The sequence below is a fragment of the Rhamphochromis longiceps genome, linkage group LG22 (assembly GCF_057381845.1).
Source record: "Rhamphochromis longiceps isolate RC_006_pf linkage group LG22, R_longiceps_female_GT1.1, whole genome shotgun sequence".
NCBI lineage: Eukaryota > Metazoa > Chordata > Actinopteri > Cichliformes > Cichlidae > Rhamphochromis > Rhamphochromis longiceps.
This window is the reverse complement of record NC_140577.1, coordinates 18,059,834-18,188,912: the sequence shown is the minus strand read 5'-3', so window position 1 is coordinate 18,188,912 and position 129,079 is coordinate 18,059,834. Positions and strand designations below refer to the sequence as shown.

At 41.7% G+C, this 129,079-nt stretch overlaps 1 protein-coding gene and 1 long non-coding RNA gene across 6 annotated transcripts; one reads left to right on the top strand and one right to left on the bottom strand.

Moving 5' to 3' along the window:
* Positions 1–8,471: 8,471 nt before the first annotated feature.
* runx1t1 (RUNX1 partner transcriptional co-repressor 1) lies at positions 8,472–65,559 on the bottom strand. Of its 5 annotated transcripts, XM_085395996.1 has the most exons (12): positions 64,998–65,559; positions 41,941–42,019; positions 30,934–31,071; positions 29,152–29,393; positions 26,322–26,411; positions 21,991–22,172; positions 18,517–18,779; positions 17,847–17,944; positions 17,372–17,567; positions 16,538–16,606; positions 13,575–13,807; positions 8,472–12,755 (listed from the first exon to the last, which is right to left on the bottom strand). In XM_085395996.1, the coding sequence occupies exons 3-12, from the start codon at positions 31,046–31,048 to the stop codon at positions 12,432–12,434; spliced, it is 1,812 nt and encodes a 603-aa protein (XP_085252122.1). In that variant the 5' UTR covers positions 31,049–31,071; positions 41,941–42,019; positions 64,998–65,559; the 3' UTR covers positions 8,472–12,431. The 5 variants fall into 5 exon arrangements, with proteins under 5 accessions (XP_085252122.1, XP_085252118.1, XP_085252120.1 ...); XM_085395992.1 differs by lacking the exon at positions 41,941–42,019; XM_085395994.1 differs by lacking the exon at positions 41,941–42,019 and having other exon boundaries at positions 13,575–13,765.
* Positions 65,560–113,447: 47,888 nt separating this feature from the next.
* On the top strand, positions 113,448–114,840 carry LOC146643877 (uncharacterized). The gene is made up of 3 exons (XR_014909344.1): positions 113,448–113,626; positions 113,771–114,053; positions 114,181–114,840. It is a non-coding gene; the product is annotated as an uncharacterized LOC146643877 (long non-coding RNA).
* Positions 114,841–129,079: the final 14,239 nt, after the last annotated feature.

Sequence of the window (129,079 nt, the reverse complement as noted above, 5' to 3'; positions counted from 1 at the left end):
GTTATCCCCGAGAGAAGTAAAGCAAGTGTGTAAGTCCATCTCTGAATGTAAAGCATTCCTGCATTAAGCTTAACAAGCGACTGCCTCTCCTGCTGCTACTTCAATCATGAAACTGCTTAATGATCAGCTGATCGGCTTTTCTGTTGCGAGTCCGTCTCTTTTGTTTGTTTTTGGCCCACTTTGCACCAGAAAGAGGAAACCAGCGGCTGAACAACAGCAGCACGTTTAAGCTTGATAAGCTGTTGTTAGAATGTATTTAATATTAGTTTCTACTCGAGGATCCTTTTCTACGTAGCTGACGGCTGGTAACTGTGCAGGGGCGGATCTAGCAAAGTTTAGCCAGGGGGGCCGATAGGGCATTAACAGGGAAAGGGGGGCACAAAAACATACTTTTCTTTCTTATTCTCATTTAAAATGTCGAGCTTTTAATAAATAATTATCTGACACCCAAAGTTTTAATTTGATGTAAAATGAATAGAAGTCAATTACTGTATATAGTAACTATTAAGTCTAATATACCCTAGTAAGCTATAGTACTTTTTCCTTTGGGAAGGTACCATCTGTGCAGTCTGCAATTTTGTTGAAGAAAGATGTTGAATCTATTTAATATTTCTTGAAAAATAATTGATTTCTGTGCATTTTTTTTCACACTGCATCAAATTAAGGTTGATTACGTCGATTAAGCATCATGAGGTGGAGTGTGAGGGGTGGTTCCCTATTTTTTATTTATTTATTTTTGTTGCTGGGAATTGGAACCCTATTAGTTAGGTTGCTTAATATTTACGCTAAGTACTCTTTAAAATACCAGAATAGGGAGGATGGTGTAGGTTTAAGTTTATTAGATTGATCAGTATTGCTGAACTATGAAACATTTTTTTTGCATACAGGTATAACAGAATAGCTTTAGTGTAGTTGTTGTTTTAAACTTGAGTATGAACTTATACAAAATGCAGCAAGATATTTAAAAAAAACAGTTTTGTTGATTAAAAAACACTATATCGGATTCATATCGGTATCGGCAGATATCCAAATTTATGATATCGGTATCGGTATCGGACATAAAAAAGTGGTATCGTGCCATCTCTAGTTTTAACAACAACAAAAAATGCTTGTTAAAGCTGGCTTTAAGGAGATGTCCACACAGGACGGCTACAAGGCACAATCCCGCCCTCCGTTTGGCAAATCCGAACACGCCGCCATCTTCGTCATGCCAAAATACAAACAAAGGCTGAAACAGGAAGTTCCGGTTCAGAGGAAGATCGCGCGCTGGACTGATCAATTGGTGGCCGCGTTAAAGGACGCACTCGATGACGCAGACTGGGGCATGTTCAGAAACAGCTCTGATGATGATGTCAATGTGTTTACGGAAGCGGTTGTGGGATTCATCGGGAAACGAGCGGATGATACCGTGGAGACAAAGACTATCACAACGTTTCCCAACCAGAAGCTGTGGGTGGATAAAACCATCCGCGACGCTCTGAGATCCCGCACCGCTGCCTACAACACGGGACTCACGACGGGGGACATGGACCCGTACAAAGCCACGTCATATAACGTGCGGAGGGCGGTGAAAGAGGCGAAGTAGCGCTACGGGAGGAAACTAGAGTCACAACTCCAACAGAGTGACTCTAGGAGCCTGTGGCGGGGACTAAGGACAATAACGGACTATAAAGCACCAACAACCGGTATGACGAATGCGGCCGTGACTCTGGCAGACGAGCTGAACACTTTCTATGCTCGCTTCGAGGCTGCAGCTAAGGACTCCAACAATGCTAGTGCTAGCGGCGCTAACGGCTGCGGACAGGAAGATACTGCCAGCACCGGAAACGTGCTCGTCATCTCCGAGCATGAAGTAAGGAGAGCCTTTATGAGAGTGAACACCAGGAAAGCAGCAGGACCAGACGGCATCCCAGGTCGTATCCTCAGAGACTGCGCATACCAGCTAGCTCCTGTGTTCACTGAGATATTCAACATCTCTTTATCTCAGTCGGTGATCCCCACATGCTTCAAAGAGTCCATCATTGTTCCTGTCCTGAAGAAACCCCACCCTGCTTCTCTCAATGACTATCGCCTTGTAGCCCTCACCTCAGTAGTGATGAAGTGCTTTGAACGCCTGGTCAGAGACTTCATCATTTCTTCACTACCAGACACACTGGACCCACTACAGTTCGCTTACCGTCCAAATCGTTCCACAGACGATGCCATCTCTCATCTCCTCCACACATCACTCACTCACTTGGACACTAGAAGGGGGAATTATGTTAAAATGCTCTTCATAGACTACAGCTCTGCATTTAACACCATAATTCCCTCCACACTCACCACCAAGCTGGAGCATCTGGGACTCAGCTCATCTATGTGTCAGTGGATCTCCAACTTCCTAACTGGCAGACCACAGGCAGTAAGGATGGGCGGACATGTCTCAGCCTCCACCACTCTCAGCACTGGAGCCCCCCAGGGGTGTGTTCTGAGCCCCCTGCTGTAGTCTCTGTACACATATGACTGTGTGGCCACTACCAGCTCCACCACCATCATCAAGTTTGCTGACGACACCGTCGTGGTGGGCCTGATCTCTGATAACAACGAGACGGCCTACCTGAAGGAGATTAGGAATCTGGAGAACTGGTGCCAGAGGAACAACCTCCTTCTAAACGTCAGTAAGACAAAGGAGCTGATAGTGGACTTCAGCACTAAGCAGGAGAGGAACTACCAGACCCCTGTCATCAACGAGTGCCCAGTGGAGAGAGTGGACAGCTTCAAATACCTCGGAGTTCACATCACACAGGACCTGTCATGGTCCTGTCACATCAACACCGTGGTGAAAAAGGCCCGTCAGCGTCTCTACCACCTCAGACGCTTGAGAGACTTCCAACTGCCCTCCAAGGTGCTCAGGAACTTTTACTCGTGCACCATAGAGAGCATCCTGGCGGGAAACATCTTAACCTGGTTCGGGAACAGCACCATGCAGGACAGACGAGCTCTACAGAGGGTTGTGCGATCAGCTGAGCGCACCATCCGTTCCGAGCTCCCTGACCTGCACTCAATCTACAGCAGGCAGTGCTGGACCAAGGCCAGGAAGATCGTGAAGGACCTCAGCCATCCCAACAACAGACTGTTCTCTCTGTTGAGGTCAGGAAAGCGATTCCGCTCCCTAAAGACCAACACAGAGAGACTGAGGAGGAGCTTCTTCCCGCAGGCGATACGGTCTCTCAATCACACCACCACACAGTACTGACCCACACATATAGTTCTTACACACACACTGGACATTCTGGACATTGTTTTCACTTCATCACTTAAATCACTTTAAGCATATTTGCACTGCACAAGACATAATGTGGATTGCACAACACTGGTCACTATATTCTTCATTTCCAGTTAATACTTGTACAGCTGCTGTTATTGTGTGTGTATATATATATTTATTTATATTTCTTCATGCATTCTTATATAGTTCTATACTGCGTATTGTGTATTTTGTTGTACAGTTATTTTATTTTCAACTTTAATTTATATATTTTATCTTATTCTTTCCCAGTTAAATTTACCCTTCATTCTAATTTGTGTTGTACAGTTATTTCATTTTTTATATTTTATATTCTTATATTTTATTCCTTCCTAGCAGTGTTGGTCAAGTTACTTGAGGAAAGTAATCAGTAACTAATTACTGATTACTTCCCCAAAAAGTAATCCCGTTACTTTACTGATTACTTATTTTCAAAAGTAATTAATTACTTAGTTACTTAGTTACTTTTTAAAAACACGATTTACAACCTGAATAGGTGATAAAGCGATAGATCTTTCAGCCCAATTCTACTTTTTCTGCATAATCCATCATACAAAATGTAATCAAATGGAAAAGTCTCTTTTTTTTAACTTGTTTTATCAGTTTTAATCTTTTAACTTTATGCATCAAGCAAAAATTTAATTATATGCAACATTCTGATTTGAATAAATTAGTTTAACATTTAAACCTATTTTCTACACATTCCAGCACATAAAATAAAATATTTTTTGTGTTTACACTCACTCTTTCAAATAGATGCAAGTAAAACACAGCAGAAAATAAATAAAGACTCAGCGGTCCTGTTGCTCTATTTTCACCTGTAAAGCAGGACTGTGGTAGGCGGAGGTTTACTCTGGTGCAGGTGTGCCGCGGTCAGTTGAAGAATCCGCGAGATTCTCTGTGAGTTTCCCATTACGTGGTAGCGCACTCGGTGCTTGCTTGGAAGTTTAGGGGTTTTTTTTCGTTGTAAAAAGTTTTCCTCCCACGCACAACGGACACTAATGTTTTTGTCAATTTTATGGAGTCAAACTCAAAATAAGGTCAGTACTTTCACGCTTTAAACGCTGCACGCTCATACTCTCTCCCACAATTGATATATGATCCACTGTTGATCTGCACACAGCTGTTGCCACTAACAGCGCACTCGCTTACGTCACTGTCATGAGACATTCTCGCAAAAAAATCACGGTTTTAGTAACGCAGTAACGCAGCGTTCCTACGGGAAAGTAACGGTAATCTAATTACCGATTTTGCAATAGTAATCCCTTACTTTACTCGTTACTTGAAAAAAGTAATCAGATTACAGTAACGCGTTACTGCCCATCTCTGCTTCCTAGTTAAATTTACACTTTTTAATTTCCATCCATCCATCCATCTTCATCCGCTTGGTCCGGGGCCGGGTCGCAGGGGCAGCAGCCTAAGCAAAGAGGCCCAGACCTCCCTCTCCCCAGCCACCTCCTCCAGCTTATCCGGGGGAATACCAAGGCGTTCCCAGGCCAGCTGAGAGATATAATCTCTCCAGCGTGTCCTGGGTCTGCCCCGGGGCCTCCTCCCGGTGGGACATGCCTGGAACACCTCACCCAGGAGGCGCCCAGGGGGCATCCTTGTCAGATGCCCGAACCACCTCAGCTGGCTCCTTTCGATGTGGAGCAGCAGCTGCTCTACTCTGAGCCCCTCCCGGATGGCCGAACTTCTTACCCTATCTCTAAGGGAGAGGCCAGCCACCCTTTGGAGGAAGCTCATTTCTGCCGCTTGTATCCGCGATCTCGTTCTTTCGGTCACTACCCACAGCTCGTGGCCATAGGTGAGGGTAGGGACGTAGATCGACCGGTAAATTGAGAGCTTCGCTTTTATACTCAGCTCCCTCTTCACCATGACGGACCGGTGCAGCGTCCGCATTACTGCAGCTGCAGCCCCAATCCGTCTGTCGATCTCCGGCTCCCTTCTCCCATCACTCGCGAACAAGACCCCGAGATACTTGAACTCCTCCACTTGGGGCAGGAACTCATCCCCGACCCGGAGTGGGCACTCCACCCTTTTCCGGCTGAGAACCATGGCCTCGGATTTGGAGGTGCTGATCCTCATTCCCGCTGCTTCACACTCGGCTGCGAACCGTTCCAGTGCGAGCTGGAGGCCCTCACCCGATGAAGCCAACAGAACCACATCATCTGCAAAAATCAGAGATGAGATTCTGAGGCCACCAAAGTGAAAGCCCTCCGCCACTTGGCTGCGCCTAGAAATCCTGTCCATAAAAATTATGAACAGAACCGGAGACAAAGGGCAGCCCTGGCGGAGCCCATCACCCACCAGGAACGAGTCCGACTTATTGCCGGCAATGCGAACCAAGCTCTTGCAACAGTTGTATAGGGATCGAATGGCCCGTAGCAATGGGCCAGACACCCCATATTCCCGCAACACCTCCCACAGGACACCCCGAGGGACACGGTCGAATGCCTTCTCCAAGTCCACAAAACACATGTAGACTGGTTGGGCAAACTCCCATGCACCCTCAAGTATCCTGGAGAGGATAAAGAGCTGGTCCAGTGTTCCGCGACCAGGACGAAAACCGCATTGTTCCTCCTGTATCCGAGGTTCGACTAACGGACGAACTCTCCTTTCCAGCACCCTGGCATAGACTTTCCCAGGGAGGCTGAGGAGTGTGATCCCCCTGTAGTTGGAACACACCCTCCGGTCCCCTTTCTTAAAGATGGGGACCACCACCCCGGTCTGCCAGTCCACAGGTACTGCCCCTGATCTCCACGCAACATTGCAGAGGCGTGTCAACCAGGACAGCCCTACAACGTCCAGAGCCTTCAGGAACTCGGGGCGGACCTCATCAACACCAGGGGCTCTGCCACCAAGGAGTTGTTTAACTGCCTCAGTGACCTCGCCCCCGGAAATTGGCGGGTCATTCCCCTCATCCCCAGACTCTGCTTCCTCCTCGGAAGACGTGTCAGTGGGATTAAGGAGGTCCTCGAAGTATTCCTTCCACCGCCTGACAATTTTCTCAGTCGACGTCAGCAGCGCTCTGCCAGCACTATACACAGTGCAGGTAGAGCACCGCTTTCCCCTCCTGAGACGTCTGACGGTTTGCCAGAATCTCTTCGAGGCAGTCCGAAAGTCTTTTTCCATGGCCTCTCCGAACTCCTCCCACACCCGAGTTTTTGCTTCAGCCACTGCCCGAGCCGCATTCCGCTTGGCCTGTCGATACCTGTCGGCTGCCTCCGGAGTCCCACAGGCTAACCAAGCCCGATAGGACTCCTTCTTCAGCCTGGTGGCTCCCTTCACCTCTGGTGTCCACCATTTGGTTCGGGGATTACCACCACGGCAGGCACCAACCACCTTGCGGCCGCAGCTCAATGCAGCAGCTTCGGCAATGGAGACGCTGAACATGGTCCATTCGGACTCAATGTCCCCAGTCTCCCTCGGAATGCTGTTGAAGCTCTGCCGGAGGTGTGCATTGAAGATCTCGCGGACTGGGGCCTCTGCTAGACGTTCCCAGCACACCCTCACTACGCGTTTAGGTGCACCAGGTCTGTCCAGCGTCTTCCCCCGCCACCTGATCCAACTCACCACCAGGTGGTGATCAGTTGACAGCTCAGCCCCTCTCTTTACCCGAGTGTCCAGAACATATGGTCGCAGATCTGCTGATACGATTACAAAATCGATCATCAACCTACGGCCTAGAGCGTCCTGGTGCCACGTGCACTTATGGACACTCTTATGTTCGAACAGGGTGTTCGTTATGGCCAAACTGTGATTAGCACAGAAGTCCAATAACAGAGCACCGCTCGGGTTCAGATCAGGGAGGCCGTTCCTCCCAATCACGCCCCTCCAGGTCTCGCTGTCGTTACCCACGTGAGCATTGAAGTCTCCCAGCAGGACAACAGAGTCTCCAGGTGGAGCACCCTCCAGCACCCCCCCCCAGGGACTCTAAGAAGGCTGGGTACTCTGAACTGCCACTCGGCGCATAAGCGCAGATGACAGTCAGGACCCGTTCCCCGACCCTAAGGCGCAGGGAACAAACCCTCTCGTCCACCGGGAAAAACCCCAACGTACCGGCAGCAAGCCGAGGGGATATTAGGATACCCACCCCAGCCCGCCGCCTCTCACCAGGGGCAACTCCAGACTGAGACAGAGTCCAGCCCCTCTCCAGGAGACTGGTTCCAGAGCCCAAGCCATGTGTAGAGGTGAGCCCGACTATAGCTAGCCGGTACCTCTCAACCTCACGCACTAACTCAGGCTCCTTCCCCACCAGAGAGGTGACATTCCATGTCCCTATTGCCAGTCTTGGCAGCCGGGGGTCAGTCCTCCAGGGCCTCCGCTCCTGGCCGCCACTCGGCACACAATGCACCCGACCCCTATGGCGCCTCCTGCGGGTGGTGGGCCTGCGGGAGGATGGGCCCATGTCTCCTCTTCGGGCTGTGCCCGGCCGGGCCCCATGGACTAAGGCCCGGCCACCAGACGCTCGCCCTCGGGCACCCTCCCCGGGCCTGGCTCCAGGGCGGGGCCCCGGTAACCCTATCCCGGGCAGGGTAAACTGTTCCCTCGGTGTCCTTTTCATAAGGGTCTTATGAATCGCTCTTTGTCTGGTCCCTCACCCAGGGCCAATTTGCCATGGGAGACCCTACCAGGGGGCAAAAGCCCCCAGACAACATAGCCCCTGGGATCCCTGTGACACACAAACCCCTCCACCACGATAAGGTAGCGATTCAAGGATTCAACTTTTTAATTTTTCATATTTATTTCCTATCTTATTCATAGCCCTTTCCTTTTTTTTTCTTTAGGTCACGAGCAGTTGTCTAAGCATTTCACTACATATCGTACTGTGTATGACTGTGTACGTGACAAATAAAAATTTGAATTTGAATTTGAAACGATTTTCTCTTTGTGATGCTGACAATCAGTCACTAATGGATACTCCAGGCTCTGATCGTCTAGGTAACCCTCTGATGGAGTTATCACCGTGCAATGTGTCAAGCAGTGGCATCCTTCACGCTCACTGGCAGCTGCTTCAGAGAAAAGTTTAACTTCACACCGGCAGCTGTGATTTCACCCGTTAAAGTCGCCTAATGTCGTTGACTTTTTGTCTGTGGCCGCCACGCCACTGAAAATATTGCTTCCTGCGTGGACGCCCCTTTAGGCTTGCCGCTGTAATGAAATAACACAACTCTGAATTCTCTGGGCAGGAATTAACATATTTATTACACCGTAAAGAACAACAATACCAGAATTATACTGCAAAGTTTCACAGACTGACAGACCATAGTTTACAGCCCAAAAAAAGAAAAGAATTAAAATTAAGAAACAAAAAAAAGAAATAAAATCAACAAGAAACCACAGTTCTGACATAGTAGACTGGAAAGCTCTCTAGAGGACACTGACAGTAAGCGATGGAAAGACCGCTTAGCGTCAGCCTACCACTAACCTGTGGTTTTCATGTCTTAATTAAGTATTGCACAACAACTTCAAATTATTTGAGCTCTGTTTTTTTTCACAATAAATTTTCTCAAGAGAATGGAAAAACCCTCCCACCCCTGAAGTTCAACTCCTTCCCCCCCAAATTAATGCTACGGCCTTGCTGTTTGCTGTCGGCCCCTCCATTTCCCTATTGTTTCATGTTAAGTAGGAAATTTAAATAACGTTTCCCCCCATTGTGAAAAACAGGCATGCCTAAACTCATAGCCTCAATTTTTTTTTCTTTTCCAAGATTGACCTTTTGTATATCCCCCAGCTGACAAATCGACAAGCACTTCTGCATGTCTTAACAACAGAGAAAAAAACAATATAAAAAGAGGAGAAAAGGCGGTGGGGAAACAGGGAAGAAAAAAGAGCAAGAGAAACATTTCTTATCTGTGACCTTAGCTTGTGCCGTCGAGATGGGAATCGACAACACTTTTCTTTAAAATAGCACAATTTTCTCAAATCTGTTCAAACAATTCAAACTCTTGATGTACTCTAGAAATGCCACAGGCATAAAGGAACATAACAAAAGTTTTTTTTTCTGTTTTTTTTTCTCATTTCTATTTAGGTTTCATTTATTTATGAGGTCTGCATTGTTACCAAGTAGTGATATGGTTTTGCAGCTGTATGAGCTTCGACTTTGGGTTTTATATTTTCCTGTTCTCTTGTGCCCATTTGGTTTCGACTAGACCAGTATCAGCGCCGTGACTGATGCTCTTATCGTGCTGTAAGAGGTAGAGTGAGACTTGTTTGCCACCGAGGAATTTGTAGCAAAACACACATAGAGGAGGGAAAAAAAATAAAATAAAATACAATAACGCTTCTCAAAGCATCATTGAATGATCGTGTTTCCTAACTTTTTTTTCTCTTTTTTTTCTTTTTAAACCCAGATTTTGCCCTGAAAATTATGAACACATACATTATTTGTTGTATACCTTTAAATACACTAGTGTTAAAACAGCTTGGCTGTTTCTTCACAGCTTCTGAGAATTCGCTAGTAGGGTGTCAGACACCTTTTTGGATTGTTTAACCCTTTAAAGTCAAGAATGCAAGTGTATGTTGTAGTTAGACAAGGAGGGAGAGATGAGGAAGTACAGAGGGAGCAAACTGCCCCGAAACCTTTGTGGGCCTCCACTTGTTCCTTGAGGTCAGAATTTGTAACGCGCTTCTGTGTAGCACCAAGGTGTTTGGGGTGAGTGTCGGGGTAAGTGCTCTCTTACTGCGATTGAGAGGTTTGTCTGATTTACGCTAAAGGTTTTCGACAAAATTGCGATGGATTAACCCAAATGATATAAATAAATAAATACAGTACAATGGCGTTGGTGTGAAAGCCCAGTCTCACATTTACCTCTGCGAATCAAAAACTTAACTGCTTAAAGCTGAAATGGGCACTGAATCTGACAGTTGTGTAATGAAAAAATGTGTAAAAAAAAAAAAAGGAAAGAAATCTCGAGAATCGCTTCAAAAATGGTTTCAGAAGTTGCGTTTGTGTCACATTAGCTATTATTGCTGCAGTTAAAGTGTATCTCCGCTCTGCACGCTCATCGGGGTCAATTCACACCTTCTTATTCCACAATGTGAGACGAGTGCTCGTGGTTTCCAGAATACGGTAAAGATAAATGAATCCTTTTTCTTTTTGTTCATGGAAATATGAACAAAAGCTGGAGAAACGAATGCCTGAATGTCTGAGTGGACAAACCTCTTTTCAAAAATCGTTTAAATCAGGATTTTGGTCCTTGGTGTCAGTCTTTGGCTGTTTTTGGTGTTTTTATGTTTAACTCTTGTGTTAATACTGCGTGTTACCTGGTGCTTTGCAGTGTTAAAGCTGTCAATCGGAGTCTACACCTCTGCATTTGGAAAGTTAGTTTGTTAGAATATTTTTTTTGTATTGTTTTTTAAAAATTATTATTATAATTTTTTTGGTTGTTTTTTCAGTTTTTTCTAAAAAATAACAAATATTTAACAAACGTTCAGTAATGTGCATGCACTGTTGTAACTATTTAAACAACAACAACGGAAAAATGAGACGTAATGGCTGCTCTTCTTAGCACGCAGAGTAAAAAAAAACAAAACTGAAAAAAAGAGAAAAAGAAAAACGGAATGGGTTTGGTGGTTTACGTTTTTCCATCTCCTCCCATCCAGAGAAAGTGAGAATAGAAGATGCTAATACTACATACAAAATGACTTGATGAGTTATGGCTCTATACCGACAACACAAGTATGCTGAAAAGAAGCATGCCGAGATAACCTCTGTGACAGTGCAAATACATTTATGTATGTCCCTTTTACAAAACATTTAGGTTAGCATTCCGCGCAACATGCTAGTTCTCAGAAAAGATCTGGGTCGGACTCAAGTAGCAGCTCTGAGATATAGCTTGTGTCTTTTCTTGAGGACGTAGGGAAGGAAAACTTATAGAACTACAAGGAATCTACCACTTATACACAGAATAGAAAAGAAGCAGCTTGGGGAAGAAAAAAAAAGAAAAGATAACACTTCTTTTTTTTTTTTTATCTCTTTTTGCACCAGCTAGAGAGAAAGAGTTATGAAGGACTTAGAGTTGTGACTGGTTGAAGTACTATGCATTGTCACAATTGTCCAACACATATACAATAAATAACCATTGGTGACACCACAGGACAGAAGTCTTAAACACCATGACATCTACAGAAAACGAGTAAGAATGTGAAGAAAGATGAAAAATGTTGTCAGAGTCGAGATAGGAGGGGAGGTTGTCTGGGGCGAGTCTATGTTTCCCGAGCCTGCTGTCGAGGTCATTTGACAGTCTTGCCAGTGGGTTGATGACTTCACTTCCTGTTTGAGAGCGTCTGTGACCCACCGAGCGATCGAGTTGTATTTGGTCCGTCCTCCAAGTGCAAGGTTTTTGTATCTTATCCAAGAATTCTTCCTTTTACATCAGAGAAATGGATTTGTATTTCCCAGACCACTGACCTGGATATTATTACAAGTGAGAGGGAAATAACATCAGTTGAACAGCTGGCAATCTGCTGCACATCTGCCCGTTTCGTGGCGGTCTGTGGGCCGGAGATTCAGTCCATCCCCTCTCCCCTCTCCAGGCAGCGAACATGCTTTTTCATCCTTTTGTGTGTCTTTCAGGATTTTTAAATCTAATATCTCTCTTATCCCAAAGTTTTCTCTGAGACAGTTACATTCCCCGTGATATGCTGTTTGATAAATGTCTGAGGTTGACTAGTCTCGTGTACAGGAAGGAAATAACCACTGACTCCAGGATGAAAAATAAAAACGTTTGAAAAGGGCAGGTCAGATATACTTGTCTTGAGTTCACGGCTATCTCTGATCAGTCTCTTCATATTTACAGGGGAAAATAAGATAAGCTACAATGACGACAACTTTAACAACAACAGGTACAAGGACAAACAGTCAACAAGAATAGCAAGTGTAACAGTAAAAGAATGTCAACTTTTAAATTCATTCATTCAAAACAAAGAATATCTTTGTGTTTCTTTAAAGTCATGGCAAGTCAATATGACCTGATTATGGACTTCCTCCTTCTATGACTACGCTGCAAGATAGAAGTATTGCCGTCTCATTCTAGTATCTAAGCATCTTTGCAGGGCAATGTAGACAGCCACGGTAGTTGTCGGGTTGTGGGCTGGCTGTTACACCTGGGAAGCCTTTGCCTCCTACCTCTGTGTGAGTTTCTTAGCGTGGTGTGCCATCAAGGGCAGAGGAGGACGGGGTGCTAGGGGTGGATGAGCGAGGGGTGGCAGCAGGGGGGGTAGCAGCCGGACTCCCGGTCCCGCTGCTTGGGGTGCAAGCGGAGGAGCTGATGGGAGCGGGGGTCTCTGAACCCGGAACCCCTCCCTGCTGCTGGCTGGCCTGCTGCTGCTGCTGAGCCTGCAGGGTCTGACCGCACACATGGTGATGCTTCTCCCAGTCTTTATGCTGGCAGAAGGAGCCGCAGTAGCGTGCCGTGTTGCAGCCGCTGCATGTCTCACTGGCCTTGCGTCCGCAGTTCCAGCAGCTCTGACGGACAGAAAGAGACAAAGTCAAATAACTCCAAAAAGTAGCAGTCAGACAAAAACCAATTTGTAATGGTTTAATGCTCTTTTCACATGAAAATCTAATCACACATTGTAACCAAAAGTAAAGAAAATTCCACATTAAACTGGGAACTGGCAAATACAACGTGAAGATTAGCAGCAGAAAGTGGTACACCACACAGGATACCATGAAAGAAGCCTCTACTTCTATGCTTGGCGCTTAAGCCTGACCCAAACCACAGACAGATAAAAAAAAAATCTCTTGTTACACTTAGAGCCACTTATATATCTTGGAAACCGCAAGGAGAGCATGTCAGGGCGCCTGCATAGCCAGAGGAAAGAGGAGAACAAAGTTATAAACAACCTCTGAAAGTTCTCCTCTGGGGCGCTTCTCTGTTACAAACATCGCTCCTGCAATTAATGTCAGATGAACGGCAGAGTTCCCTCTCAGTTAAATGATTAAACTTTCAGGTCTCTAATGGAGATTACCAAATGCTTTTACTTATTTCCTCTCAGCTCAAATGGTAGCACCCTTCCAAGCACTGTAAAGTAGCTACTCGGGGGTAATAGGTGCTTGATTATCCTTGCCTTACTTCATTTTGCTCTTCCATATGCACTAACACATAAGGGGTGGATAATCAGGTTTTACAAAAATGTGCACTATGTAATATTTTTTCTAAAATAGTAATAAAAAACCCACAGCATCTGTATAATCCACCACAGCTTGCATCAAAAGCCAGACACAAAAAGACGATAATGACACTGATGATGAAAGACTGAGAATGTGTACATTCGCTTCTACCTCGCTGGAATCCTCCTGCTGGTTGATTATGGAGAGCGCCTCTTCGGCTGCCTGGCGCTTGGCTTCGGCCACTGTTCGCTCCATCTTGGCCCGCTCGCTGCTGATCATTTCGTGAGCCTTGCGCTCGGCCTCTGACACGGCTTTCTGCAGCTCTGACATGGCCTGCCGCTTCACCTCATTCACAGCCTCTTCTGGAAAGAGTGTGGAGACAGAGGAAGTCAAGCCTCCCGTACCTGCAATGTAGCGCGTGCATTTTTCACTGGACTGTATTTTCAGTACGAGTACACCATCGTTTTTTAAACAGGAATAACATACTCGCTGCTGCTGATTCCAAATTGCTATATGCCATTCTAAACAACCCTTTAGCATATTCACAGTCTCATTGTGCTTGTTTGTGTCTCTGTCAGGTTTTCGTTCTGCTCTCCAGTCGTTCATCCCATCTACTTCAGGAGAGAGCAGTGCTGAGTCTGAAGTTGCGTGGATGAGCAGTTTTCATATTCTGGTTAGAAGCTTTTTTTTTTTCCTGTTATGCTTTCAGTCAGATGCTCAGCTTCTGAGGCAGCAAGACAGGCAACTGCAAGAGACCCATAAGGGCTGACTCCACAGCAATATCTCAAAATGTGGCAACAGCAGAGACTGCAACTCACTCCCACTTTAACAACCAATGGGAGTCTGCAAAACATCTCAGTAGAAAAGCTCTCTTGCGCTCTCTCCTAGCTAAAGCGCGTTCAGTGAGCTGCAGGCTGAGCTCGTCTTGATGTGTGTTTAAGTCTGCAGCGCGTGCTAAACTCAACTGCACACAAATGTTTTCGCTACTCAGCTCTCCTGCTGTCTGTATTTATTTATGGGAGAATCAAACAAAGCAACAAATTACAACAAAAAAAATATATTTCTCCAACTACAGATGAATTCAATTACTCCATCAGTCCAAACATGCATGTTTTAAATGCACACTATGTCTAAACTTGCATCACTGTTTTAACACATCTAGAAGATGCAAACTAGAAAACAAAATCTGCAATGGATTATTTCACACGGCAAAGAAAACTACTTTAACTATTCATGTTTATTTTATATTTCAAGGCCAACTTTCAGCTTAGAATATTTAATATTAGTATTTTATCATTTATTTAATATCTGACAAGATTTAAGAGCACATCAAGTCTAAATGTTGTAGGCTGACAGGATAACGGGGACACTCGTCAGCTGATTTAATTAAACTATTACGATTTCGTTCAAACACTGATTAATTTCTTTTTAAGAACCTTTTAAATGTCTAAATAGGCATATTTACATCAGTGTGTGACATATTAATGTAAAGTTCAATGTTCCTGGAAGATCTTGATCTTATATATTATAATTTGGAAAAGAATATCCCGAGGATATTCTCACGAGAACACGAGCTGATTAATCGCAGGTAATCACTCACAAAACGTGCTTTTCAGCCGGAGCAATATGTTATTTTATCCTTGTTTTGAGGAATGAATAACCTTCCGCGTGGGTGTTAAGCGGTGGAATTCCTACAGAACGTCAAAGCAAAAGGAGGGCTTTTTTGTTTGCTCCCATCAAGCCTGTAACTTGACTAATTGTGTATGCAAATCAGGCAATTTATATTTAAATTATGCATTTCCATTGTGATCCCAGAGGCCCATGTGGTGAGGGGAAGTGGGAAACCGGTAGGACACCGTGCAAGGTGCTTGAATATTTATCACCAACTGTAAACATTTTGCCCATTTCAAACAGACGTATTCGCCGCTGCACTCCATTGTGTTAAAAATCCTATTTTGCAATCCTCCCCGGGTCACATTTAAATCAGTCTCTCCTAAGCCAGAATATGAATGAAATGGATAACGGAAAATACTGAGGATAAGGCAAATAGAGTGAAAAGTAAGAGGCACCTTTTATCTGACAGACAAAAGATAAAATACAGCTTTATGCCTGACAAATATGCTTCACTTTCTTAGTACATATTACACCGGCGTTAAAAATGTAAAATCTGTTTTCGATATCAGACCGACTGCATGCTTTTATAAAGACAGAAACATTTTCTCTCCACTGTGATTGAGGCGAGTTTTTAAACCAGGGTGCTTTTGTCTTTAACCTACTATGCTGCTTGAAGTCATGGAAATTGCCCCGGTGCCTTGTGATATATGCCTTGTGCATGGAATTGTGATTACACACCAAATGCCTTGGAAGATCGATCAAAGCTGGTGAGGGGAAAGAGAGTACTGGAGAGGAGGCAGAGTCCCGATGGTGATACTCAATTCAATTTAAATGCATATTACTTGTTCTGAGTATCTCACACATCATGCTTGGTCAAGCAAGGGGACAATTTCTTTTCTCCAGGGGGTTTAAAAGGCAGATATACTGTATCACTGGTGGAGAATACAAAATCTCAAAGAGTGAACCCTCAGGTTTTCAGAGTGATAACAGTGACACAATGCTGTTTGTATAAGCTATAAAAAATGAATGCAAGTGCTGATTTTACTCGGGTTATTAAAACATTAAGGAGTTTCTAAACTGTTAAGTAGGATAGCTGCAGTGTCTCTCATTAAGGGGATAAAAAAAGTGCCAAAAGCAAATTGAAACCAAATCTTGCCACTTTTGACAGGAGACCACTGGGCCAGCTGTAAAAGCTCCTTATGTCCCTTATTTGACTGCAATAAAATCCTTGTAAGGCCTGACATCATATTCTGAGTGTGCAGTGCGTAGTGATGAAACTTCCTACAGAATCAGATATAGATAACCTGACTTTAATGCAAATCTAGCAAGGTTTTGTGTTGCAGACAATAGACTACACTGGGATGAAAAGGGGAGAGAGCAGGTTTAAAGGAGCCTTTCTCGTTCATCTACCTAAACATGGCCTCGAGTTCCATAAAGCATAAAGCCTTCAGACAGATTAGGGGAAAAATAGAGGAACTGTGTTTACGTGCACTGATCAGAGGCATGGGAGTGCTGCTCACCAGCTTTTTTCCAGATCTCTTCAGGGACGTAGCCAGAGACAGGCCGGTGCAGGAGCTCCCGGTGAATTTCTGGAAAGACACAAACATACAGACGTGGTAACCAGAGATCCATCAATGGCATAGTACACAAAACTGTGTGTGTGTGTGTTAACATTTTGGCTTTTTTTCTATGTTCCAAAGGACTTTTTGAGACCAGTGCAATGAAACTGACTTATTATCAGCCAGTGTACACATATTTAATGTAAAAATAGGGGGCCTAGATTTGAACTCTGGGGGACTCCACACGCAATATTATTAATTCATAAAATACAACAAAGATCTTACAGCTAATAATAATTAATTTTGGACTCATTTTAGATTTGAGCTTCTTTAATAGTGGTTTAAAAACTTCCGAGCCTTAAGCCTCGGATATATTCCATTGCAGACAGGGACAGCTGGAGACCCAACAGTCATTTCTGTTTTACTTCTTTGAAGTCTCCTGGCTGGGCACATGCCTAGTTGGCACATTGTCATATAAATTCTCCACAGATAAGTCTGTGTGGTCACAAAAACAGGCAGGCACATGGAGGTCTGCACAAACCCTCTCAGAAGGTTGCAGAGTATAATCCTTGCTTTAAGAGACCTAACAGACTGCAAGGTAATGCACATCAGCTGACACCTTTAGAGTCTGTATTTAATATAGATACCTTTAAAGAACAATTAAAGTTGCACAGATTACACCAAAAAACTGAAAATCAGTAGTCTTAAAAGATGAACAACAAGCTTAAAACCGGCAGACATGCATATTAATTATAATTTAACAATAATACTTCGGGCATGTAAGTGAATCCATACCTGAAGTTGTGTTTTCTTGTGCTGCAGGGCTCTGCTGCCTTGACTGCCCGCTAACAGCGCCTTTCTTCTGCTCCTCGGCATCGCTGTATCGTCGGATCCAGTAGTTGAGCTCCTCACGGTCAGCCTCCTGGCACCGCCGCAGTACCGTCAGTGAGCGCCTTGTTTTTTCCACCATGTCCATGATGCAGTTGAGCAGCTGGAGGTGACAGGGAGCAGACACAGCGCTGAGTTTACACATAGACAGGATGAATGGGCTGGTTTGAATTCAAAGAAGGTGTCTTTGTCAAGGGTAGGGTTCGTCACATACATGTAATTTCAAACATCGTTTTGACTGAGCTCATAAAGAAACTTAAAAGCATCCAAACTTTAATAAAGACTCGCCACAAGATCTGCTAGATAACAATTTCATACGAACTGATACTCAGAGAACTTACAAAGACAAAACTGTAGAGTATAGTAATAAAATTGTTATTACTTTTCTTACATGGTCAAGGTGCTTCCACTCCTCAGCCCATTCTCTGTCTGTCAGCCTGTGGTCAATCACTTCCTCCTGCCTGGTACCTGCATGCATACCTGCAAGAATGAAAGATAGACAGATAAGCAAACAGCAACTCAGCATGACACAATCAATTACTCCATCAAGCCTTTGCTCCCCTTTTCATTTGAATTCAGTTTGGCACTCTTTCTCTATTCATTTCTTTTCCCTGCTCCCACACTCCCCCTTTTCTCTGCTATCTCCATATCGCTCTCCCACCCCGAGGGCAGGACTCAGATGACTGAGCTTCTCCTCCAGTAAACATCCATCACAAGGTGAGACATGCTAAATGTGTCTCCTATTTTTAAAATAGAGCCCAAGTCATTATCACAGCTTCATCAAGGCCAGCTTTATGCAAAAAGAAAAAAGGATCTAATATGATGATCTCACATCTAAATGTGCGTCTGCGGAGTGTTAATGTATCTCACTTTTTATGACGTCTGTGGCTTCTGAGTCTCACTGATTATAATGATAATCTGATTGATTATTGTAATAGTTATTCATCTCAGTGGACTATAAAGATATGAGAAACCGGTGAAATGTATGTAAAGTGATCTTGTGCTCTGAGATATACAGTCGTGTACACAAATGTAATCCTCAGTATCCTCACCAATGGGCCTTGCTCTCTCCCGGATCTCTCGGTGATTAGACGCCGGGTGTCTGTAGGTGTCGCGGTAGTGATGGGCAATGGCCATGTCGTCTAGCCTGTAGTGCTGTGGAGGGAGTGGGCCTGGGTGAGGCAGACCATTGGGTTGGTAGGAGAGTCCATTGGATGGGCTGAAACGCTGGGCAGGACTTATAGTGCAGGGCCGTTTGCTGGGGTGAACGTCCGGATGCAGAGCGCTGTCTCGTTCAAAGCCGTTCTCTTTGGTTCTGAGTGGAGATGCAGACAAATGAGTAATGTGGCTGTCGTTGTTGCTTAGACTCTTTCAAACAGTGACGTGGGATAATTTCCTTATTTAATAAGGTCGTAATTTTTTTCTTAGTTTCTTTTTTTTTTAAGTACCGGCAGCATTTTTCACTTGTTTTAATATTTTAGACAGAATACAGGGCCAAAGCTGGCATAAATCTTTGCTGTTATTACCAAGCTCGAACAATTTCTAGTGACAGCTCTGCAGATAACAAAAGGCTTCCTGAGGTGCATTGGATTGGGAAAAAAGGAAATAAAAGAGAGGAGAGCGGACGACACAGGAACAAATCAGTGTGATATTTACATCACACCTATTTTGTAAAAATAAGTGATACAAAATGTGTTTGTTACAGTTATTTCATACAAGAGCCAGACCTGAAGCATATCAGTACAACAACTGGTCCGCCCCCTTGTGCTGTTGGAAATATTTGAGTCCAACCTACCAGACAAAGCACTTGCAATGAAAGGCTACTTTTCCTGGATTCCTTTTGGAATTTTTTTATTGAAAACATGTCTATTCACAGACACACACACAAATAAGCCTGAATGTGTGTGCTCGCATGCTTGCATACATACTCACACAAGTAGTTTTCAGGGGATCAGGTGGATTTTTGTTAGCCTGCTTCCAAAGATTAATGTGGCCAGGTGTGTTATTGTGTGAGCACGCTCTCACACGTGTGCTCTGTATGCCTTTTTGTGTGTGTTCTCACTTTTGTCACTTCACAGTTACAACTTGCCAACCTCCCCCGCTATCTGCAGTCCACCAGTTTCCTCTCTCTCTCTCTGTCTGCCTCTCTCCTCTCCGTTCCCATCTCCCTCTCTCTCTCTCTCTCTCTCTCCGATGAACAGATTGAACTTCTTAATGAGCTGTTTTTATGGGCTCCTAATGCTCATCCACAGCTCTCCATATGCTCTTTCCCTTGCATCCGTCCATCTCTCCGTCTCCCTCGACTCATCCATCCACCCCCACCCCCCCACTCTTTTCTGCCCAGCCTTGCTACTGCAACAATATTTATATCTACAGGCACTAAAGTATACGCCTGTGAACACATTTACAGTCACCTGTGCAATACCCCGGTGTGCACACCCTGTTAAACGATACACACGTGGTAATTTGCGCGCTTATTTTTGAATACAGTTAAAATTTTCTTTACGGTGATGCGATTAAAAGGCACCAATTTATATTTTTAATATGTTTATTTAACTTTAAATTTGAAACAATGCAGGAATATTATTTACTGACTAGATTTCTTTTGGAAGGAAGAAATAGCCTGTTGTGTATGATTATGCTGTATGCCACAGATGGAATTAATATTCTGGAAATGCACTAAAATGTAATGTGCACAGAGGCATTGCTATTAGAGTACGATCATCAGTAATACTGTACTCTCAGACGATATTTAAATACTGGCTTTTTGAGCATACACAGTATCTAAGGCTATACTCTAATTTTCCTGGTCTGTTTTCTGCAGGCGATGGTATTAATCAGAATGCATTGATAGTGCATTGTTGTCTGTAATTAAGAATTCTCATTCAAATTCCAATATTCTGACACAGGCTCCAATAAGTGCAGAGCAGGGTAAGCAGAAACCAGAGGTGCTTAGCCAGCCATATTGGTGCTGGAGCCTCATCTGTATGTGTTATCAGCCCATCTCCCTAGGCACACACACGCTCACGCAGAGACACACACACACACACACACATACACCACACGCACGTACACACAAAGCACGCTCACACGTTCACACTGGATCCAGAATCGTGCACAAACACAGACACACGCATTCACACAAAGACTGCGTTTTCACACTGAATACAGATGCCTACTCCCCCCCCACCTTCCGCATATTCCCTCTCACATTTATACGTGCACCTTTTCTACTAAGCTCACTCCCCTATGCACCAGACGCCCTGCAAATGTGCAGGTATTACAGAAAAAGTCTGCATAGCCGAGTGTTTGGGGAAAAGAGAGGTGAGAATTATTAATATCACATTCAGCATTTTTGTCCCTCAGCAAATATAAAATGTACATTTCCGTCTCCCCTGCCTGTATTAAAAATTCTGACCCCCGGGGATTTTATTTCACAAAACAATACATACATTGTAGTCTGCAGCTCCCACATCAGATATATGTTCACAAACTCCAGTGCAAAAAAAACCCAGTTCTGTATGGGTCTGTGCATGTCTAATAGACTTTGCTGCAGGCTTGTTAGCCTCTGTTATTCTGATTAGAGAAGAGTGTAAAGCCAAACTCTAGATTTATAGTCTGATCTTATGGTTTGTTCATATCGCAGCTCTATCACCTCAAATTTGTTTTACTGGGGCAGCAAATGAGCTACATTCTTGAACATGCACTTACACACACCATTGGTCTGGATAGATTTTTTCTGTGCCAGACAGAGAGGAAGATAGCTTTTTCCCCCCTTTTTTTACGGCGCTGTGTGTTTCTGGATGGAACGTCTCAGTGCTTGTCCATTAGAGCAAGGAACATTGAGTCATTACCAAAGTCCGTGACAGCAAACGGATGTAATGATTTGGCTGGGGTGGGGGGAGTTGAAGTGATGTGGAGACTCGTACAAACACAGGCACACACTTTGTACTTACACACCCGAGCAAGCGTGGAAATAACTTTATAAGTTTGGAATCAAAAACACACAAATCGGAGGGCTTCATACACATTCAGTGACACATCTATTCATGCTTTTCATTACGGCACAGCTGTCTTCCGTCTTTTTTCCCTGCGTATGTGTGCCTGGGTGTAGCCAGGTCTACTTTTCCCATCTCATGTTCTCCTCAGTTCTGGCCCATTAAGAGCAGAAGCCAGGAGCTGAGCTGTCCAACGGAGCACATCATGAGACCCGGTGGCGCACTGGCAGACGCTTCCCGTACATACATTTGCACATGACACTATTGCCTTGCGTTAGCTCAGCTTGTGTCTGTGGAGTAATGCAGGGGCGCATGGGGATGCAGGCATCCTCAAAGGGATTTATGCATGAGCTCAAACAATAGAGGGTAAAAAAAAGTTTCATCCCAGGAGCTGGTAAATGTATAAGCTCTACCCACAAATTCCAGCTATCCTCTAAGAATTCCAACCCAAATCAAGATTTATTAAACACTTAAAATGATGAAATAGTAATATTTGAGAGTGATGTTCTGGTTTTATGAGTCACCCACCTGTCTGGTGTCCTCCTTTTGCCGTTCTCATTCACATCCAGCAAGAGCTCTGAGGAGTCTACTGGGGAGGTGGTGCTGGTGTCCAGGAGTAGCTGCTCATGCTGGGCCAGGTACTGAGCCGGGTTCTGCTTGGCCAGCCTGGCACAGTGCAGCAGCTCCCTCTGAAGGAGCGGCAGGTTGGCCTGCGGGAGGAAACAACACTTGATTATTACGGGAAATTCACAAGAATGCTGATGACTGTTTCCTGAGAGCTCAAAGGAGGTACAAGAATGTGAGGAATGCGTGCCTTTCAGCCTCACAACATTTATAAAGACATTTTCAGGTAAGTCTCCTTTGGTGAACAATCATTCAGACTGTGAGCTGGTTACTGTTTACTAAAACTTCTTATCTCTGAAACACAATATTGAAACTTTGGAGGTGCAAAAAGTGATAAAAATGTACTAAAAGTAATAAAAGTGGCACTTATGACTTACAGAAACACTATGCTCTGCTCTGAGTGCTTTACGTTGTAACAAAGGTAAATGTAATCATATTAATGCTCAGGAAATGTAGACAACACACAGTCCTACCACCCGACATGTTACCATCCCACACAAAGAACTGAATCACACATAAAAGCCAATGTCTTATAAGATTTTTATTCCAAATACCACTTTATTGTAAGAAGAGATCCATGTCTCCCATACCATCTCACCCCTCTTTGCTCATTATTCCTGAACCACCGCAGCTTTCTGAGACCCAGAGTGCATTAGCGGCCGTAAAGTCTCTCTGTGGCATAAAATTTTAAAAAACACAGCAGCTATTTTCAAACTCTTTGGCATACTGTAACAAGGGGGTCTACTTTCTTGTGTGGAGTTACGGGGCCATGCAGGTATGCGAACATCGACTTCAAAGACATCTGATGGCGTGCATTATGAGGCAAGAAGATGAAAGTGTTGCGTCAAGCAGGCTTAGAATGAGAGTGGGGGCTATTTTGGCGAGGCACATCACAAGAGCCTTTGGAGAGGCCATCTTTGCAAGTTTTAGGTCCGTTAATCTTTGCTTTGTCCTCACTATCATAATCTCTCTCGCAAGTCTCCTGCTTCTTTTGTGGTTCCTTTCCTTTTTGTTTTTTTTTGTTGTAATCTTCCTCACAGTCTTCACTCCTTTGTTCTTCTGTTTCCTGCAGCTGCACACAGAAGTAACACTAACTGAACTGGGCCATGTTTTGTTTAGTAGTATTAATGTTGTAATCACATGAAAATCTCTCTCTAGTAATTGGCTGCAGTAAGAGAAATGCCAGCCGCTGGCCTTCGCTTTACCTGCCCGAGTTAATGGTCCGTTAATAGTTTATGATCATAATTACCCTCTGGAAAAAGGAAAAAAAAGAGAGAGAGAGCATAAAATAAATTGCTTTGACCCTGGTGAACTCATCTTATATTAATTAGAGGTCATCCTAATTGCCAGAGGAGATGTGGGATACATTAACAAAAAGACTGAGTCAAGAAATGCAGACCACTGAAGAGACTGGATCATTTTTCATATGATAAAGTGCGGCGATTTGCTTCCGCATACTTATGTTAACCAACATCTGCACTTGTACCAAAAAAAAGGGGGGGAAAAGGCACATTTCAAGTAATGTTCAGCAGCCACAGCTAAATTCTACTTGGGGTGATTTATTGTTCAAATACTGCTTTTGTCATTTTGTCAAACGGTGCCAAAAAACAATTCAGAATATGCCACATTTAGGATGTGCTGCACTTCATCAACTTTCTGTTCTCTCTGTATAATTTGCAGTTGGAAGAGAAAGGTGACTTCGTTTTTTGCATGTCTATTTTGCCCTATTTCAATTATTTTCTATCGCAACAGACTCTCTCCTTCTCCTTCACTCTCATACACACACACGCACACACACACACACACACACACACACACACACACACACACACACACACACACACACACACACACACACACACACACACACACACACACACACAGAGCTGTATGTGTTTATTCCCCCGTCTCGCAGCACTACTCACACTTGAATCTGACGCAAGAAAAAGAGCGAACTTTAAAAAATGGCACAACTTTAAGTGGAAGGCTGAGACGCATTCATATCTTTTAAGAATCGTGTGGCCCGCATCTCGCCAGCACATCACGTCACAGCCATTGTGTGGTTTATGATTGCCTCCTTCCAGTAAAGAATCCCAACCAATTTGCGGTTTAGCATTAAGAGAAAAGGAAAAAAGAGTTGAGTGAATTCGAGAGGGGGTGGGTAGTTGGTGGGATTGACTCGGTATAACATTAGCGTAATGAAAAACCTTGAGCCCTGACATGCATTGTTGCAGCTGTGCTTCGACGCACCTATAAAAGCTCCCCCACACCTCCAGTTGCTCTCTGCTACCATATGGTAGCTGGCATTAAAGGCCCCGCAGTGGGAAGACACTAAAATTAGACTGGGGAGAAAGAGAGGGGCTGAGAAGGAGCGATGGAGGAAAAAAAAAAGAGAGTTGCATCTTTGATTCCGCAGCCATCCCAGTGATACAATAACCATCTGGCGAGGAGAGGAAAAGGGAAGGAGGGACTGGAGGATGGATGGATGGAGAACAGTAGATAAACAGAGAAACGAAAGGGATAAGGACAGAAGGAGGCAGAGGGAGAAAAAAAATCTTTCACAAGAAGCGAAAGAAAATGAAGAAAACTTAAGGGCAAGGGAGTGATGTAGGAAAGAGAGGGGGTGGATACAAAGCTCCTGTTTGTATCGTTAACAAAGAGTAATGGCAGTTCTAGTGGGACCAATTTCTGCTGCCCATAACCACGCTGACCCTTGGTGGATAACATAAACTTGTGAATGTCAGTTGACACATGCACACATCTGCAAATGCAGATGTGAGTGCACCATGTAAAGTGAGAGGCTATTGTGTTGGGAAAAGATGCCGCCTGTGTTTTCAAAAGTAACATTTACCCATCTGTCACTCAGAATCTCTATTAATTCAAGTTTTTTTTTTCTTTTTTTAGATATATCTAACCTTTATAAGGCAGAATCTGTAGAGAAATTACCAGATTTTTGGTACCGCAACCTATGGTCTGATGATGATTTAGTTTTTTATTTGCTTTTTTAAAAAAAACTGAATAGAAAAAGCTGATTTGCATTCATAAACAATGCCCAGACGGGAAGTTTTGATCCGGATATCCGCTGGCTACATTGGAAGCACTGAAATATTCACCATTGTCCCCAGAGATTAGTCATGAGACAATAGCGGATGGGTTCCCAGATTGCTCAGTTACAAATAGCAGAGAGTCCATAAGAAAGACTGATGCAAATCAAGAAGAAGACTGGAGAAGAAAACAGGAAAAAAATGGAGCTTTTTACCTTTACAGAGGTGTGCAAAAGAACAAAAAATGAGTGATGCGTTAAATATTACACCCGTCGCTGCTCTCCATCTTTCAGTAGCTCACTGATATTGATCTCCACTTCACCTGGACCCATTACATGGTCTAACCTTCTGCTGCTCAGTATAAACCTCAGTCTCATTTGTCATCCGTGACTATCATAACAAATCACGCTACTGCCCCCAGTCTCAGCCCCTAGTTTAGCCTTCAGAATATGCACCAAAAAGCACTACATGCACCTATCTCACACAAACCACACATTAAATAAACATTATTCCCTTTGTGGATACAAATAGAAATAATTTCATCTCCTTCACTTTTATCTTCCACACTGTGATAGATATGAGAGATATGCTGTTGTGACTGAGGGAAGGGCACAGATGCTTAAGAAAGTGTTCTTTCCTCTAGTAACATACCATGTTAATGGTTGAAATGCAGCTTAGTGGGAATAAGGGAAATAATGACAAAAACAAGCCAAAGACCAATATGAAGATGAGGAGGACATAAATAGATACGTTGTCCTTGGGGATAAAACCACAGTCATTCTGTTTCAGTATATTCACTGTGTTTATCTTTAAAAAACAACAACTTCTTTCCATCCAAACACTCTTATAAGAAAAAATTCTGCCTTGTGTCAGCGTTTTGCACTATATAGACAGACTGAGCAAAAGAAAAGAAGAAAACCCTGAAAGCTTCTCGTCAACAGCAGAGAAAGTGAGTAAGAAGCAAGAAATAAACAAGTGAGGGATGGATGAAAGACGGGATAAAAGTGCAAAAAAGAAGAGAGACTCAAAAAAGAAAGAAAAGAAAAAAAAAGAGCAACAACAGGGATAAATATCGTGAACATAAGTATGCACATCTGGAATCTGTGCCGGCTAAATGCTTTCCAGATTTCATTGATCAAACAAACAGGCGGGCAACCTTCTTGTTGTAAACGTGTACTGAAATGCCTCTACCTTCAGAAAGGGTATGACAAAAGGTCGCAGAGGGAAGTTGGTGGCTTCTTGCAGCTTGGAGTGAAATTCTTCGATGGTCAGAGTGGAATTCTGGAGAAGAGAGAGACACAAAAAACAAACACATGAATCCATGTGGAAGGCATTAAGTGATAATATTACTTATTGGAAGCTAAGCTATATCCTGGCCTGGACTGAGCATTTTGGGTTTTGTAATAGGAAGCATATGGGCAGGCCACAGCGAAAAAGAGCCACAGAAAACAAAGGCACACATCTCCTTCCATCAGAAACAAACGCACATACAGGAGTCACATCATCCAAACACATCCTGCACGAAGGACAAATGTGTCTGATTAAAAAGGCTTTTGTACGAACGCTGATGGAGTTTATCATACGTGAGATACAGGCTCATTTAAAAACAGTTATCTCTGTATTTATTTAATCATTTAAGTATAGTTGCTTGTGGCTTTCCACTCTATTTTCACATTACCACATGTCCGCTCGTGAATTATAATCAGAAGCTGAAACACAATGAGGATTTTCTATATCTGGAAGACATCGGGGACATGGATAATAATGCACTGCATTTAATAATTTATGCTAATCAAACTAATCATGGGGTATTCACACAACTTTTCTGTTGTACATGTGTGCATGGCAAGCATTCTTTTCTGGATCAATGTTTTATCATTTATGTACAACTCTCTCTCTTTTTTTTTACTGATCACAGAGAAGAATAACCAAAATACATTTCAGCAGCAGGAGATTGTGAAGAAAAACAGTGTGTGCATGTGTGTGCACTTTTATTGAGCATGTGTGCTTTTTTTTCCTGTAATAGTGCAAATGTGGAGATGGTTTAAGTGTCTGAAGCAGTGGGGGGGTCGGTCAAAAAGTGGGTTACGCATTGCAACTTGTCAACTTTAGCACCCAAATAAAGTCTAGTTGCTGAAAACTACATCAGTGTCTGACAAGACAGTGTCACTATTTTTAATTTTCAGCATGAGGTATTCCCAGAATACAAAGGAAGAGGTAAAAAAAAGCAGAGATGGAAAAAGGTGTGCTTGCACATGGCAGAGGAATCGTCAATAAAAAAAACCCCAAAAAATAAATGGGGGGAGGAGAGAAAAATCAAGCAACACAGAGAGCATAAAAAAAAGCTGCAGATATTATTTTTCCTCCCAACACTCTCAGCGTTATTTCCCAGACCTGAATTTTGTTACATTCAGTCTTACATCTGTTCGCCCAGATTGCGTAGGGGCTGTTCTTGACAGCTAGTGAAACCTCCCGAGTCTCCCTCTCTCCCTCTCCCAAGCACACAACCAGCTAATTAACGGTGTCACTCTTTTCAGCGAGGCAGGGGGAGGGACAGAGAGACAGTGAGCGGGAGAGGAAGACGGGGGGTGTATGGCGGGGAGGTATGCAAACCAAAAGGACACAGGAGAGGCATGTGCGTATGCAGACGGTGAGAAAAATAAACATAGTGAAGCCAAAAGGAGGTTATGCTCTATGTGGCTAATTAAAAAAATTCCTCCCTCCTTCTCCTCCGCCTCCTCCTCTTTTCTGCACAACATTCAATCATTATTTCTGTATTCCCCTGCTCATTAAGCTCAAAATTTCTCAGATCACAAAGATGTGTGGTAAATCTCCAGATTTGCACATTGTATTTTACACCAAATCCTTTCCCTGATATATCCTTAGCATAACTGTGTCAACTAAACTGGGAAACACATCTGTCTTATCAAATGTACTCGATGTATATTTTGCAGAAATGCCAATATTAACATTCGTGGTACCAATGTGAATTTCCAGTAAAGAATGTGCTGTACTTAAAACCTTCATATTTTTCAATCTTTTCCTACATTTTTCTCATAATTGACGAACTCAGACAAATTCTGATTTACATGTTGAATATCAAATGCTGTTTTATTCCCTCTATTTGCTGGATCTTAATTAGGGTTAGAAGTGTGATTAGCAGTAATGCTTTAATTTGAGCATCCTCTTAAAGCCACAGTCATCACTTGATTGCAATTACATCTATTCATTAGCTACATAAATAACAGTTTTAATATGCAACTGGGTGAGTTATGTTAGGTTGTCAGACACCTGCACACCCTTAGTGACAACATTAGTTTGATGCTGGAATGGGAAGTCTAATCCATATCGCCGTCGTTTCCACGTTGTTACATTTCAGTTGAAATCACAGCAGTGTAGTTAAATTCATTGTCGATCAGCTGTATAAAGATGGATACTGCCAGCCTCATGTCACTGCTGTATTTTCTCTGTTTGCCAGGCATTGTGTGATCCTCAAGAATGAGTTTTAACGTCACCGATCGATATCAGTTTTGAAGGCAGAAACTCTACAAAGGTTTTGAGCCAACGCTCATCTGCTGGAGATATTTTTTTAAGGCCTGCCACTTCTTCTTTTGTTCTTTTACTTGTTCAAAATCTTCCAAGATACACTAATATGCCTCTGAGAGTCATCTTGTTGTTGAAAACATGCTATTTAAACCTGTCAAACTGTGTTATCATTGGCATCAGAAATTCAAGATTTTCTTGAAAGGATGCTAGTAACAAAGTGCCTAAAGATATAATTTAAAATGTGTTCTTCACTAAGTTGTTTATGTTTGATTGAAGGACTTACTACTGCCCAAGACCACTTTAAAAAATTACAAGAAAGTCTGACTTCTTGGAATCAAAATATAAGGAAATAAAGATTCACTCAAGATTGTTGCACAATACTGTATTTACACATATTAACACATTTTAACAGCACCAAGCAGTTACTTCCTCTCTAAGAACACTGATCCAGCTCACAGACACCAAAGGTTCTTACCACTAATCCCAGCACCAACGTGCGGACTCTTTCGCCAATTTCAGGTGAGATGTCGTTCCCAAACTGCTGTAGAGTAGTGAGGAAGCGCTTGAGCTTGCTGAGCTGTCGGGCACCACAGGCTGGAGGCAGCTGTTGGTTGGCCAGAGACGATGAGGAGGATGAGCTAGGACCATTGCTGTAACCATTTGGGGGAGATGGAGCGCCGTTGAGCGCCGTTGGGGAGTGGCTACTGCCGTTGGTTACTGTGTGAGATAAGGACATAGAGAATAATGTGAGCAACAGACAGGAAAGCACGGCATTTGCTAATTGCATTTTCTTGACGTCATTTCTTATTATTTTTGTAAATTTTATTTCTGATAAAATCACATTACTGTTAAAGTAACACTGGATTTCCTCCCGCTACGTACAAATCATGGAGGAAACAACAGCTTTGTGATTTCCAGTGATTTCAAACGATGCGCATTCCCCTAAAATCATCCGCAAGCGTCCGCATTTGTTTCCAATTAGTGCGCCTCCTTTGAACCTTCACGGCATCCTCCCATAAAAACATATTTCTGTATTTGGAGACACGTTGCCTCTCTCTACCTCCGTCTCCCTTTTCTGTTCTTCCCGAAGCTCTAAACATGCCGGTGACAGTGAGACCCCCCCCTGTGCTCCACAGCGCGGAAGCTATACGTGTCTGTGTGTGTGTTGGGGGAGTTGCTGTACAAAGAGATACAAGGCAGCATAAAGCTCTCTCTCTAATGAGATTAGGTTGTGACTAGCGATCCACTCACTCCCCCTCTGGCCGCCGTCCAAACCCACCACTGTAAAGAGAGGAGAGAGACGAGATGCTCAAACTGCATCTGGTAACAATTACGTCGGATGGAAATCAAAGCATACTGCTTTGTTAAAACCTTTGGCATGTGTAATGAGAGAGTTGGGCCTTTCCTCCCTCATTGCACGGAAGCCCCAATGTTAATTGTGGTGTGTGAGCGTTTGCAGCAGAGAGAGAGAGCGAAACAGACAGACAGATGCAAAGGGAGAGAGAGAAAGTAAATAACATAAATGAAAAAAGGGGTATGTGATTAAAAATGAACAAAATAATTCAGCCGTTGCAAAGTACCAGCAGTACCAATGCAGACTCAAGTGCTCTGAGCACACAGGGCCTCTGATTCTTTGATTCTAGTGCTCTTCATGCAAGTGGTTAAGTATGCTCTTCTGAGTGAATACTAGGGTGTAATTTGCTCGTCACAAGCTATGTGCGTGTCATGGCATTGCTCCAACAGTTTGTAAGCATGGGTGTTAATGAACTTGTTGGGAAAGAATTGAAAAGGCTCAATGCAACTTGATAAGAGGGTCTCACGAGTCCCACACGTCCACCATGATAACTCGCATGCTGGAACTGCGTTGATATGTATGAGCTTCTGCAAATCTACTGTCAATCACCATTTTTAGAGTGCAATTTTTATATGATTGTTATACCTCCAACCATACACCCAGCCGGGACATGACTGAGCTGTGACATTAGTGTAAAATATTAACTGTGTTAAGATTATTTGCTTTGTTTTTTTCTTTGTGATCTTTGAGCAATGCTGGGAACATTTATAGGAAGGTAATTTTCTGACCTCCTTCCTACTCATCAGCAGGCTGTTGCTGGTTGGCCATTAATAGCAAAAGTAGTCACATTATTTCTCTCACTGTAACACTGGACCATATTTGCAGCATGGTCACGGTCTGCAATAAAAGTAGGTTTTCTTATATCAGCAATCAGCAATAAACACGTCCTCTTTGCTTACTCACATGTAGTTGGTGTGTAGGAGCTGTTACGGGGTGCTCCTTGTGTACTGGGTGGGGGTGGCATGGTAGGGGGGGTCAACCTGGACTGTGTCTTGACGTCCGCAGGTGAGTCGGGCATGATGGAGCGCTTCCCAGTGCGATCTGAGCAAAGACAAAGAAGACAGAAAATATTAAAGCAAAATACCGTGAAGTAGAAACGAGCAGCATTTTTGTCGCCTCGCATTCTGTGCCAGGTGGGATACAGTACGGATACAAGCGGCAAAAGTGGCTTCCTCAGTTGGGTATCTGGGTTCTCTCTCAAAGATAGGATGATGAGTTCAGTTGTTTGGGAGAGGCTCAGAGTAGAACTGCTACTCTGACACATTGAAGAGAGTCACTTGACGTGGCTTGAGCATGTAACTAGGATGCCTCCTGAGCACCTCCTAAATTAGCTTTTCCTGATGTGTGCTATCGAGCAGTCCCTGGGGCAGATCAAGGACACACTGGAGAGATTAAATCTCTCAGCTGGCTTGTGAACGACTTAGTGTCCAACCTCTTCAATCCATGAACAGCTGGTGAAGATGGCAGGAGGGATGGAGATCTGTGTGCCTCTGCTTTGGCTGCTTCTCCCCGTGACAGAAGATAGATGGATCATAAAAGGTATTTATATATAAATGATATAAAGAGAAGAGCCAAAAAAGCCACCAACTTTTCTTTGGCCAAGCTCATTTAACACATTTTTGAGGGCGCCATTAATGCTGAACAGGTTTTTGAAGCAATTTATGCTGCCATCCAGATGGCACTGATGTGATGACATGTCAGGAAGACAATGATAAACCAGATTCTAGCTTTATTACAACAGCATTGGTTTGCCTTGCAGTTCAGTTGTGTCACCAGATAAAAAGATTTGGCGCAATATGGAAAAATACAACAAATTAGCTCTCAAACTTACAAGCAGATGAAATCGCACACCAAGCGAGAACGGGAAAATATTTTGATTTCCAAACTATGGCAGTTCCCGATCGCTTATCGTGTTGTTAAAAGAAGAGGTGATGCAACACGGTCGTAAACAGGAGCCCATCATTTTTTTTTAATATGCGTCTGAGATCAAATATAAAATGAGCATTTATTTTTCCAAATCTTCACAGTTAGAACATATGCTCTTGATAAGCTGTTGCTATTCAAAAAGAGCTGAATTATTCTCGTTGATTAATGGAAATCGTGCAAATGTATGCCTACAAGAACGACACAAATGCACGTACAGTACAAAGGGCAGCAGAATTTATTTTGATGACAAAATGTTTGTGAGGAGCCCCAGAGAGACTCGATGTGGAAAGAGATGGCTCCCCTCATCTTACGCATTTGGCACACAGTGTCTGACTTTGAAATGAGAAATGAGAGTGAGCAAGCAGAGACACACAGACAGACACCTGAGAGAGAAGCATAAATCTGCAGTGAGTCCGGGTCTCATTTCACCACCATCTGTGCCATCCTGCAGCCCACACCCCTTCCCCGTCCCAGCTAATGACTGCAGTGCTCATTACACTCAAACTAATACACATACTCACTCTCACACTGCCTTAATGCTTGAATCTCTGGATAGTATATTCACATCTGTTTGAGACAGCATCACAGCAGACAACCAGATAGCCTATAAACTAATTAGACATTAAATAAAACAGTCAAACAAAACACTAAAGACGACAGTTTTTTTTAAGCAAAACATTTTCTCGGACATGACCGTTTCCACTTAATAAATTTGCTTTGTGCTCACCAGTTAAATGACCATATAAAATGTGCAAGACAAGATATACAACTTCTCTCTGCAACAGCAGTAACAAGCCTATCACAAAGTGAACAGACTCTTATCAAATGTATCTGTGGCACAGTGTGAAAAGGAGGAAGGAGGAGCTGCAAGAGAAAGTAAAGTATTATCTATGACATTGGGAACTTTGCTGTAACCAGTGTGAATAGATCTGATTTGACTCCAAAATGCATCACAGTGTGGTAAAAGTGCAAAGATATTGTGCATGTTCCCCCCCCCGGGTGTTTCCCATCATTCATTTGACCAAAATCCCAAAATGTGTTTGTGAGTACGTTTTTAATGCGTATGTTGTTACACCATCTTATATTTTCACTTCTGTTCCTCTGGAAATTTTTAAAGCATTTGTGCATTCAACTAAGTAAAGCATATACTACATACGCCACAGAACACAAATAGTAAACGTTGGCCTTGGTGCTTTCTGATTGCTTGGATCCACAGTGCCATAATGTTACGTTTAGGTAAAAAGAAGGAGAAATACTGCCGTGAGAGAGACAGAGGAGCCTAAGCCTGTTAGCCAGGCCCAAATCTCAAAAGCACTGCAGCCAAAGTGCACTGTGAAGTGTATGTGTGAAGTATTTTAGTCACGCCAGCTTGACTTTAGAAGACAGGCGAGTGAGAGATGGAGATGTCACCAAAATTCTAAAAAGTGCTCCAAATCTCTGCCTGCGATTGAACGTTTAGGGCTTCTTTATTTATTCAACATGTTTGGAAAGTAAGCCGAAGGAATTTCAGGTAGCTCGATAAAAGAATCAATGCTGTAACAAGACATACAACATGTCGGCGCGAATCATCATGACCAGCAGCCTGTTCAAGAACAACGATTAGCTTCTCCAGGCTTTCACATACAAAGAAACAAAGGTTTATTTTAATTTAATTAAGCTGTAGCTGCTAGGGTAATTGTGTGTAATCACAAAGAAATAATCATAAGTCATTTTTGCCCAAGATATTCAAAACTGTAAAGGATTTTCCAGTAATCCCTAAGATTCTTACACTCAGATGATCAAAAAAGAGGAAAGGAGGGATAAAGACAGCACTCCTGCCTTCTAACTGTCCTATCATTGTCAACTGAAGAGTACCTGGGAGGATTGAATACATTTGTCTCACACCACACTGGCACATATTAGAGACCGTGTGACTCTTATGGATGCAGGAAGGCAACTAAAAGCCAGATGACCTTGAGCCTAAAATGCTTTTAGGGTCACATTCAGTTACACCATCAATGCAGAACACAGAGATGTAAGATTACTACTGACTTAGCTTTAACTTGGTGATGGAGAGCTTGATTGGAATTTAGAGGAAAAGGTTGCACATTGCACAGCAGAGCACTATGATTGGATACAAAGTGCATATTAGTGGGAAAAATTTGATTAGCTAAGCAGAGAACAGAGGAAGGGAGGTTAAAGAAAAGTCAATATGAAAAGAAAAGTATAGCGAGCAGAGAGACTATTGAACCCTTTCTACTTACTGTCCTTTACATTGACTCTCCTGCTTCCACTCTCTTTCTACCTCTTTCCTTGCGCACCCACACAAACAACCTTTCCTGCCCAGACTGTGAAAGCTTTACTGCTCCAATTTCACCATAATATGAAAAAATCTGGACTATTTATTTTATAAACTCAAGACATAGCTAGTGGAAACGTATAGTCTTACCTCTGGCTGCCAGCTATCATATCCTCTATACTTTCCTAAAATATGATCTACGAAAATACAAGGTCATTAAAAAAGATGGCTCGGTGACAGGACCCAAGGTAATTCATAATTTTCCAGTCAAACAAAAAGGCCCTGCATGTATATACTTAACAAGCATAAATTAAATAAAGCCGCTATATCACACATGGTTGTGCTTATTCTGTTTCAATGGCTCGTGCTTTCCAAAGGTCTGTATGGTGCTTTTTTTTCTATAATTGTGTGATAATTTCTGGCTCAGTTCACTTCATCTATAAGTTCTGTATAGAAAGGCTGCAAATCAGGAAACTTTGTGATTAGTTAGGAAAATGGATACACAAAATGGCTCGCATCAGCACAACGCTATCTGAAATAGACTTTTAGTAACGCCTTATTAAACAAAATCCATATTATAATATTATGATATAACAGGATGCAGTTTCTCCACCAAGTAGAACAACTAGAATTGGAGCATTTTTACAGCTGCAGCACCATGACTTAAAAAAAGATACAATTTTCAACATTACAAGCCTATAACATGTCTATTTGATGCACAATATGTAATACGTAACTTCAAATCCACGCGGACTCCTGCATGGAACTCTGGGCCCTGCGGTGGTATGAAAAGATGAGTTTGGTTACAGGCTTGTAATTGGAGAATAACACCTGGGTCAATGTCGTGATTGGATGGTAGTCATCAGCTAGAGATGAGGGAAACAAACCCTGAAAGCATTCAAAACTCATCTGCTGTCCCTCAGGTAAAGAAGATGAAGGATGAAGAATGAATTAGTGTGAAACCTTTGCACACACACACACACACACACACATGCGTACACACACGTGTATCCAGGCAATAACAGTTTCTTGCACACACAAACCCCCACACAAAGTTACAGGTATGTGACTTACAAACAGCATCGTCTGTCTCTGGTTTGATTGCAAAGTACATAACCAGAATAACATCAATGGCTTCATACTAACCAACAAAGGCGGCATCCAGCTATTCACTCTACAATTGCTATGCCCCTTGAATCAATGGCAATTCTCCCTACACAAGGTAATTTACCCAGTTTTGGGAAAAAAATACAGATACATCTTAAAACTCTAGCACGTTCCTGAAAACAAGTCAAAGCAAACCTTACACCTGTGTGCTATCCATTTTCATGAGCCAATATGTCACGTATACTGTTAAATTAAAAAAAATATGTATCAGAGCTGAAGGACAATCAGACAGGCTCATTTTATTACATAGCTGAACGATAGGAAGTACTCCCTCCCTCATGCATAATTCAATCCAAAAAGCACCCTTAAACAACCTTGAAAAAGTTGGGCTTCTCAAGTGTAATACACCATGTTAGAAGTTAATGGACAGGCACATGCATTGTCCATTTATTAGGCCTGTTAGTGAACCGCCGGTTACATCATGTAGGGATAACATCAGATCTGTGGCCAGACGACGGTACTCCAGGAGTGGACAGGTATTGATGTGCGGAGCTTTAATGGAAAGGGGGGTGATGAGTGCTTTGACTTTGGCTAACTCACTTTACGGCTTCTCAGAAGTGCTGTTGTCTAGGAATTAATGGATTGAAGAGGATGAGAACAGTTGTTGAAGAGGCACCAATTAGCTATGAAGGCACACAAGAGTCTCTCCAATGTGTGCTGTTTCACTAGCACACTTTATGCATGCCGAGGTGCTGAGCTTATCGATCACGCTAGATGACAGTGATTAATGTCTCGCACAACAGCCACTTCCTGCGCAGTTTTATCTAAAGCACCCTAAAGGAGCTCTTAGCGGAAATATTTGGAATATAGGCGGCCTGAATAAAAGAAAGTTAAAAACTGATGGGAATGTGCGCACAAATGCATATTTCTACTGTGGTATTATATTGAAAGTGTCGAAGGTTATTTCACTGATATCTGACTGAATTAGGATTTTGCATAAGGAGTAGCCTTATATTTGCACGGTCTGCTGTGTATTGAGTCAGCTTGGAGTGTAAGCCACCATTATTCTGCTGGTAGCTCTTTATATCTAAGCACTGCTTACTTGGATTGTCGTTCATTGTCATAAAGGCACACAAAAATTTGAAAAAACAACAACTGCAGACTAAGACAACAGTGACTGAATATGCTGTGTTCTTCAAATCATGCCAAACATCCCTCCCGTTAAAATAACAAAGCAAAGCTCGATCTGCTCTGGTTTGTAACTTTAATCAAACCTAGAAATGAGGCAGAGCCCTGGACAACTACCTGCCACTCACAGGGATGTCTTCACACTTACATCACCCGTTCGCATCGTCCGTGATTACGTGATCCTCAGTGTTTGCAAAAATCGCTCCCTCTTTCTCGCTTTTTTTTTCTTCCTTTCTTTGTCTTTCTCTCCCTCTCGCCCGTACCCTCTTACAGCCGAGCTCAAAGAAAGGAGATTTTATCCCCCCCGCTGACTTGTGATACATGCCTTTTCTAAGGTTACACGCAAGTTACATCACTCGCTTAAAACAGGATTGTTGCAATGAACGATATCTAGGAGGAACGTGGTCCCTGAGAAACAGTTCAATATGTTACAGGGAGGACTTTGCTAACCCATAACTCAAGGCAAAAAAAACAATGTGATATCAAAACCTCGCACATTTCATCATCGCACGCAAAACTGGGAGGTCATTTCGTATTCAAATCACCTTGCGAAATGAGAGCAACATTGCCTAACCTTGATATTTTAGATTATTCATCGAGGCCACAATGACTTCAAAGTCTATCATCGGGCGATAGAGTCAAACAATCTCCATTACACACTTCATAAGCTAGAATTGCCTCCGTGTGTACGCGTGGTTCTGCGAATGTGTATGTGTGCGCGCCGAGAGTACCAGTGGAGACCCAGAAAATGATGTGATAACAGTGGCAGTAATATGCCACTTGAGACTACTTCACACAGGCAAATCCCATTCTTCAAAACGACAATGGATTTCAATCATGCTGGGTGAATTTTCGAGAGTTGGCGGCTGTGGCATAAACAATTTACCGTGCGCTGGCGCCTGCGTGAGCGCACAATTGTATTAGTCAGACATACTGTAAGATACCATCATTACATGGAAAAGTGCATGCACACTGGCCCACGTGTGCCTTGAACACACCGGCAACCCTGTAATCTTGATGTGTAATACCCTCACTGGGAACACCGATGTGTAGGTGCTGAAGTGAAAACCACGAGGCACCGAAGCCACAGGACGCCTGTGGCTTGAGCACTGGTCTCCACAACGTGCCCACGGCTGTGCACGATAGAGCCCCCAAGGCGGGTTATTCCAGCACATAGCGCACATTGATGTGTGAAGAGAGGGAGCATGGCGGATAGGTAATTGTGTAGTAATGAAAGAGATGAAACGATACTGAGATGGTGTGATAGTGGTGTGCGGTGATTGCTCTGTGTGCTGGGTACAGATGTGGGGAGTAGGGACCAAAGAGCGGTAAAAGAGAGAGAGAGAATGAAAGGGCAGATGTGTTAAAGAACAGCGCTGGGCGACAGGTAGGATGATTGAGATTCAGACAGAGTACGCAGAGAAACAAGAGGAATCTTGTCTGTATGCAAGTGGAATATCACGCAGACACAGACACACACACATGCACACACACATACATGCATGCACAGCCAGATGGAGCAGTATGCAGAGCATGTCCCATCAAAGTCCACCCGCTTGTCAAGAAGATGTATGGATGCAACGCCCTACCACAAGCCCACAAAAACACAAATACATACACAGACACACAGCTGCAGGGATGCATGTACACACTGATAGCAAAACAACACAATTCTCAGTCCTTCTCACACAGACACACACACGCACACACACATCTGATCTCCATTGTCTTATTTATTTTCCTCCACAGCAGATGCAGTGGATTCAAATGCAGAGGAAAGCAGCACCACCATCAGCGCATCAGTTTTGACTTTATTTTCACCACCTTGTTCTCGCTCCTCGCCTCCTTTTTTCCCCCTCTTTCCTTCGTTACCTTCGTGCTTTTCTCCCCCCACTTTTCTTCCTGTCTTCAGTCAATCCCTTTGCAAACACTCACTGGTGATCACATATTGTTCCTGAAAGTTCACTGTTGGTTTTTGCTTAACGCTTAATATCAGCAACGTTGTCTTAAATTATGCATGTCCAGTGCACACAATGTAGTTTCTGCTTGTTAAAGTCAGCAAACTGTCAATAGCAATTATGTGTTTAATTGCTTTAAACGATTGCTTTACGTGTTCGTTTAACATTTACCACAAATGAAGAAGGTGATGTTGGTTTCCCTCGTGTTAAACATCCATCATTTATATTTCGGTGTAATCAGAGATGGGGTTGAGACATGGACTGATAGTTGAGTCATTTAACACAGTGAAGAAAAAAAAAGAACTAATAACTTCCAATGTTGTCCTGACCGGCCAGCTGGTGAAGTAGTTTAAGAGTCCATCATCTTACTATTGATGTATGTTACACCTGGGTGTTTGCTTCACTGAAATATGGCTCACTGGTGATTCTGGAAGTTTGGGGGTTAAAGGTTGTGTTTACTTGCAATAGATTTGAATGATGAGAATAGGGGACCTGAACTGAATCATATTTATCATTCCCACCCTTTGTGATTATATTAATGATCAGTTTCTTGTGTGCTTGTGCTGCCTGGAGGGGTTGGTTTGGATATCATTTTATAGATACCGATGCCATATCGATTAGATTATTGCTTGGTCATGTATTATCAATTTCTGGTTAACTTTCTATGTGAAGGAAGTACATTGACAACATTTGTACAGCTGTCTAAAAAAGAAAAACACTGTTTAAAGGAAAAGATAATCTTCCCAGGAAATTGAACAATATGGATTCCCATCCCTAATCTTTCCCCGTTGATGAGTGTAACAGTGAAAATGTGGTACAATACAGCACTAAAACTTTGCAAACAGACTGGCTCTGGATCAATGCTGACAGTCTTTTTCATCTCCCACCATATCTTTATTTTTCTCTCAGTGCAACATACGGAGATTTCTCAACTGCACACAGAGGTCTGAGCACCATCTGTTCCACCACACAAACTTTAACACACACATATACGTGCATATATGCATACAAAAACACGTCGATCTTTCAGACCTACACTCACGTTTGCACACATACACACACAGCGGTCAATAAAACATATGTGGTGTATAGCATCAGAAGCTCTTTTTTTTTCTTTCTTTAAGTCAGATTTATAGTAATGTCTTTTTTACCCATCTGTTGAAAAGAAAAAGTCTCACTTGCACAGAGAGGGGAAGCAAGTGTTAAGGAACAATAAAAATGATTCACAGTGCCCGTTATGCATCCTCTCAAATCGAAAGTACTCCTGCCACATCTTGTTGCCAGGCAAAGCTGAACTACGAGCTCTTTTAAAAGTAAAGATGAGCAATGGATGTGTGTGACAGAAGACTAGGGTCGGCGAGAGGTAAAAGTAAAGACAAGCTGCAGAGTGACAAACAGCGAGTTCGGGAGATTTACCGCCATTATGAGCAGAGTTTACCATTATTAAAGTGCTGATGGAAATAGAAATGTTAATTCCATCTGACATTTTTCCACAGTGGGGCCAAACGGGGCTCAACATATTTAGAATACTCCATCAAAGACATCGTTTATTTATATAAAGCTGGCTTGTCATTTTCATTAACAACATGATGTCTAAATAATGATATAAATGGTGTGTTTTGGGGGGAAAAAATAGAATGATGTAAATCACATGTAAGCCTCGGTGAGCCATGTTTGGTCACTTGATGGAAGCCAGCCTATTGGAAACTGCTTTCTGTATACAGTTTGGTTCATTTCTGATGCCATGCTGACACAGAGCAAAGTGAGCCCAAATGGGTCTGGGCGTTTTCCCAGGCAAGACTCTTCGCCAGCAAAGGACTCACACAAAACTCTCAGCACACATCCTAATGCCGATGACACATGGCTTTATTTTCTAAAGCTTCCCACACAGCCAGTCTGTAACCTCTTTAGTCTACAGTGTAGAGCAGCGAAATTGCTTTTTGAACCTCGATATAGGTTGTGCGTTTTGACATGCATATATGTCAGCGCTACAATAACCGCTATGAACAGGCTGCACATTTATACACAAACCCCTTATGAGAACTGTTCAGGTCTGTAGCTCAAGTACAGCTTAAAATCACTCATATAGCCACTCCATCTCTAAACACAAGCACACTAATTCACAATGATACAGGCTCGCATGCATTATTTCCATTTTATGTTCGCTCAATTGGAGATAATACATCTGAATTTCAGGAGCTGGACCACACCTCGGACACTATAAATAACGCATATTTGCTTTTGTTTCCATGAGCCACTCTTGCGCCCCTTTTTTCTCTGCTTGCCAACCTCCTTTAAAGGTATCAGAGTGAATGAGGCCTTTCCCATATCAAACCCTCTGGCCTCTGGCTTTATTATAAATATATGTGGAGTTCCTCGCTACCAATGTGAAGGAATCATGATGATGTTTTAGGTTGTTGCACAGAGAGAGAGGTTCCAAGCTGGTCACTGCATGGCCTGGGCCAGAGGGTACTGACATCTCACAGTTTGACTGCTGCCATGACCTACGTCTGCTAACCAGCAAACCAACCAACAGTTGTGGCGTTACGTTTGTTTGTATGATGTGTGTCCCAGCTGTTATCGTGACTGCAACATGAAGGAAGTAGCAATACTGGAGCACAGCTGGGCACTGCAGCCCACGATTCAGTTGGTATTATCATCACACAGTCTATATCTAACTTGATGTCCTACCCAGATTTATTAGATCCACAGTGCGGATTTCAATAAAATATATAAGATTGCTGAAAGCTTACAGTGTGTTGGAGCCGTAAGCCAGATGGAACCCAATTTGTATCTGTGTGCGTGTCCATGCTGAAAGGAATATTATATAATATATTCCAGGCCTCAGCAGCAAGATCAATTTTCAACAGACAGTAAAGGCCGTCGTGTTTTACATGACAGTTGTCTCTTACCACGTGGAGAGAGACGGAGACACCCAGTTAGAGGAAGGATGGATAAAGGGGGCGCATGAGTCGAGTGATATACAATGGACGCTAAGTGAGAGTACAGTTATTTAGTGTGACATGTAGGAAAACAGACATGGATGAAAGGGTGAGGGTTGAAAACAGATGTGGGACACAGATCAAGAAAGAGCTGAGAAAAGAGAGGTAAGGATGCTGAAGGGAGAGCCTGTAAACAAGAGATAACATTTAAGGCATATGAGACACAGATGGGAAATCAAATACAGGAGGCAGAGGACAAGAACAGAAAAAAGAGGGCATAGGCTAACAGTAAGAGAGTGGGGGTTCCTGGGGGAGAGGGAACAAGCTTGTCTGCCTGGTGTTTTCAAAATATCACATGACGGCTGCCATGTGTTGGAAATTACTGCCGGTTAACTATCTTCCCCAAAACCACTCTGAAAAAATATGTCTGCAATTTATGAAATGTGTTCCAGGGCTGTGCTAAATAGAACCAGATTTGCAAAACAGAGGGAAAAAAACCTTTAGCCCTTACCACCTCTTCTCTGAAAACCACTACTCCTTTGCCTTCTTACTCTCCTTCCCCTTCTACCCCCACTGCTGCCTCCTCTGCCCTGCGGGGGAAGATGTTTAAAAACAGGGTCTTAGTCACATCTGGTGAGCAGGGAGCGGTGGTTGGTGAGACCTTGGATCGGGGCATTTCTAAGCTTACATCGCATGTGTGTGTGTGTGTACCTGTGTTCTTGTGGGTGACACAGTGACTGTGGTTTGCTAATGGCTCTGAGTGGCTGTGAGTAAAGTATGGCTGGAGGCGAAGGTGGCAGAGGGATGGCCTCTGCTTGCGCGCAAACACACACATGCCCAGTGTCACCACAGCCCATTTTAGGTCAGCGATGTGTCTTTGTCTCCTTTCATCTAACTGTTACATCCTTTCTACTGGGCTCTTTCACCTTTCACTGTCTCGCATCCCTGTCAGCACGCAGCCATCTGAGTCCACTGACAGGCGAGAAGAAAGGAGCTAAACATGGCCCACAATACCATTGAAGCATCATTGACAGGACTGTACAGTTCCAGTGTCTACAATCTGCATTTTATTTAAATAATCATGTGTTAATGTGAGATCTTAATCTTTAGTTCAGTAAAAAATAATCATAAACTGGCCATAAATTTTAGGTTTGATACTTTATTTTTAATTTTCCATATACAAATGTGAGATATTATTTGTGACAGTCCATTAGTTTTCTAGCATTTCTGGGTATTAGCATCACATGTTGTCGTCTTTGTTCAGCAGGAGGCGCCTCAGATCGCTATCCTCGCCACATCCATCCCCCGTGTCCATCAAACAGCCTCAGTTTTTCAACCAGCACATCTCTGAACTCTGTCCCCACACCCACGACTGATACTACTAATAGCATCATCAAGACAGTCCCATTGTTTTGCTTTTCTGTGGCAACACAAACACACACACACACACACGCATAGACTCAGACACAGCCTAACCACTCTCCAGTGCTACAGATGGATGCCACCACTCTCTCTGGAGCGTTGCCAGCGCCAGCTAGTGAACAGCTTGCCTGGCACAGTGCTCCACAGTGTGTGTGTGTGTATGTGTGTGTGACAGTGTCTGTGTGTGTATGCCTGCAGAAACAGTAGCGAAATAGCCTAGCACAGATGGGTGGCCAAATTCCCCACCCCTCCCGCATACACACAAGAATACAAACACATGCGCACTGTGACACGCGCACACACATATGCTCCAGAATAGAGACACACATGCGGACGCAAGCACACACACACACGTGCCTTGGTTCTGCTTTAAGTGTTGTCGACCTGGCGCACACTTGCCGCTCGCACAGCTGCTTCCTCGTTCACACACACGCGCGCACACACACAGAGTACACACAGCAGAGGATCACAGTTACACACGCTTCCATACATCTGTACTTACTTTACACGTCCTGTTCATGGCATGCAAAATATAAAATCCACCATCACTCCCGCATCACCCAAGCCCACACACATAGACAGATAAATGTATTCAAACGCATCTGCAACACAGACACACACACGAGCATTCGCACTAACATGGTCTTTTATGTTGGTAGCTATTCAGTGTTGTATGTTTCTGCGTGTTTTCTTCATGCGCACAACGAAAACATCAAGGCGTTCAGCTGGAAAGCCTCCAGTACTGGAAACCTGCCAGCAGAGGCCTATAGATCAGCATGATCATAGCAGTGTGTTAAGACACATCGCTGTTTAGTCAGGGCACAATAAAGTTAAGACATGCAATGAATGAAAGCTCTGCCTGCCACAGCTGACTTTACTAGAATGCAGCAGCGTGCAACTGAAACCATTTAAAATGCCTAAATTGTGACGTGAACTCTTGTGACAGGTTGTCTGATATTGCCTCATGTCTTGACTTTGTGTTTCTGCATTGGCTGCAGCTTCTGTTGTAACATACTCATGAAATGCTGTTCCTGAATGGCGGATTCTAAAAAACCAGGAGGTTTTACATTCATTTAGGGTCAAAGGAACGCTCTCTTGGGATCCAACAAAGCCAGAGAAACTTTACCAATGGAAAAAAGTCAGTAGTTAGACAGCCTGCCAGTCAATGAGCTTAGGCGGCTGGCAGCAGGTACTCTCGCCCCCGGTACATAGGGGAAAGCATGGTGGCGGGCAGTGCCAACTGTGCACTAGGTGGGCGTGCCAGCTCCGCCAGCCTTGCAGTGTCTGTTTGCCAGTGCCATCTGGGAAGAACAGCTCTGCGCACATACAGTACCTCTCCTCAGCTCAGAGGGCACAGACACGCACAGACACACACACATGCATGGATGCACACAAGAAAGCAAGGGCAGACATGCACTCCACATTTATGTAGAATCCACAAATATGCATGGTATGAACAGCGCACACACATATGAAGGTACACACACGCACACACACAGGCACAGCCGGCCGCTGACAGCTCACCATCTGTGCGCTGCCTCTGACTTCTCCCTCTGCTTCGTTCTCTGCCCTTGTTTTTGCTTTCATAAACGCGCGGTCCCTTTCCTCCTTTCCACACTTTCTCTCATCGTTCCCCGTCTTATCAGATGAGTTCTTCAGGCCAGAGATCCCTACGTTATGTCATTGCTACCTGTGCACTGACACTTGACATGTATTTTCTTTGGATTTCTCCCCACGTATAGGATTAGGAAGTGTCATTATTTGGCAGGTTGTTTTCAGGTTGAACTGAGCAAGACAGCGAGTCTACTGAGTCTCTCTGTTTTTTACTTGAGTTGGGCAGTCTGGGCCAATCAGATATATAGATGAGGAACTATAAGATATCCTTAAGTGATTCACTAATACTGAATAAAGTGTGAATGCAGTAAAATCAGGATTAGTCTTTCACTGAGGACACAAACCATCTCTCAGTACACCACATAAGTCATGTAAAATCAAAGAAAGATACTAAAAAAAGTGAGAACAAGAGAAAGAAAATATCAATCTCAGTCTGTTACATAGTGTTCCTCTTCAGAGGAGAGTGAATGAATACGAGAGCAAAAGAGTGAAAACCAATGTAGAGAAAGAAATGAAATGACAAGAGCAGTTTAAATTGATAAGAGTAAAAGGGAGAGGAGAGGAAATAAAGAGGAGGAGGAGAACAGAAGTAGGAAGGTAATATGAGCACAGGACTGTGGAATTCACTTCAAAGAGAAGCTAAAGCAGGTCACTGTCTTTACCAGAGTTTTCCTTGGGTGAACCTCTCTCATATGTTTCTCATTTAAAGCCTCTGAACCACTGTTTGAAAATGAAGGCCAAAGAAAGACACAAGTGCTCTACATGCAGCGCATGTCCTTTTTTTTGTGCCGGAGTATATTCACAAGGGATTTAGACAATTAGCTCATTTGTTGAAAAATAGCTGTAATTTTCCAGATGCCGTTCCATTCATCTTAACATTTCTACATCGCAGTTTAACAGCTTCACATTTGGAATACCACCAAGCTATTCCTTTCCTCCTCTGCAGCACAACAGCTGTAATATTTTCAGTCACAAATCTGCCCTCTCTTTCTATTCCATGTTCCATTTATTTCTTTCCCTCTCACTGGTCACCACTACCTGCAGTAACTGATTGTTTCTCCCACCATCTATCCTTTCCTACCTCCCTTTCTCCCCATTCTCTCCCTCCCCCCACCCTTTGGCAACTGCATAACATCATCAGAAAGATCTATGACCGAACACTATTGCACTCCTATTATTCTTTCTCTCTGCAGCCTCTTTCTCCTTCAGTTGCAATCCCTCCTCCTTGTGCTTCCTACTCCCTGCCCTCTCTTTACAACTTCCAACCATTTTCACCCTCTTACTCCTCTATCTGCTCGCCTTGCTGTCCTTCTTTCCGTCCAACTCCTCCAAAAGCGCCACATGCACTGGAAGAAGTAGCCTCATTACAAACAAGGAAAATCCATTTGGAGCAGGCTTCTCCGACCCCCTCTGAACTCTCTTGAGTAAAAATGGCCCACATCTCTGCTCTTGCCTCCTCTCCGTCGTGGATTCCCCCTCTTTCTCTCTAATTATTTATCCCTGTTTCTCTGCCTTTTCTGTTTCCTAAGCAACTCACTCTCTCGCCACTATGGTCCCTGTGTTCTCACACAACCAGGTAAGGTGTCGACATTGCAATACAGAGTAGAATTTAAATACCGATTCATGTGTAAAATAGATGAAAAATTAGATGAAGTTATTCAGTTTTTAAATTGATTTTCAGTTACTAGGACAGGCCATGATAAAGTAATAATCCATTCACACAATCTAGACACCAAATCCTACCTACCTACCTACCTACCTACCTATCTATCTATCTATCTATCTATCTATCTATCTATCTATCTATCTATCTATCTATCTATCTATCTATCTATCTATCTATCTATCTATCTATCTATCTATCTATCTATCTATCTATCTATCTATCTATCTATCTATTATTCCTTATACCTGGATCATGCACACACATTTCAAATGGTGGCATTACTTCAACCAAAACATTGGTTGAAAACTGCTATAAACACAAAGGACAAAATCAGCAGGGTTAGTTGGTGATTAGCAACAGTTGACAGTATTTGAAGAGAACGACGGACCTCCAGCAAATAAATGATATGATAATAGATAGCCATGAACATAACAAAGGACAAACAAAGTTGAAAATGTGTCCAATGAGTCAACTCATGAGTTGCCTTCATGACCCAAGAGTCATCACAGAATACACGAGCTATGTCAAAAACAGCTGTCGGAGCTCCCGACGACGCTCGTGCTTACGGCTGAATCATAACCAGGTGTTAGAGCCCTGTTGTTAGGATGAACAGCGGACACTGGATTCATGAAATCTGAGAACAGACATCAAGCTGGGTAGTGTGCAGAATCTTCTGAATTCAAACAAAATAAAGCAACTGACTCGTGTCAGCGCTGTCAGTTAAATAAGACTCATCCCACCTATAAAACTGAAACTCTGTCTTATCCCCTTTACTTTTAATTTTATCGCTTTGAATTATTGCTTTTGGCAACTGAAGTTATCAGAATTTTATAAAATTTAAAACTGATAAAGTTTTCAGCTCACGGGAGTAGAAACAAACAGTTAGCAGCCTTTCCATGGTGCAAAGGGAAGCTGCATATCTGGAGGCTCACTTGAAGATATAGTTTTTAATACAAAGAAATGATTTCAGCAGCTTTAATAGTGAATGTTCAGCCCTTCATTAAGCTTCATTTGTCTGATCCTTAAGGCAAACAATTAAATGGTGCTCCTGGGTTTAAATTGGGCAGCAATGTCATACTAAAGATCTAAAGAAACAAAAAACACCTCCTTGTGCACTGTGTGTGTTAGTATGTATATCTCATGTGCCTACAGGAAACATTAATCACTTTTGTTTAGTGACCTGAAACTTATTGTGTGGGCCCCTTCAGTTAAACTAATCGATTCTCAGCAGTGGTTTAGCAGTAAGAAAATTAATCACTGCAGCACTTCCTGTCATTTTCTCCAGACTACTCCTGAAATCTTCTCTCCGCATCCTTCTTCTTCAGCTGGCTCTCATTTCTCTCCCCTCTCTCACTCTGTCTTTAAGAGCCTTTCCTTTCTTTTTACCCCTCATTCCTCCCTCCAGTGCTCTTTCTCCCTCTCTCGCTCGCTCCTTCTGCTCTGCCATCATCGCAACATCTGATTAACATATGTCTGGGCTTTCACTCCCTGTCAGCTTGCAGGCATCTGCACACATGCGAACTAACAGAGGCGCTCGCATTCACGCAGCCTCGTAAACCGTGTCTCAGGTTCAAGAGTGTAAAGGACAAAAATGGCAGCAGATTTTCACGATCCTCCTTTTAGCTACATTTATGTCCCACGCCGCCTGAGCGTGAACGTGTGCGTGCCCACAACAGGGAGGATCAGAGACAAAGCGCCTTAATGTTAGTGCAAGACAACAAGCACTAATGTTCCCTCAGTGAGCTGCTAAAAATGCCAGTAAGGGAGGAGAGAAAAAGAATTATATTAGGACAGAGACAAAGACGAGATGAAAGAGAGAAGATGTGAGTATGGGAGCGTATAAACAAAAGCAATAGCTGCTCCAGCTCTCCGGAGACACGTGGCCCCTAAAAGCACTAGCAAACCCAGTCTCTCTCTCTAAGCTCAAGTTTCATTTCAGAGACAGGAATTGATAGAATGCATTTGAGTTTATTCAATACACTGTTGGGAGCTTAACTTCATATCCCACTTCCAGTTACTGCAACCAGAGAACTCGTACTGATTAGCTTCGGCAGTAGTAACAGGAAGACATCTCATCCTAACTATCACCAGCCCATACCAGTCAGGCTACATGATCAGATTTTTTACCTGATGAGATTTTACCGGCTTAAAGCATCAATGAAATCATCTCATATGTGTTGCAGGATGCTAAAGCCTCTTTTCAAATCATCTGTTCTCCTCTGCCCAAAACTGCCTGGAATCAGGCCCACTTTCACGGCCTCATCTGCAACAAAAGCAGGTAACAACAGCAGCCGACGTAGGCAACCAAACAACTACTTTGTCGAGAGGCTTGCCAAAACGCATAATCCAGCTGACTGCAACAAAAGCTTTGCAAAACCCTGCAGACAGACACTGATGGTTGTTTGCATTGGTCTATGTTTGTAATACCCATAATCTGACCAGTTTGTTATAATGGCATCCCCTGCCATTTGAACACTTTTGTAAAAAAAAAAATACAAATAAAATAAAGACACACATACATCAGTGGCACCAGCACCGCAAACTGGGATACAAACCGTGCTGAGTTAAATTACTCCCTCTGCGTGTGAGTGTGTCTGTGAATGAGCATCAGGGGCTTATTTCATTCAAGAATTAAACAAGTCAATACTGTGGCTTTAAGTAAGCTTGCATATACTGTACTGTATAGCCTTCTTTCTGTGTCCTCCTGCAACCTCCTGACACCTCCCCCACGCAGGCTAATAAGGACTCATTCTCTATATATGGGTTAATATATGTGCTTAAATTCAAAACAGGCAAATAAAAGGCTTTCTTAATACGGGCGCATTAACGCACTGAATAGTCACACAATACTGATGAGGAGAAACCGTTTTGCTAAGGAGATTTCAATGGAGCGTCAAAGCTGTTTTGTGTGGGGTGGAGCCATCCTGTGTATATCATTTTGTGGGTGAAGGGTGTGTGTATGTGTGTGTGATGAGGGGTTCTATTGGAAGGAACTGAAGTGACTTTTTTTGTGGAAGACTTGGTAAACTCAATGGGGCTTTGGAGGGCCAACTCAATGATAAGTCAATGAGGTGCACTTGAATGGCGGAGTTGATGGAGTGAGACACACAGAAAATAATCTCTTTCTCTCACAGACACATACAAAGCAAAGTCCCACGGGACAGCTTCTGGCCACTCAGCGTCAGCATGTTTAATGGCACAGGGTGATATGTGCGTGAGAGAACAGAGTTAGCTAGTCGCAGAGAGCAATGCATGGTTATGTTTGTACACCATCACCAATAAGCTAGACAGTTCTGCCTCCATTCTGCTACACCCTTTTCTGTCTTCCCTGCACACTAACCCCTGCTTGTGTGCTGTCTCCATGTGAGGAGTGCCTGTGTGTGTGTGTGTCTGCACAGGCTACAGAATACACAGAACCTCACACAGTTTACACCCCAGTGGAGACTATTAGTGATCCTCTACCAGACACAGAGGGAACACATAGTCTGAGAGAGACACAGGCAAAGAGTCAAAAGTGTAGAGGAGAGAAGGGGAGAGAGAGGGTGGGGTGGCTGCGGGGGGAGAATCAAGAGGAGAAGGATGAGAGAAAGAGACAGTGACAGACTGGCACACTGATACGCAGACACACACAGATGGGAAGATAAATGAACAGATATTCTGGCAGTGCTACATAATACAGAAAGAAAGGGAAAGGGAACATCAGGGCAAACGTCAGTTCTCTTCCTCTCGCAAACCGACCAAAGATGGCCTCAGCTTTAGTGCAATCTGATGTAACTCGCCAGAAACAGTTTCAATGCTGCACATCAAACATAGTCATACCACAGTCATCAGACTGAAGAGAGAGGATATGTGAAATCTCTCCAAAATGTGTCACACTTTAAGGTGAACACTTAGTGTTATCTAACAAACTCGAGTGTATATCTTTAATTAAGCGTATATCGGCATACACGCGTCACCCCATTTGAGAGGAGAAGAGAAAAGCAGGAATAAAGAGACGCCTGAAGAAAAACAAAGGTCGAATGACAAGGTGGAAGCCAGAAAAATTGATGTAGAGGATGCAGGAGGAGGTGGTTAAAAGAGACAAGAAGGCGGAGAAAAGGAAAGAAGGCGACCAGCTTGTATAGAGGTGCAGTTGACCACAACAGGCGCTCCACTGGGCTGCACTCAACTGCTCTCTGCCTCCTGGACACACATTACCTCTGAGAATATTTGATGTGTGCGTCCGCGTGCACGCGCGAGCACGACGGCTGCATCTGAGCAGCAACTCTGGAGGAAGGGAGGTTACATATGGGCTTGGCCTTTGTGTGCCTGTGTGTTGATGGAAGTGAGAAAAAGGCAAGCGAACTGCAAAAAGAGAGCGAGTGAAAGTGAGTGTAGTCGAAAAGGTGCAATCAGCAGAGGGGCGGAAAAAAAAAAGCGAGCAAGAGGCTCCCTGTGTGTGCGGCAGGTCCCCAGCCATCTGGACACTCCCCCCCCCCCCCCCCCTCCTCAACCCACCCCGCCCTCCACACCCACCATTCTCCTCCACCCTCCTTTTCCTCCCCTCTCCTCTGCCGACTGGTGTGCTATTCATGGCGGACCCATTTCACCTTTCAGTGTGTTACGCCCGCTCACCACAATACATGCTAATGAGGTAGAACAAATGACTTTTTTTCAGTGGGTGCATGCATGTGTGCGGCCCTGTGTGTGTGTGTGTGTGGGTGGGTGGGTGGGTGGATGGGTTGCTGAATTCTTCCAATCTCGACTGCTCGTTTCCAAACCACTTGCTTAACTGTCGAAAGAGTTGTTAATGGTTGTGCACAAACCAATTTTGTTTTCTCACCTGAAGGCACAAAATAGCTCCAGATTACTGACACCTGATCTGATGTTGCTTTGCACCGATGCTTGATTTCTAGAGCACCGCAAACATAGGCTCAGGAATCCGCAGTCTTAATGCATTTACCACTGTGTCTCAAGGACCTATAGCAAACAAACCATATAAACACAATGGCATTTAATTCCAGCTAGGGTAACCTCCACCAGTCCTATATATCCTCACACCCAGCCACCTTCTATTTATCCTCCACTGAGTGACTTGGCCCAGTTCCAATCTGATCTGCTCGGCGATGATAAAGTGGAGAGGAGACAGAGGAGGGGAGAGAGTGCACATTTACAGTTCTCTGTAGCACGGATGACAGGAGATGAATGGAGCACTTGATTTGTCGCAACAGAACACAAGACACCACAACTGACATCGGCAAGAGGAGTGGTGACAGGGAGAAAAAATAAGAAACAAGCAGGCAAGAAAAGGGAGTGCCAGGGTGCTGAAAGATTGAGGAGCAATACAGAAGATGGGAAGGGAAGAGAAGAGGAGAGCAAAGTGAAAAAGGGGATGCTTGAAAAGAATAGATGATAGCGAGAAAACAAGGGGAAAGAAAAATGCATAGCAATACAGACAGAATGACAAACAGTTTGTCAAAACCGAGCCTCCTTCGAGTCTTTCTTCAGCAAGAGCTGCTTTTCATTCGCCCTGTATCACTAGGTGGCGCTAACGATACATCTGTACACCTGCCAACCCTCTCCTCCCCCTCTTCCTCCCCCTTTACGTCTTTCCATAGTGAATCATTGTGACAGCCCGGCTTGGCAGTCATAATTAACCGAGTGCACTAGCTAGTGTAGCACTCCATGCAACACACCACAGTGAGCCAAGCACAGAGAGGACTGCTCATAGTCAGAGCTGCCACTAGGCATGATGGTCATGTTTGTGTGTGCACGCCTCTGTGTGTGTGTGTGATTAATAGTGTGTGTAGTGACAGTGTGCAGTCAACTAAGCCACATACACAGGTGGGGAAAGGAGAAGGACTTTTTGAGGCTTCTTCGAGGATCACTGCCTCTGGTCAGACATTGCTGATTAAATCAGCGTCGGGCCAAAGGTAACAAATTATCCTTTAAAATACAACTCTCTGTGTCTGTTATTGTTGCAAGGAATTCAAATTTTTAAGGCATCGGTTTAGAGGTTTGCTGATTTAATTATGCAAAACAAACAAAATAAATCATAAAGAAATATTTCAAATGTGGTGTCTTTTTAAAAACAAAAAAAATATCTGCCAGCGCGAGATTTATATATCATCGCTGCCTATTTGTGTCTCTCCCACTAAATCCTGCTCAAGAGGAAAACCATCCATTTTGAGGGCTGCATTTTGCACATGTAAAACACAGATTTGTCCTGCAACAGCTGTGGAACAAATTGTGTTATTAAGTCATTTTAACACCCAAGGCATCCAATTAAGCTACCCAATTCCCCTTATCAAAGCCACAGTTCCCCCAAAACGAGGAAAACAACTTGCATGGATGTGACTGTTTCTACAAAAATAGCCCTAAAATCAGCTTCATAGCCGTTATGTGGGACTAATGGAAATGGTGCCACAGTTCCTTTAACTAGTACAGAAACAGGAACCAGGCCATTCCTGGCTCCCCTCCCGGCCTCTGGGGCCCAGAGCCCAGCCCAGCTCGCCACACAATGGGCCAGCAGAATGAGAGGAACCTCCGGCCATCCAGAGATAGCCCTGCTGGTCAGGAACCAGAAGAAACCTGGGAGGGAGAAGAGGAGGTGGTTGTGTGTGTGTGTGTGTGTGTGTGTGTGTGTGTGTGTGTGTGTGTGTGTGTGTGTGTGTGTGTGTGTGTAAGCCTTAAGGATGCAAACCCAAGCAGCAAGGGAAAGGGTGGGGATGGTTGGTTGGGGTCAGGATGTGTGTAAAGGGGACAATGTTTGTGTCTGTGTGAAAGAAAGTAGAGCTGTTCAGATAAATGCCTTGCTCCCATACAAAAATAACACAAACGCGCGCGCGCGCGCGTTTGCGCACACACACACACACACACACACACACACACACACACACACACACACACACACACACACACACACACACACACACACACACACTGCTACTCTTCTCTCTAAGGAAGTTAAAGCTTGTTTACAGGTAATTAATGCTGGGACAGCAACAGTGGGATGCAAGGTGCATGGGGGAGTGGTTGATATAAGAGGGAAGCAGGATTGGAGAATGGCGATGGGATCAGTGGCTTTTGGACCTGGCACCCACCCTGGCAAGTGACGTGTCCTATCTGGCTTTCTTAAACTGCCTGGAGCCCCAAACAGTGAGTCAGTCCAGAGGAGCATTGGTCTCTGAACCTAATGATGGGAATTAACCCTGGGGACAAACTGGAAGAAGTAAATTACATAAGAGTGAGAAGCAGGTCGTGATGTGTACCTGCTCCCAGTTCTGTTTTGGGAGGGGGGCTAGAGGTGGTGGGGGTGCTCTTCAATAAAACACAGACACATGCACATGGCGCCCACTGTTTCCATGACAACAAGTGGAGCAGATATGCTCTCTCAACTGTCAAAGGACACGCGCACACACATATATACACGTGCAGTGAAAAGAAAAAGAAAGATTGTACTAAAGTGTTTTTTTAGCATTTCATAGGTGGCTGTCATCACCGGAGTGACAGAAGAAAGAAGACTGAAGAATAAAGAGACAATGGCAGGAACCAAAAAGGAAACAGAGAAAAAAGAAACAGGCCAGGAATGCAGGATAGATACAGCTGCTGCTGAACTTAAAAAAAATATGCTGAATATATTTTTGCACAGAAAGCCGACTTTGGCTTTGGAAGTCGTGCTTAGGAGGGGCTGCTTTATTGCCAATGATGATTACAGACACCAAAAGCAATTTTGCTAAAGCTGAATTGAAATTTTTTTTTAAAAATAAGTATGAAATCTTTTTTTTTTTTTTTCCTTTGCAACTTGTGAACTAGAGTCACTGGGCTTGGCTGGCAAAATAAAACACGGTGTCCTTGCTGCTTCCTCTTGCACAAGTGTGCCATAACTTCTGTTCTCAGACACTAGAGAGAGATAGAGACAAAGACAGACTGTCCTAAATCTAAACCTCTCAGCGTCATCTGAATTGATGGTTTTTAGGGGGTAGAGGGATGTCGACGCCACACGCCGTTACACGAATGTATAACCTACACGTATTTCTGCTTCTAAATCCGTCTGTGCCGCGCATGCATTACCCGTGTGATATGTGGTGAAAGGAAATAGATCGCTTCTGTTTCAGGTCTGTGTGTCACGTATACACCAGTGTATCCTTTCATGGGGAAATTAATACCATATCAATTTTCCTTTAGTACAGGGGCTATTTTATGGTATTGGTGGATTCATGAATTTTCTTACACTGTCATATTCATATTCCAGATTCTGATTTAATTTGCCGCGCGGGAATGAAAGCACACATTTCAAATGAGACGAAGCAATAAATTCAAAATTGCTTTCCTCACGAAGCATACACGCACACACACACAAGAGCAGTTTTGTCTTTGTTCTTGTTATATACAAAAAAACACGCACACACAACCAACTATTCTTTATCGTGAAATAAAGCAGTCTCAGCTAAGTACTCTTAGCTGCAGGGAATGTCACATTTTACAAGCTTCCATCCACATCCACATACCATGCAGTATTTTCGCCTAACCTCACAATCCCCCCTTGTACTATAATTCTCAATTATAGTAGGGCAGATATATATATGTGTGTAGTATATACTGGTGCTCACATGCAGTTGTGGTAAACGCTTGCTGTGTGAACTCCTTGACAGGGGCTGGTTAAATATAGCTTGAATGATTTCATGTGTTATTTTTCCCCAAATGCAGTTTAGCATTACTGGCTGTCTAAAAGAGGAAGAAGAAAAAAACGAGACAGCAGCTCAAGGTCTAAAAGCAGAAGCTTGTATCCGAGCTAAGCAATTTGAAACTCATAAATGTTATTCAACATTGTATATGAGTCATTTCTCTCTGTCCTTTGTCTGTCACTGCCTCCGTCTCTCACGGTTGCTTGACTCTGTGGCTTCTGGCTTTGGCCCTTTAGCAGTTTAAAGTAACTCACGGCTATGTCCTACTAGCTCATCTCTGTTTCCCACTTTCTGTTTTCAGACTCTTGTTCTCGAGCTGGCACAGGCAAACAAGGTGACATCAGATCTGCAAACACAAAAACTTCACTCTCACCATCTAATAATGTGTTCTTTAAAAATCTAAAACACAGCTATTCTATCCCTGATGCCTCAAATCCGATGAAACGTGCCCTAAATATTTCATCTCAAATAATTATTTCTTGAATATATCTGTCTCTATGTTAGACAAAAGAGAGCAAAATAGTAGATATTTTTATTCTAGAAAAGACACTTCCACTGTCTGCACCTTACATCCTCAAATGATGGATATCTAATTTTTCCCCTACTGCCTCTCCCCATTTCACCTTGCTGCACTTGTCACCGTTCACCTTTCTCGCACCCCAGTATCTGCCTCTGCTCCCCACCCTTTTTGTAATCACACTCTAATCCTTTGCAATCAATTCCCCATGAAGATACTACCCGACCCAAATAACACACACAAACAGGCAAACACACACACACAAACACACACACTCAGTGCGCCAAGCAAACAGATGTCTGCAAGACATAAAAAGCAACCAAAACCAGGATCAAAAATCATTTCAACACACTATTATTATGTTTTGTTACACGTTGGTTGGATCAGACAGACTGTGAACATCTTCGTTCATTCGAATCAAAACCACTTAAATTAACACCATATCAAGTATCAAATACAGAACAGATCGTCAAAGACAGAAAGCAACGAAATAAGTGTTAAGGAGTTGCACTGAATTATTAAAACATGTTGGCTACATTTAGGTAGAAATGTAATCCTTTTTTTATGATGGGATGAGGATGAACGTACATGTGTGCTGCGTGTGTCCCTTACCCTTGATCAGCTGGTGACTTGGGCTTGTCATTGCCCTGCCAGGCAAAAGCCCGGGGCGGTGCACGACTAATGCATTAGCGTCTTTAGCAGTTCGGGGCATCTGTCATGTGTGTGTACATGCTTTTGTGTCGCTGCATCATGTAGCCTGGGGCAAAGTGGCAAATACAAAGAGTCGTGTTTTATCTAAATATAGAAACAGATGCAGATTGTCTCCGGTTCTGCTGCGCGTAGTTTTTAACTCCCCTACTTGGTTGCTTGTCTTCATTGTCTACACTCTTTTGTTACATATGGCTGGCAATAACCAAAGCTCTACTTTCTTAACAGTTTGAGACGCCTTTCATTTTGACGAAGTGGTAAAAATGTTGCATGCTGTGGTCTTAAAATGCATTTGATGCCGTATTTTAGTATAAATGTTCACTTCATGAAATTTTATGAGACGGTGTTGTGTTACAAGAACAACACTGATTTAATAGAACATAATTGGCAGTAACAATGAGCTCAGCATGCTTTTGTTAAGTGACTAAATGACGAGAAATAGGACAAGGGTATGTGGTGGGAAAGGATGGTGCGTGTATGTTGTGTTCATTCTGACGAGGAATGGCAGCGAACGAATGTGTTTGTGTGTGTGTGCGTGTCTGGCTGCCTGTTAATATGGCATGCCACATAACGCTAAAAATATCACTCATCACATCAAACGCACACCAAGAAACTTGTAGACCACCTAACAAACACAAAGAGAGCTCTGCATGCCTTCACTTTAGATTGACAACCCTGCCATATGGTGCTGAGCTTTGTCTTTGCTTGCATATTCAGCCATTCACTGTCTGAGTTTATGAGAGACCAATTTAGCAAGCGCACACCTGTGTATTTTTAATTTTTTTTTTTTACATATGTGTAGTTCAGTCCTATGTGTGAGATAGCTACATTAGCAAATATAAAGTTGCAGCTGCACTCCAGTACATGATCCCTGCACAGCTGTGAATTATTATGTGGACAATTTAATGCTGCCAAAGAGGAAACAGGAAATTAAGATCGTACTTTTGTTGCACTGCTAAAGTGTCTGGCAAAATGTTTGTGTGCATCCATGCTCAAATAAAATTCCTACAAAGTGAAACGATGCAGTGCATCTCTGATGCTATCACCCTGAGTAGCAGCTTTATGCTCGTCACTCATAAATGCGTAGAAGAGGTGCAGATGGAGACCCAGGGGTGCAACCCAAATGCTTAAGGGGAAGGGGCTTTCCACTCACTAAAGCATCCTCAAACTAACATCTAGGCAGTAATTTGTCCTCCCTCAGGGGAGGCATAAAAAAACCCAGAGCCTCGAATTCTTTGCAGCTATGGAAAAAGTGAAGAGCGAACAAAAAAAAAAAAAAAGCTAAAATACTTTATCTCCGCCTCTAACTGAAAGTTATTACATTTTCTGAATGGTATGACTTTCTAATGGTTAGCATATGTGAATATGTGTGCACAGAGAGAGAGAGCAGTAGTTGAGGTTAAGTTAATAGCACAAGCAGAGGGGGAACTGGGAACCCTTGGCTTATAAAGGATACTTGTTTCCCTGCCTCACCGAAAACCAGATGTTGATAAAGAGACATAGGGGGAGGAGAGAAGACAGATGGGGAAAAAATTACCAACACTTGAGCCAAACATCTTGAAACATCTGCAAAAAAAAAAAAAAAAAAAAAAGGTACCTTACAAAAGGAGATGGATTTATGCTCTCTCTCTATCTTGGATTTTCATTGCTCCGTGAGAGCCTTTCTCCCTCCTGTGCTGTGCTGTGCTGCTCTCAGTGTTACCAGGACTAAAAAGTTTTGCCGCAATCTGGAGCTGTTTAAGTCTTGGAAAAAAAAAAAGAAGCTTGGATTCTTCCACAAATGGCTCTATCATGTAGAGAAGGCAAACACGTCTGCACACTGTTGGAGTCATAAAACTTCAGAGAGTGCCGCGGGATGGGGTCCACAATCATGCAGACTAACTCGATATGAAACACTATAAATGTCAAGGTACATTGCAATATAGACGCATGTGTGTACATCCCTGCACATGTGAGGCCCAAAAACATATCATTCATATCCCATTTCTAAAAGCGGAGTTCGGTTACCATGGAGACCCATCGTCTATTGCTAGTATGAAATGCGCAGCTGAGGATGGCACGTCCATATGGTTAGAGTACGACAGAGGGGAGGAACAGATGCCTTGATTAAAGGGCTGTCAATCGCAAATCCATAAGAGCAGCTGGGGTCATGGATGTATATCAGATGACACTACAGACAGCGAGCAAGCCAGACAAAAAGATATATGTTTTTATACTGTAGGCAGATATAAAAACACACACACATTCACATGGACACTTGTGAGGAGAGGGAGCTCTACAGATCTCTATCTGTTCATCGATACACAGCTACAGCCTCACAACTAATCTCCCAGTCTGACTGAACTGCGAGAGCTTTCTCCATTTTCAGAGACTTTTTATCCCTTTTGAGAGAAACAGCAGTGAGGTTGAAGCCTGTAAGTGTAATCCTCAATTTTTGGGTGGACACAACTGCCATTAAATATACTTTTCTTTTTTTAAAGATAAAACCGACTGTGGTTTTGTTCTGTTTCTGTTCAAACAAGCACGGCAGCTAGCAATGATTCGGGCCATTTAAGGTTAGACTGCAGTGAGCGGTCATGTATAGGGACTGAAATTTTATGGACAGGATGGACGGGACGCACTAGAAGTTAAACAAAATGGGGCTTTTTACTTGGCCCCATTTGGAGAAAATGGACCAGCTCCTTCCATTTTTTTATGTTACCCCCACTGTCCCTTCTGCCACTCTCCCTCTTTCTCTTTGAACCAATTTGTAAAATGGCCCTCCCTTGAAATAATTGACACTCTGCGTTTATCATTTGAGGCACCTGCTGTTGGTTTGACAACAAGACAATCAGATGGAGCGACCGGCCGTCGTCCCATTGTCCCATCTCCCTGTTTGTCTGTGACACTAACTGACAACAGCTGGAAGCCCTCTCTTCCTACAATACCCATCATGCAAGTCAAATTCAAGCACAAAAGAAAAGGGCCTCATTATTTGGCTGTAGTGGTGTGATTTTAACCAGCAAGGGGAGGAAACAATGATTTAGTTGTGTCTGCCCATGGGACATAAAAGGCTGGCAGCGACTGGACGTCCAAAAAAACAGCCGTGCACGTGATTGCTCTGCCGGTGCCGATTCTATTTCATTATGAATATTAAAGAAACACAGTGTAGATTGGTGCTAGCTGTTTGAACCTCCGCTTGTATACAAATACCAGAGTAGACCACCGCAATATACAACGCGCACGCTCCTGTCTGCTAACATGCATTTTTGAACACACAGCCTCCCACATCCCCATCTCTTCTTCTCTCTTCTACTCTCTAGATGTAATTGACTGAGCACGTCAATACTTGGAGGGAAAAAAACAGAGGGTCCACTGTCTGCATCTATTGATCTACACTTCTCTCTTTCTCTCTCTCTCCCTGTCTGCTGATCTTAATTACACTCCTTTTTACCAAGCCAGGGCTCCAATCTAGCGGCTGCCCTTTTCATAAAATGTACTGTCCAAATCCATACATCAAAATTAATGAGAGTGAACCGAGCTGTAAATCAAATATCCAAGCTGATAAGCCGAGGTGGTGATCGTAAATTACATAAGTCCCTTTTCGTAAAACAAAAAAAGAAAAGGAAAAAAGAGAGAATTATTCTCACGGGTTCATTTAGGTCAGCGTTAACAATGTGAAGTTTTTACAGAGGAAGCAACCTCAGTTTAGGTGATAAAAACCGCTAAAGCGTGACAGGGGTGAGATGATGTTTCTCACTCTCTTTGTTATCTACTTCCTCTTTCTTTGTGTCTCTCTTTGTCAATTTGTCTGATTTTCTGCCTGCCTGTTTGTTTGTTTTAAGCGCTGTCTGTCTGGGCCCACTCCACCGCCTCTCTCTCTCTTTTCTCTAATACACACACACACACACACACACACGCACACATACACAAAAAAACGACTTTTATGGTCAGGTTTTATGGACTGGTAGCAAAGCAAACTGGTCCATTCTTCAGCAATTGTCCTCTCGTGAACTGGGGAGAAAAAAGGCTCCTAATCGCACAGCTTCACAGCTCATACTTCCCATCAATCAAACCTCTCTGTGTGTCCTCGGGATTTGTGCGAGCGTTTGTGTGTGTGTGTGTGTGTGTCTGTTTGTGCTTGTAGACATTCCCACCGAATAGCATCTCAAACCTCTGCTGAATCATGAAGAAAAGCTTAGAGATGGCAGTTCAGACTCTCTTACATACAGTACACTCTGTTCCTTTTCAGATGAATCTTTACAGAAGACATAAACCACCCCCAGCCCACCAGGTCCTCTGTTTAATCTTTAAATGTAAATTGGGCGACAGGTGAATATTGAGAAGGTGAGAGATAAAGGGTAACATCACTTGGTCACTTTATCGCTGCTCCACATCACTAAGAAGCGCCTATTCAATATCATTACCTTTAGCAGAGTGTAGGGGGAAACACAGTCGTGGGTATGTCCTTTTGTATTCATTGGACATACTGTATAGACACCTGCACACACACACTCACACGCACACACACAATCACATCCAGTTGCTTATCTTTTGAAATAAGAAAAGGGGCTTGTCAGGATGGCACATTGTATGTATGTGTGTTGAGTAAGTGTGTGTGTGTGTGTGTGTGTGTGTGTGTGTGTGTGTGTGTGTGTGTGTGTGTGTGTGTGTGTGTGTGTGTGTGTGACTGAGAGAGAGAGAGCGAGAGAGAGAAGGGAAGGCAATGTGCATTAGGGCGATTACAATATCAGCCGACTCCAGATGGAGGCAGGAAAATAAACAGTGGAAGAGAAAGAGAGAGAGAGAGCAAGGGAGAGGGAGCGAGAGCAAGGGGACAGACATCATGACAAGAAGCCTAAGAGAGAGGTTCTATATGTGTGCATTTGTTTGTGTGGAGGTCTGTCTGTGAGCGATACAGTTAGAGAAAGTAGAGTTAATTAGCAACTCAATCCGCATCTGTATACAGAGGACTGAGGAAGCGCTCTGCATGTGTGACAGTGTGTGGGTTTATATTGTCCTGGATGTGTCTATTTTGAGTGTGTACTTTAAGCCCCAGAAACCTGAGTGCAATAGATACAGCTAACCATTTACCCTAAACATATGAAAAAACTACATCTCCCATGACACGGCTGCTTTTAGATTTGCTCTGGAACCAATCTATTATCAGTTCTGGCTAAGTGAAAAAGTAAGTTAAAATAATAATAAAAAAAATGCTAGAAAGGTAAAAATCCTCCATGAAAAATTATGAACTGTGAGGCCCTTCCCTGTCGGCCTCTTCTTCACTTGACCTATAAGTCTTATGTTATCCAGAGTAAAAACACGAACAAGGCCAATAAAATCAGTTTGTGGCGCTCACCGTTCACTTTGACATTAAATCAGACCCTGTAAAGGCCATCTCACAGCTACAATAAAACAAAGACCTCTTGCTTCTGTAAGCACAAGAGAGTGTGGACACACAAGCGCCGCGTATACAATGCAAACGGACACACACGCACACACACACAAACACACCTACCTGCAAGTCCTTTTTATACCACCGCTGCTCTTTCATGGGCGATGAAATTCAATAAGCAGTGAGAAGAACTGCCCTCTCACTGATAACCATCAATGGGGTTATCGATCTCCAAAAGCATTCATGCGTATGTGCATGCCCATGCACGTGCACGCACACTATAATTCACTCTGGGACTTGATAACAGACAGCTCTGAATAATCAGAAGAGATCTATACATCTTAAAGGAGTGCATGCAACACTGATTTTAGTATCTGGTTCGGCAGCTGATAGTTGCCCCCTGACTGCATTGCTTCAGTTCCAATCTGTGTCCAAGGCTCCACCATCTCGATCTTTATACACATTTCTGCAGTAACGGCAGCTGTGGTAAATGTGCACCAAAACCCAGTGAAAAGAATGACGAATACTGTAAAGTTTTTATGTTGTTCGTGGAGTTAGATAAGAACAGACCTTCTAGATTGACACAGCAGTTATGTGAAAATCCCAAGTAGTAGTAGCGCCAGGAAAGCCCACTTATTCTAAGCACTGAATTATACAATAAACAAACAACCAAAAATCTTTGAGAGCATACATAATTTAGAGCATATACTGTAGGCTGTATACAAACGAGGGAGCTTGTGTTAAGTTCTGTATACTAGAATCTGGCTCTGATAGAGCCAATTGAGAATGCCGAAAAAATTACAGGTGATCCGGGTTGCGCTGCTTTTGAAGTGGATTGTATTAAACCTGAGACAGTCAGCATATGAACTGTGTTGAGTCATCATCACTTATTCACCGTATAGCAAACCTGGACTGCATCCAAACGTCTGTGTGACACACTTAAAAGAAGTGCTTTGTAACTACATCGCAGCACTGGAGTCTCAGTGTAACTCTGTGCGAGACATGAAAAAAATCTCTCTCTCTCTCTTTCTAAAAGCAGTACTTCATTGTTTGTTGCTGTGATTTAAATATGCAGTATAAATTGCTAGGAAGCTATTACCAGCGCTTAACATGAAAAAACAGGGGAAACAGTGAAACCAAAGAGTGTGTGTGCATATGTGTGTGTGTGTGTACGATATCTATGCCACATTGTGAAAGTGTGCATGTGACACACACAGCCTTTCTCAGCATCACTTGTTCAATCTGCCAACCAGAGGTACGTCTACGTGTGATTCTCTGGCTGTGTGTGAAGGCGAGAATAAAATGGCTGCCATCATTTTTTGCAAGGCCGTCCATGTGTGTGAGCAGCGGTCTGATACATTTGACCCTATAGCCCAAGAGCTGGGAGGAGGAGAAGGAGGAGGAGGAAGGAAGGAAGGAGGAGGAGGGAGAACAGGTGTGAGGCAGGCTGGTGGCTGGGCAGATGGCCCCTGGAAGTGCAATGCTGGGGAGCATGGACCGCAGAGACTTAGCAGCTATCGTTAATACAAGCCTGTTTATACAGTGCACACACATGCAGCACGCACTCACACATGTCCAATCACGTGCGCGCACACACAAACGCAGAGATAACCTGCAAACAGCACTTATCATTTACTCTCCCCTCATCAGCAGCTTTGTTTACCTTTCATTTACCCCCCCCCCCCTCCCCCCCTCTTTATCTCTGTAAACACACACACTCCAGGTAATGGTCTTTTCAGTCAAGTCACTACTTTAATGGAAGTCCCAGTGTTAAAAGGATGGGAAACAAACAACTGATGGCATAATAAATGACAGCCAGAACAACCACATCACCTGGCATCGCCACTGCAGTAAATTATTAGACTAAACAGGGATTTAAAAGAAAGAAAGACAGAATGAAAAATAATCCTGAATCTTCATTTCAATGACTTAAAAGACTCACAGACACAGGATACACCTGCATCATGATATCCCAATAAAATATCTCTTTGAGAGGAGCATTTTTAAACTGCTGCCATACTTTGTTTTCTTGTTGATCAGTATATATCAGTGTCTCTTGCTTATTCTGTACCCGGTCGCCCTTATTTAGCTCATCTAAAGCCACCTCTGCTCTGTTTCATGCCTTTGACAGGACTTAACAAGCGCTCTCTTGGACGTCTACAAATGTGTACGATGCTGTGTGGGGAGCATTTGGTATGCCTAAAAAATGTCCAAAGCCCTATGGTTTTCCAGAAGATATTTTCCTCTCTCTCTAATCTGAGCCGTGAGAACAGTCGGGCATCGACAGCATGTTGTGCCATAGCAGCCTCCCTCCCTAACCCGCATGTCTGTTCTTTTCCCAGTCGGGGGAAAAGATTCCCACTGGAGTAAATATAGCCCAAAGCCTTTAATTTCAACCCTATGCCACTCCATTAAAAAAAAAAAAAAAAAAAGGGGGGGGGGGGGGGGAGGAATCCGTTTTCCGTTTTTGGAGATTTTCGGTTATGTGATGATGACAAAGTCGCAGCGGGTGGAGAAGGAAACTTCACATGGGTTTGAGAAGATGCGTTTGAGAGTTGTGTCAGCGCTCCGGATGATGTTTCCTTTTTTTTCTTTTTTCTTTTTTTTGTACTTCAAATTCAAAGTCTGAAATGCAAAGTCTCTAGAAATGCTTTCTAGGACTCCCAGGCAAAGATTAGAAGAAGCAGCTCTACACTGAACAGAACTGAGAGGCTCAGGCTGAGTTCAAAATCCTCACGCAAAAGTAAAACAAACAACCCCCCCTCCCCCCAAAAAAACATAAAGTAGTCAGTAGTAGGATTATTGTTGACTACTTGCAGGAAATATTTGTAATATTTGTCTCCGTTTCTGCAGTGAGAATAATAAAAATTGTGACTTTTTATTTTTTAAACTCCCAAGACGTTGTGTAATGTCTTTCGAAGATCAACACTTAATGTGAAGATTGCTCCACCTGAAACGAAGGTGATGATGAGACTTGGTCCGTAAACTTAAGTTGCCTGTTGCCCCAGAACAGCTGCGCATCTTGGGCACAAGCTCTTGAACTGGGAGCTGTTTTTTTTTTTTTTATTAAGACAGCAGCATGCTGGTTAAACAAACTAGAAAGCCAACTGTCTTCATTAATTACATTTCTAGATAATTAGCAGGCAATAGCCGGAGTATTTTCACTTTCTCTAATTTTTTGAGCGATAAATGTAATGTGAGACACATCAGCGCTGATTGCTCGGTCTTTTTCTCCCATTAGAATGAAACACGATTATGCACAAAACAAACGCACCGTTTCTATGTGAAACAGATCTGCACATAATCTCGGGCAATAAAAACATTTCTCTAACAAAAAAGAAATGCACTCCCTGGCGATTATGTATTTATTGTATTATAATTTTTAGGGGGGTTTGGACTGCAGCGCAGTCTGCTTAATTTACATTAATATATAAATATATATCAAAGTAGAAATAAAACAAAATCTCAGTTAGGTGTGTTGAGTATTTTGTGATATATTTCGTAATTCGGGCGCACACGTGTGCATACGAAGTCACAAAACACTCCAATAAGGCGTGAATTGGGAAATATTAACATTATTATTAATAGAGAGAACACTTACACTGAAAAGAGGCAGAAATTCCCACCATGCGGCACGTCGATGTGAGAGGGCTAAATAATTTCCAGTCCTTTTGACTCCGCGCAAGGTCCCCTCGATGATCCGCCTGTATCGGGAAGACGAAAACTACAGTCCAGCCAGCTTTCAGGGGCTCTGGTGGTATACTCCCAGCAGCTCAGAAATGTGGTTCAAACTCCGACAAAAGAAAGAAAAAGGGCACCTCTCGGCTTGCAATAAGTGATCAGTCACTGGGGATATGCAGTGTGGGAGAATCGGGAATCTTGTAAAAAGCGCAGAGGCAAAGGAGGAGAGATGAGAAACAGATGCAGAGGGAGGATGCTGTACTGCGCAGGGGCACCCTGTCTGAGTTCTTCTTCTTCTTCTTTTTTTAAACCCGTCTTCTTACTTTCCTCCGAAATCCCTTAAGCGTCAGTTTCGATTCCGGAAAAAAAATCAGTTTTTATATGTGAGAAAAAAATCATCCACACACCCTCGGACTCGGGCTCCTTGTGTTCTGCTTCTCCGTTGGCGTGGGGAAGAGGAGTAGCGACACTCTGCCTCCAGTCGGCGGTGCGCAGCAGAGCCAGGTGGCGATGGGCGGGACTGAAGCGCTGCTGAGGAGGGGAGCAGGAGGAGGAGGAGGTGGGGGCGACTGGGCAGCAGCCAGCATCTGTGTGCCCTAAACAGGTTGGAAAACGCAGTTTCCGGTCAGAAGTGTTTTCTTTAGTGTCTGTGGCATTAAAGGATTTTCACTTGAAGCGAGGTAGCCCCTAAAACTCCTTTCTAAAGTCCTTTAGTCATTACTGGATAGGTAGGTGATTTTCCAAGTCTGCCGTAATTTACATGCCAGTACATGTATATTCAACAGCATCATTAGCCATTGCAGTCACGATTAGCTTTCATAGTTCAGTTAAAGGGTAAGTCGGTCCAGTGTAGGCTACTCTTTTAAAAATATATCCCTGAGGCGTCATCCAAGTGCTTAAAATTCCGAGTTTTTGTTAGGATACCATGCTGAAAATACTTTGAATTTGTATTTTCAATTTGCATGTAAAATGTAACCCAAGTGAAAATGTCAGAATCTCAAAAAAACCAAAAATCTTGTTACATTGACGTGGAAAATGTTCTCTAATGCTACTAAATATAGTTCCACAGGTCTGACAGGGAAAAGGATTTTTTACTTAAACAGTGACAGAAACTTCCACATTAAAACTCTAGCTATGTTTCGACCAATGAGGAGAGCTCTCATGAATTTATGCACAAAGTAAATACCATATTTTTCTGCATTGTTTTTGCTTGTTGGAGGTTTGGCAGGTGCTCCTTTAACTGAGTCATCACTGAGCCCTCTTCTGCTGAAAGGGCACACAGCGAGGTATCAAAATGCAATTAACAGTAGGGGATAGAAACATGCATTCATTCTTCTTATCTTCTAAATAAATGATCTAGTTTTTTGTTTTTTAGTCTGGGGAGCCCTTTGACCACTGAACCACTTACACACACAGTTGAGTGTCATGGACCGAATCCAGCCAGCTGGGTGCTCGAGGACCTGGTTTACTATTGTGTGGATGTCTGAAGCCAAAAAAAAAAAAAAAAAAAAGTAGAGCTGTGTGAGCCATGTCTCCACTTTATGTACACTCTCTCTCTCTCGTTCTCTCTGTCTCTCTTTCACACACACACACACACACACACACACACACACACACACACTGCACCTCCATCTTTCTCTCAGCTGAAAAAGGCACAAGCTGGCTGGCCTGCAGTAACCTAAGGCAAACACTTTCCCGGGACCATCTGGAAATCATCTCACCCGCAGAGCCAGCGAAAGTACAGAGCAGAAGCTACGTTTACAACTCGGTGATAACAACCGGGCGACTTGAACTGCACGGTTGAACAAGTCATGCACCATTGCCTGTTCACAACATCTCATAAAGCATTCTGTTGTAATCATTTCCATTGTGTTTTATTTTATTCTGCAGTTTTTGTACACTTGTAGTCCTCTTCTATGCATCACTTAATTGGAGGACAGTGTGCTATGACGTGACAGTGTAATGTTGTGTTGTGTCACATTCTGATTTAGGTTGAAATCATTGGCCATTTTGGATCATCTGGATTTTGGAGCATCATCATAACTTACTACATTTGTCAGTTGTGTGCTGAATGTAAAGCATTTAGCGAATTGTTAATGTGAAGCTTGTGAATTCCTCAATGCAATCACTGTGTGGTAAAAATGATGCCATTAACGGCAATCGTTTGCAATAGTTTTTCTTTGAGTTTTTTTCTTTCTCACTTTTTTCTCTCTTCTTACTCTCATCTCTCACTTCTCATCTGCACCGTCTCAGGAGTGGGTTGTGTTCTCAAAGGCAATATCGACAGATAGTGTCACTAGCACTCGTGCTGTACTTACATTTTTGCATCTAGGTCCTTTTGCAAGCTTCTGACAAAGGCAATGGGCCAAGACGAGTGATAGGATGTGCGAATAGATATGCTGAAGGTGAGGAATGGAAAGGTAAGGAAGTGATATTGAATGATAATGAGACAGGAAAAGAAAATGAGACGTAAGTCACGATGACGGAAGGAGGTTCTGTTGTGAGCGCATAGCTGAATAAGATACACCAAAGGTCAGAATAGGTGCAGAAGAAAGGTGCCCACTCGAGGTGAGCAACCTAATGTGGTCAGAAAAAGTGGCAGAGCTGTGAGGATGCTGTCACTCCTCGCCTATTTGTGTTCTCTAGTTTGCTCCCAGAGAGCAAGTTCTCTCATGACAATCACAGTGAAACATCTTGACAGCCGGAGGTACAAGGATAGGCGTTGAGGAAACCTGCAAGGGAAAAGAGAATAGGGCAATGATCCGTGTATGCGTGTGTGTGTGTGTCCTGTGATAATGGTGTGCGAGAGCAGGAAACACACAGTGCCTGTTTTTGCCGCAGGGGTTCCTGGAAGTCAGCCGCCCAACGTGATCGGCGACATACATAAACACACATGCACGCACACACATACACACACAGGATACCTCGCCTTTGAAAGGGAAAAACATGCTGCGTCTGATACATGTGGACACAGACAAGCAGACTTCCTGCATTTTCCCACCTACTGGGCGGCCACCTGTAACACAGTCACACACACACCCACAAACTCTTACAAACAAACACACTCACACACATATAGGTGGGGACAAAGACAGAATGAAGCAGATATAAGCTGAGAGTTGACAGTAAACAAGTGCTATTCAAATCCCATTTATTAACTGGCATTTGATCAACAACGCCTGAAGCCAAGCAGGCCACCGTCAACATCATTAACATAGCTGCTGACAAAGGCAAGAGGATAAAAGGAAGACAACAAATTAAAAGAAAGTAGCTGACTTATTTAGACTTATTTGGATCATTAAGATAAACAGGGTGAGGGCCTTTTATACCATAAGGTTATATAATGGGATTGCTTGTTAAGGATGTGCTTAAATTATGTGAAAAGCAAGAATTCTCCTGAGAACATGGCTTTGCTTAATAAACACACAAATCGCAAGCACCCCCCCCCCCCCCCCCCCCCCCCCCCCCACACACACACACACACATATATGTAAATATCAATAATACGCACAAAACACAAAACATCCACTCAGGTCCAGGTAAGCAAAGGCTCTGGTAAAGGGGCCCTTTAAAATTCAACAATCTCCCCATCAAGGGCATCTTCACATGCACGTCTGGGTAGTTTCCAGTGGAGCTGCTATTCCACAGCATTCTCTGTTTTATTTGATTCTGTTGTGTCATGTTTTGCCTCTATGATGCACCCTGCACAATTCTCTACTGAGTCAGAAACAGTTATCTTTCAGCTTCATTTTCCATTTAAATAACAGGACGAACTCAGTCTGACAGGTGGGGTGAACGGCAAATGGACAGATTCTTATGTAGCGTGCTCTACTCTCCCGGAGTACTCAAAGTGCTCTATACAACATGCCACATTCAATTGGGAAAGGGTGTTGTGCCCGCTGCAGGTTGAGAATGAGTTGCTGCTCCAACTGAGGGAGTTCAAGTATTTTGGGGCTATTTCTTGATGGAGGGAGAACTACAGCGCAGTAGAATGACAAATGGATTGGTGTAGCACCTGTACTAGATGGACACATGGGGAATGAGCTTTCTCTGAAGAATATCTGGGCTGTCCCTTAGAGATAGCGTGAGGACCTCCATCATCTGGGAAGCACCTGGAGTAGAGCTGCTACCTCTTCACACTAAAAGCAGTCAGCGGAGGTGGCTTTCTCCTATAGGTGAGATGTTTTGGGCATGTTCAACTAGAAGGATGTCCTGGGGTTAACCAGGAAGCTCAGGAGAGATAATATTAGGTTGGAAATACCTCAGTGTCCCACTAGAAAAGCTGGAGGAGGTGTCCGGGGAGAGTGACTTCTGGGTATCTCTGATTAAATTGCTACCCTCATGATCTGGAGACCTGATAAGGAGCATAAAATGGACAGATATCGGAGGTTTGCTGTCAAGTCAGTCTTGGACTGACAGTGAATCTTGAGATAATCAGCTCAGTATAATGTTGGTCAGTTTTCTTCTCGTGTAGTTTCAGTTAAAATTCATACAGCCTTCCAAAATTTTTACCTAACATTGATCATTGGTTTGACAATAGCAATAATTAGCATTACGACTTGTGTGCATTTAAAAGCTGTAGCCATGGTTTATATAATGTAAACTACAGTCCTTAACTTTAAACCTACAAATCTATGTCAATGTGTTCATCAAATGTAATCCAAAGTAAGTGAAATGATCAATATAGTTTCTTGTGTTGTTAACAACACATGCAAACAGACTCCAGTCCAGTTTTGCACAACACTTGTACTGTAATCACTCACACAACATCGATCAGACTGGGAGACTAAGAGAGATTTAATTTGTGTTCTTTATGAATAGCAAAATTCCTCTGCAGATTGGATTGTCGTGAACAATTCTTTTACAGGAGAAATAATGGGTTCGCGAGCAAGTAAATTCTGTTGTAGAGTCACGTCCAAGGTAACAGTAACTTTTAGAGTTGTCCTCAAGTGATTCAGCATCGTGTGAATATTTGATGAATTTGTGGCATTGATGGAGGCAGGGAGTGCAAACTTGTCAAGGAAAAAAAGAACATGGCTTTTGTTGAATGCCCTCGCGAGTTTAATTGGTTGGAATGTGCACATTAAAAGAGTCAGGTGTTTTGTTAACTGCCTCAAAATTAATATCTAAAATATTTGGGGATATTTTGCTTAACCTGAAATATTACTGACATATTGCATGACTCCTTCATTCCATCATTTAGATGCTGCTCACATTTTTATCAACACACACAGAGTTATTTTTTCTTTAGCAAAACATTCAAATACTTAGATATGACATGGCATGCACATTATTTTGCAACTGAAAATGTAACTGGAAAACGCTAAATTAAATTTAACCAACAAACAAAATCCGATCTCTCCTTTGATAGAGATGGAAGTGCATTGTGAGAGGGAGGAATAAAGAGAGAGCTGCATAATGGTATATCAGCTGCAGTGCAGCATCTTATGCAGGTACGCTGTCTAGAGAGGCATCTTACACACTCACTTGGGTATTATGGAATTCTACCCGCCTTCTGGCTCATAGCAAGGAGAAGAATTAAGTAGGCGAAAACTGACAACCCCACTTTCTTTCATGCGACTGTAAATGAGTGCCTCTAACTTCTATGGGAGACTGTTTAAATATCCTGACAGCATGCAGACATTCAAGGCAGTAACTTTCAAATCACACAGCAGATACTGACACATCATTGTGTCATGCTATATTAAAGGACAATCTTTATCTCTAAGGAAGAAATGGATAGTAGCGAAAAGATAAAAAAGCAGGGACGTCTCACACAGTGTGTGACAGTGTATCGGTATATTGTGGCCAGTTGTGGACTGAGCAGAATCATTATTTAAAGACTTTTTTGAGTTGTCATGTGCCCTTGGGTTTATTTATGGTGATTGTAAAGGGGCCTCTAGGATGGAGTACAAAGAAACTGCTCCCACAGTACTTTGCAGGAAACATCCTTCAAGCCTTATCTGAGAATCTATGTGAGCCTTGCAGACTTGGTCACAATCTGATGTGATGACTCAGGAGTTAGGGCAGGCAGGACACTAGTCAGCTGTGGTAAAGGCTGGAAATGAGAGATTCTTAAAAACTACTTTACTGCGGTTGACTAGTTTTCTGCCTGGTCTAACTCCTGAGTCATCACATTAGCCAACTACCCGCTAACCAGAACCCCAGATGCCTATAAGTTGCTTGCCACCAGCCTATTAGCCTCCTAGCCCTCAACTCCCTTGGAGTCAACCAAGACAGTGCACATAGACACAATAGATGAGAAGGAAGCATGAAGAGTGCCTCTCCTGCTCCTGTGTCAGTTGATATTTTTCCCCCTTCTCGAATTTGTTTGATGGTTGACACAGATCACACTGAGTAGGCTGAAGTCTGCTTTGTTCCGAAGTGATAATTGGTTGAAATTTTGTGTATGTGTATGCTCAGTTTTTAAGTCTTAATTGGTGAGTGCCTATTGGACTTTAAATTGCCTTTAGTTATCCTGCTAGCATCACTGTATTGTCTTTGTGTGCATCAGTGCCCAAAATGGCAGATACATACTTCTGCCTGGGCTAACAATCCTTTGAGTTTCTATTGTTTTCCAAGTGCACTTGATCTGAGCATGTGAAAAGATTACATCTCCCTGCTTGTTTGCCACCACACGTTCTCTGTCTTTGCATCTATCTCCTCCTTTTCTTGTCACTTCTGTGTTCCCTCTGGTTGTAGAAAGAAAAAAGAAGACTTGACAACTAAGACTAGAGACAAGATGCGAGAAATGTTCTGTTGCTTTCCTCATCAGTGGGTCTGACAGAATGTCTGCTTTTTTTTTTAAGCGAGCAAAACCTCTGAAAGTTTAGACTGGATTTTACTCTTGGGATGATGGAGTGGATTAATTTGCCAGGACAGGACCGTGTTTTAACAACTGCAAATGCGCTCAATGACAACTTTACAACACATCTCATATGAAAAGTTCTCTTGTATAGCCAAAAAAAACCTAGATACCTATCCTTAAAAATTTATGGGCACCATAACTCAAAAAAATATGCATTAATAGTTAATGGACATGCAGAGCTAAATTATACAAAAGATAAAAGCGTACTCATAGTTTTCAGTTACATAAAAGTAATTTCTAAAAATGCTATACATGCATTTTTACATCTCTGAACGCTGACCCCTGTAATTCTTAAGCTGCTTTTATGGTTACCTCATTGGCTGTTGGACACACCAGCAGTTACAACATCACAAATCTGCAGCCATTCAATTTTTTTTTTCTGGAAAAAAAAAAAAAAGACTGAAAACCACCTGAAATGTAATATACAACAAAACCATAAAGTCCTTAGAAGAATCAAAGCTGCTGCTAGCAGCAGTGTGGAGGAACAGCATGGAGAACAGCAGCTTCTGTAGAGGAAACGATGGAAGGACCTCTGGAAAACCGTTTTACCACTATAGCTGTTTTCACTGATCTCTATATCATTAATACAGCAACCCACACAGACTTGGTGCATCTGGACATGCAAATCCATTTTGCAGATATCAGTGTGGACAACCGCAAAGATTTTGAGTACAGTCAGAACAGAGCCTAGCAATGATATTTGTGAATAAATATCTTTTTAATGTATTTTTAATCATCATAGAAGATGACTATCCAAGACTGATGCTAAAGCTGAAGCAATAAGGCCTTCATCAGCAGCTGATGTGTCAGTGTCCTCATCACACTTCCTATTCTTGTACTGTCTTACTAAATAACACTTCTGCTGTGCTTACATTCATCAAACTTCTGAAATGTTGACACTGCATGACAGCAGCAGTCAGTGCAATGAAAGGAGAGAAGAAAGAACAAATTTGTACACAATATAAATAGTACTACAGTGCTACTATTCATGCCTGCATGGTCTTAGTATTAAAACTGTTTCATCTACACATGTATGGCTACCAAAGAACACCGTGATTGGCGGTTATGCTCTCAGCCCCATCTATCATCATCACCTGCCTTGCTATACCTCACTTGCAGACTCGACTTCCCAACTTCCCCCAAATCATCAGCCAGATGGCCCTCTCCAATGCTAGCGCACTTTACCCACCTGATATGAAGCTATCCGTCATCTGATAACGACCAAGCTTTGGCGGTCCCCCAGCTGGGGCTTCTGCTGCAGCACTGGGCACTGGCAGGAATCAGGGATGGGTGGTGGAGGGGTGGCGCACAGCCTGACTGCCCCTCTGATGGATTAGTGCCAGGTAGTGAAGCTGGGGAGGGGCTGGGGTGCTGAAGGGTGTCCCCTAATAGGATTCACAGTCATCCAGTGGACCATGGAACAGGTGGAACCAGAGAAAGGGACAACAGAGAGAAATAAAGGTGTGTGTGTGTGCTGTAATAGCAGCACCAGGTGTGGCCTTATAGAACCCCTCCTGCGCCCTTCTTTTAAACCTTAACACTGTCACTTTGTGGCACAGCGCTGTAGCTAAACAAACCTTGTCAGGAAAGATTTTTTTCTTTCAAAATAGTATTTGGTACCAATTTTGGTCCTGCCATTAAGATTATAAATAAAAACAAATTCCTGTATTCTAAGTGCCAGTTATCTTTTGTCCTTGAGTTTACCTTTAGTTTACGTGAATGTGTTGCACACAGTTGATGGTTTGTATATTTACTGAAACAAATTAAAAATACCATGTGATAGCAGAAAGACTGGCTGGTTTTGGTAATGCTGCCATGGTGAAAATGTTTTACCTACGGTGTAAATAAGGGAAAAATTACCTTTGCTGTACTAAAATGATTGCCATCCACACCTTGCATGAAACATGTCTGACTGTAAATCTTGACTTTTTAAGCAGTTAGATACAAGACTTTACTTGTTAATAATATCTTGGTGTTAGGGTGACTGACAAGAGAAAAATGCCTTAATGGCTTATGCTGAGCCTAATGTAGCAGTGTTTCCGGCTTTACATATGGCAGTGCACAGCGAGGGAGACAGGCACGACGAATATCGTATACACAAATGCACACTTTTGTGCATTTACAGACATACGTTTACATTGCCTCTCACTCTCTCACTCTCTCTCTCGCACACACGCACACACAAACACACACACACACACACACACACACACAAATACTTGCAGACAGGCATTTCTCATTAGTGAAGTGAGTATGCTTTAGGCAGGCAGGGTCCCTGCAGCAGTCTTCGGGAGTCAGAGGAGCCATTTGTCAGTGGAAAACAATTAGCGGGGAATGATCCGTTCCATTGGTTTTAATGAGTACAGCCGGGTCACTCTGCTCACAGCAGCAACACGCAAAGGTCATCAGAGGCTGAAAGCGACACACAACCAACTCAAATTCATTGACACAGATGCAGAAACACACGCAGTCACAAACACAGACATCTTGATTCATTCCTGCCAAAATGCACACTGAAAAGTGGTGAGTGGAGGATTGTATCATATGAAGAAGGGATCGTGCATACAACCAGTACCATGACATGAGGTTATACTTAGTAAATACATATTCAGAATCAAAGTGAGAATCAGTGTTATTGGCCAAGGATGTGTTCACATACAAGGAATTGGGCAGCGAGTTATGTTTTTTCCTCTCAATGTAAACAGAATAGACAAACAGACAGTACGGACAATAGTATCATGACACGCACAATAACAACATGTATGTGCAATTGTGCAGAGTGCTAAGAATAAATTGTTACAATTGATGGATAACTGGTTACTATATTTGAATTTGAACTGAATCTTTATTTTGAACATGTTAGAAAAATGCAACCACATAGAAATAAAAAAGAGACAAACAGTATATAAACAGTATGTGCAGTATATACAGATATACAGTATAGATGAGACTGCCAGTGATGATACACAATACACGACACTCTGACCAAGGAATTAAAGTAATCTGTTGTATAACACTTTTTTGATGTAAAGTAAGAGTAGAGAATCTTGACATTTTGGAATATTAGAGCATGTTAGGAACTCTATTTCTCATTAATTAGGCTGCTTAATGGTTGTTAAGAAATAGCCTTGTGCAAAAATAATGAGCTTTAATCTGTTTATCTTTAGGTCAACTGTGATTGGCCGGCGTTCAGGGGACTCTCTCCATATTTGGGTCAATTACTTAACCTGAAGCACATTAACAATAACAGAGAGATGATTGCCTCTTTTTAATTCAACATGGCATGCACTTATGTTACAGGTAAATGTTACAGGTAATTTCTACACTCTTCTGTACAGTGTAGAAATGAAACAGTCAGTTGCAGAATACATCCAGTTTTATGTTAGTCATGTTATATTTTAAATATATATTTATTTGACACCCACCAAACCACAAAATGGGAATAGTCACAAATGTTGTGGCTTTCACAGAAAAGATAGTGGAGATATTTCCAGATTCTGCATTTTTTTATTTAGTTGTTGAAATGAATGTTGGCCATGCAATGAAAGACAAGCTAAATGAAGACAGGTTAAGCTATTAAGTTAACCAATAAGTCAAGACTAAACAAATGAAAAATTTCTAAATAAGCAAAGCCAGACTGAATTATAAATGACAATAAAATCTCTGCCGGATCTGTCAAACAGATGTATTATGTTATAAAGATTTAACAGCATGAAAGGTTTCCTGTATCTGTACCAGTCTGTTAGAGAAGGTCCTCCAGTGTCTGTCCTGTGATGCACAGGGTGGTCAGGATTATCCAACAGTGTGTTCAGTGACCTCCTCTCCATTACAGCTTCAAGTTTGCAGCTGTTTACAGAGCCAGCCTTTCTTTATTCAGTCTGTCAGAGTATCACCAGCTCTAATGCTGCTTCCTCCAGCAGACCACAGTAATGCACACTAGGCTCGCCGTAGCTGAGCAACAGAAAACTCCATCATTTTGGTGCATGTGTGAAAGATCTCAACTTTCTTCACTTTATGCACACATCCTCTGTGTTGGTCTATCAGTTCACAACTTGTACTCTTCTACCAAGACAACATCCTGCCCCAGGATAGCCATGCGCCCTGCAGTTGCCCTTCTTCTACTGAAGTCGATCACTACCTCTCTGATCTTATTCACATACAAACCTCTCCACAAAAACATCCACTGCACTTCTCCGCCTGAACATCAATCACAGTTCCAGCTACTGTACAATTGTCAGAGTATTTCTGTTACTTTCTATTATTTCTGTTATCATATTTCTGTTAAATCAACACTGAAGGAAACAACACCCTTTTCCACCTTTCTTTAGGAGAAATGGTGATCCATCACTCCACATTAAAATCACTGTGAAGGCTCAGTGAAACTGTTCAGGCACAATGTAAATGGCTCAACACCTAAAGTACTTTAATTTACGTTAATTTATTTCTTATCTGTGCATATCTGTGTAGGTGCCACAATGTATAAAGTATGCAGGCCACAATTTGTTTTTATTTGATAAACGATCATGCGTGTCTCATTTGTCTCTGCCCTCTACAACATAAACCAACATCAGTTTACTGTGTAATGGCACTTCAAACACACTGGCAAAAGTGTTGAAGACTTATGTATCACATTGCAGGACTCAGGGTATAATAGGTTTGACTTGAAAGAGAGTAAGAGAAATGGAGACCACCAATGGAAAGACACCAGGGTTCAAATAGTGTTCACACAGGAAAGGTAAGGTAAGGTAAGGTAAGGTAACTTTATTTATACCTAAAGGCAAGGTAAATTTGCTTTACAGAAAAATGACAGCATTTGACATCCCTTTAAAAACACACATACCTAGTAAATATATAAAACTCACTGTGACACATACTTTAATATTTCGAATCAAAAACAGTTCTTATTTAATTCAGTGACAGCAACGGGGACAAAGCTATTTTTATAACGCTTTGTCCTGCATCTCGGAAATAGAAACCTCCGTCCTGAGGGAAGAAGCTGAAATTCACCCCTTAGAGGATGGGAACCATTATTAAGGATTGATAAAGCCATCCTCTGTACCTGCTTAGAGTACAGGGAGGCTAAACAAGACTGTGGCTCACCTATCAGACGACTGGACCATCTCACTATCTGATTTAGAGAGTTTTTCCCTGTGACAGAGGTCTGACCAAACCATGCCACCAAACAAAAGGATAAAACAGACTCAATAAAAGAACGATAAAACAAAGTTAAAATTTTTTGGTCAATGTGGAAATGAACAAGTTTCCTAAGGCAATAAGGGTTGTCCAACAATATCACCACTTCACTTCACATGCCGGCGGCAAGAACTGATTGAACTGCATGCAAAGTTCCCCTCCATGATAATCATAAATTCCTGCATCAACGAACGCCAAGTGTGGAGGTACGGAAATCCAAAGTACATCAAGGAAAACTGCAAACTCAGTCATGAGAAAAGCAGTTCATTCCTTTGGAGGTTTAATCATTGAACATCCCTCCCTGAGATATTATGACGGCACCATGTTTGTACCGGATGGAGTTCACCTCAGCATAAAGGGAAATGAAGTGTTTCTGACCAACATCCACTGTGCCATCAAGAAGGTCCTTCAGAACTCATCTTACAGAAAATAGACTTGAGAAAACACAAACTTTAAATAAATGAAAGCAAAAAACAAAAACAAAAAAAATGCTTGGACTCATCCTTTGCTTACAGATTATGCACAAAGATTAGACACTTCCTATCATGCTGTATGCATGCATGCAAATCTGCCGTCAGTTCAACCACCAGTGAGTTTTTCCTTGAATTATTCAAAATATGATGTCAAATGATATAAAATAATGTAAAAGACTTATTTAAATCTATGCGTTAACCTCTTAATCAAAGGTATCTAAAAGATCAGAATTGATCCTAGTAAAAGTGTATGACATTGAAAGTGAGTTGATCATCCTGTGACCAGTTCTGGAAAAAATAATATAAAATCAGTTTTAAAGTGGAAATGAAACACTACATGTAAAAAGGCTAATTTACACCACAGAGCCCTGCTCTCAAAAATGGACATAGATGTAATACTGTCTGATTAGCTAGATTTAAGTAATAAGTGCTTAAGTGAGCAGCGGCTATTTAGCAGAGAGCCCACCTGGTGAAACTGCATCCCCCGTGCCCCTCCCCCATCCCACTCTGAAACCAGTGGAAAAGACCTCATAATGGTTTGTGAACACAGTGACAAGTAAAATGGGTCTTTGGTAGGAGTTGGGGTGTTTAAAATGGGAAAACCCAGCCAAATATTGAATCAGTGTAGTTACACTGTTATCTTGCACACATTGTGTCATAACTTTTTATGGTGACATTTAACAGGTCTGAATTAGTTGGCGCAGGAATCTCTGATTGCAATAACATGCTTTTGATCATTACAATTCAGTTATTGTGCAAGGTGTAACAGCTTTGCAGCTGTGTGTGAATAAAAAGCTGAGGCAGATTCTCTAATTGTGACCACAGGAGTTAAAAAGTGATCATTCTTTGGAGGTCTGCACGCCTTTGGCTTTGTAAATTTGGCATTGGAAACTACACGTAGGAGCTCAGCTGAAGGCTGGGCACATTTCAGCCACTGGCTGTGCTAAATATGTGCTCTGAATAGATGTTTCATGTTCATGCTTTGTTTCTGCTCTTAAAAAATACGAGTCACAGATGAATTTCTCATGGGTCATTGTCCTTTGGTACACTGCCTGTTAGTTTGCAGAGATGCTCTCAACAAAACCCTTCAATGCTAAGCTAAATAGCAATCAACTAAATCCCACTGTCGCACAATTATATTGTTACAATAAAACAAATACTGTGTATCCATGTGGGTTTTCTAGACATTGCAAGAATAAGAAAAGGGAACATTAAGATCAAATTAGAAATTAACATCTACTACTGTTTATCTGGGAAACAAATGCATTTAGATATATCTCCACCAGCTTATAGACACATTTTAGATATAAACATTAAATTATTATGAAAATATAAATATTTTAATTTTCACACTATATCAAATATAGTCAATGCATTATCATTATTGCTATTTTCAGTTTTTCTTTTGGAAAAACTCCATTGGAAGGTTGGTGGTTGAATCCCAGCCTCCCACAGTCGGCATCTTTGAATTCTTGGGCAAAATACTGAACCCTGAGTTTCTCTCCAGTGTTTAGGCATAAGAACAAGAACTGGTATGAAGTGTTCTATGAGGCTTATATTAAGAAAGTGCTTTAAGTGGAACACTATATAAGTACAGTCCATCCATTTAGTATAAGTGATTGTTACAGTATACCTACTGGCCCCAGCTGCTGTGTGCATAACTTCCCTTTCAATTCATTTACTCTCTGTATCCATCAGAAGGTAGCAAGACACTGATTATGTATACCTTTTGTTTTTTTACATCTAATGGAAATTATATGTGGTACTTCATTGAGAGCATGGCTGCGTTCAGCTGCCAAGTGAATACTGATGCTCAGATGCTTTTTGTATATATATATATATATATATATATATATATATATATATATATATATATATATATATAAAAACAAAAACACCCAGCACGCCCCTGCGGGCGGTTTATCCTTCAAGCTCGGGTCCTCTACCAGAGGCCTGGGAGCTTGAGGGTCCTGCGCAGTATCTTAGCTGTTCCCAGGACTGCACTCTTCTGGACAGAGATCTCCGATGTTGTTCCTGGGATCTGCTGGAGCCACTCGCCTAGCTTGGGAGTCACCGCACCTAGTGCTCCGATTACCACGGGGACCACCGTTACCTTCACCCTCCACATCCTCTCGAGCTCTTCTCTGAGCCCTTGGTATTTCTCCAGCTTCTCGTGTTCCTTCTTCCTGATATTGCTGTCATTCGGAACCGCTACATCGATCACTACGGCCATCTTCTTCTGTTTGTCTACCACCACTATGTCCGGTTGGTTAGCCACCACCATTTTGTCCGTCTGTATCTGGAAGTCCCACAGGATCTTAGCTCGGTCATTCTCCACCACCCTTGGGGGCATCTCCCATTTTGACCTCGGGACTTCCAGGTTATACTCGGCACAGATGTTCCTGTACACTATGCCGGCCACTTGGTTATGGCGTTCCATGTATGCCTTGCCTGCTAGCATCTTGCACCCTGCTGTTATGTGCTGGATTGTCTCTGGGGCATCTTTACACAGCCTGCACCTGGGGTCTTGCCTGGTGTGATAGACCCCAGCCTCTATGGATCTTGTGCTCAGAGCTTGTTCTTGTGCTGCCATGATTAGTGCCTCTGTGCTGTCTTTCAGTCCAGCTTTGTCCAGCCACTGGTAGGATTTCTGGATATCAGCCACCTCCTCTATCTGCCGGTGGTACATATATATATATATATATATATATATATATATATATATATATATGAAATGCAATTTCTTTTATGAATGTATATAGGTGATTCCATTACTACGAATTAATATCAAATCTTTAGCCATTTATCTCGTCCCCTTTTCCGTCTCCCCTATACTGACGAATGAAGCACAAATACCAGGAAACTATATTTAAGCAAAAAGACTCATTTGATGGTTGGAAATGTCTCCAAAAAAAGATTAATTGCTGCTTCTGACAATAATACACAACTGATATTTGCACAAAATTAACCACACAGGCGTACCGCTGCTGTGTTCTCAGTATGTATTTGCTCTCGGTCTTATTCTTTGATTTTTTTTGCTTGAAACTTTTTGTGTATTCATCTCCGATGGTTCAGATAAATTGTATTAATCTGTTTTAAATGTCAAGGCTTCCAAACAGAATTGTGAGTGCGCAAAAAAGGATTTAAAATATTTCTTCAATGAAGACACGCTGCTGCTTGTCTCTCCCTCTTTTGCCCTTGCTCTTTCACTACTTCTTTCTCGCTCACGCGCACATGAGCTCGCAAAGTGCATCGGCAAATGAAAGGATGTGTCATGGCAATCGGAGCAATGTAATTAGAAGTGCAAGAGAGGTGGAAAGTGCTTTACGGTGATAATGTGGCACAGTAATTAAGGGGAAATATCATGACCCTAGTGCCCACGGCATTTTTAAAAAGAGTCATTTAAGCTCGAGATTACACAGTGATTGTCAAATCAATGGAGAAGAGGGAGGGAGAAGGAATGTGGAAAATGAACCTGTCTTGATGGGGTGCATGAGTGATGAGAGAAGTAGCTTCGGCATGCATCTACAAATGGACTCGCAGATGTGTCGATGCACTGATTATAAATTTGAATCCAATAGCTATAGACTGTCAGGTTTACAGTCTGAGTTTTGAAGTTTTGCTTTTCCAAATATGTTTAGTAAATTTGCACAGTTATCTAAATATGTCTTCTTTGCATGGATCGTACAAAGCTATATAAATATTCTGTATGTGTCATGTGCTATAAAACTCGCTGATATTTTGACTCTGCCAAGCTACAGTTGCAGAGCAACCTCGACGACCGAGACAAAGGGGAGAAGGGGAAAGAGTTAGACAAAGGGAACAAGCGAAAATAGAAGGGGAGAGATCTTGGTAATGACAAGCACTTCACAGTCAGATCCGACCTCCCTCCACCCACGCACCCCGATGAGATAATTCTTTCTCCAAATTGCAATCAAAGCTCAGAAAAACACTTGAGGAGCAGGAGCTCTTTCAGCCATTAACTCGCCAGGTCCTGGGGTGCTGCTTTTTAAATATTACATTTCTTTGAATATGTTTTTTGCATATTGTTTTTTTCCCCCACTCTTAATTATTAATCCTGTTTCCCCTTGTGCTCAACGCACCATTAGCACTGGTTTTTTGGAATTATTAATATTCAAGCTGAGTAAACGCATTGACAAAAGAATACTAGAAAGTTTATGCACATAATCACCTTTCTTGTTCTTAGACAAAGAATGATATTTACAGGACGACTGCAATTTTGCCCATTTTCTTAGGGCTGTCTCACACCTAGATTTGTGACACTGTGAAAAACAACTAATCTTGTGTGCTCATTAGACTTCAGGAACAAAATGCAACGAGTCCAGACAGCCTGTGTTATTAAGGACAGAGCCAAAGGAACCACTGTAGCTGCATAGACTGGGAAAGTGTATCAAATTAAAGGAAATACGTATTTCTGCCATCGTCTGTATTATTTTGACAGCCTGGTTTCAATTTAGGAGCTCCTAGGAAGATTAAGCATCATATAACTAACATATTTTGACTAGTGTGGTCTCCCGTTTCTTCAGGTCATGTGGGTGCGCTGATGAGGAACTAATAAAGTGGAAAAGTCTTTCCAGAGAACTGAGGCTGAAATGGGGGTGTTTGAAATGTGGTGTGTGGGAAGATGTAATGGCTGATGTAATGTTTTCATGAATGGTTTGGTAAAATGTGAACAACAGGTCAGTGGCCTTAAATCGCTGTATAAATAAACAGTATTCCCTCAGGATGATGTGCCGTCTTGTGACCCGCCCATAGATCCCCACGCAGGACTTGAAAGACGCTGAATGGCAGAGAAAAGAAAGCTCACTCCTCTGCTGTAGATTTGGTGTCAAGTGGCTCTATTTGTCATAATTATGTGGTTGTAAAAGGAAAGTCTAGAAAAGGTCTAATCAATCTGATTTAATTAAGTGCAGTCAGTCATTTGAAATGAGCAGAATAGAATTAATAAGCACATTGTAAATTTGCATTTAAACCCATGTAATTATACCAATTCAGTGGCCTCACAAGCACACTAATTTTTTTTTCTTCAAAAGAGCTGAAAAGAGGCAGAAACAATTTCTCCTTTTTCCTTTTTGATGATGAATCAATGTGCAGCGAGGGGAAAGCGCCTTAAATAGTAAAAATGTATATTGTATAAAACCTGGAACACATCTGCTGTTCAGGTGATGCTTGGTAGGGTTTTATTCATTTGTAGTAGTGAGAATTTTGCACCTTAACGTGTAAGACGATGCAAGTTTGACAGACATCAGTAGTTAATGAAAGAAACTCTTAAGAATCTCAAGCTCAAATAAAGCTAAAACCTATTGAAATTTCAGAAGACAAACTAATTTCACAGAAGAAAAGAGAACAACAACATAAAAATCCTTGATAAACAACAAATCTTGAAATAAGTAGGAGGCGGAGGGAAGAGGTCTTGGCTTGACTCGACCAAGCATTAGTAAGTGAAGGAGACAGTGGATCATTACAGGTCTGTGGAGCTTAGTTGTGGTGAGAGGATAAAGGAAGGTTGGAAGGGAAGATGAGAGAACAATACAAAGATGGATGACTGGGTCGCGGGGTGAATGCAGAACTGGCCTACCGAGTTGATGACCTAGTGTCTGACTGATTGACAAGGTGATTGACAAGATGGCTGTTTATGTGCTGGGTCTCGCATGGGTGATTTTCTTAGATGCACTGAAGCATTTCTCGGCTCGTGGATAACCTCCTTCACTTTGCTTTTGACCTAATTTCACTGGAATATGCCTTTCAGAAAAGGTTTGAAATTCTCAGTCACGAGAGAAACGGATCAGATGTCGAACAGTATTGCACAAATAACATTCGATCTGCTCCACATTTCACCCTAATTCCTCCCGTTTAAACAATCCAGCCATTAAAATCTTTGTGTGATACTGCAATTTTCTCAAAGTGCGACTTTCCTTTGGTGCTGATTCTTTTTTAAACCCCCCTTTTTCATGCATATTTTTGAACTGTGCAAAGCATGTCAAACATAATTTTACATGCTGTGAAGAGAAACATTAGCACACAAATAAACATCAGAGCCTTGCCGACGGAGCTTACCTGCCATGGAAACAGCTGAAATTAACCACCTCCCACAATCCTTTGTTCTATTTATGTTTCAAATTCCGCTTGAGCGACTCCACCTCTACCCCTGAAAACCATATGTGCACGATGCAGGCCCAGGCTCGAAACAAATATTAAAATTTCTCATCAGAATTAGCCTTGCACATCTGTTTTTACTAGGAACAGCTGAAAAGATTGTTTTTTGTTTTTGACAGAAAGTGTGTATTTGTGCATGTGTGAATGAGGAGTGACTGTTGTTGAAAAGATGCCTACGAGGATTTACTGTATCTTAAACATCTATGTTTTTGCTTTCTCCGTGATATCAGATATCCCAAGTGGCGCTGAGCTGTTTCCAAGCGGCTTCCTCCGTCTTGCCGCTAATCAACAAAGTTAATTTGTTTCTTCATTTATTTTTATGAATCCTCAAGCTACCACATTCGGGTTTTCACCATTCTACAATATATTTCTCCAGCTAACTGGCAAAAGCTCTCTTCATTTATCAGATCCACACAGCCGGCTTATTATAAGAGTCCTCTTATCTGTCATATTTCCTTCCAGTAGCGCTGCAGTGGTTACAAATGGGACTTAGTCTATCTGGCTTGGAGCTGATGAGGGGGGAAATGAAATTATTGCGATTAGATCTGACCCATATGCTGGAGTGCTTGGAGTGTGTGTTGGTGCATTTGTGTGTAGTGTTGGCAGAGCTAGCGCTGCTTTATTGTATGTGTGTTTCTACGATGTGGTGGGTGACAGTGGCTAGCAGCATGATTAAGGCATTAGGCAGAGCTTGCACCACTGAAGGTGGGTGATAAAAAGAAGTGGACATTTTCAATTGGTTATATTAGCTGATTTTAAGCTTTTGAATTGTTCTTTTTCACCTGTTCATCTTCTTTTATTCTCTTTTCCTGACTCTGTCATTCATTACTTTTACTTACGCACATGAAACACACACTCCCCCTTTCTTTCTTTCTTTCTTTCTTTTGCTCTTTCTGTGAATAATTGAACAGCTAACCCCAGCCAAGGTTTAGCACTATCGTCTAGCGTGTAGTCTGACTGCCAATCAGTTGACTCATCTACTCTTGTGGAGAAAACAAACAGGAGGGCACTGATGCAAGCCAACAGGCAGCACTCCAAATCCTGAACCAACAGAACGAATACTGGGCTGTTATCTGTAGCAATCCAACCACAATGAGAGAGATAAATGGATTCAGTAGATGCAATAAATAGATTCAGCTTTTTCTTAGACATAAACAATTCAAAAGAGATGTTGCGCTTAGGTTTTCAAGTTAAAAGAGATTCTCCGCGGCAAGAAAAATAAATTGCTTCATACTGAGACTCATTTTCTTCAAAGACAAGCTCATGTTCAAGTGTACAAATAGCGATGTTGACAACAGTGCTTCTAGACTGATTTTCACCTTCAACCATGCATCTGACCTTCCTCTCACACTGTACAGCAATCTGCATTTATTTGCTTTTAGCATTTAGCCAAAGGCTATAAGGAGCAACTTAACCTGAGAGAAATTTATCATGGATGGTGTTTTTGTGCACCAACTTGAAAGTGAAATGAACTATAGCCGGACTGGTAGTACTTCAGAAACAAAGACAAAACAAAACAATGGTAAGAATAAAACTTATTATACATTTAATGAAAGTTTAAAGAACAAAGGTTGAATGTTAACAATTGCAATATTCTGGTAGCTGTGGTACCAGAAAAATAACAGAAAATTGTCTAATTAAAACAATAGATTTTTTTTTAATGAATAAAATAAAGCTTGAATGCATTAATCTAAAGTAACCTTTAACTTAAGGGGAAATTTGTCTTGAAAATAGTGTTGCTGACTAAAAATATAAAAAAAACCCAGCATGATAAAAATTTAGTGGAGACATTTGACTATAGTTTTAGCATTAGCTGCTCATTACCCAAAACAATGCTGCAAATACTCAATCATAAGAATAAAATATATGTTTCTGCAGGTCATTAAAGTCCATAATTACAGCATTGTTGAAACAAAATATGTTTCCAGTTTACATTTGTGGATACTGTATTTTACTATTAGTGTTTTAACATATCTTGAGAGAAAATACGTCGAATTTCTGTCCTTTAGCTGGTTTTAGAATAAAGAGGTAGAGATTTTATTGCACATCAGTTATTTAGACATAGTTATATTTTTGCTCTGAAGCATTCCTTCTCGTTCATTTTGTTTCTAGTTAAGTTCTTTTGGACATGCATTTATTTTACTATATGAAATATCAACACATGTATTCTTCCTAAGACCCCCAGAAGTCATTTATTTTTGTTGCCCGTGAAACTGGATAGTTTTGAGGTAAACTAATGTTTAGAGTAATATAAAGCACAGTTTGCTTGATTTATGAGTTTACGGGTCATATGTAATTCAGCCACTGCTTATTTGGTTACTGCCACCACCACACCCTCTACCACATAAGCAATGTTTGACCTTCACACTGCCTCACTAAAAGTGTTAGAGTATGAAAAATTATGATACGTGTTCTTTCTGTTTATCATCGGCGATCAACCTATTCTGTTCTTTAGGTATCTGGATGTATTGCATTATATTGATAGTAAAGTGGGTTTTCTTAAATCTTGCGTTGGAGCCCTATCAGGTGTGTTTCTTTGCACGGCAGGGTACAAGGTCTGATGAATGTCTGTAACAGACACACACAGAAAGTCTAATATTGAACCTTCTAATACATGTACAGTTTAATTCCTTCCACTCTGCATCTTCCCACGCTAAGCTGACCCTCTAACATTTTCACCAATATTCACATGCATCCCCACACCGGTCCTCCCCCCTCCATCCATATGCCTCCCTTGACACTCAGTCAGGCTGCCGCCATAAGCAGCCTTCTCCATACTTAATATGGTCCGATCAATACCGATTGGCCGGGAGGACACAAGGACAAATAATGAGCAAACAGTGTGCATGCCACACACACACATGCACGAACATGATGTCAATATGTTGTTTTCTGAATCCACATATAAATGGATGTACTACACACATAGCAGGGAAGGAAACACGGAGAGAAAAATGTGGAGATAGAGAGAGAAAGATGTCCTCTTTTGTTGTTTGGTTTACACAAATGTAGACAGAAAAAAACAACACCATCAATTGTAAAAAAGTCTATAACATTTCCTAAATAATTTTGATGAAGAAAAAAGTTGTAAAAAATCCCCAAACATAGTATTTTGTAATCTCTGAAGCACTAATACTATAATTTCTTTTTTAATTGGAAATTGGATTCCTCTGCCAGGTTGTTCCCATATTTTCTTTCTCTCTAATGGTCTTAATGCAAGCAGGTCAATGCTCGCATTCTCCTCTCATTTCATTAGCATCAAGTCCTTGGACAAGAATAGTCAAGGTCCTTCAAATGCAGCTTGTTTTTACAATAACGGGCTACATGGCATGTAAGTAGTGAACAGAGGAAACATTAATATTTGGAGCTATTTTGAAAACCATTAAGGCTTTTTTGTGCGCGCACACGTGTGCTTCATTCTGGTAAGTACTGAGAGCTTAGTGACTGTTAAGTGAATAAAACAGAGCAGGGAGTTATTGTACCAAAATCATTGATGTACAGGGAGCGCTGTGCCTTTAGGCCTCTTTCTTTGTATGCTGGTCTGCTTTGGAGTTTTACATTGATCTGACATTCGCTTTTCATTTTATTTATTTATTTATTTTCTGTTTGGGTTTAATTTCACAAACACTCCTGTCTGCACGAGTGTATATCTGATTTTCTTCATAAAAATATGGGTCTATGTTAAATCTTTAGGTTCGCTTTGATGCCACTGTGTGTGCATGTGCACGGCAACGCCGATCAGCATTTCTTGGCATCTAAGTGAGAACATCTGCACTGAGGTTTTAACATCTGGATCTCACATTTTCTCCCACCACTGCTGCTCGCACTGAAAATGAGTGCACAGGAGAGAAAATGAGAGAGGGGGCAAGAGAAAAGGAAGCATTTAAACAGAGAAATCATGTGTAATTCTTTAAGGAATACTCTCCAATTTTAAGCCTTCTTTTCTTTGCTTTTTATACATTTATTGTTGTTACCATTAACATCTTTATTTCATATTATGTAAAGTCAAATAGGGGCACGCTATCGTTAGCATTGCATTTTTTGTTAATTGTTTAGTTTCTCGCTCTTGTTTCCCTAGATAAGATAAGATAAGATAAGATAAGATAAGATAAGATAAGATAAGATAGAACTTTATTCATCTCACGGGTGGGTTCCTCTGGGAAATTCGGTAACAGATAATAGATAGGGACAAATGCACTCATTAACCCATTGTGACATGGACAGATTTGAATCCTAAGGGTATATAAAAGAATACAAAGAGCACACTCAAAGATACACAAACACACATGCACAGGCGAGTCTAGATGACATATTTTCAGTGGAGCTGACTTATTGGTCACAGAGTCAAGCTGTCTGTGCTTTGGGACAGACAGTTGGTCACAGATCGCATCTAAGGCCCATTTAGCTCTCTCACCCAAAACAGATGTCAGAACACCAGTGATAGATTTCTCCATTTCACACGCGCACGCACGCACGCACGCACGCACGAACGCACGCACGCACACACACACACACACACACACACTTATTTCTATATGTCTAGATGGAAAAAACTGGGAAATAATTGCAACTACTGAATTATTGAAACATGCAAATATAAAGAGTAATAAATCCCACACTGCTTCAATAAGGTTGAAGTCCGGACTCTGACGAGGCCAATCCATGACTGAGTGTAATAGTATGTGCTTTATTTTTATCCAGGTTTGCTTTTACGGCATTGGCAGTGTGTTTGGGATCATTGTTATGCTTAAAAAAAATGAAACTTTTGCCAGTCAGACACTTTCCAGATGGTATTGCATGGTGGCTCAACACTTGATGGTACTTTTCTGTGTTAATAATTCAGCGATGACAGCGCCTCCGCTGTGTTTTACATTACAACATTACTGACTGTTCTCTCTTCTGACCTCATGCGAACCAAATAAATTCAAATTTGGATGAACTGCTTGATAAGACCTGCTGCCACTGCTTTTCAGAAAAGTCATTATGTAATACCTCAGCCATACCTCAGCTTTTTTGTTTCCTTTCCTTAAGAATGGCTGCTTGACAGCTTCCCTGCCAGTGAGGCCATTTCTGATGAGGCTTCAGTAAACAGGTGGCTCACCTGAAGGTCCAGTGTGTGGTCTTTGCTGGATGTTTTTTCTATTTCCTCAAGACATGACTTTCAGGTACTGTTCCTCAGTTGCAGATATTTTTTCCAGCTTGCCACTTTTCCTTTTGTCCTTCACATGTCCAGTTTCCTCAGTTTAAGGAGACACTGCACGCCATACTAAGATATGCCAGGCTTTTGCCTAACAGCCATTTGAGAATCACCATGTTGGCACAAAAATACCATTTTATGCCTGTGAAACTGTATTATTTTTGCTGTTTTTGTAGATTCAGTTAAAGAACTGGGGAATTTTGGGGAACAAAGTGCCTAAATATAACACTATGATTTTCTAATTTTTATGCCATATTTTTTTTCAAGCTTGAAAAAATGCAAGTCAGGTATAAACAGTTAGCAATATCTCATAACGTCGAATGTGTTAAAAAAAATAAGAAAGAAAAATCTGGTGGTTTCATTGCCCTTTATTTCCCTTCTGCTTTCCTCCTTTCTTTCATCGTGATACAACTATATTCACTCCCCAGGCCTTCTTTCCCCTTCCCTTCTCCTTCTGTTTCACCCCTCCTCCCTCCTGTATTTCTCTCTGGCCTCCATCTAGTAGATGACAAGGGACCGGTTCAGAGTCCATATCAAAGCCCGTCTGTCTTTCTCTGCCTTCCAGTCATCCTCTGGAGTCAATATACATCCATCCATGACCCCCCTGATGCGAGCTGTTCACAGTCCCCTTGACTTAGAAGGGTTTCTGGGACTGTGACAGCCTCAAGGTGGTTTGATGGAGGATAACCTCACTCCATGCTGGTCAGTTTCATTATACGCTGCTAATGGCAATACATTAGGCAATGATGTGGACAAGGGGACTGCTTTATAAAGTTTTTTAATCATAAAACATATATGTCCCCATATTATACTTTTTGTAATGTGATTATGAGTATTACCATGTTATCTTTACCCTTGTCATACAGATGATGGCACGGCTGTATTTCTGCAAATAATTTTACATGAACAAGTGAATCTGATTGCGTTCATGTGAGATATAGGTGTGTGATTATCTATGCACCTGTGATGTCATCTGCCTACTTATTTATGCGGCTTTCTGGACTGTGAATTAACATCAAAATGGATTGTATTATGTATCAGACCTGGCAAATCTCCTCAAACGGGAGAAAGCAGCTGCGAGTCTATGAGGCAGAAAAGCCCAGAATGGCAATGTTATCCATGTGGGAGTACACACACACACACACACACACACACACACACACACACACACACACACACACACACACACACACACACACACACACACACAGGGAGAGAGATATTTTCTCCATACATGAAAGACTCAGGCGATATCTATATCCATCACATAGACTGTAGTTAGAAGATGGAGGTCCGATCTGAGTCCAAAACCAATCTGGAAATGCTGGATTGTTATCCAGCTGGTGGTGACTCATCTGATTGTTAAAATCTAGTCTGACTGTAAAAAAAAGTCTATGGCACAACAACCTGTCGACACATATGACCTCACATTCAAGCATTTTCTTAAAAATTTTTTTTTAAACATAGTTTTGTTTTTAAAAGTTTAGTTTGGTCATTTGAAGCTTTTATTTGTGAGCACAGACAGGAAAGCAGGGAGTATGTGGTTGGGAATGCCACACAGTAAATGGTGAGCTATTTTAGTTGGGATCTAGTTAATACAATATTACAATGAGGTGATCATAAATTCATAAATTATGGTTGACATCAGAGACATAAAGGAGGATATACTTTAGGAGAGGCCTACTTTCTGACTGATGAGCTGCTACCACATGACTATGGATTATCCTCAGTGTCCCTGTCAGACCCACCTACTGCTCATCTCTAGTTTCAAAACAACGAGACATTCAAGGTCGAGGCTTTAGGACGTTCTTAAACCGCTGGGTGATTTTCTTGTTTTTCTCTGTGCACGTAATATCGTTCACCAATGATGTATTGACTGAATGACAATAAAGATATTTGAATCTGAATCACAGTGGCTATGTCCATCTTTTATTTACTGCTTATGATTCAATGTACTAGCACCATGCTGTGAGTGAAGCGTTGAGGTTTTGGATTTGTCGTGTTACTGTAAATGTTTTTAGCTGAGCCCTGATCCACAACTGTATTTTGATGAAACAGAACAAAGATTGGGGAACTTAATAACGAGCATCAGCAAGAGCAAGACAATTCAGACACTCTTCTCAACAAAAACTGTCCATAAGGAAATCTGCAGAGGGCACAAAAATACCTGCATCTCTTTAAACATTGGAAATGTACAGCAACAAATATGATTTAGACTAGAAACATCTTACAGTTGTCTTGCAGAAGTAAACAAAAACAAGAATAGTGCATTCATGCATGTGGCACTGATGCAGTAACTTCAATTACAAGCTACTTGGTCAGGATCAGTAAATTATGGTATAAAGTATTTATATATGCATGCTGTGTTCATAAATTTGTGCATTTTTTAGTTCAGCTGCAGATCTTTCACCTCTAACTGGCGCATTTTTACAGTTGCATAAATCTGGCCCTAAATTGTTCAAGTCATTAATTGCAGTGACTACTTCATCGCAGCACCAGCAATACAGAAAACATAGTATCTTTACACTTTCTCTCAGAACTGCAAACCACGTTTAACTGCCTGGTATGACTATCACAGTACCCCTTGTCTTTGTCCCTGAGCTGAGCCACAAATCATACACTTAATAAAATTTTAATTAGATGCGTCTATTAGTGCTGCCAGCCTCAGTGAAATATTGTTGATGGATTTGCAGCTCACACAGTTCGCTCCCTCTGCTTTGGTGCCCACACTCCCACCTGTCAGTATCCCTTCTTTCACCCTCCTACAGCTGTTTAAAGTACAGCTTCAACTGAGGGTTGGGGTTAAAGACCAATGGCAGGGAGATTGTTCCTATCACACACATTTGAATAATTATGCTCCCAGCAGGTAAATGATAATGTATAATTTTATCATTCATCTTTTGGCCTTTCTTTTATGGTTCTTATATGAAATATATCATACTATTGGTGAAAAGGCACGAAGGGCTTTCTGTGGACAATAAAAAAAAAAACAATAAAAAAGCTTAATGTTGCATGAGCTCTTGTTATTTCCAGATACTATAGGCCGTATGCTTTTCCTGTCATATTCATGTCATGGCACTAAGTTCGACAGAATCACCGTTAACTTCATGCTTACACAACATAAACTCACGACCTGTGTCAGCATGGAGAGAAATGCCAAAAGAAGACAGATGGCTGCTTTTGTGGAAATGACACAGCGCAGTTACTTAATCCACATTTCCTTTTAAGGTTCTGGTATCTAGGAGTAGCTCAGCTACATATAAATTCAGCTGGCTCCACCTCTATTCTAGGTCCCGAGGTTCCTGGCAACATGCTTATTGATGACAAAACCATTCCTAGTTGCAAGTGGTTGATGGAGTGACTGTAAGTGATCACAGACATCTAAGACAAGAATAAGTTAGCTTGCCAAAATAGCTGTAAAAGAGGCAGAAAACTGTGAGTTTAGACTCACCTACCCATAAATCCTAAAGCTTATTCTTCTCCAAACCTGAGCTCTAAATCTAAGTGAACAGTTTCCACCACTGAATCAATGTGCTACTTAAAAGAGAGGCTTTTTGTCGCTCTTAATATGATGAATAGTTTTAGCAACCTTACCATGAACCCCTGGCAGAAATTACTATACATTAAAGGCATACAGTAAAAAAAAAAGAAGAAGAAGAAGAATAAAAGGAAAAGTTTAGCAACTGCAAGTTGAAAGGAGGCATGAATTTATCCATCCATTACTTGTCATGGTCCTGGTCTCTGACCCAGTATTTTAAGTTTTAAATGAGTTTGGGATTCCTTTTAGTTTAAAGGATTTTTTTATGTTTAAGTTTGGCAGTTAATATATTCTTTGTTCATATAGTAGTCTGTTTATATTCTGGTTCATCTTATTTTGTAATATGCAGTTGTCATCCTGTTTGTCATCCCTCTCTGTCTCCCCCTGCATCTGTGCTTGTTTACCTTTCTGTTTTTATGTCTATGTTTTTGTATTTGTGTGTCTGTCACCTGTTAACTTGCTTTGCTTCCCTCTGTTTTGTTTTCCCTGATTTAGTTCAGCTTGTGTACTTAAGCATCTCCACATTTAGTTTCCTAGTTAGCAAATTCTTAGTATACCCAGTTAAAGTCCTTTTGTATTTTTGATCCCTGTGAGTCTAGCAATAAAGCTGTATTTTAAGCCCAGTGTCGCTTCCGATTACTCCATATTGGGTCCTAATCTTGCCATTCACACAGCAACATATGACTTCACCTCACTCAAATACTACACGGCTGCAAGAGATCCTAGATAAGCATGCAGCCACTTCTGCAGCATGCTGACAATACAGAATGAAACACGGAAACCTTTGAGTTAAAGAAGAGGAATATGTGGGAGCTACTTGTCAAATCAGGCATGTAGATATGATGCTGATAGGCAGCAAGGTAAAGACACAGGGGAACGTAGACCAGCAATTAGTGTAGGTTGATTTAGGTCGAGAAGCCACCCACGTCTGTCTTGGCAGGAGCAAAGTCGGGCCCAGAGGCTCTGAGAAACACCAGGTTAATTGGTGGTGTGGAGATCTGTTCCAGTGTGTGCACTGTGTACTAATATAAGTCTCCCCTCTGATGCAGAGTGCATTTGACCAGATGTGTGCTAAATCAGACACATTACTATTGCCACCCCCCCTTCAGACCTAAGCCTCTAGGTTCACATACATAAAAAAAGCCCACAGACACATGGATGCAAACAGCTGGCTCAATCGTACACTACCATTGGTCAGTTTAAGGGATAAATGACCTGCATGTAAAGACTCAGACACACCCCTTCAGCCATAGATGTGTGCAAAAAGTCTGCATTTGCTCGTGATTCTGACTCTTTTTCCTCACTGCAGTGCCTGACTGCTCATCCTGGGCAATTAAAAGGTACCAATTGTGGTTGTCATTAATCAGCATGTCTGCATGGCAGTCTCCAATTCATAACTGTCAAATGCAATGGGCAGAAAGTAATAGGTCACCAATTATACATGGGGAGTCTTGTAAGGCTTTGGAGACAGTGGGTTTAAACACGGCACATGCACACACTTGACCGAATAGACACGAACGCACTCTGAGGTGTGTGCATGCACAGGCATTCATGAGCACGCATAAAAGCACACACGGCGTCGAGAAGCCACACACCTTCCATTTCTCCCCCAGCGAGAGGTTTGACAGGACCTGAGGTGAGGAAAAGGCGAGAGAGGGGAGGAGGCTGAATGAGCGGAGAGAAGATGAGAGCGCTAGTGCTCCAAGTCCTCCCAACAACAGTGCGGCTAAAATGAAACAAGATGTTTTCGCTCTCAGAGCCAAAATGGTGTTTTAGTGAAGGTGGGAAGCAGCTGTTGAACTGGAGCCCCCATAAAAAAAGAAGTCACAATAGAAAGTTCAGCATTTTTCTTTTTCTGAAAACCAGCTCGGCTTTGTTAGTTTGGTGACAAAACCCACTGGAAATATTCTTGACTCAGACAAGACGTCCTCAAAGAAACTCCTAAAATACGAAGTTTTAGACTTTGCAACTACCGAGTCAAAATGCTTTTAGCTTTTGTATCATGAGTAAAACTGTGTCGTGAGTCGTGTATAACCCATGAACACACACATACAGTGCTGCACATTCTCCCGCATATGACTTAAATTCAGCGCTTGGATCGGAGAGCTGAATGATATAATTGCCACCAGATGTAACGCGTTGTCGAGCAGCAAGTTCTGGTTTCTAAATAAACAGGCTTTTATGACTCATAGCCTCATAGTGGTGACGGAGCTCCGGTTACCCCTGTTGAAACACAAATAAATAATCAAGAGCACCCCCTCAATGTTCCACCATTACCATTTTGTTCTTGGCGAGCTGTCGTGGGTGAGTGTATGGTTCATATTAGCCTGAAAGGAAGGAGGGAAATGTTCATCCTTTTCAAAATGGGTTTGTGTACTGTTTTCTTTTATTTTTTGGCATAATCTTGGAGACATAGAAACACAGTGATCACAAAAACCACGCAGTCCTACACATATTGACGGGCTGCACACTAACCTCAGCAATTTAAGGTTTCGCCTAGATTATGTTTTTCTTGCGTTTCTTTTCCTTTGGCGCATGTACTTGTGCAACTTCTATCTGCCATTCAAAGGCAAAAGCACAATAGACTCCTGCTGCTGTTTAAGTTGCTGAGGAAAAATTCAGCTTGGTAAATATATAAAAATGGACTGAAAAGTTAAAATGGCCACACTACTTCAGAGTAGAGAATGATGAACGCAGATTCAAACATATCAATAAACAATAAACTCACATATGCACAAAATCACACAAACTTGAAAAGGTCGGGAAAGTCAGGTAACATATAATCTCTTTCTTAGAGGTCCTGCACTGCAAAGTCCTAAACCTATGCTGTCAGAATATGGGATTTCTAAGCATTTAAATTGTATTTCCAAGTCTTGGCAGTCCAACCTTTTTCCCATCACAAAACAAAACGTACACACTATTTTTCCAAAGGTACTTTTTTTTGTCTCTAAAACACGTGAGCTATGTTTCTTCTCTTTGTGCTTTTAGACCTCATGAATAAACTAGCAAGAGTGACATAAATCTTATCATTCTAGCTTTTTGTGGTTAAAGCCAACAGGTGTCCAGCTCAGCACAAACTTAGCAACGAGCTGACAATTACTTTGCATAAATATCTCATGTTTATGAGATGAGGGGATGAGTGCAGGAGCTGAAGTACCTCTCAGTTTTGTTTGTGAGTATTAGACATATGGAGACTGGCTGGTAGATCAGGGCAGGAATGATAGTGATGCTCGTGGCCATGAGTTGTCAGCAGTGACAAAATAAGATAATTCAAAAATGAACTCCCTCTGAAGGGTGTCGGTTCATCCTTGGTGATAGAGTGAAGAGCTTAGTTTTTTGGGAGGAACTCAAAGTAGAGCTGCTGCTCTACTTTGGACAAGACTTATTTGGAAGACCTGTGTATATATATTTGATGTACGTCAGTCGGATTGATGATTTTTGTTTGTTCCCTGATTGCCACAACACGAGGGGAACTGAATGAAAACACAGATGAAACAAGGTGACTGCCAAGGGTTTGAATTAGGTTTGGGGTCATCATTAGTGTAGATTAAGACCTAAAGCTGTTGATTTCAGGTGATTTGGACATTCGATGAGAATGCTTATGGACACCTTGAAGGTGAGGTGATTTGAGAGAAGAAAAGGCAAACCCAGTACATGATCATGTCTGTTGGCTAGTTTGGGAAAGCCTCAGTATTTTTCCTGGAAGAGCTGGAGGCAGTGGCTGGTGAAAGGGAGGCCTGGGCAGCTCTGCTTGGACTGCTACTGTTAAGGTTCAAAATTGAGGAGGGAGAGTACAAACCACCATTGGTCCAGAGGATCTTGGTCAAACAATGATTTTAATGACTACACACGTGTGGGAAGATACTCTGTACGCTGACAGCAAGTAGTCTTCAACTTAATCAAAGCATGAACAGATATTTTATAGCATCAGGGTTTGATTTACTGACGCCCCTTCATGCGTCACAGATACATTTTATACATAGATCAGATCAACACCACAATGACTTTTAACCCAGAAGATCATCTTCTATTTTCATGGCTGGTACTTTCCGTTCTTGTCTTAAAGTGAATTGTTCCTCTTTCTTGCCGAGACAACAAATCTCTCCTCTAAATAAATCTAACTCATGTGTGTGTGTGTGTTGACCTCACATGCTCTTTGTGTCACCTCTTCACCTACTAACTGTCTGTGTCTCGCCCTCAAATGCTCTTTCTCAATTCACCTGTTGCACTTCTGACCTTTTACCAGAACAGAGGCTCATCCTTATGTGTTACAACCTAACTGAGACTATGTATATGTCCTCTACTAAATAAATGTTTTAACCAAGAACCTCTACTAAAACCTTAATATAAAATGACCTGATATAAGTGTTTTGTAAGCATGTATTGCAATTCCTTCTATGTTCTAGTTTTCCCTCAGCATGTATCACCTGAACAGTCACGTCAGTGAAGCTTAAGACCTTTAAAGAACCTGAACATCAACTCAAATAAGCACAGATATGCAATATGTATAAAATAGTTATAACTGCATCTGAAATACAAAATTAACATCATCATAAACATCTTAAGGCCATCTTAAAGCTATCTGTTACATTGTTAAAGCCTCGTCTTAGCCTGCTGCTCAAAATAACTTCCTGCTTCTGCAAACTCTCTGCAAGCCTGTTTCCTGTTAGCCTGTGACTTTTAGCCTTTCTGAAAGACACACACTGTTCAACCCCTGAATGCAATATAAACTCCAGATTATATTATTAATGCAATGGTAATAATGATGATTATTTAACAATAGCAGTAAAATAATTTCCCTGCTCCACACTCCCTCTCTCGACCTCTGGAACACCAGAGGTCGCAATACATTGTGTCCTCGCTCAGACCCTCTCTAGCCGTCCTCTGGCTCAACCAGCTCCCATTCGAGAACACTCCATGTGTAAGCTTAGGTTTTCTCGGTCCCTCTCTGGTGGTCTCGGACCTCCCTGTGGTCGTCGAGATCTTCTGCAAAGGAAACAAAACACCTTTTCCTGCACCTCCCTAACATATCCTATCTGGGACTCTTTAATCAAAAGCCTGATCCTAATTATGCTCTTAACTTATTGACTTGTATTTATATATATTCTTCAACGTTCCTCATCACTTTAAAATTCTTTAAGCGCTGGTTTCACGTCCGGTTGCTCGCTCTATTTTCCCTTATCTGATCATCAACATCCTGTGCACAAACTGTCCACCTTTTTAACAAAAAATCATTAGAACCAGCCTATTCTACTAAAAGCTCCAAAAGAAAACAACCACTTTAATCAATTAAGTTTAAGCATATAAGCAACTACTCCTGTATACATTTCATCATAGCTAAATGCTGCCTAAAAACAACTCCTATGTGTTAACACTAACTTCATTTTAACCTCACATTTCCTATGTTATAACCCGTTTTTGGTATAGCCTTTTTATTTCATTTGCTCCTTTTAATTTAACAATACCTTCTAATTCTAATTTATCAGACTTAACCAAAATATATGCTTTCCTTCCTCTTTGGTCCTTCTTTAAGTTCAGTCAAAAAGCTAAATGAATTTGAGGCCTTTTGCCTGGAATCAATACTGTCATGTGTGTTTCTGTGTAATATCTGTCTGTGTAAGCCTACATTATAACCACTACTTCTAGAAATCAAAAAAGAAATCAAACCTGTTCTCCTCCTTCAACCCTCACTAATTTTCCCTCTAAGATTTATTCACAGCTTTGAAAAACCGGCATTGTATCTTCTAAACAGGATTCAGTTCTTTAATCCTTTAACCTTAACATAAAAATAACAGTTTCAGTTTTACCATATCCAAATGATCAAAAACCCCAAAAGTCCTAAAATGATCCTAAATTATTAAACAATTAAATTAATACACCCTAAACCCCCCTTTATTTTGATACATGAAATGTGTCAAAATACTATACAAAACTAAAAATGCTCAGTTTTCCCCACTCATGTTCCAATCTGTGTCTTACAAATAAACTTAAAACAGAACAATTATCAGTCATGTGTTTCTACAATTAATGGTAACTGAGTTATATCAAAAAATATTTCCCCTTTAGCATTTGGCATTCTCCCAACAATATACCATAATCCCATAATCTAACCCCAGTCAACAAAACAAAACAGAAATTTTCTCTGGTAAAAACAAATTGTTTGTCCACATGTATTCATCCACACCTTCATCCAGTCACACATTCACTCACATGCAGTCACACCATATATTGCTAATAATGGAGCAAGTGATCAGATTCTCCACCCTCAGCAAAATGAGCTCAGTCATTTTTTATTTTCCATAGGAAAATATTTCTTTATGCTTTTGGACTGGATTGACTTGCATAAAATCCTTTTTACAGGGACTATGAATAGTCCCTACAGGTAGCTTTCTCCTCAGCCAATTGTAATCTGGAAAGCCCCCTTATATTTGCTCTTCCCGAGAATTTTCAGCGCCGTTATTCACTGTTGCAGGCCTCCTTAAAACAGAAATGAAAAAATAGAGCTGATTATTAGCTCATGAGAACACAAAACAAAATCACCTGACAGGTTTTCTTTCAGTGCACTGTTACAAAATAATGGGCCCAATTTTTAGACATGTCCATGTTTCCTAAAACTCCCTCTATTAAAAACAAAAACAACAACAACCCGAACCTTAAACACACAAATCTTGCCACCACATAATTTCACCTCCTCAATACACCGAAAGTCTCATTAAAACCACACAATTTGCACACAAAAATCACCCCCTTTAACATACTTAAATTCAGCATAAAACCCCCTTACGACAACATATAATCACTAAACTATAAACTATTTCCTACCCAAATCTGTACTTCTCTTGTCTGCCATGCTTCCTCTTCTGAAAGTCACTTCCTCAGTCACACACACACAGGAAGTTCCTTCGTCACCACTCACTCCAACTAATTTGCATACTGAGTCATCTCTCAATGAGTTGCTGTAACAACAGAAACATATGTTTAAACATTCCCAACTCATTAAATCATTTTATTTCTTTCTACAGTGATCACTACTTGATCACTCAGTACCAGAGAGCACTCCTAAGTCACTCTTTTAAAACTACTTTAATCACTTTTATTTTCATAACTCCCTTTGTCATATAGCTTCTTTGAGTTATTCCTCAGCTTCAAACTCAAGTGTATTTCATTAACCATTCACACAATTGTACCACTCATACAAGTAGCAAGCTGATCTTCATTGCGTATCTTTGTGTTCTAAGCCAGGTTTAATCAGTATCTATACAAATAATCATCATGAGCTTGTCTTGTCTTTATAAGGTTAATGCATTTTCTGTTTGTTTGTGTGAATTTGCATATGTTGCTTTTGCAGTGTGTCAGACTCCTTCATAATTTTGCCTTTAAACAGTCAATTTACTCCTTCCCAAATTTACTAACCCAAATTCTGATTTCCTACCTTAAATAGCAGCATTCCTTGTCCTCAGCCAGAAGGTAGGGCTCCACTTGCCACTTACCCCCTTCGCCTTAGCCCAGCGGCTTTACCCTTAAGGTCCCGTCTTCTTCCCTTCATCTCACCCGTGAGTCTGAGCTCACCGGGACTGAGTGAGGCCGAGTAATCGTGACTGTGCCTGCCTTAGGTTGTCCCAGGGTTTCGAGGTGGGATCTTACCCGTCATGGGCTATCCAGCCTTCCATACTCGCCTGATACGGGGCCCAAGTGGGCAGGGGAGGGAACACACTGGCTCTGGAAATTAAAGGAGTGTAAGCTGCTTCCTTTATTGCATCTTATATTAAACTATCTCACTTCTGATTCCTCCCTAAAATAATTTCACATATGGCACTTTGTGTATGTGTGTTTTCTATTCATTAATGTAATTGTCAGTTATTTTCTCTCTTCAATTTTACTTTTTTATCTGTTTGTTTGTAACGTTCTACTTTAGTTCTACTAAACCTTGATGTAAAAACAATACTCCCTTATTTCACGCACACACTCTGCATTTTGCCTACGCACACACTTCTCTCTCAGACTTCCTCTGTTCACACACCGCCTTGCACTCACTCTACTATCAACTTTCATAGTGTTATTATTATTTAGTATTTTGTACACATCACACAGAATCATTCAAATCGAGTACTCACAGCATTCACATCACAACCTTCAACTTTCACTTTCAATCCTGCAAGACGCAGAGATGGACATCTCCTTCCCCTAACATAAAACTAAATTACCATATCAACATACAATTACTGAAATTCAAACTCAAATACACCGTCTGTTTTAATAAAGTAAAAGAGTAAACGGGTGTACCAAGTGTATGTACTTATGCGTTCTTGAACTGAAAGAAAAAGAAACTCAAACTCTTATAACATCACTCATGCCTCTCTCAAATTAAAAACACTTTCAAACTTTAAAACATCCTACTTGACATCACCAAAGAAATACCTCTCACCTTTATTCATCATTCAAAACCTTCTAGTCACCGCATTCACACACTTAAACTGTGACTAGAGTTGAGGAATATAACTCAAAACACACTTTCCTAAGAGTATTTTAGACATGCTTGTCATAATCAGAAAGAGCAAGTCAAAAACAAACAAATGAAAAATTGAAACCTCCATTAATTCTCACCGCACACACAAGAAATTGAAAAAATAAACCACACCAGCAACTAATGCTGGAGAAAAGTTACTACTGAAAGTAATGTGTTAGTCTTAAGTATATACAGTGCACTCAATATATTTATATATCTGCATCCAAACTCAGTCAATTACTATACATCCACTACGGCAACTCAAAACTTTATTTATAACCCTCTAGTAAACATAAATGGCATCTTAAACACACACTCTACAATGTTTGCAGCAGTATTTGTAAAACCAACTGTGGCTTAAACAGTTCACTGCTTACTAATTTGCATTTTCACACTCACACACACCGTCTAAAAATAGCAGCAGGCAGTCAGTGCATTACTGACTCGACACACAGAGATCTCTCACACCAAATTTTCTTATTCTATATTACAACGACGTCTTATATTTACAACCACTGTCAGATCTGTCAGCTTTAGCGCCTACACAATTTCGACAAATTTAAAATAACCGCCCAGCGGATAAACTCCCTGAGTTTTTTGCGACCAATTAACCAGTATCAGACTTTAACTGTTTCTGGCCTCATCTCTAAAATCCCTAACTCAATTTAAAAGCGTCAACCAACCCAAACTTTGCCTGAAGCTCTATTTTTGGCGTTTCCCAGCCAAGGCTTTCCCCGAAGTTTTAAGTTAAAGTTACACGCCCGAAGTCCAACTTCTTCTGACCAAAAAAGCGCAGGTACCGTTCCAAACGGTAAGGAGACTCTAACTCCTAGCTATTTTGGAGGTTCCCAAGTTCTCCCCGGTTGCCAACCGTACTAACCCTATTCGCCGATAGGTCAGGGCCAAGCGTCCTTGGCCGGGAGGGAGCATTACCTCCGAGAACTGCGCTTCCTAGCAGACTTTAACTGCCGTTCTAGAATAATTTATAATACTTTGAAACAACAATCAACACCCAACAAAGTGTATGACTGAGGCAGATCGACCCTGATGGACAATGGGGACTCTAACCCACAAAATGACCAACCAAGGTCTGACCTAATGACCAACCGGGACTTTAACCCACAAAATGACCAAATATCCTACCAAACTACTTGAGACTCTAACTCAATTTCTTTGGGACTTCAACCCAGTATTTAAACTTTTCCTGGCAGACTCTAACTGCTCTCGCAGACTTTAACTGCTTTCATTTCTTCTTAGCAGAACTCTAACTGCTTCAACTCATGAGATTTTTCATCAAAATCAAAACAGACATCCACCAGTAACTTCAGTGAGTAGACTTAAATTTTATCATGTCCAATTTGGCACACTTTGGAAATAATTCAACAGGTAGTGCCTTACCTTTGGATCAGCCGGCTTATGTCCACTCACTTCGACCACTGGAATTCATGTCTGCCCGTCAGACCACCTAAGACCAAATTTCTCCATCTACACCTTCAATCCTCCCTCCTCAACCACCGGACGAAGCCCCCAAATGTTAAGGTTCAAAATTGAGGAGGGAGAGTACAAACCACCATTGGTCCAGAGGATCTTGGTCAAACAATGATTTTAATGACTACACACGTGTGGGAAGATACTCTGTACGCCGACAGCAAGTAGTCTTCAACTTAATCAAAGCATGAACAGATATTTTATAGCATCAGGGTTTGATTTACTGACGCCCCTTCATGCGTCACAGATACATTTTATACATAGATCAGATCAACACCACAATGACTTTTAACCCAGAAGATCATCTTCTATTTTCATGGCTGGTACTTTCCGTTCTTGTCTTAAAGTGAATTGTTCCTCTTTCTTGCCGAGACAACAAATCTCTCCTCTAAATAAATCTAACTCATGTGTGTGTGTGTGTTGACCTCACATGCTCTTTGTGTCACCTCTTCACCTACTAACTGTCTGTGTCTCGCCCTCAAATGCTCTTTCTCAATTCACCTGTTGCACTTCTGACCTTTTACCAGAACAGAGGCTCATCCTTATGTGTTACAACCTAACTGAGACTATGTATATGTCCTCTACTAAATAAATGTTTTAACCAAGAACCTCTACTAAAACCTTAATATAAAATGACCTGATATAAGTGTTTTGTAAGCATGTATTGCAATTCCTTCTATGTTCTAGTTTTCCCTCAGCATGTATCACCTGAACAGTCATGTCAGTGAAGCTTAAGACCTTTAAAGAACCTGAACATCAACTCAAATAAGCACAGATATGCAATATGTATAAAATAGTTATAACTGCATCTGAAATACAAAATTAACATCATCATAAACATCTTAAGGCCATCTTAAAGCTATCTGTTACATTGTTAAAGCCTCGTCTTAGCCTGCTGCTCAAAATAACTTCCTGCTTCTGCAAACTCTCTGCAAGCCTGTTTCCTGTTAGCCTGTGACTTTTAGCCTTTCTGAAAGACACACACTGTTCAACCCCTGAATGCAATATAAACTCCAGATTATATTATTAATGCAATGGTAATAATGATGATTATTTAACAATAGCAGTAAAATAATTTCCCTGCTCCACACTACCCCTGTGACTTAGACGTTGATAAGCTTTATGGAAGGAATTCACGGGTGATTATATATCATTGTTTGACCTGTACCAAAAGCAAACTTTTTAAAATGATATGCTGCAGAAACGCTGGGGTGTCACAGCATTTTTCTGTAATGTTAAAGTACTGTATTCCTTTAGGTTTCTGCCCTTCTTTGTGCCTGTAAGTCGCTCATAATTAATACTTTTATTACATTCAAAGCACCTAATGGTGGGGGATCTCTTTGGTCATGTCAAGCCTTAAGAAAAGAAAGTAATATGCACATGTGCCCATGTCGATGCGTCCTCTATAGGCAAAGACAGTGATGGCTTCTGTAATTTTAGTACTCGTGCCACCTGCAGGTAAAGTGAATATTTATACGGCTCTTATTTCCTTAGACTAGAAAGAACAGCTCTACTATTAGCAAATATAATTTCCCATACATCTATTTTATCAGTAACTTTGCCTTCGTTTAGATATTCAAACTTAATTAAGGTACAAAATGTGTACAGTGTGGATTAAAATGGCTGACTGTACCCATTTACAGTAACACAACTGGTCGCTGTTTTATTGGCCTACGATTACATCATTCGTGCTGTTAAGCAAAAACATTTTGCTTAACAGCAAACACCCTTCCATTTCACCCACCCCTCTCATCACATATACAATTATCCACTCAGTGTGCTAAGCCCAGTGTCAAATCTCCAGTACCCAGGACGTCACATTCACATTAGTCTCTGTGTTAGCAGTCAGTCCTTTCGGTGTCCAGAATGAATGCTCGGGACCTTTCTTTCTCCACGTGCCAGCAGGTAGAATTTTAGCTGCTGACGGCCAAATTATAGATATTCTGCAGAAAGCAGACAGGTTAATAGCCTGAGTAGAAGACCGGAGGAAGTGTGTACTAGAAAAGAACACGCATGCACAGATCAGCATGTGCATGAAATGACAAAGTAACATATTGTAGATGTACATTTGGCAAAAGAAAAAAACATTAAAATAACACATGAGATTTTCTTTTTTTAAAATAAAATGAACTCAGCCAGTTCTTTCCATTTACAGCGAGGCGCGATCCATGAGCTTGCTTACTGAGAGAGGCCGTGTATTAAACTGATGAAGTGTGAGGCGGGGCTCATTTACCATTTGCTCCATGTGCATCTTAAATGGAAAATAAATCCTAATAAAACACTGACACAGAGAAAAAATGAAAACAAATGAAGATGTATTTTACAGTTTTTTCTGATTGCTTAAGCACATTTATTGTAACTATTGGCTAATTTTGCAAAACTCTTCACACAAATAAGAAAACCTGTCACCCAATAATCAAAACATTGTAGTTCTCTTGCAAAAGCAAACACAGCTAGATTAACTCTTCACACCTTCGTAAAAATGGTGTTTACGTATCAAACAGTACACACAAGCCATCATCTACTAAGCACACAATGCGCCAACTGCACACTGATGGTATGAATACAAAACACATCTGGCTTTTGCTTTCTCTGTGCACAAGGTAGGCTATGTCAGTTTGAGCTCATACTGCTGTCATAGATCCATAAGCATAGAGGGATCCAAACTTCAAGTACATCAAAACAAACACAAGTGTTTATTTCCAAGTATAGGATTATTTGCAATCGCCATAATGACTATATGGGTTACTTGGTCTGCAGTGAACATGCTTCCTCTGCCCCAGCATCTGGTCATCTAGCAATTCTGTAAAGTAACAATTTCAGTATTTTTACATCAATGGTATTGGTGTGTTTCTCATTGGCATATGGCAGTGCTACAAATCTTTGTGCGAAGTGACTGTACTAACCGATTCTCATTTCAAGATGTCCTTATGGTACTTGCTACAGTGTAGCGGCTCGAGTTAGGCTGGACCCGTTGGCCAGCTACCCTCAGGGTCATTCCACGGTTGATTACATGGTCCACTATTGTAGCTCTGATGTCATCAGCAATTCTATTTCTTACTCTTCCTACCCTTCCTCTCCCCCCTCCTCATCTTCCTCTCCCTCCTCCTCGTCTTCCTCTTGCTCCTCCTTGTCCTTGTCGTCCTCTTCATCCTACTTCTTCACCTCCACGTCCTCTTCCTCGGCCTCCTCTACTTCTCACTCTTTCTGCTCCCTCCATTGTACTCCGCACACACAGCTTACCTGTATTATAGTGCTTAGGCTGATTGCAAAGTGAACTAATTATCTAAAAAAGTTTTCACATGTGAAAGTGTGCCAGACAGTTGGCAAATTAGTGTTAATGATAGCCATACATGTGTATACTTTTGCTAGGAGTGTGTTGGAAATTTGGTAATTGAGTGTTGTGCAGTGAATTGTGCCTACAGTTTTGCAAAGTGTGTGTTACAAAATTGCAAACTGAGTGCAAAGCAGTTTTTGTGCTTTTAGTTTTGCAAACTCAGTGAGTGGTTTTGCTATAAGTCTGAATAGTTTTAGAGATTGTGCTACAGGAATCACAGTTAGGGTTTAAGCATTCAGAAAAAACTGTAAAAGGAGGCAGTGCTAGTGAGACTTGAGACATGTCCGGGTCTGTCTGTGTGCTTGCATAAATGCCCCCAAAGTAATACAATGTAGCTTGTATGGCTCTGGACTATCAGTCCATCCATTTCCCTGCACTTGTAGAACTTGTGGTTGTTATGAGGCCTATTTTTTCTTTGGCTTTTTAAACAAAACAGAAACTTTTATCCTCCTCCACTATCAAAAATCCTTTATTTGGCCCATCAACAACTGCTCAACAAATTTGTCTCTTTATTTGCTTGAATTTTTTCTCAAGAGTTATTGGAAATAAAACTTTTTTCCCTGCCGTATTGGAATTGGTTAAAAAAATTCTTTCATCTTTGCAGTTTCATTGTTCTTTAAATATAAGCAAAAACACAAACTACACAGACAAATATCGGTCTGCTCTGGGTGGAAATAAAACGATTTCTATGCTTCCCTGAAAAAGATACAAACACACTTTTCTCTGACTACAAAAGGCTGGCATCATTATCGGTATTGACAGATTTCAAAACATGCTAAAAAAATATTCATATCTACTTTCTATGCATTGGGTGCGATCCACAGCATTGCGGCAGCATTTTCTATGCATGGGTAACAGCCAGGAAGCAGTCTTTATTGTGGATGCATGCGCTCGAAGCAAAGAAAATTGCTCAGACTGAGTTGAGACCAAATGACAACATCACGGTCGAGTGTGGAAAATAAGTTTGGACTCCGAGCAGCAACAGCAACTTCAGGTCTGGGGAAACAAACAAACAAAAAACGGAGAACTCGAAACAGACATTATTTCTGGTATTTTCTGACTTGTTGATGCGGCCCAGTTAAAAAGTTGTAACTACAATAAAAACGTGCAAATTGTTGGGTATGCCTTTTTGCATTTTATGGGGGTAATTTGTTCTTTGCAGTAGCTACCCACTCACCCTCGCACCCCCCCTTCCCACACCCTCGACGCAGCTTGAAAATTGCTTCGTTTGAGCCTTTTGACTGAAAAATGCAACATCTCAAATAAATTGCCTCTTCATGTAAAAGGCTTGGTTTTGATTCTGACGCATGCAATCACATTAAGAGTGCACTACTTCCCACCTGTTCGGTCCACATTCAGGCTTGTCAATTTGGCAAATTTCAAAAGCCTGTTGATTTCAGCATAAGCAAACCCCCCCCCCCCCCCCCCCCCCCCCCCCCCATTTCCACCTCCACACCTACAGCTGAAAGAAAATTCCATACATACATTTACAAATACATCAGTCAGAGATAATGCTTGTATAAGGGAAATATCCAGTCGTAGGTGTTTAAGGAAATGATAGGTGAAATTTATACAGATTGTGTGTTGATTGATACACTAAAAATAACTATTAACTAATAACAATTTGCTTAGATAAATCACTTTGTCTTCTTGGGGCTGAAGTTTTCAGTAAGTAATAATTACATTTAAAGTCATGGAATTAATGTAGAGTTCAAAGATTTTCTTCTATTGAATCTAAAAGACATTGATGCTTACTGTTTACACTATAGCTTGACTAAACATTTAATGATGATGTTATTTATGGAGAGATGTGCATACACAATGCTCATGCTGAGTTCACCAGTTTTTTTTCTTTCATTATTGAATCAATAGTCAATGCCAATCTGGTGCTTTTTGCCTTGCATTAGTCTAGAGTTGTAAATAAACCATCAAACTACATAATCACTGGACTGGCATTTATATAGCGCTACTCTTACCGAGCACTCTGAATGCTTTTAGGCGTTCATCTATTCACAAACACCTTTCACGCCTTCTGCCTGTCACACACTTACACACCTACATTTTTTTTCTTGCACATGTTTGCGTGAAAGCTCATTACCTGTATGAGCTGCAGTGCACGGTATTAGGTTTCTGGAAGTTTTGGTCAGGTGCATTCATAAAGAGCAGATCAGACTGGAATCCAACAAAGGCAAAGCTGCTGAAACTCTTTTGTTGTCTGGAGGGTCAAACTAGACTTTGACTTAGGTTTCAGCTTGGAAGGCTTTGGTTTGTTCAATTTAAGTAACAAATTCTGATCACAGTAGCTAAATAGTGAAATGCTTATAGGTGTGAATCCATAGATCTGGAAAAGACATCACTCTAAAAATGAAAGAATGCAGAATAGTCTAGGCACATACACGGGTGGAGTGAGGCATGTAACGTGTAGTTTCTCTGCTTATTCTTACCAGTACATCTAACCTATAGGACCATAGTGTCCTTGCAACCTCTTGTGTGATTACTTTACAGTTTTTGCTCGTTGCTTGAACACTATAAACCCATGCTTAGACTAAAGTAACACAACTTGAAGCTTTTGTTACCATACCCCAAACACATGTACCCATACCTTAAACAAAAGTGCTGCTTTGCACTCTGGTTGCAATTATGCAACACACTTACTCCTTTATGCAACACACATGGTCCTGCATACTACACTCTATTTCATACATAAGACACTTCGTTCAAAAATGAAATTTCAGGGTGCCATTTGGAAAACACATGTATCCAAAATACAAAACACATCGGGTAATTGCAACCACTCAAATACACACCTGAAGGCACTTACTTGCAAAACTGAACACCAATTAGCCAACCACAAAAAGCCCTCAGTTTAGCCAATTCAAGAACTTTGCAAGCATGGATGGAGGGAGAGCAAGAGGAAGAGGAGGAGGAGGTCAAAGAGGCCATGCACGGACCCATATTTCTGATGATATAAGAGCAACTTTGGTGGACCATGTCATCAACCACGGCCTGACTATGAGGGAAGCTGGGCAGAGAGTCCACCCACATCTAAGCCGCTTCACAGTGGCATCTGTAATAAGAAAATTCCGACTAGAAAACAGGTCTGTCTTCATCTCACTGCCTTCTACTCTACTCAGATGGTTTTCATAGTACTGTTCTACAGTTACCATATCAAGTGTACAGGGTATTGCAGGGTGCTAATGCTCCTTTTGCAGCCAAAGTGGTAGTTTCTGTGAAACATACCATGATTACTTATATTGAAGTACAGTGTTGTACAGTGGATGATACAGTATATACAGTGAAGTACTGTAAGAAAAATAAGCAAACCGATGACAATATGTGGTTGTATTTCTCTAGAATGACTCGAAGACCTTCTGGGGGAGGACGCCAACGCCTGTTCACACAACGGCAGGAACTTGCTGTTGTGGACCTAGTGAGGGCAGACAATGCCATCCGTCTCCACCAGCTACGACGGAAAATACTTGCAGACAGGCGAGTGTTCAGCAACATAGACCATGTGAGCATCACCACCATCAGACGCATCTTGGGTAAACACAGCATCACCATGAAGCAGCTCTACAGAGTCCCATTCGAGAGGAACAGTGACAGGGTCAAAGGACTTCGAGCTGAATATGTACGGGTACGTGTAACTGTCCCTTACATTTACAATAGAGTATTGGTGAAGTCCAGTAGCAGCTGAATATGTACCATATCAGTACCACATGGATCTATTCTGAGAGCTACACAGGTACCTGTGTGATGGGGTGAGGGTGCTGTATGTGTAGCACTGTAGTACAGTAATATGTTCCCCTTTTTTTCAGAGAATCTTGGCCATGGATGGAGCTGCACAGCCTCATGAATACATTTTCATTGATGAAGCTGGATTCGACCTGAGCAAAACAAGACGACGGGGTCGTAATGTAATTGGCCAAAGGGCAATTGTGCACGTCCCAGGGCAGCGCGGGGGAAACATCACATTATGTGCCGCCATATGCCTTCGAGGGCTTCTGCACCATCATGCAATACTGGGTCCATACAATAGCCAACACATACTCACATTTCTAGATGCTCTCCATGATATAGTTGTACAGAACAGACCAGATCAGCCCAGGTTTGTGGTGATATGGGATAATGTCAGTTTCCATCGGGCTGCTCTGGTCCAGGCCTGGTTCTCCAACCAAAGTCAACTTGAAGTGGTATGCTTGCCCCCTTACTCACCATTTTTAAACCCTATAGAGGAATTTTTTTCGGCTTGGAGATGGCGTGTATATGACCGCCAACTACATGCCTGCATGCCTCTTCTGCAGGCAATGGAACAGGCCTGCGGCGACATTCAGGTGACAGCAATCCATGGATGGTTTTGACATGGAAGAGGATATTTTCCCCGGTGCCCAGCGGGAGAAGACGTTGCTTGCGATGTTGATGAGGTCCTGTGGCCAGACCCCAACAGACGGCGGGATCCATGAGCCCACGTATGCACAATTGTCATGATTTTTTGTGTTTACAGTATAGTGTTTTTTCTATTACTGTATTATGGGGTTTTTTTTGTTTTGGTTTTTTTTGCTTTATCTGAATTCATGGTACTGCAATGTACAATATTGAGTAGGTCTATTTGCTTTTTTGGTTGTTTGCAAATGTGTCTCCTGAAAATATGCCTTCTGAATGAACAATGGAAATCAAAGACTGCAGTGCTTTATATAAAGTAGACTAGTGTGTTCCTCCTGCTCTGTAAGTGTTTGCATATGATGCAAGTATGTGTCATTTTGTCAACAGAGTTACATTTTGACAAAGGAATGTTAGGTTTTGATAGCAGAGTTTAGGTTTTGAGAGTAGAGTTTCAATTTGGTGCAGATGTGAATGGTATATTTCCCAGTGTTGTGTCATGTTTACTTGTGTTTAGGGTTTTGGCACAATGAGCAAAGTTTTGCAAAATGTGTTCAGGCAACGGGCAAAAACTGTAACTCTGCTCTTTCTTCATCACTCTCTAATTCTCCACCTTCAATGGCATCTTATTTCCCTGTCCTCTCTGCCTCCCCTCCTGCGCTCTCTCTGATACACAAATACTACAACAGCTGGAAGTGGAATGCTTCATCCAGACTTGGCCAGCCACCAACTTTCTCCCTCTGCTATTTTAAGCTCCTGCCTCCTTTTCTCTCTGTTTCTCTCTCAATTTAGTGGAAAGTATAACAGACACTGACAGATGTTGAATCCCCGCTTTAGTCCTTATCCCCCTCTCTCTCTTTGACTCTCTTCTTTCCCCTTGCTCTCTGTTTTATTGGTGAAAATTTGTGCAACAGCCATTGACACAGATGTTGAATGTTGTTCACAGGACCCAATTGTCGCTCCCCCTTTCACTCACCCTCTTTCTCTCTCTCTCCCTCTCTCAGTCTGCACCTGTGCAGAGTTGGTGCCAAGCTCCTGTTGAGTCTTAATGGGAGGTCCAAACATTCCCAGAGCTTAGCTCATGAAAGCAAATCTTCCATTATTATACACTGTATTATGGGCTGGGGCAGCCCTGTTTGGAGAGTGACCAACAACTACATGCTAAAGTGCTTGCTCAGAGGGAATCACTGGTTTTTGCTATGTAATGTTGTAATATCTCCAACTTAAATTGTAAAGCGATGACAAATAACTGTTGTAAAAATGATTTTATATAAATATAAGTGGAGTTAAATAAAATGATGCAAAAGCATGCAAATATATACAAAGATGAAAATGGAGAGCTTTTTATCTCTCCATATTGCAATGCAAACCATGCAAACGTTTGCACTGATGTAAGTGAAGCTGGTGCTCCTGATGCTATCAGCTGTGCGGCTAAAGGTTTGTTAGCAAACACCATCTCAAGCTGATAAGCTACATTTATCGAAGAAAAAGAGTCATGTATAAATCCAAACTCTAGATTTCGGTGCTCCTGAACGTATGTGTATGTATCTCAAGACAACATGATATGGAGCATTTCAGTTGCCAAGTTACACTGACTCTGTTTAAAGAATCGTTTTAATGCTGCCTTGTGTTTTGCAATAGTTGTGTTAAAGCTTACATTGTTGAATATTCTATGTCTTGTGAATTTCACCCCCAATACAGCTTTTTTCCATTTAGTCTAGCAGGAGACTCCTTGTTTCCTGAAGCCACCTCAGACCTTTGCACATGATTTAGAAAATCCGTGGGAATGAGCTGCAAATCTAGCAGGACTGTACAAGTGCAATACAAATCAAGAGCACAGATTTACACCTGCTAAGGGTGCTTGGTAAGGTGTTGGGTGAGTACTTGGCATTCATTCTCTCAAATGTAGTCACTACAATATTATACTAGGAGAACAGATGTTACACTGGAAAACTGTGATGTTTGGTGAAACAGGAGTCCTGAAATGCAGGAGTCCAATAAAAAACATTTCCTGTCAAAATATTGTTATATACAATGAAATTTATAGAAGACACGTTTGTGTTTAAAACATCAATCAGTGATTATTCTATTGATTTAGAATTTACATGTGATCTTTATCTTACTTTTTCTGAACACATCTGAAAATTACCTAACAAATGTATCCCGACAGGCAAATGGTTCAAAGTGTTTATCAGAAGGATTTTAAGGTACTGATGTGCATTTGCTCCTGTTACAGTTAGCTGGAATTTTTCATTTACTTTTCTTCTTCCTTTTTGACCAGTGATTTATTGGCTTTTTTTCCCATCCGAATGCCTAGCGAAGCTTTAAAAAGAAGCAATTATGACATTTCTCAGTGTGACATTTTTTTTTAAATCTTTGAGATATAATTGGAATAACTTCACATTCACTACTCACACAAAAAAACACTGGAACGACATAGCAATTAAAGAGAGAAAAGTCTTCTCAAAGGGTCTACAGAGTTGACAAAATACATCTAATGGGGACATAAAACTATACTGTAGAAAAAAATGTCTTGATGCTTTAGAGTTTATAGTGAAAAGTTAGGTTAGATGGGAACTTTTCAACTTGTGTGCTGTCTTATTACAGTTTTTCTCGATTGCCTAAACACTATAACCAGGCCTCTAAACTAAAATTTCAAAACCGTAACGCTATTGTTCAAAAAGCTCACCCATTTCCCTGAACTATAAACACTATTCCCTGCTTTGACACATGACTCAAATTTGGTGAACTGTTACTGCAAAACTCTACACACAAATCCCTACATTTTACAGTGCTTACACCATGTAGTCATTTAGAAAGTACTAGCATGCAATAATGTTAACTTAAGTCAGCATAGCTTGAGCTCAATTAGCACACAATTAACCAGGTGGAAACACTAGGAGTCAAAATTTAGCACACACCAATCAGAACCTGCGATGGATAGATAAAAGGGCCAAAGTCAGCTCATTCAGGTTTGAAACAATGGATCCAAAGAGATGCAAAGGAAGAGGACGTGGTGGAGAAAGAGGACGTGGTGGAGAAAGAGGACGTGGTGGAGGAAGAGGACATGGTGAAAGAGGAGGACGTGGTGAAAGAGGAGGACGTGGTGGAAGACGAGGAGGAGGTGGTCTAGGACAACAGGAAGGTGGTGGAGGAGGAGGGAGAGGTGGAGGAGGACGTGGTGAAGGAGGTGGAGGTGGAGAACGACGGCGACAAGGAAGGGGAAGAGCAAGGGCAAGAAGACAGTCAGTCTCGGATGAAATTCGAGCCACTTTAGTTGACCATGTCCTTGTCCATGGGATGACTATGAGGGAGGCTGGGCAATGAGTACAACCAAATTTGAGTCGCTTCACTGTTGCCTCCATCATCAGAACCTTCAGGGAGGAAAACAGGTAGGTGTACTTGCAGTAAGACTGCTTTGTACAGTAACGTTTAAGTTACTGAACTTATGTGTCTTGAGTTTCAGTATGTTTCCATTATTTGCCTGTAAAATGAATGTGTGACAGTTACAGTAATGAGTGCTTCTATTTTTGTAGGACACAGAGACGACCACCTGGTGGAGGCAGGTTAAGGCTTTTGTCGGAGGAGCAAGAGAGGGAACTTGTAAACATGGTAATTGCAAATAATGTAATCCGCCTGCAAGAGATTCAAAGGAGAGTGATTGAGGATGATCATCTTTTTCGAGGCATAAATGCCATCAGCCTCTCCACAATTGACTGCATCCTCCGAAAGAATCAATTCCGGATGAAACAGGCATACCGAGTCCCTTTCGAACGAAACTCTGACAGAGTGAAAAACCAACGTGTGGAATATGTTCAGGTATGAGTTTTGATACTGTATAAAGTATTGTGTACCATCACAGCATGGCAGTTTATGCTGCCATTTCAGCACTCTTGAACTGTGGTTCAGGGTACCGATTGACTCTACTGTGTTATGTGTTTTGCAGAGAATCTTTGAGATTGAAGGACGGCCTGTTCCCCATGAAATAATCTTTGTGGATGAGGCAGGTTTTAACCTGACCAAAAGAAGGAAAAGGGGGAGGAACATAATTGGCCATCAGGCTATTGTAAATGTCCCTGGTCAGCGTGGGGGGAATGTCACTATGTGCGCAGCCATCAGCCAACGAGGGGTACTCCACCGCCATGCCGTACTAGGACCCTATAACACTATGCTTCTCCTTGCTTTTCTTGATGGTTTAAGACAACATATGTTCCAGCTGGACTACAGGGAACCAGCACAGCCAGAGCAGCCTCACTACGTTGTTGTGTGGGATAACGTCAGCTTCCATCGCGCTGCTCTGGTTCGTGACTGGTTTACCAATAACCCAAGGTTTTCTAATATCTTTCTGCCTGCATACTCTCCCTTTCTAAACCCGATAGAGGAGTTATTTTCGGCATGGCGGTGGAAAGTGTATGACCGAGAACCTTATGTCCGTGTTCACCTCCTTCAGGCCATGGAAGAGGCCTGCCTAGACATATCAGTAGATGCATGCCAGGGGTGGATCAGGCATGCAAGAGGATTTTACCCCCGCTGCCTGGCTGGGGCCAATATAGCCTGTGATGTGGATGAGATTCTCTGGCCTGACCCAGACCAAAGACAAGATGCTGAGGTGGGATAATGTTTCTGGTGTGTGTTGTACTGTATAGTACATGAATGACAATGTGCCACTGTACATACATTGGTTGCGTCTTTTGTGTTTATCATGTGACAAGGGTTTTGAAGGGGAGAACCATAAGCAACCTATTTGTTTTGGAGCTATTGTTTTGAATTAATTGTACCAGTGTGCAAAACTCTGTTGTAGTGCGTGTGTTTTTGAGGGCTTGTGTTTGATGTCTGAGGGCAAAGTTTGGTTTTTCAGCAGGAGTGAATAGTTTTGGGTGTAGAGCTTCATTTTGACCTGGAAATAGGATGTTTGGGAAATTGAGTGAGATGTTATGGATTTGTGTTTACTGTTGTGAGGATATGAGGCGTAGTTTCAAGAAATGTTTTTTAGCAATCGAGAAAAACTGTAATATGAAACGTGATAACTTACTTGTGAAATTCATCTGGTTTAGCAAAGATTTTAAGAAGTTCTATTTAAATCCCCGGAAATTTGGTTTCCCAGATTTTTTGCAAAATTTTATCATTTTTAAAACCGACTGAATTGTTTACTGACTGCACAGTTCAGCTTTATCAAGACTGAGGTTGGATGACATATAACTATTAAACCCCACCCAATTTATATATGTTTAAACTCAACCAAGAATATTAACAAAAAAGCAAGTTGTGTCTCTGTGTTTTTGTAAACAAAGATCATCTTTTTGATAAGCCCTAAAACTATAAATCGATGCATTTCACAAGCTCATCTGCTGTTTTTTCATGTTGTGAAATATTTGGTTAGCAGCATTGGAAACACTACAAACTGAATTCCTCCGCGGATGACTCACGATGGCCTTTGTCTTCTACAGGTAATGGCCGTTTGATGTGAGAAACTCTTAAATAACTAACACACGGGCGTAAAAAAGAAGAGACACATAACTATGAAGGAAAAGGCAAGAGAGATGGCACTAGCTTGAGATGAAAATGAGCAAACTGCAATGTGTGTATAGCAAGAGAAGGAGAGATCAGGTGTAAGACGGAGGAAGGGAAGGATGGAGGGGAGCGAGATAACTGAAAATGAGTGTGAAACAGATCGGAGGCTGTGTGCAGAAGCAGCAGATGGACTGGGGAGCAGCAGAGCGAGGCGGAGGAACACAGCCTTTGTTCTCCCTAATGCCGGTCTTTTTTGTCTTACTGTTTCCCTACCTTGCTGTCTGTCTCCCTGCTGGTTGGTTGATTTAGAAATGTTTTAACTCTCACCAGCAATGTTCTTTTACACTCATGTCTTCCCTTCATTCGTTTACTGCTAATTCCAAACTCCGCTTCCTCTCTTCCTGTCTCTTCTTGTTACATTTCCTTTTCCATGTCCTTAGTTCTCATCTCTCTCATCTCATCTGACTATTCTCCTTTTCCTTTTATACCAGTTTTCATTCATTTCCTTTCTTCCTATTAAACTTGTCCTCTCCTGCTTTGACCTCACAATTACCTTTCTAATTTACTCCTTGTCTTGCTTCATCCTCCTCCTATACCTCCACAGCACTTAAAGTCCCCGGGGAACTTGTATATCGCACATCTCTCCAGCTTTTTCATGTGTTTCTCTCTCCCTTTTCTCTCTGCCAATAGCCCAGATGTTACAGCACATGCCATTACACTTACACACCATTAGTCCTAATATCTCACTGGGGCAAAAGCACGCTCATGGCAAAGCTCTTCTGTGACAGCTCTTTTCAAATGGTAACAGGCACATGTACACACACACACACACACACACACACACACACACACACACACACACACACACACACACACACACACACACACACACGTAGAAACACAGAGTGGAAATACTAAGGTGTTGCTTTCACCTTAATGTTTACCAGTCATGACAACATTGCTGGTATCACGTCACCTAGTGATTCTATGTGTCTGTGTTGGTGTGATCCAATCTTCAGCTGGTCGCCACTTTCAAATTCTTAATATCAAGGCAACGTTTTTAAAATTGATGGATATTATTTCTGTTTTTGCAGTGGATCGAGTTATTTTTTGCCATGATTTGTTGATGCTCTGAAGTTGCCTTTTCAAATGAAATTCTCTTGAAAGTTGAAGTCACATTTATAATTTTATATCTGAAGTGTGGTATGTGTGTACGTTTGATTCTGTCTGAGGCACCCTCCAAAGATCACCACAGCTCTCCTCACAGCAGGGTAGCGCAGCCTCATGCTGTGAACAAAGGACTAGGAGAAGACTGTATTTGTGTGTGTGTATGTGTGTGTGTGCACGCGCATGTGTGGGTGTATGTGTGACTGCACACATAACCCTATATCCTCAGGGCTGACTGCTGCCTAGCCTCTACTCTCTCACCATCCATCTCTACCTCTGTGTGTGCGTGAGTGTGTGTACGCGCGTGCGCACTGATGCTATCATCATATTAACATAGATGACAATCTGGCGCGAAGGTGCTGATCAAAGATAAATTTCCCTCCCTGGCTCGCCTCCCGTTAATTACGCCATCTGTGTAGGAACGCAGCGTCCTGAGTGTGGGGGAGGCCGATCCGTCAAATGCTCCAGCTCTCCAGCGCCGACAGGAATTCACCAGAGACTGATTGCCTCCAACTCTCAGATAGGTTACGCACACATGGCCGCGAGGGCACACACATTCTGTGCTCAGTATCCAAAGTGTTTTAGTATTGTAAAACCTCAAACCCATCTTACACATGCAAACACTGATACATGTGTATACAGGCAACCCTTTGTTCACCTCTCACCACCAATCACACTAATTTCAGCACCTCTTGTACAGAATTGAACTCAAATCTCAAATGACAAGTTGCCATTTGGCTACTGTAGAGAGGCTTAGTCAGAAACTGGTGATACAGTACCAACAGCAACAGCTATGCATTTACAATAAAAAAAAAACTTAAAAGGTAATAGAGAAAATAATTTTCAGAAACAGTATGGAGGGTAATATTTTCACCTTGTGAAACTACTTGTATTATCATGGCAAAATGTGGCCCATGACATCTCTTATGGTGTTCCACAAGGCGGTTTTCTGGGCCTGTTACTTTTCTTATTGTACCTGCTGCCCTTTGACAACCTTATCAGACAGTATAACATTCATTCAAAATAGATACGCAGATGATAAGCAGCTATATGTTTCTGTAGAGACAGATGATACTGTGTTTAATTTAAATTAACATATAGATGACTTCAAACATTTTATAAGTTAATGAAAGAAAATAGAAATTCTCTTAATTTAATTCAATTACATTTTTCAGACGAATGTTTAATAATATGTTTTTATGCTTTTGAGGACCTTTGAACCTCTTTATATGATATTGGGCTATACAAATAAAATACAGAACAGTGTGCAAACTGCAAATCATCAAGAAGTAACGTCAATCATTTTTATTGTGACTTTCCTTTTTTCTAATTGCAAAGAATATACTTGTTCCACAGAACTTTACCCGCTGCAGAGAACTATTCTGAAGTCATGGCCAGTGTGCTCGCTCAGGACCATATTGTTAAATGTGTCACCCCACTAGGCTTTTTGCCTCTTTATTCTCCAGTTATTCTGACTGAGATAGTGTCTTACTACCAACTGGTTTAGAGTAATAATTTACTGCTGCATTTAGTGTTTCTCTTTTAGCTTGTCTCGGTTGTATTTAAGTCAAGACCACCACAGTCAAAAGAAGATTGCTATTCTCATCTCCATTAATTCATATTTTGTAGCAAAGATCTGTTCTGAAATCTCCGCAGTCTTCCATGATCAAATAGCTGGAAAGCTAGAGCTGATGAGAGCAGTGATAAGACCCCTGTACAAAACAGATGAAGCATGAGTGACAACAGTGAATATGAGAGTAATTTAATCAAAACAGATGAGATGAAGGGCTGGGGTGGGTTGCAAAGCAGCTTGCGTGTGCATATGAATTTTAGCAACATCAAAGCAGTTTCACTAGTGCCCCCAATACGATTTACAAGCTGGATGTGTAGAAGAATCTCAGCTGACACACTAGCTGATCCAGACTGACCCTAAGATCAGCTGATCTGATCTGAGGACATGTCTAAACACTATGCTTGATATGATGGTTCTATGAATCCATCATATCTGAAAAATTCTTCTCCTGAGCTAGACATAGATTTAAAGTGGGCATATTTATCAGACGTTAAACCAGACGTTATACGTTTTGTCACACAACTTTTGTTCAGAGTCAACACGTTGAGCTCGTGAGCAACTATAAACAGAATTGTGTGTCTGAACTTGAAAAGTGACTTCATCCTCTCAGAAACTACCTTCCTGAATAGTTCTTGAAGCAGGAGACAACAGCATTGTAACTAAGGTAGACTTGTGATGTAATCTTGGCACTCTGTAAAAGTGTGAATTAGTTGTGGTATGTTGTCCATTCAACTCTGAAAGAAAATAGAACGTTACAAGTGGGAAACGCAACAATAATGGTAATAAAGGTGTCTCTGATAAAGTAAATAAGGAGTATAAAAATACGAGATGGAATCCTGTCTGCTGATTGAAGATACAGCTGTACCCAATCATGTTATTGTATTCATTTGTATTCAGGATGAGAGTAATCCTATCAGTGACTAACAAGATAATTGTATTACTGTCTTTATAAGGGTAACCTGAAATGCCACTCCCAAATGGCTGGTTACTAAGTGCTTTAATTGACAAAGGTACATCCACTGAAAAACAAAGAGGGTCCTCATCACATTGAAATATTACAAAATGTAGTTAAAACACTGAAAACTGGGAGGCCTTATAACCAATTTTCTACCAGTATCAAGTTTTCCAATGGCAGCATAAACGTGCAGTATACCAGTACTATGAGGAGTTCAGTTTCTCCAGAGAAAGGGCGACACAGTGGGGATGGATGCCCCATGCCACAGCAGCCAGATGTGTGGGGTGCGCTTTACGAGGGGGCACTCAGCACAATGTGCCACACAACGGCGAGCCACACGCCATTAATCTCCTTCCACTGGGATGCCTTGAATGCTGCTATACTTTAAGAGTCCTCCATCCCCCCCTCTTTCCTCCACCCTTCTTTCCTTATTGCCTCCACGCTCCCATCACTCCATCAATCCTCCCATCTGTTATGCTTTAAACTGGCAACTTTTCTATTACTTCACACTTTTCAAAATTAAATTGCAAGCTTCCACATGTGCAAATATTCAGTCACTTCAGCATCCATCCATCCATCCATCCAGCCATCCAGCCACCCGTAATCTAATTTTGCTGCCTTTTGCCCTCTTCTGAATCTCCGATCTTCTCCTCTTCCCCTCCTCCAGCTCTCCCACTAGTCAAATGAAGCAGTCACAGCTGCGGAGCCATTTCACGGGGGGCCGCACTGATCACACCATTACGATTATTGACTACATTAAGCAAAGAAGTGGGAGGGGGCGGGGAGGTGTGGGGTGGTTGTAACATTGACCACAGAGCTGCATGATCAATATACCCTTTGAGGGAGAGAGGGAGATGAAAGAGTAAACCTAAGATTTAATGCGCAAATAGTTTAACTTTGGCATCCTAATGGGACAGATAAACAGATTGTAACTATGAGTGAAAACATCTAGGGGACTGTCATGCATGTACACTTGGGAAAGTAAAGGTGTGCTCTCAATTTCTAAAGATTCCTTTTTAAAAATGAAAAGTGCATCCTTTGAATCCAGAGGTCAGATAAACTGAATGAGCTGCAACCATCGAGGCAAAACAAACACAAATGCCCGCTTTGCTTAAAACACGGCTTCTAAAAGAATGCTTACATCTTCACTGATTAATTAGTATATTCACCACACTCTGGAGTCCTTGGAGACATTGTTGGACAACCAACGTTGGTTTATGTGCAGGGCGTGAAGCATTGATGTGCACTCTACACTCGTTAAAGCATTTGATCCACACCAGAATCAAGGTCATCATTAAAATTTCAAAGACTTCAAAGCGGTATAAAGTCGTAAGTACTGTGCAAATTGACCATTAAGAGAAAAAAAATTTAGTTTGGCATCTTGAAAATTCTCTTTCATCCCTTGAATCATTTTCATGTGATCAATCTATTGCGGCAAGGCTTTGTGGGGGGAAAAAATCTATGAAGCAAAAACAACCACAGTGCACTGGGAAGCCAAAGTAGATCAGGGGTGTAAGTTTTGTTCAGTGATGTATTTTCAAAGTGAACCAGCCTCAACTCTTTTTTTTATATAAAATATATTTCACTCTATTAGTATTTTTAAGCTTTATTTGAGAGTTTTCTATATTTTGAATAGGAAAAATAAATCTTAACATTGCTTAAGTAAAACAAGTGAACTTGAAGGCGTGTGTCTGTGCTCCATTATTCTTCAAGCAGTTGTGTTTATGATTATGGTGCACTTTCAGGTCCCAGAACCCATTCATGAGTGCCAGGCCCTCCCAGGATCCTCCTGGAGCTTTCCCAGATGGCTTGCAGAACTCCTACCCATATCTGGACTGGCATCGCTGCCAGGTCTGCGTTTGCTTGCAGGGCATACAGACAGGGGACTTGGCACATCATTTTCTCTCAGGACAAAGGCGCAACTTTTGGAGGTCATCTGAATGTTCTTGGACCAGCTGTACTTGTACCAAACTGGGAGTTTGCATGCCAGTTTCAAAGATCTGGCAAGACTAGGAGCATTTAAAAACTTGTACTTTATAAAGAAAATAAGCTTACAGTCATATACCATTAAACAGTATAAAGGTACAATCAGCGGCATCTTGAGACACTAAAAGAAGACGATTTATTGTATTAGTTATTATAGCAGTACAAGTGAAATACAGATGAAAACTGTGTATTATATTTGGATAAAAGGCAAATAATGAATCCATAGGAAAAAAAAGTTGTAGTCATGATGAATAATGAGATAATTAAATTACCTAGAGTCAGAGAGACGAAACAAAATAACTGATTTCCTAAATGTGCCATCGTGATAGCTGCTGTACAGAATTATGAAAGGAAAGAAGTGAAAATCCCTCTTTGAGCTACACTTAACTGCAAATAGATTCCATATGCTCAAGCATGCTAGCTGATTGCTAAATTGATAGCTTTCAAGTGAATTAAGGTAAACAAGAAGTTTTTAGTATCAAATCAGCAGTAAAACCTCTTGTGACATCAATGTGCCTCTCAGTGGTCACTTGTCTTGAAAGCTATAAACCACGCTGTCTTCATTGAGTCTTTGGTTGGTTTTTGGGGGTTGTTAGCAGAGTTGTTTTTAACTCCAATGTGGTGTCATGAGAAAATGGAGAGAGATGAAGATTGGAGAGATGAAGATAGGGAGGAGAATTAAATGATACGGAAATTAGAGTAGGCGTAAATGACTCTGTGAGGGTGAAGGACAGAATAAATTGGATTGGACTGATTCTGGAGCCAGCAGATAAAATCCAGCAGGGATAAAAGGAGAGTCGCATAGAATAAGATGTGCATGTTTTTGTGTGTGTGTGTGTATATATATATACTCTTCCTTTTTTCTCACTCATAATATAATTTTGCAATATAATGAGTGAGAGAAAAGAAAGTGAGAAAAAACCCTGAGCTGAATGTAAATAAAAGGAATTGAACTTGCAGCCTTTTGCCTCCACAGACACATGTACATACCTATGCAAATACAAGAATTCCCTCACATCTTGGCACGCTGCTCATCTTTCTTTGTTGTAATGTTTTCAAGTTATTTTTCTGTTAGGAGGTTGGAAGTCAGGAAGTTGTGCATGTAAGTTGTGCAGGATTCTGTCACAGATCCAAGGTGTACCACACCTCTCAACATGACAGCTTGGATAGAAGAAGAAAAAGCAGATGAAAATCACTGGATGAATGCAGTGGACGCTTAGCACTGCTTCTTCACAGGAAAAGGATGCTTAGTTTTATTGTACGTGTGCTGTGCAGTTCACTGCGAGCTCCAGTTTCTCCAGCCATAAAAAACATGCTATGTTAATGCTGCTTGTCTTGGTCTCCTGACTCTCCCCAAAGAGATCCTGAATCTTAAAGAGTTTTGCTTCCTGTTTAAATAAAAGTTTTTTAAAAATAGTCATGTTGCCATTTCTGCGACCCTGGCTGCCCTACTAGTTCCTCCAGCTGGAAAGACTGAGTCTTAAGCTATGTTTCAACTGCACCTGTTTCAGTAACTAAATAAAATCTTATGTCTTCGTGTCTATGCCTCTTTCTAGAAAAGGAGGAACCAAAAACGTAAACTGAAAGCTGGATAGCAGAAACCACAAGAAACTGATAAATTGGTGGGAAGAAAGGACAAAAAACAAACAAAAAACACACACACCTACATAAAATGAGTACGAGAGAGCACCCCAGAGAGGTCCAGATCAAGGAAGATACTGAAAGAGCATCCAGGGACAAACTGAAAGGGAAGCCCTTAGGTGTGTGAGGGCACAGAGTTTTTGCAGGGGTTAATCCTTTTCCCCCCAGAGAGCCCACAACCCATAGCAGAGACAGACAGATTTACCCCAACCCATGCAGCCAAAGGGCTGTTCAATTAAACTTCTGATAGGAGAGAGTAAAGGAAGCGAGAGTGAGTGCAGGGTGTGTGGAGTGTGTTTTACAAAGAGGTGGCTGGTGGCACAGACTTAAAGAAGTATGGATCAAGTAGCTACTGTTTTTATCAAGAGCGCTTGAACTTTTAACTTCTTCTAGGTCAAAGATTGTTGTTATAGTTTGACCCCTGGTGTTCCTGTAGCGGATGGACAGAATCCTTCGTATGTAAATGAAGAAACACGGCATGTTTTTTCCCCCAGCATCCATTTAACAATATGTCTGTTAGTTTTCTTCATTACTTCGCTTGTTTTCTGGTAACTGAGATCAGGCCCAAGTTGGTTCCAAATGGATTAACTAGCTCTGGTAATGTAGTGTGCACAAAAGATTGCTGAGAACAATGTGTGTGACAGAGAATGTGAACTGTGAAAAATGACACAGGCATTTCAGCCACTGTTGCTTGTCAATTTGTGGCATATCATGCTGTGGGAAATGTTTGTGTTCTTGTGTCTGTTAGAGTCAACATTTTACAAAGAGTCTAATTACTCCCGTCTACATTCATTTCAAGTCTATTCAACATGCATGAACTAAATTTATATAGCTGAGGCCCAGGTGGGCTTTTTCTTTTTCTTTTTTTAATCAAATGCATAAAAACCTTGAGTGTGCATTGCATGCAATATTCTACATATGATATGTACAGTGCTGTGAAAAGGTCTTGAGCTTCTACTTGTTTCTTTGTTTGGAAAATATGTGCAGCAGTTTATTGAAGTGGAAATACAGCGTCTAAGGTGAAAACAGAGTTTGTACAATTCTAATGAGCTTGAAATCACTGTTTGGTGTGTAATTTGTATAAGTAGTCTTAGGAATAGTTCTCCAGGCCTCTTGAAGGACATCCAAAGCTGTTGTTTGGGTGTTGGGTAACTTTTTGTATTGTTCTCTGTCAAGATGATCCCACACTGCTTCAACAATGTTGAGCTCCGGGCTCTGAAGATGCCAATCCATGATTGATAGTTTTCTATTGTGTGTTTTTTCTGCATTGGCACCGTGTTTGGGATCATTGTCACGCTCGTTATCATGCTGAAAAATGAAGCTGCTGCCAACCATACACTTTCCAGATGGTACTGCATGGTGGATCAAAATCAGATGGTGTAAGGTCTTTGCTGGATCTCTTTTTTTGTTTTTTTGTTTTCTTAAGGACATGACTATCAAATGCTGTCCATCTACTATAGATGCATCATCCATGTTTCCAGTTTCCTCAACATTTTTAAGGACATACTGCACATGTAACTAAAGAAATGGGGACAAAGTCTGTGTTTTTGTGACAGACTTCTAGTAATAATGTGCGACATGGTTCCTTATTAAGTTATCTCTTATGTGTGTTTATTAAGAGCCTTAACAAAAACACAAAAAACAAAAAGCATTCCTCTGAAAGAGGTCAGGTACAAGGACTGGGCTGAAAATGAGTGAAAAAGCAGCCAATGTCCAAAAATAGATTTGACAGACCCTCTGAAAGAATGGAAAACTATTGCTCAAGACCACTTTAAAAAAAGTCTGACTGCTTGGAAGTGAAATATAGAGAAATGACAGGCAGCAATTTTTTGGCATAACTGTTTGATACTTATTCTATTTACTCCTGAGTTGAAAGTCTTTTTATACATTTTGTACCACAGCATTTGATGTGAAGGGGAATAACATATTTAATAAAACATAATATAGGTTGCACACCAGTGAACCACAGTATGAACCCTTGTTGAAAAGTTAGCATGAAGTCAAAGTCAGATGACCTCTGTGCCTCCTGTTAAAAGCTGCAAGTTCTCTAACTTACCCCAAGGTACCGAGACCTCCAGAGCGAAACGAAAGACGTGCCTGGTGAGCTGCTTTAATTACTTCTCTACCTCCCTCGCTGCTAATACCTTTATTTTATTAGGTCTGATCTGATTCATATGCATAGTGCAGACATAATTTTGATTTGAAATTCTTTCTTATCTACAGTTGGTGGGACTACCACTGCATGACTGCATCCAAAATCAATTACCTTGCATGGTCTCCTAGCGAGCATTTGGCGAGGAACAGAGTGGCACAGTGTGCAGCCTCTATCACAAACTTCTAACCTTAAAGACAATGTTGTTTTCTTGCTTTGAAGGACATCTCTGATAATGGAATGATGTAGTGTTTTATGGATGAGGAGACTCTTTTATCAATTCAAACATCCCCTCATTTGAAAGCTGGTTAGAAGAACTGATTGTCATGTCATTCAGCTTGGAACAGAGACAACAGATGAATGCAAAATGTGACTTCTAAAGCCACAAGTTGCTATCCTTGCCTACTGACTCCACAAAAGAACTGCAGGGTGAAAAAAAGCAGTCTCTTTTCCACACACGCCAACGCCAGCCGCTGCCTGACAGGCTAGCAGAATCTCAAAATCATTTCTAAGTGCATGAGGGTAACACCTGTGTTAAACAAACATCCCCAAAGATGTTTGGCTATTCATTTGCAGCAACTTCTCGTTATGGATCCATTATGGAAAGCGCCCAATGCACCGGAGTGTAATGACACAGGCGATGCTTGCTGTAAAACAGTGGCATATGGCTAAACTACACAACATTAAACATTTTGGAGACTGTGCCTCCCTGGTGCCTAAATAGCACAGCGCTTTGGCAAATAAACCATTACGCAGTGTGAATGACTTATGGACTCACATGCCAAGCTGAGCTTCATTTTACTGAGACAAACAAAGCGACACATAAAATGAGAGCAATCTGCATTATAAACTCATGCAAATGTACACAAATGCCACATGTGAGTAAACCTAATATAAAAATATTTCGACAATATATAATTACAGCAAATGCACATGTTCAGATTTATAAACATTGTATTTATGAATGCATGTGTGTGAATCATCCAAAATTCATTATTGCTTCGCTTTTGTTTTTAGAGAAATTCTTCAGAATAAAGCTCAGTTGTCTCCTTAAGACTCTTCCATATAGAAAGAGTTCCCCTTATTGCTTTGTAGCTTACAGTATATTGCTAATTTCCATTCTAGGCTTTGGTTGTCTAGGTAACCCCCTTGCAGTGTTGGTATAATATGTTCCGAAGTAACGTGTTACTCGTATAAACTCAGTAGTCGCATTACAATTACAATCATATCTTTACTTGCATTCTTCAGGATCTTCACTTATGCGCGACAGGTCGATCGAAAGTGGAAAACAACATCAAACACACTCTTTTCTTCCTGCACACTCGCGCTACAGCTAGCTGATTTTCCAGATTAATTAAAAAGTGTTTCAAACTGTTAAATCGAAGTTGTACTGTCAGCCTCATCGGTTTTGTACCCGTGATGTATATTGAAATAATGTTGGAATGATGAATAAAAAATGAACTGAACTTCAATGGAATTTCAATTATGAAATTTCACTGAATCAGTGTTGAAGTCTGAAATGGATTTTTACTCACTTTTGCACCGTCAGCAAACATCGGAACCACGACCGATGATCAACAGCAGTTCAGTGGTTTTTCAACTTGAATTCAGCTGGCTCAGTGTCGAATTCTGACATTGACTCTTGATCATTTTGCACCTTCAGTGAGTATTTTATTTTTATTGCACTAAACGACATGAGCACAAATCCCTGCAGGACAGAAACTGCTGCATCATGCTGCTAACACGACATCTGCTCTTTGCGAGCATCTCCTTAGGTAGCATGCTAACACAAAGCTAGCAAAGAACCCTGAGTGACAAATGGTGGGTTTCAGTCTATTTTGCAAAGTAATGCAAAAGTAATGTAACGAGTAGTTTAACAAATTGCTTTCTCCAGCAAATAATTAAGTCATTTTCCAAATTACTTTAAGAAAAGTAACAAGCAATGTTATTTCCCATCCAATTATATGTCAGTTACCATTATCCTGCGCTTTCATTGGTTGTTCCTGAGATTCAAGAGTAAGCACCTGTGTGGTCTGCAGTTATTTGCCAATGTTTAGAAATGAATCATAAAATTATTTGACAATTTCAGAAGAATTCAACAATTCCATCTCTACTATTTTCTCCTCTTTGTACTCTGCTTTATCGAGCGGTAGGCAGAGCCCTCGTCCAAGCCCTGACTTGTCCCCCTGCAAACTCTTTCTTTCTTCCTCTTGGTCATTGCTCAAAACGCGTGAACACGTTTGAGCACTGCAAAATCGAAAGTTTTATACATTCAACCTCAGCATTTTCTTTACCATAACAGCCTAGGAAAACAACAATATAACCCCACCAGCATGCACTTGATGGAGCTATTTTACACTCTGATAATTTCTTTTTCAGTCCAGTGAGAACAAATTGCCTTTGGCTTCAGACTTCATTACAACCATTTAACAATGCAGCCCATGCCAGTGCACTCCGACTGCCACAGTCAGACAAAGAAAGGACTATATCATCTTCAAAAAACAAAGGAGCATCCCTGAGTCCTCATGGGTATTTACATGTCACAGTAGTGCTAACATAAAGTCTGATTGCTGCACCTAAAGCCTAAAATATGTCATTAGGCTTCTGAAGATACACATAAACATACAAGTGTGGCGACACAAAGACATGGAGACTGATGGTAATCATCAGCTTATATCACTACTGGCCCCACAGCCTGCATCTGCATCTACCTTTCTGTGCCTGGCATGTAAACCGCCTCAGTCATGCAGTTGTAGCCATTTCTGTGTGATTGATGTGAGTGCTTAGCTGGGCAACAGAGGTCACACTGCCTGGGAGATTGTTGTAGCCTTACCTGCTCCTCTTTATTTATTTATTTTAACTTCTCATTTCTGTTTCTTTCCCTCTCTCTCCCTTGCTCTCTCTCTCCCCACCTGGAGTGTCATGAACCCTCTCCACACTCCACCACCTAATTATATCCTGGACGTGTAAATGTATTCATATTCATGAAGGCACAGATGCTAAATTAACTGTGGCAGGGACACGTCGCACTGTGCCGACTGCACAATCTGCTTCCTCCACTTACAGAAAGGAGGGAGGGAGGAAAGGGGTGTTGTAGCTGGAGGAGAGAACACTGAGGAGGAGAAAGAGAGTTAAACAAAGAAGAGAAGAAAAGGAGAAGAAGCGTGATTAAAAAACCCCAAAAACATAGCAGGCAGCGAGGAGGGTATGGGGCTGTGGGTCCAGAGAATAATGGAGAAGTGAATGGTAAATGGTAAATGGTAAATGGCCTGTATTTATATAGCGCTTTACTAGTCCCTAAGGACCCCAAAGCGCTTTACATATCCAGTCATCCACCCATTCACACACACATTCACACACTGGTGATGGCAAGCTACATTGTAGCCACAGCCACCCTGGGGCGCACTGACAGAGGCGAGGCTGCCGGACACTGGCGCCACCGGGCCCTCTGACCATAGAAGGAGAACAAAAAAGCCATAGTTGGCTTTAGCAGCATCAGAAGGTAGCAGCCATGGCTGTGGCTCAGCAAAGTCACTTATTAAACCTCAGCAGTCACCATCGCTGATCCTTTTGAATGCCCCCGCCAGGCCGCTGCCATCCTGGAGCGAGCACGCTCAGGTGGTCACATGGGCCTTGGTGGCGATAAGTGACAAATCAAAAAGCCAGAGTGCATAAAAACTTGGAGCTGGCGGCGGCAGAACGGCGCGTGGGGAACTCAGGGGCAGATGGAAGGAGGTGCAGCGGTGCGCAGCGAACAGATGGCCGCTCCAAACTTGATATATGAAATTAATAACGTTTCTCAAATAGAATTCAGAAACAGGAATACATTACCTGAATTTTAATAACTCTTTTCTTTTTTT

What these genes read in the sequence shown, in the direction of transcription:
- runx1t1 (XM_085395992.1), bottom strand. Translation starts at nt 65,025, where the DNA reads ATGGTGGGAATTTCTGCCTCTTTTCAGT. An exon ending in AATTTCTGCCTCTTTTCAGT is followed by an intron (nt 31,072 to 64,997) that starts GTAAGTGTTCTC and finishes GTCTTTGCTCAG; the next exon opens with ATCGCACTGGGAAGCGCTCC. An exon ending in ACAAGAAAACACAACTTCAG is followed by an intron (nt 16,607 to 17,371) that starts GTATGGATTCAC and finishes GTGTCTTTCCAG; the next exon opens with AAATTCACCGGGAGCTCCTG.